Genomic DNA, 136,237 nt, shown 5'->3' on the forward strand with positions numbered 1-136,237 from the left:
CCACTATAATAATTAATGGCATTTCAAGAAGCTGGATATGTGCCTCATGGACATCCTACATCGAAGGCTAGCTAGCTGGCATATATGTCTCTTTCTGTAAGATCATGAGAGTGGTGCAATGAATTTGTGAAGGATACCTAAACCTCCTCCAAAAACAAAAATTCTACTCGCAACCACCCTGGAGAACCCTCGCAGCATCACCTCCGACATGGCAAATGCAACGACATCGTTTCTCTCATCTTTTCTCTTTCTATTTTGTCTTCGTCTTCTACATTCCCACGAAACTACATCGTCACTGCCAACCCACGAACACCCACAGTCACTATCTTCGTCTTCTCCACGAAGCCACAACCCCTTCATCTTCTCCATGAACCCATCAATGGCTAGCTTCATCTTCTCCACAACCCCCTTCGTCTTCTCCACGCAACACCCAGTAATTTTCAATGAACATTCATTTCCATAGCAATTTTTCTTGCAGTTTTAGACAAGTTTTGTGTAGTTTTAGACAAGATTAATGCAGATCCACCATCCAATTTTTGCTGTCATTTGCATTTGAAGTAAAGTTAGCTAATATCTAACTAAAGACTGCGTGAGGCTCCATGAAAAATGCAAATCAGTGATATAAAGATGCATGGGGCTCCATAGAAGAACTGGAGCTAGCATCTACGTTGTACCCACTATTCATTGACAAGGAAGAAAAATGGCAAAGAGCAAATTTTTAAAAGGAAATATGAAGAAAAATGTAAAGAATGAAAATGCACTCCAGAGATGGTGCAAATGACGACATCAACTTGTTTGACGGCATCGACAAGGCTCCGGTGATTGGAAAAGGAGCCTTCGACGAGGATGGATTCTTGCTTCTTGAAAGAAAGTAGCAATTGTACCTTGTAAACGTCAAGACCCAACTATGGCCGCTGAAGAACAAAGGTTTTGTAGCCTTGGGCTAAACTTGCAGTCACGATCCTCCTCCCACAATACCCAATACCTCCCGCAACAAGAACCTTAATGCTATTTGTTGTCATTTCCCTACAGATCTTGGAATTATGTTGTCTACACACGTACAACGTTTGGTGATCTAAAGATCAGTCAATATTGGTTCTATCATCTATGTGACAAGTAAAGGTCTTATATAAATAGGGAAATACATATGCACACATGATGGGTTCAGTCCTACCCACGATGGCGACCACAAACGGAATCTTCATACGATGAGCTCTTTGGTTTCGTCCTCCAAATAAGGAATCATTTCAAATTCTTCCTTCCCTTTTTGCTCCTTTTGATTGGTTTTTATTTTTTATTTTTAAATAAATATCAGATGACGTGGCATATGATGCCGTGGCGTTACCCACAAGCGGTTGTCTATAAAAGAACTGAAAATAGAAAGCTCCCATGTAAGTCGTGACGATCTAATTTACTTCCACGAATCTAGCTAAAATGATATCTTGACCTCCGGTAAATTTTTCCTTAAAAAACTTAGGCATTAAATTAGATTTTTTCCTTTGAAAAATAATCTATATAATCTTAAAGTATATAAATTTTATGCATTCTCTTTAAATAAAAAGGGATAAATCTAGAACCTCTATGAAAAAATATACTTTTTAATGATGAGCCACACTTTTTTCTTTCCAAATAAAATGCATGAAACTTCTACGCCATAAAATTGTATCAAGCATTATTAGTTTTTACCAGATGTTCTGCCTGACATTTGATAAATTATACATATATATTAAATACTCATTTGCATTCATATTTCTAGCCCAAAATTACATATGCATTTGCACTTGAAAATTACACTCAGGTCCCGTTTGAATATTGAACTGAGTTGAGATAAGTCGAATTTTTTTATGAATAATAGTGAATTGATATGATTGAGTGAGTTTTATGGGACCTACTTAAAATAAGTTTATATGTTTTTGGATAGAGCTATTGAGTTAAAAAAAGTTGTGAATCCTACGTGTAAAGAGATTTTGAATAAAGTGATGTTTAGTGATTTGTGAGTTGTGTGTTTGAATGTTAGTATAGGTTTAAAACAGAACCCAATTGAGAATCTGAAATGAGCTGAGCTCATTCAAGGATCTAAACGAAGCCTCAATTGCTACTTGATGTTTAATTTAGAATAATTTTATTTGAAAACATTTACATCACATACTATCTATGTGGTGTAACTTTATTTCAAAGATAAATTTTAAAATTTAAATCTTATAAATCAAATTACATCATTTGAATAGTGTGTGGTGTAAAAGTTTCAAATAACACTACTCGATATTTAGTTCGTTGTTTTAACTGTTGATTTAGGTACCACATATTTAGAGGATGTGTTCCTAGATATAGTAATGCTATATATAATCATGAAATGTACAAACGTTTTTTTAAAAAAAATAAATAAAATATATGAGATCTAAATAAATAATTAAATTTTTAATAATAGATTATACTTTTTTAAAATAGAGAACGACACTTGCACAATCCTATCCAATGTTCCTCTCCGACGTATATACATTGCCATGCCTAGAAACACGTTTCCGCAAAGTAACGTAAATCTCTCGCTTCTCATGAACATTGCTGCGAAGATTCTCGCAAGATTTCTTTGAAGGTTCGAGAGTTGAACTTATTTGAAATGTTGACTACTGCCATTTGTATTACGAAATAAATAAATAAATAAATAAACAAACAAACATTTAAGATTAGAGTCAGTGTCTTTCTCGAAAACCCGTTGAAAATAAATGGATTAAACGATTACGGCATCAATTATTTATCTTATTGGAAAAAGAAAAACATAAAATAGAACATAAAATTGTTCGGTCGTGTCTTCAACAACTTGTCATTATTTATTCATATAATCCAAAATTATAAATTCAAATAATTTGTCATTTTTATGTACTATTTGAAGAGCATTTCGTTGAGTAATTAATATAAACGATTATTTATCTATCTATTATACACAACATCAATCGATTTGATTGCACTAATCGTACCGTCAAGAATACATCAATTAATTTTGTAAATTATAATATATAAATCATTTGATCAAAATATTTGGTTTTCTTATTTAATTTGTTATCTCTTTTTGTATTGCTGATTTAAACGGAACAACCTGAAATAAATGAATCGAGTACGTAGGTCAGACATTATTAAAGATGCTATTCAATATGGTAGAGTGCCGGTGGCATATAGAAAACGTGGCGTATTAAATTACTCGCTGTTGCTTATGTGTCACTACTAATTGAAATAAAAAGGTGTGGCTCAGCCACGTCAGATCGGTATATGCCCACAGAATCTTACTGGAAGGGGGAAAACAATTTAGGTAGGTACCCCTGCATTTTGGTATATTTTGTTTTACCTCCCCTTAAAAATTATTTAATTAATCAACCTTCATAATTTTTCTTTTTTAAAAAAAAGTAAACCCTCTTATTTTTTCATAGAATAGTGACAGAATATGCTTGCAGCACGTGCTCACTGGCCAAGCTAGCCTCACCGTAGTGAATGTCAAGTTCATTGCATTGACCTTACTTTCCTTCCATTCTTTCTTTTAGCATTATTATTATTATTTTTTTGAGAAGGGGATTCGAACTTGGGATCTCCATTTTAAAGGTTAAAATTATGTCAATCAGCCATTTTGACAATTTATAAATAAATAAATAAAAAGAAAAATAACTGAAAATCTATATAAATTTCAAATATAAAAAAACTAAAGTAATAAATGGTTTAACTTTTTATCATCTAGAAATTCTGAAATAAAGGGGTTAACTTATTATCATTCCTGTGAAAGAATAAAAAATCAAATCAAATATTTTTTTTCCCAAAATTAATGTAATTCCAATTATCTGGGCAAAATTTCCAGTGATTTATCATTTAACTGTGAAAACGTCTTTAACCTACCACCTTGACAATAATGTGATGAAGTGTTTTACAAGTTAATACAAACTTTATCTTTCAAACTTTGGTTTAACTCTATCGATCTCATTCAATTTGAAAAGGGAAATGTTATATAAATAGAAATAATTCGATTAATAATAACAAGCTCTAGCTTTTTTGTAACCCTTGTACAAAGAATAGTGAAAGCTATATCTTTTTTGAATTGATATTCTTTTTAATTTTGCGATAAAAAAAATATAGTATTAAATATTTATATCAAATTTTAATATTTAAAATTTTTATACGGTTAAGATCAGACATTTAAGGAAAGATTAGATAGTTGAGGAGCATGTACATCTATCGTTTATAAGAAATCATATTTACAATTATAGAGTGCACAAACGTCGCACACTTCTTTTTAAAAATAAATAAATATAAGATCTATATGAAAAAAATTAATTTTAATAGTAAATTTTACTTGTTTTAAAAAAAAATATGTGATACTTGTATAATCTATAACTATATTTAGCAATACTATAGTTATAAATCTCCTAACAGAGTTTTTTTTTTGCTAAATGAATACAAATCAATATGTCAAAGAGATTAATTAATTATTGACAATTAGAAAAAAGGAGAGAGATTGAAATTACAAAAGGATGGGTGTTTATTTTCTTTTTTTGGAGGGTGTGTTTAATAAGAATAATTCTATTTATCATCTCTATATATCATATATTTTATTTATTTTAATTTTTTTATAATAAGTATGTAGTATATAGATGATAAGTAGAATAACTCAATTAATTTAATAAAAATAAAATAAAATAAGAAATAAGAAATAATAAAAATAAAAAAATAATTTTAAAATATATAAAATATGTTACGTGGGATGAAGAATCTCTCATCTGATAATGGTTAAAAAAAAAGGAATTCAGGGAAGAAAAAAAGGCAGAAGACGACAGCCCAACTCACCTTCCAACATAAGTTAAAAAAAAAAAAAAATACTCACCTTCTAACATAGCAACAAGGAACAAACTTCTTAAACCTACTTTGTTTTTTATAGATAAAATATAATGAATTTAAATTAAAGTTAAAATTTAAATAAAATATTATTAGTATATAGATTTTTAATATTATTTTTATTTTAAAATTTTAAAAAATTAAATTATTTATTTTATTTCATATAAAAATTTAAAATAATTATAATAATTTGATAAAAATAAATTGAAAAGAATTATGAAACAAACGAGTACATAAGATGGGAGAGTTTGTTTGTTTGTTCAGAAAAAGTGCGCAGGGAAAAAGAGCTCTCCCTCTCTCTCTGTATGGAGAGTTTTGTTCTCATTCTGATCTTCCAAACTGAGACGTAAGTCTCTCTGTCTTCATTTCCTCCACTAATTTTGCCCAAATTTTCTACCTTTTCTTCCTCCCTCTTACGTAGTTTCAGTTCCCTAACCCTCTCTCCTTCTATCTTCTTCAATAAATGCTCTGTTTCTTTGATTCCGCCTTTTGTTTTTTCCCAAACTTCATCTCTCTCTCTCTCTCTCTCCCTCTCCCTCTCTCTATCTGAATTCCGATCATTCTTCACCAAGCTTTAATTTTACTTAAACGGATAAACCTACTGTTGTCGGTTCTTTCTTCTGGAAAAGCAACTCAATTTTGTCGAAATAAATTTCTCTCCTCTTTTACGAAACCATGTCGCAAACTCTGATCGAGCCGACATTGCCGGAATCTTCTTCTTCTTCTTCGAGTGATGGCTCTGCTTCTGAGAGATCTGTGGAGGAGAATCGTCAATTCTCGCATCTCAGAAGTGTGCAGTGGCGTATAAATCTTGGAATTTTGCCCTCTCCTCCTTCCTCTTCCACTGATGATCTCCGGCGGGTCACCGCAGATTCTCGGAGAAGGTAATCTCAGCTCAATTATCTTTTCGTTTTTGTTTCTTTTCGAATTTATAGGTTTTCTCGGATTAAAAGACTTCGCGTGAATTTCTACGAGAGAGTTCTATCATTTGGATTTTCCTCATACCTGGGCATGATTTCTCAAGCGGATGTTTTTGATTTGGGGATTTTGACGAGTTTAGCTTATATATGATATTAAATAACAGTGTTTTTCATATAATATCATTTGAAAGAAGGCGATTAGCTGCAGATTTGTCTTTTTTCTTATCTGAGACTTAGGGTTTATGTCCTTTGGATTTGGTGGGTATTCGATATATATATATATATATATATTTTTTTTTTTGGGGGGGGGGGGGGGGGGGGGGTGAGTGTTCTCCTATTCTTCGTAGTTTTAAAAAAAAATAGAGTTACTATTTCAAATCTATCTCATGTTCTTAAAAAAAAAAAAAAAGAATTCTGTCTCACGATCTATGTTAATTTCGTTCTTGTCAGATATGCTGGTTTGAGAAGGCGCCTCCTAGTTGATCCCCATATTCCCAAGGATGGAAGTAGTTCTCCTGATCTTGTAATGGACAATCCACTGTCACAAAACCCAGGTAAACTTTCATGTCTCTCTCATGCACCTTTCCAAGTTGAATCTGACCTTGGGAACCAGTTATAAATATGTGTTGTTGAAGCACATTCTTTCCTGAGCTTGATTTTAATATCACCTCATCCTTTAAGAGTTGTTTATTTACTGTCTTCAGATTTCTATATACAACATTTGTTTTGAGAGGCCAAATTAAGGCGTGCATCTTGATTTGGTTCTTGGCTTATTGTGGAAGGGATTATACATGGGTATAACTCAGCCCAATAGTGATAGATAAAACAATAACAGTATATTTGTTGTAGACTTTATGTTCTTTCCATCAATGTACCTAATCCGATTCCTGGTTGATCTAGCTATCTCCTCACGGTTCAGTGACCTGTAATAAAGCATAAAGAATAATATTTAATCCACAAAGTATGTGCACCTTGTGTTCCTTGGTAGGCAAGTTGGTTATTAAGTATTTGATACAATCCCTAATCTATGTCATATGTATAATTTATTCTGTGCAGATAGTACCTGGAGTCGTTTCTTTCGAAATGCTGAGCTGGAGAAAATGGTTGACCAGGATTTGTCACGTTTATATCCAGAACATGGAAGCTATTTCCAGACACCCGGATGCCAAGGCATGTTACGACGAATCTTGTTGTTGTGGTGCCTGAGACATCCAGAGTATGGTTACAGACAAGGTGAATTGCTCTTGTCAAAGCAATGCTTTTGTCAACTTAAGCATTATCGATCTAATATATCTGAGCCTTCGCTCAATTATCTTCAGCTTTCAATTTCTTTATGATGTTTAACTTAAATGCATTGATTTCTGGTGGAGTATGACTTTGATTGTTGAGAAGTAGAGCCTAAATGGTATTGCATGGAGGTTTATCCCTGCACAGTTTTTAATATCATCTTTATTACTTCCTGGTTTTCTTTGTAGGGATGCATGAACTATTGGCTCCTCTACTATATGTTCTTCAAGTTGATGTGGAGCGTCTCTCTCAAGTTCGAAAGCTTCATGAAGATCACTTCACTGACAAATTTGATGGCTTATCATTTCATGAGAATGATCTGACCTATAATTTTGATTTTAAAAAATCTCTAGACCCTATGGAAAATGAGAATGGAGACCATGGAAATGTGACAAAAGTTATAAGTCTTGATGAGCTTGATCCTAACATACAAACCATAGTGTTGCTAAGTGATGCTTATGGGGCTGAAGGCGAACTTGGTATCGTCTTATCGGAGAAATTTATGGAACATGATGCATACTGCATGTTTGATGCTTTGATGAGTGGATCCTGTGGGTCAGTTGCAATGGCAGATTTCTTCTCTTCCACACCTGCCGGTGGATCCCTCCCTAGCTTACCTCCTGTCCTCGAAGCATCTGCTGCATTATATCACCTGCTATCTATTGTTGACTCGTCTCTACACAGCCACCTTGTTGAGCTCGGGGTCGAACCCCAATACTTCGCGCTTCGCTGGTTACGGGTTTTATTTGGACGTGAATTTTCATTGGAAGACCTTTTAGTAATCTGGGATGAGATATTTGCATCAGATAATAGTAAATTAGACAAAATTGCTGAAGAGGACATAGGCTCCAGCTTTGGGCTCCTTAATTCAGCCCGGGGAGCATTTATTTCAGCGATGGCAGTTTCAATGTTACTTTATTTGAGATCCTCCCTGCTTGCCACTGAACATGCTACTTCCTGTCTTCAGAGATTATTAAACTTTCCTGCAAATGTGAATTTAAAGAAACTGATAGAAAAGGCAAAGTCCTTGCATGAGATTGCACTGAAGTCTAATCTCTCATCCTCATCTCCATTTGGTGGGGTTTTTAACCAGCGCAAATCAGCTGTTGTGAGAGGTCACAGCCTATCATCCGATTCTATTTCTCCAAAAACCCCTTTAAATCTGGTACCTGATAGCTACTGGGAAGAGAAGTGGAGAGTTTTACACAAGGCTGAAGAACTTGGGCAAGGTGAATTAAAGAAACAAATTTCAGCCCCGAAAAGAGGGTGGACAGAAAAAGTGAAAATGAGTCTCTCTAGAACAGGATCATCTCCAGCAAAGGTTGAGAGTGGCAAAAAGGAAAGCAAGCCATCCGTTAGGCGAAGTTTGATTGAAGATCTCTCTCGAGAACTGGGCTCAGATGAAGACATTGAGAAAGTATGCTGTGATGTAGTTTCAAGCCAGAAGGGCAATCTCTCTGTTGAAGTTGAGGTTGAGGTGGAAGGTGACAACGAGAAGGAAATTACTTGCTGTGCTGAAAGGAGATGTCCAAGTGGGAATACTGGCAGTGAAGAAAATTCATCTATTTTTTCAGACCCAACAAGTCCTCTTAGTGGGGCTAATGACCATGAAAATTACTCTGACAAAAGTAGTGTTGCATCAAACTTATCCCTTGATGAAAATGATGATCATTCAGTGACCATCCGAGATGATCCATCTCTTCCAGTTTCTGATCACCCTGAAGATTTATGCCAAAAATCTGGATGCGACAATGGCTCCCCAGAAAATTCAGTGATAGGTTTAAAAGAACGAAAGCCTCTTTCAGGTAAATTGCAGTGGTTTTGGAAGTTTGGGCGGAATGCTTCTTGCGAGGGTACATCTGAGAAGGGAGGAGGTGCGCTTGAGGCTACAAAATCTGTCAGCAGTACAGATAACCAGGATAATATTGCTGGCTCTCTTACTGCTAATGCTTCTTGTAACTCTTCTGTTAGCTGCAAAGGAGATGCTATGGACCAGAATATGATGGGTACTTTGAGGAATCTTGGACAGTCTATGCTTGAACATATTCAGGTAAAATTAAAAATTTTTGTTCCCCTAGAGTATGTTTAGGAGAATGCTTTTAATTTTGAGCAGAATGATTTTCTGTGGGTGAGGTTGAGATTATTGATGTTAGGAATATATCTAATAACTTAATTTTGCATGCTTCTGTCGGATAGAAACAGGTTAATTTGTTCAAAGATGATGTACTGGTATGAGATATAGAAGCTCGTAATGTCTTTCTATAATTTAAGCGTTTAAATTAGCTTTGATAGTGTTTCAGCCCACTAATATTTAGTATAATCTTGCAAATGAGGAACTTGTTTGGTAGGTAAACGAATGGATCGTGGCATTGTGGATTAGCTTCCAATTGTATCTTGTAATTTTTGGGGTGCCTCTAGAATGATTGTTTCCCTGTAGTAGACAGATTGTTCCCAACACGTTTACCACTCTCTTTCTCTCTCTTGGGTGGTTACTGAGATCCTTGTTAACTGATAAGTTTTTTGTGTTACAGGTAATTGAAACCGTCTTCCAGCAAGATCGGGGTCAGGTGGGATCATTGGAGAACTTATCTAAAAATGGCTTGGTTGAAAAAGGACAAGTTACGGCCGTGATAGCTTTCAAGGAGCTACGGAAAATCAGCAGTCTTTTATCCGAGATGTGAGCTGCTTGCTTTTTATTTACATCGACCTGTATATATATATATATATATATATATATAGGTCTTGTAAGTTGTAATTAGTAATTACTATTCTTTGGAGCCAAAATAAAAGAGAGTTCCTTCCATCTTCTTTCTTCCGCATTTTATGATAAATTTTAAATCTGAATTTTAATGTCTTAGAGAGACCAACATGTATATACGAGTATTTTGTGCAATAATTTTGTAGATTATAAAATGTCTTTTGAGGATGCCAAGTTGTTTTGAGGAACTGAGTTCTAGTGAATATATATTTGCTTCATCAACTTTCTTTCTTTTAGTCTGTTGTTTTCAGGAGATCCAAAGGGCTCAAACAAATCTCAGTGCGATAATTTAATCAAATTCCCCTTCGGTTAATTGGATAATGCTAAAGCTTGTAAGACAGTTGATACAGGCCTTACTTTAGGCTGACAAGGTACTGACTGGGCTTTGCAACTATTTGTTCGACTGAAGAACCCCCGACTAACAACCATTTCAAATACCCAAATTTAATATTATTATTCTTTTTTAGCTATCTTACCGATCCATTCAGTCGCAGGTCTGAGTTTTGTTTACCCATAAAATATTGAATTCGTACAACTCGGTTTTACCAAGCTCAGTTTGATTTTATGTACCCAATTTATTATACATTTTATTTAATGGCTATATTTTTCGATCGATTTCTCTGTTTACCACCGATAATAAATGGGTTGGTTGGTTGACTGCTTTGCACCGAAATTAAATCTAAGATACGGTTTGTATAATAAGATAAGATAATTTTAAATGAAAATTAAAAGTTAAATAAAATATTGATAAAATATTATTTATTAATATTATTATTGTTTTAGAATTTGAAAAAATTAAATTATTTATTATATTTTATGTAAAAATTTAAAAGAATTATAATAATAATATGATATGAGATAAAACACTTCTTGATTCTAAACGAAAAAGTGAAGATGTTGTGCCGTGTGAACCAATTGATTATTTTTCGAGATCATGGGTTTAAAATCTTTCCACTGCCAATAGCCCCCATATGGTCTTTCGCCCATAATAAATGTCTTTTTTTTTTCAACACTACTAAAACTGGTCATTACTCGTCTCCCTTCTCTCTTCACCATGAAAACACATGAACGGAAATTACAGCTACTTCCCTCAAATTACTTAAAATCTGACAAAACAATAGCTAAGTTAACCAGTTTCGGGCCTATAATTTTACTGTTTTTTTGTTAAGAAAATATCGACTAGGTTGCCCAAGTATAAAACGAACGAAATCACATTTAAAAGAATTTTAAGCAGAAAAATTAGAATATTGGCAGAACTGCAGTAGATCAACCAAAGGGTAATCGGTCTTCTCTTTAGTCTGTTTATAATAAAATTATTAGAAGGTTTCTACATCTGGAGAAACTGAAGCATTAGAAGAAATTTAAAAGGTTGGAACAAACAAACTTTTTAAGCCAACATTGAAAAACAGAAAGATGATGTTCAAGTTATTTGCAGGAATCCCATGTTGATAAAAAGCACATGACGGGAAAACAAGAAAACCAAACATAGCATTACTTTCAGAAAAACCCAAAGTAAGAGCTTCTCCGCCAAAATGGTGCAACATACAACACTTTAAAAGCTTCTCCGCCAAAATGGTGCACCATACAACACTACGCTTTTTGAAAAAAAAAAAAAAAAAAAAAAAAAATTGCTTCCTTCTGAATTGATTAGAAGGGGCTCACCTGAAAAGTATGATTTAATCTATGTTGTGAAAGCCTGGGAGAAGGGAAGTAATAAAACCGAAGACAATCATCTGGATCTCCTTCACAATTCCCCACCAATGATTAACACCATGGCCCCCACCAGGTTCTCCCACATTCTCATTCTCAACCGCCAGATTTCCATCGTTTGCAGGCTGATTCTCGACCTGAGCTCCAGGTTGACCTTCTGCCATGCATTGATGAAACAAACAGCATTTTGTTATGTAATCACTCATGATGCTGCTCATTGTGTGTATGTTTCCAGTTCTAAAAAATATTTCTTTTACATTGGGAATTACCACCTTATCCTTCCAAATTGAAGTAAAAGAATGCAGGATTTGATTTAGTACAGTGGTGCTATGGTGCACCACTGGCTATCATCATTGCCTCCACCAGGTTGAAACTCAAACCTCCATCCTTATAAGAAATACTGATATTTAAATACACGACTCAATAACCCACCACATGGATTAAACCCCACGACTTCACCATCCACACTTTACATGGGAAGAGATGCCATTTGGTCCAAGGCCTAAAGACTTATTGCAGTCCAATCAGTCAATGTGGCTACTTATCACAAGTAGGAACAATGTAAGAACAATGATAATGTTGATTAGGACTGTTGGCTCCCTATATGGCCAGTAAAAGCAATCAGCAATCCATCTGATTAGGTTCAGGGCTGAGGAAGGAATTGACTAGCCTAAACTGTATTGTGCACGGCTTTTGGACAGAATAGTTAAAAGGAAAAAAAAAAAAAAAAATCAGAAGGACAAATACGTTTTAGTACATATGTGTATGTACGTGACACATTTACAAAGGTAAGTTGCTCACGGGAGGCTTGAGGCCCAACTACGGTTCAAGACATCTTAGAAAAAAATCAAGATTATTCCTGATATTAAGGCTGCAATGAACCAACCTCAACTCAACTCTGCTAGTTTGTTTGCTAGTGCCTGATCTGGAGACCAAAGTTCAGGCTCATTCAAAATAGAGCCAACACCAAGCAACTTCTGAATCATCTGAAGTTGTATGGCTTGCTTTGAGGTCCAGACGAGCTCAAGCTGTGTCCCTTTTGACAGAGCCAACCTGATCAACCAGAAGTTCAGCCACTCAGGTTGATTGCAGCCCCACTTGTGTTTTAAATATCTACGTGTACATGCTATTTCTTTCTAGCAGAGAATAATATGTAAACTACCTGCCAAAGAAAGTTAATGAAAAACATTTTTTATACACTACTTTTTTTATGATAAGTATGCACTCAAGTTTACATAAAGAAAGTAGAATATACCTACTACAGCAGCATTCTCAACTCCCTGTCTTGCAGCAGCCGGAACATTATCAGCCCTGACAGCAGGCCTTGGTGGATGGTGAGGCACAGCTGCTCTCTGCATGCCTTGTGACAGCCACCGTATTATTGGAGTCAGAGCTCCAGTTTGGTATCTGTCAGACCCAACATCTAATATATTCAGCTTTCACTCGTACAAATTTAATCATTTTAGCAAAAACAAAATTCGATACACACACCCACATCCATAAAATATTTGGTCACACGCATTGGTCAGCTTACTTATCCATCCAAACCATTTACATAAATCTCCAAATAACAAGAGATCAGAATACTATACATTCGACATGGGTTAATTGACCAAATGATAAAATCTTAGCTTGTATTTGAATGGCGTACAATATTGGATATGTTGGCCTAAAAGTACTTGGCTAAGTCATAAAGGATTTTATTAAAGAAATCAATAGGCATAGCCCATGTTCACAGGATGTATACCTAAAAGTACATCTATTTTTAATAAAAAGGTATTGTATTTATATTTTTAAAGTCATTTCCTCTTGTATATGTTTTTCTTAATCTATGAAATTGTGTAAGTTGTTCTAGAGACTTACCAAAGCCCCTATGAAAATTAAAGATACATAATCGACCTTGATAGGGGATGGATGTGTGTGACACACACCCACGTGCATGTTTACATGTGTCTGTGGGTGCACAAGTAACATTGTTGCCACTAAAAACTAAAACTGTTTCCACCAAGCATTTTTCTAACGTGTATGAGTCCAATACACCACAGGTGGCAGAGGTCATGAACAAGCCTAGGATTGAAAATAGTTAAGAGGTTTACATACTTACAGGTAGACAAGTGAAGCAAAAAACACAAGAACAATGAGCCTGTGTCTTGATCCATCTTGGTTGAACAAAAAGATTACTGCTGCCAGCTTTAGAATAAGCAACAAATCAAGCTGAAAAGCAATTTGAAATCTCCTTACAACGACTTGTCTTTGAGGTGCAGGCTGTTGCCCTGCTTCCCCCTGTTCTTCACCCACAGCCCCAACCCCAGCCTCAGAACTGTGTCTACTGTTGATGGCACCCATACAACCATGATAAGAAAAAGGGGGCAATCGTTCAGTACATTTAACATATTAAAATAATCCAAGAAAACATATCACCCCTTTACCTGGCCCCCGAAAAGGAAAAGGGAAAAAGAGAGGGGGGCTGTAACTGAGTTGTCAGCAAGAACTGCTAGATCTGACAGTAATATTAGCATACACTAAATTTGGATTAACTTAGTTGCTAGTGGCTTTACATATTTTTAACATCAGCCAGAACAAGAACAATTTATTATATATTGAGATGCAAAAAAAGGTTTATATGGGAATTTTCTTGTGTTTAGTCCTAGAAAGAGAGACTGCTTTTCTAATTCCAACTGGGTTGATTTAGAGCACAGCTGCATTTCTCACTTCAGCAATTAAAATGGAGGACTTGCTGATATTTGTAGCCTACCATGATCTTCAGATATGGCATAAAGCTTCACTCAGTCACACAAACGGTGAACTGTTGCAAGCAATAATTGCCACTCCATAAATAACCAGAAAGTTAATCATCAACACCATCGCTCTCCGAACCCAACAAAACCTCAAATAATCAAGTCTAAGGAAAAATCCTCAGGTACCCCAGTGGCAATCACATCTTCTGTCACAATCAACATCCCTGTCCTTGATCATCTGGTGCATGAACTTAAGAAAGAACCTACCCCTTCTCATTTCTTAACTTGCTGACATTATGACTAATAAAGAATTAAGTAGTTATTTGAGAGTACAACATTAAACTATAATATATTTCACAAGTTTATGGAACAGGTTCATCATAAACATTTTGTTTCATGATTAAATTAATTATAGTAAGTTACAAATAATAGTTATCTGTACATCCATGCATGCACACATACACTCACAAACACATCTACCCACAAATATGTAAACCAGCTTATCTCACTATAAAGCATCTGAATAATTATGGATGAATCTATTTTTGTACCAATATACCCTATCTGAACCAATGCTTAGTATCAGAACAGTAGAATTTTAATAGTAGTCACAATTATCAGTCTTTAAACAAAAACAAACTACCATTGTAGTGCTTACGTTGGTATATTGTAGGTAAGGGGAATAAGAGCGTTAGATGGAAGTCCAGAAACAGGCCCCATATATGGGAAAGTAGGAACGGCATAAATGCCAGCTCCACGATTAATCTGTTCCTGATTTTGTAAGGTATTTAAGCCTGGAATAAGAGCGGGGTACATGACTGGGAACATCGGAAAAACACCATTTTGGCAAGCTGGAAAACTGGAGAATAGTGGAACCTGAGAATAATGAAGCAATGAAGTGATTAGGACAGAAGCCCAAAGTAAGCCACCTCTCTAATGCATGAAGATAAATATATTTTCATACGTGTTTCGAACCATAGAGCAAAACATGACATGCATCTTCTCCAATATTCGTTTCCCATTGAATATACAAAAAATCAAGAGCTTCTGCATACCCACTCAATGTTCATCCTTAATATAACAAAGATTTAAGAAAGCAATACAAGGTTGAGGGAGTCCCCTCCAGATGAAAGGAAGAAGTAGGGCAATGTAATATAGGCGACCACTGTGTCTCTCTCTCTCTTAATTATTTTTAGCAAGGAACTGTACCCAGAATTGCCTGCCTTCTACTGATTAAGTAATATAGTAATGCATTTGTACAAGAATGGAGCTTATCCTTCACCTACTCTGTACCTCCTCCACCCACAATGTAATAATGCATTTGTACGAGAATGGAGCTTATCCAACACCCTGTATCAGTACTTGTGCAGATTCTGTAGTCTCACATCTCATAATTTTCCGCGTAGGGGCTTTAAGCATATTTCATGTTAACCAGCCAAAAAAAAGTTATATTGCCAATTTTTTCCTTTTTAAATTTATTAAATACACGCACTTAAGCCCCCCACATTAATATATGAAAATAACAGATACAATTTTTTCCTAACTTGTAAACCCTAATATCAACCACTTCATGCCAATATGCTGAAGATTAGGAGCCATTTGCAGGCTTCCCCTCCCCCGACCTTGTTTTCAAAAACTGGGCTGGTCCATATAAGCCATTGCGGGCAGCTCAAATCCAAGTAAATATTAACAACTTTGAGGAAAATTCTTCTGAATTATACAATATGAGAGCATTTCCAATGGTCTATCTAAACTTTTATCTAAAATAGCTAATAGAAAAGCACTTTATCTATTAGCTAATAGCCTAATAGTTCTTGAAATGTAACCTCCAATAGTATAACTATTCTTTCTCCATATGATCTAAATATTTGACTTATAAAAAAAAAATGATCTAAATATTATTCTTTTATTCCTTTTAAAAAAGAAATAAAAGAATAAAAGGAAGAAAATAAAGAAATTGAGGATAAAAGGAAGAAAGAATTAAAAAAAAAAAAAGGGGCGTGATCATGAGATATATAAACATATAAAGGATAAACGAAAGAAAGAATTAAAAAAAAAAAATCAATATTCTCTCTCTTTATGATGTATACAAAATGGCTAAACCGTTGGGAATGCTCTAAGCGGGCTGAAAACTGGCATCAATCACCAACTGCAATTTAAGAGTTTAGAAGCAAGCGTCTCGCGTTATCAACCTTTTCGTCTAGATTCACGTCAGAAGGAAAAAAAAAAAAAAAAAAAAAAAAAAAAAAAAAAAAAAAAGAAGGTACACACACGGAGAGCTGCTGCTGCGAAATAACGGATGCTTTGACTCACAATATAGTTGTTCTAAAGCTCCATTATAGCAAGAAAGAAGCAGAATCTGAGAATTTACGTAGATGCAAAAGCCCTAATTAAGAACGCAGTATACAAGAGGCATCAAAATCCTTCTCTCTTTTTTTTCTATGCTAAATTCAAAGGATTAACGCATCGTAGAAAAAAAAAGAGAATTGAGGAATTGCTAAACTGGAAAAAGAATCGTAGGGAACCTGAGATTGCGGGAGAATGTCTTCAGAGGTAGATTCCTGGGTAGTAGCAGCAGAAGAAGACGACGATGAAGGAGGAGAAGGAAAGGGAGAAGTAGACTGAGAGCGCGACGAAACCAATTCGGGATCTTCCGCCATTTAATTACTAGAGATCTCTACCAGGAGAGATCGGTTTCTTGCAATGGCAACTGATTGTTCTGAAACTTTAATACTCTCTCTCTCTCTTTTACAGTTTACACTCTTTTTCCTAATTATTGTCTTCCGATCGATTGCGTGGAATTTCGCCACTTCGCCAATTGGGATACGCCACGTCTGTATAATGTCCGCATTCTTATTGCGAAGCCCCATTTTCATTGTTTAAAAATCTTGAATAAATAAATTTATAAATAAATAAATTAAAAAAAAATAAATTTAATATTAAATTATATTAATCTACATCGTATATAAAATTTGTATACAGACTTACATTTTCATAGACACCGTGCATACCATAATCGTTTCATCTCCTTTTTTCACATCTAATTTCATTATTACAAATTTTTTAAATTTACATATAAAATATAATAAGTAATTTATTTTTTTAAAAATTTAAAATAATAATAATATTAAAAAATTATATTTTAATTATATCTTATTTAATTTTTAATTTTTATTTCAAATCATATTATTTCAACTTAACTCGTTATTCAGACCGCATCTCAATCGAAACACGATCCTAAGGAATATTTGCGCCTAAAGTTAGAATCTCCATCCTGAAAAAGCATAACTGACATATGGATGTTCGATTCCAAAGGATTAACCTCCAAATTCCTCTTAATATATTATATTTGAATTTTGCTATACTTTTATATACTTCTTATATATTTTACTCATGTAATTGGCTAAATTAATTATTTTATATTAAAAAAATTACGTAATCAATCACATCAATAGAATGTACAAAAAAATATATAAAAATGACTGCGTATAAAATTTTTGATTATATTTATATCATCTCAAAGTTTTAACGTATCTCTTTATTGTCCTTTTAATGAAGATAACTTATCTCTTTATTGTCCTTTTAATAAAAAAGAAGAAGATAAGGAGATTTGAACAGTAAATTAAAATTAGATGAATTAAAATAAAAGTTAAATAAAATATTATTAAAATATTATTTTTTAATATTATTATTTTAAAATTTTAAAAATTAAATTATTTATTATATTTTTAATAAAAAATTTTAAAAATATAATAATTAAATGAGACCAGTTAATTAGGATAATCCAAACGGAAACTCCAAGCTTAATTTTTTGACAGATTTCATCTGCGTTCTTCTCACGAGAGAGATCCGAAATTTGTATCCCCATACTCAGTTTTTTTTTTTCTTTTTTTTTTAACTGTGCTCATTTCGAATAGCCAAGTCGAGTGCAAAGTGCATGGTTTAATATTAGTTTAATTACACAAAATCAAACTATCTCATCTCATATAATAATTATAATTTTTTTAAACTCACATAAAATATATCAAACAATTCAACTTTTTAAATTTCAAAATAAAAATAATATTATAATAATATTTTATTTAACTTTAGTAAAACATTTTATCTCATCAATTACGCATCAATTACGTATCCAAAAGAGAACTAAGGACACAAAATGTATAAAAGGACACAAAATTCCTTAATTTCGATTCTTCATTCAATTAAAATAGTATTTGCGACCCCAGTCTCCTAAAAGAGTTCGAAACCCAATGTTTTTTTTTTTTTTTTTTCCTTCTTTTTTCAAATTTGGCAATGACCACATTTACACAAATACGGGGGAAGAGAGTCCCTTCAAAGAAACACATCATTATGAAGAATTGTGATAAGAAAAAACCATCTTATGAATTTTAAAAGATGCATCGACTTAGTTGTTGACAGAAATATAAACAGCAGACAAGTAATTACTTTTGTAGCAATGCATGAGGTAGATGGGGTTTGACAATCGGAGGAGCAAAAGAGCAAAACCCCTACCCCAAAACTGCCATAATTACACCTGCACAACCTTCTTCCATATTACTTGCTAGCCTTATGCAAGCCCAGCTGCTCCTTTCTGCTCTTTCTACAATGGTTAGCAAGCCTGCAAGTTCCAATCACAATAACTGTGATTACCATTTCGATTTTTGTTTTTTTATTTTCCCAGCCATACAATAACTGTCATAGGGGAAGAAAGAAGCTGATATCATTCACAAGGGTCACATGAACAAGGCAAACCAGCACCGGTGACCTCAGGTGAATGTACTTACCACAGTCACCATTCTGTCAAGGGATGTGCTGTTTATCCTTCCTCATCCTCAGATCCCCTTTTGTCTGCTGAATTTTTCAGAACCTTCACCTTTACCTCCTCCACCTCTGCTGAACCCTTGTCCTCCAACTCCACCTTTATTGAATCAGCAGCTACACTACCTTAAAAAAAGAAAAATATATATGGGTTTATATTACGACAAAGATTACACCATAGCAGTGTACTATAAAAATTGGAAATATTCTATCCCAACATAATAATGGAAAAAATTGTAATACATGTTAAAGCCTTTTTTTAAATAACATAAATTCTAATGACATTAAATTTGTAAATTAGATAAAAAGATAGTGATGACTCCGTACATGCTTTATTCATATGAATCATCTAATCACGTCTTAAATTTGTAAACTAAACTAAAGACTAATGATGACACTTTTTTTTATATGTGACTAATGATGACACTTAACACGTATTATCCCTGTGGTAAAATAATATCAGTTCCTTACATTACAGACAAGATGCTCAACGAGTCAGGTGTACCGTCCTTCCAGTTGAGGTCAGATGGTCATGGCTTGAGAATTGTCTCCACATAGCAGAGACTCATTAATATAAAATCCAACCAGTGAATGCATAATTTTCAAGATTTTACAAAAGGAAAGTTTCAAAGTTCATCATTCTCGAACCATGCCCCCTCCTCCCAAAAAAAAAAAAAAAATTATAAAAAACCCCTCAGAAAGAGAAGGGTTCATCCACTACCTGGAAAACTGCTTCCCATATTTCAAGTTTAACTCATACATCAATTATAGCTATCGTCAACACTTGGCACTGATGCTTTTGGACCATTATCACATCCTCTTGGAATTATCAGTACAATAATCTTTAAGATCCTAAATGATTAAAACTTTCCTTCAATTTTCTTTCCCAAAATAACTCAAGTGCATCTAATGGGTATTTAAGGACTCTTTCAAATAATCATCTAGCAAACATTGTTGCACTGTCTACCAGAACTTTCTTATATCGCTTTTCATCAATCCAGTAGAGGATCCAAGCCAATCAATGGAAAGGTTACACGTAGGTATGTACCAAGAAGAATCGCTCAATTGTCTCAGAAGCTAGGTTCAGGGTGAATCATTTCAGTTGTGCTCTTTCAACCTTCAGGATCAAAGTAATGATAACGGTAATGAGGTTCGTAATTCTCCAACCTACATGAAATGGCTATCATCCTAACAATTTATTCTTTCCAGCTGAAGAAAAATGACATGAAATAGAATCCAAGCTTCCTTTGTTTTCATTTACCACCCCCCCCCCCCCCCCCCCCCCCCCCCCCCCCCCCCCCCCGGGGCGCCCAACCAAATTCAGTACAGTTTTGAACTTGATCGGAAAAAAATTACGATCCTATCACTTGGATTTCTCAACAAGCGATAGAATTTATTGTAACTAAATAAACCGGTGTTATCAACATAAAGTAAACAAGTTTATACCTCGAATTCAGTTTAAAAGGGATCCTACTTGGCAATGATAAAAACAAGAGATTCCACATAAGACCACCAAATTTGAAAGTTCCGAAATCCTCATAGAATACAGCTCCAATTTTTCATTTCTTTGATTTCCTTTTTCTTGGCAGCCAAACAGAGCCAGCTTAACATAATACTGAATTCTCCCTATGTTTACCTGAAATTTCTTGGCAACAACTACTGATTAAAAAAAAAAAAAGTTTCTTGGCAACAACTAGTGGTAACCTAATTATCATGATTTAAAAAGGTAGTTCTCTGAATCCACATAAAGCAAAGATGACACCAGAATTCTCTCAATTAAATAAAATGGGCATCTAAAACCTCAATTGTCCTTTTCTTTTTAATCTGAACCTTCTTGGCAGCCAAACAGAAAGGGGGCATATATGAGGTACTGATACTAATTGATAAAAATACCGTCTAGGAAGAAAGAAGAGCAGGGCCAGCCACGCGAGGAGGTGAGGGAGAGGGACTCCTCCTGGTTGAGCTGGTCGGCAAGCTTTCCGACCAAATCGAGCACCTTAGAGGTCCCAGGCCGCGGGGGGACCCAGAAGGAGGAACCCGGAACAAACGGCAGCCAATCCGGGGTCGACTTCTGCACGATGATCCGGTGGATCAATTCGTCTAGCTTCTTCATCGCCAAGGCCCCGAATTCACCGTCATCGTCCGAAAAAGAAGAAGACGAGGAAGAGGATGAGCTGGAAGAGGTGTGGTCCAGGTCGATCTCGATCAGTTGAGCCTGTCCGCTGGAGAAGGAACGGTGGGCCCAAGAACAGGTCACAGATAGGGCCCTGAAGGGAGCGGATCTGAGAGGAGAGCGGCGAAGTAGGCTTTGCGCGAGGATGCTGGCCATCGAAGACGAGACGGAGACTTAGCGAGGTGTGGGTGTGAGAAGGAATATATATATATATATATATATATATATATATATATATATATGTGTGTGTACTAGGTAGATAAGTAAAGTGTACGGATATTGTGATTGATGAGAAAGCAGATTGGCACGTGGCAATGGTGTGGAGGTTAGGCGTCGTGCTGTTCTTACAATTCGAATAGAATTGTCCGGAGAGAGAGAGGGTTATCATACGAACGCAAGTTCATGTATAGTCAACATTTACATGCTATAAAAAAATTTGTGAATAATAAAAAATTTTTATTAAATTTTAAAAAATAAAAAATTTTATAAAAATATTATAAAATTAAAATATTATTAGAATATAATTTTTAATATAATTTTTATTTTAAAATTTAAAAAGCTGAATTATTTTTTTATGTTCTACTAAGAAGTTTGGAAAATTAATAATAATTAAGTAATAATTAAATTTAAAAATTTAAAATCCAAAATTGAAAAAATTCTCAAAGGAGACCTGACAGGTTTGGAGGGTGAGATTAGGGTCGTACAGAAACCGACTGCCGTTGATGTGAACCGGCCGGCCGCATCAAGAACCTGCCGGAATTGATGGAGAACCGACCGGCGTTCGGTGGAATAATACAGGAACCGAAATTCAGCGGTTCGGTCCCGATTTGAGGCTGGGCCAGACCGCTGAACCGACCGATATAATAAAACTTAATTTTTTTTTAATATATGTTAATCAAAATGACGCTGTTCCACTTAAGTTTAAATGAAACGGCGTCGTTTTATATCTATAAGTATACAATAGACAATAGAAACGAAGCCGTTTTGTATTAAAGTAAAGGCGTCGTTTTATTAAAGACGTAAGAAAAAAAAATTATATCTGAAACGACGCCGTTCCACTTAAACTTATGTGGAACGGCGTCATTTCGGTATGGGGTCTTCTTCTTCCCCAACCTTCTTCCATTTCTCGATTTCATCTGCATCTCTCTCTCTCTCTTCTACAACTCTCTCTCTCTCTCTCTCTTAGTAGAATCATGCCGCTAGGGAAATCGACGCCGACCGAAAATCGCCTCCATCAGTTTCCTTCTTCCCATTGACTTGTTACGATCGGTTGCTCTCCCAGTTTTTCAGTCGTCGGTAGGCGTCGGTTTTACTCAAAAACAGCGCCGATGACGTCGGTTTTCACCCCTAGGTGAGATGAAAATTTTGTGTTTTGTTTGAGAATTAAAAATATTATGTTTTAATATTATTATTGTTTTAGGATTTGAAAAATGTGAATTGAGATTTGAAAAAATTGAATTGTTTATTATATTTTGGATGGAGATTTGAAAAATGTGTAATGATAGGATGAGATGAGAATTTTATGTTTCATCCACGAAAAATAATAATTTGAGTTGATTTTAATTTTCGCATGCTACTATATAATTGGATAGCTCGTAAATAATAAATATAATAAAAAATGAATAATAAGACCGTAATTTATGTAATCGAATACTTTGAGATTTGTTAATCAATGGCCAATACACACGATTCTCTTGAGTCTTTAAATTTTAGCTCAAAAAATCATTTCTTAAAATTACTGTTAAGCATTTAAGCATGATATTTCGCAGCGGAGAAGGGCTCGTATGGTCACGTCCAGAGATGGTTACTACGCTAGTCGCCCCGCCTTCCATTTCGCTGAGAAAAAAAAAAAGCATGATGATTTCTTAACTGGAATTGTAAAAAGGGTTGGCCGCACTTACTGAACAAAGACAATACAAAACAAAAACTCCAAGATCCAAAAGTAGTTCTTAAAATCAAATATAAAAACAGGAAGCTGACCAAACAACGTATCCAATTGCTTGCCTAAAATCAGTATCAAATGATTCTTCAATACAAAAAGACGTACAATCACGATTCATCTCAGTATACAAAAAATGAGATTATTAACCTTGAAGATAATAATTAAGGGGGGGAAAAAAGAATAGCTACTCCAAATAAATATAGAATACAATCAATTCAAGGAAACAGAAAAAACTAAACCTCCTAAATTAGATTGTGATTTCCCTGTTGTGGCATTGAACTCTGGGGGTAGCCAAGGAATGGGTCCCCAAATGGATTAGATGAACCCATATACTGTGTCTGTTGAGGGTATTGAGATTGTTGAGGATATTGAGGTTGGTACTGGTAAGGTACCATCGACATGTTGTGTTGCTGTTGTTGAAACATCATTTGCTGTTGTTGGTGTTGCTGCTGTTGCTGAGCCAACATTGCCATCTGCACATTGGGTGGGGGTGCTACGTTGTTGGACATGCCGAATGGATCATGTTGCTGATCAAAAGGATTTTGCATGGCCATTCCTCCATATCCATACCCTGCATCCTGCAGTTGTATTTGTCTCCTGGCAGCTTCATCTTCATACAAGCTATCAAGTAATAGCTTGTCAAAGCCGCCAGCCTGCATCCAAAACCAAGTCGTGCTCATGAGTTTGAACGTAATAGTAATGATGTCAATGTAGAAATGGATCAATTAGGACCAACCGAGTTTTATCTCTTCGGTATTCAAATAATTTATCCCAGTCTTATAGCAATTCAGTGAATACCTAATAAATTAATGAAATCAAAACTTTATCTCAAGCAAATTATACAAACCAATTTGCTTTCCACAAAGGGGGTGGTATTGTTGCTTGGTGTGGTAACTAGCGCTAGCTCCCAACCTGAAGTCCCGCCAATGTCTCTCAAATCACGGTTACTTGAAGCATCAGTCCCTGCATATTTCAGAAAAAAAATGTTATCAACGAAAATAACCAATCAAATTGAATTGTGGGAGTGACTGGAAAGAAAAAATAAAAACAAAAGATTGTTAGATATAGTGACTTCATTTAAAGTGATAAAGATGTATCGAGATGCCCCAAATTGGAAAACAGCAATCACTGCTTCTAACGAAATGGACCATATTCATTCAATCAAGGAACTGTCATTACACCCTGCCATGGAGACATGTGCTCACTTAGATATAAAAAACCACGCAACCTACCAGGTGGAACTATTGCAAGAGCCAAAGCATTGCTTTCCTCTAGTTCTGCAGCTTTTGGATTAATTTCATTCAGACCCTGAACAAAAAGGCGAAGATAATAAACTAAATAAAAGAGCATGTTCTATAGCTCAACAAAGCAACTTCAAATGAAACATGAGCTACATATATAAACAACTTACCAGCAGATCTCCAGTATCTTCAGTTGATATCAAAGGTGCAGGTTCCCCCTCCTCTTTCTCAGGCTCCTCAGTAACTACAAGTGGCTGTTCCTCTTCTTTTTCCTCTTGTTTTTCACTTTCAGAAGGTTCTTCAGGTCCATCAGCTTTCACAGTCAATCTTTCCGTCTCCTGATACTCCTGATGTTAGAAAGACATATCTATTAGAAGAGTAATGCTAGATACAGTCATAGATTGTATAAGCATCGCGCACGCCTTTTGAAAAATAGTGGGGTCCACTATTAAAAAATTAATTTTTTTTTATGTGGATCCCATATTTATTCACTTCTTTTCAAAAGGAGTACGCAGCGCTTGTGCAACACATGACTGCAAATATTATTTCTCCTATCAGAAACCCAAATACAAACAATTCCTGCATTACACACCTTTTATATTTAATATTAAATCATTATGGGTAAGGTTAAAATGAAGAGAGGCTTTAAGCTAAGCAAATAAAACAAAATAAAATAACCATTATTTCAGAGTTCCAAAGAACAGAAATTTTGAGAAAGAATTTGGAAAAGTAGGCAGCTCTGGAAAACTATTGTGTTACGTATTAATTAAGCTGAAAAGTTGGAGACTTCAGTAAAATCTAGGTAAATACATATCTGAAATTCCAGATTGCTTAGGTTTCTGATGTTCAGAATCAACTTTGGAATTGCAATAAATAGATCCATGTGCAGAACTAAACCACATAAAGAAACATGAGCAAAAGTGATATATTACAAGGCCTAGGGTGGTAAAAATGTATTCTATTCTACCTATAAATTATATGCATGCCCAAACCTATTGGACCTGCTTAATAGCCTATTCAAAGACGGTCTCAGGATCCCCTAATGTAACCAGGCTGTCAAATATATAACAAAGAAACACAGATTTGAGGATGATTGAAGGCCAACTTGATAGAGACATTTTCAGGATCTCAAGTTACAATATGATATTTGCAAATTGAAAAGCATCCATACTCAAAAATAGCATCTCAGTGATGCAGTAAAACTTCCTCCTAAATAGTTAATATGAAAAAATGGTGGATGTCAGAATCCACTACAACCATATCCTTCAAGTCATACATACTACAGTAAAACTAGGAATTATTTCCAGGTTATTGTTCCGAAATAATTTGGAAAGGATGGGCAGCAGTTCAGTCCTTTTGCTATGATGAGTATGGAGAGTAAAACCAACCCAGAAGGACAAGTAAAGATGACAGTAAGACATGAAGTGAAGATGTGACCGTTCAAAATGTCACCAACATAGATTGGATAATAGCCAGAAAGTAAACTCAAGCAAGCTGGAAGAGGTTATGATTAAGGGTAAAATGAAAATACTAAAACATTTATGCAACCAGCTCTGATGATGCAGCATTATTCTACTTCCTTGTAGAAATTCAATTTTCCAAGCCTGATGAACAAAAGGGTTACAAAAATGAAGAGGCAAACAGATAGAAAGAATCACTTGTAAGAAGAATGTAAAAAGAGAAATTTCAACTGCAGATATTTCCTTTGGTAATTTATTTATTTTTCTAATGCATTGTTTTCAAGAAATGTCAGACCTCCAAGGGCATAAAACCAGGCTCCTCTCATACGTGAGCAGAAATTTCAAATTAATGAGCTTAAGTACATCATCTTACAAAAAAAGTTCAAGGCAAATAAGCTTCGATTTTACTCAAATCATCGCAACCAAACGCATGTATGTATGCAAGAAAGGCCGTAACCATATGCACACATTTTCTCACCAGTCTATTATTTACTGAACCTGTCTGAGGTGCTTCTTTTATATACTCTTCCATTGTTGCAAGAAATGATGGAGGAGGCTGCATAGTCCAAAAAAGAGAGCTGTGAACAAATTCATTTAGCATCAAGTTAGATGTCATATCTTTGAGGCAAAAGATGTACCTGTCTCAATGTTGGAAACTGAAAGTTCCTAGCAAGATCCAAACCTTTGCAATAATCATAAAAATCAGCAAGATTTTCTGCCTGTATTACAATAGAACCTAAAGGTATCAGTTCACAAGGATGTCTATAAGTACATCCTTGTAGAACACAGGAAGAAATTCACTGCAATCTATATAGTACACCTGTTGGCCCGCTCTTTTGTATATATTGAGAGCTTTAACAGCATCATGTCTTGACATATCAAAGAACTGCAGGACAGTGTTGGGTAAATATTGTATTGTAGGGAAACAAATTAAAAAAGGTACATAATACAATTGATTTGGTCCAAAAGGCAGTTAATAGTTATAGTATAGTCCTACCATGTCCACAAGATTTATAATGCCATCATTGATCGCACAGTATATCTTAAAGCTTTCTTTCAATACCTACATGAACGCGTTGAGACTCAAAGGTTACAAACGGGCATTGTAACAATTTGTTCCAAGAGTTCCAGAAAGCCAAAATGACAAATTCAATGCACAAAACCAGGTAATTATAGATCCAACAAAGATATACAAAATAAATACATAAGTTAACTACCCTTCAAGGCAAGCATCACTCAGAAATAAACAGGTACAAGACGTAACAAAACCATTGAAAATCCTATAAAAAGGGGCAGCACATCTACGAACATGAACACGTGCACATGTTTTCTTCTAAAAGATTTCAATTTTAATGCTAAGGGAGGTTAGCTGAGCTGAAACTGCATAAAGCTCTACTCGAAAAATATAGATATACATATCATGCATACCAGGGCCAAGGCGTACTGTATGAGATAATTGCTATAAGCTGCTCCTTCAGGCTGGAAAACATAGCGCATATTAGAAAGGCCATTGTAGGACAACAAAATTGACAATAATTCAGCAGGAAGTATATATCAAAGGCCAAAATACTAGCCTCCAGAAAACCAACTGTACTGAGTAATCCATGTAAAAAGTTACCTGGCAACCAATAAGGCGGTAGAGAAGCTGCTGCAATGCAGGTAGCTGCTCCAATAGCTCATCACATCCCAACATCCGTGTTCTACTATGTACCTGTTACATCAAAGATATCTATTGTACTTTTAACCATGTTGAAAGGAATTTTTATTTGACTCAAAGAGTATGCCAAGAATCAACCTTGCTTGCTCCTGGTAATGACTTTGTCAAACGCTCTGACTCAATATCATATTTTAGGATTCTAAAACATTCAAGACGTTCCTCTAAAAATAGTGCATATGTCCGAACCCATGCAGAACAATCCCAAGCTGCAAAGATAAATTTGTTCTAAGGATATTTGATTCTACTAAAAATAACAATGCATCTACAAATCAGACTAAAAAACAAACAAACAAAAAGGAAAACTACAACTGTAACTCATTAGGCAGAAGTAACTTACCGAGAGGGCTTGAATCATCTTTGAAATTGGATATTTGGAGGATGTGTCCTCTGTGTGAGTAATTCAGAAGATCCTCTCTAAATGTAGGATCACCCTCTCTTAATGTCCTGTGAATGACTATCAATGTCTTTATAGCAACCTGCAGGCAGTGATGTGGTAATTTTGGTAAATTACTTAATATACCATGTTTGCTACAAAAAAAGTAGAACACAGTTCTTCTAAGAGCAGTTTCTGAATCAGATCAACATATGGATGTGGTAAAGCATCTCCCCAGCATGATACCAATGTCACTATATTTGTGCAAAAGAAGCCATTTGAGATTTAAATTCCCACTTCTTCGGATAGAGAGGGCAAAAAGGAGGAAGGGGTGAATCCAATACAACGCTATTACATCTCTCAGAGTACCATATAATTTCATAGAACCGTAGAGAGTTCCAGCACTAAATGGCTATTGTTTCTTCATGATTTAAGTAATTCTCTATATTTAGAGAGCCACTGACCCTTTTTTTTCCCTTAATTTCCGTTGTTTTATTTTCCCCTCACGACTCAACTTCACATCTTCGGCCTTGGCAGGGCAAACCTGCTCTCTCTCATTAACCAGTCACACTAGCGAAGCTGGTTTTCTAATGCATCCCTCCTCCATACAAAACTACAATGTCCGATTGTTTGTCTTATATGGGTCTCTAGAAAAATAATAAGAAAATATTGACGAAGTACTTAGAGGTTCTAAATTCCCGACAATTTATACTTCTATCCATATGTGTTCCAGAAACAAGCAATTTAGAAACCAAAAACAGCATACGAAGCATGATAAACAGAAATGAAGGCAAAGAAGAAGAGGCATTACAATCCAATTTTTTGTCTTGGCCAATCTCCTTGCCAGTGCGTGTATGCAGTAGGCCACATCAGCCCTCGGACATGCCACTGATGTCGCAGAAAAAATTCCTGCAATGAAGAAAGAAAGAACAGAAATGAGAGTAAAAGTTTGTCTGATATCGATATCGAATCCTCAGAACCGAATCCTCAACGATATCGAATTGCTATATGAACATAAATTTTTAATGAAAGACCTTACTTCGAACATGACGTTCCTTAGGAGGGCACTCGACGTGATTGGTGGCCTTTACAATGGCAATGTCCAAATCCTTCCAACAAAGAAAACAATTGGTACAGAAATAACCAAAACAGAAAAAAAAATAATAATAAATATATAAATAAAAAAAATCAAACGTACGTTGACGAAAATCGGAAGGAAATAGATGATATGGGATATACACATGACACAAACACACGTGTACCTTGAATTCGCTGTTGACCTTGGCGAGGCCAACCTTGGTGGAGTCCTTGAGAGCTCCATAGGCTTTCCTAAAGCTCGGAAACGTCCCCATTCTTGTTATGAATGCAGAAAACAATGCTCAATTTTATTGTTTCTAATCACAGAATGAGAATGAGAGAGGGAGAGAGAAGGAGGAGATGAATGTTCTTCTTCTTCTTCTTCTTTCTTCTCTCTCTGTAACCGTGTCGTGCCAACAACGAAATAACAACAACTCTCTCTCTCCTTCAATCTCCCTCGCTCTCTCCAAAATGTGCGCAACGAGAACGTACGAACAAAAATACTAAAATAGTAAAGGGTCTTTTCGTAAGTTTAATGCGTTGTTGTCCGAGGATTATGTAATTCAATCGTTTTCTCTTTTCGCTGGAGGATCCGTTCCCATTGGCTTGCGCCAATACAAAAATGGCGGGTTCTCTTTTTTTCCCAGTTTCCCGTAAGTGCCCTTCGTTATCTCGGCCTGTTGGAGGGAAAGCATGGCTGTTTTGGTCATTCCATATCATAAAATTTGGAGTCCCGTAAGAACGACAAATGAATGCCTCTTCTTTTAGTTCAATTAAAATACCTATATATATAAATTATGATATTTCCACATGATATGGAATTAAAACATAAATTCTTCAAAGCAAGACATTAATTTGTTGCAATCTTTATTTCGCTACAAAAAAATTGTTTAATTCATGATAAGGATTATATGACTTGGAAGAGAGTTTTATGTGATTGTCGGATCTGGACCTTAGGTCGTTGGGCTTTTGTTTCTGTAGAATGTTACTTGATAATTAATATTTTTTGAGAAATATTTTAATCACAGAGGAATTACAAAATAATCTTACAAACTAACGTGACTTAATATAATTTATCGTATTATAAAGTAAATCTAATGGATCACATAAAACTATATCAATTTATATTATTACTTTTATATAATCTCTTTGTTTGTGACTAATACTTCTCATATTTTTCACCACTTGGGGAGCCAGCCCATCCTGAATTTGGCATTTGACAGCTGCAACTGTACGAAGTTAATTAAACTGTAATCCTCTCTGTCACAAATTTCCATTGGGTAAGAGCTAAGGCACTTAACAAATATCACCAATAATAGATGGGTTGGATTCCCTAAAGCCTGATGGTTTTGTAAAGAATGAAAATTTAAGTTGAAAAATGACTGATCTCCTGAAAATAATAATAATAATAAATTTCTGGAACAAAAGCTTGGAGGGATCAGCATGGCCGTTCTACATCTTAATATTAGTTGAACATGTTGGGAAGGGGTCTCACTGCCATAAATGCATCCACCATCTGAAAAAAAAAAAAAAAAAAACAAATTACTGAACAGGGGAAAAGGACCAAGATACAATACGGTCTCTAATATATAGAATTTAGTGTCAGGGTATTCTATTTAAAGACGTTTAACTTGTACTGATCTAAACGTCACGTAGCAGCAGATTGAATAACTTGGCATTGAACATACTAACCACAATAAAGAATCATTTTATAAAGAAATTGAGGAAACTTACTTCATCAGTCACAGCAGCACGAGCCCTACGATGTCTTTCCACCAGTTTTGTCAAAACTTCTATGAGCCGCTGCTTCACCTCACCTGTCAGCATGCGCCCCGCACCATACTCCTGCAAAAGGACAACACAAGTATTCTTCAGAAAGACCCTGAGCAGAAACATGCATGCGGTTGTATGAAGTAGCCAAAAATTATCAAATCAAATAGGGGGAGCAACCTGACCTTCTTTATGTGTTCAAGCTCGGCATCATCCTCTAGGAAAAAACCTAGGTATTTAATCGGTATATCAACCTGATAAAGACCAAGTAATATAAATATTACCCAAAAATTGTTACATACTGAAAGGTACACACTCACAAAGAATTCCTAAAATCATAACTTAGATTCAGCATTGGCCCCTCTAATATCATGCAATTACAGTAATGAATTAGCAGATTAGTCATATATTTTAGCCTAGGTAACCTTTGAGAAAGTTAGATTGCCAATTTCATTGGTAATAAAACTAATTCACAATTTTAATGATATAAATTGATAAACAAGTAAAATATACTTGGCATTCCCAATTTTTTATGGTTTGGAGAAAAATGATAAAATCAAAACAGTCACAGCATGTAATCATGTAAACCATTACGGAGAAATCTTTTGGAATCTACACGTGAAGAATTAAGATTTGAGTGTCCGTACAAGGACATCTCCTGCACATACTTGTCGAAGTGGATGAGCAAGAAACTTTACCTCAAGATTTGCTCCAAGTTGGCGGTGTTTCTCTATTGAATCTTGACCACCAGAGAATGCATATCTGTTTATCTGTAGACGTAAAAACATGATAATGTAAATAAAAAGAACACAAAGAACTAATAACATATGTGTCGATCTATCAACACATTTTTGTTTCTATTTTTTTTGTGGATAAATAGTAAGGAATTTCATTGGACACAGGAAGTTCACCGAAAAATACAACCTAACATATGATAGATCAAGAAAAGGTAGCCAAAAGCAGCCATCCAATCAGGTAAATATAGCAGAAAATAGGGTTTTAGGTTAATTGTAGAGAGCTCAAAGCCATTAAATAACCAAACATTGCTCATTCTCCAAATAACCCACATGAGATAGAAGCACAGCATTACATATAAAACTATTCATGTGTCACCAAAACATTCCTTTCCAGCTAGAGAACACTTACCAGACCAATTGGCATTACCTTTGTGTAATGTAAGAACCATTGATCTAACTCTTGAAACTAAACAGAAACTAAACATTGTAGCAACAGATGACCGAATTACCACTCAATTTGCATGATTATAAATATCTATCAACCATGTTACCCATACTCCACGCAATTAAAAAAAAAAAAAAGGAATTCCAGAGGCAAACCTTGTTCTTAATGTCTTTCTCAGAATCAGTCACATATATTGCAGAGTTTGGATCACTAGCCGACATTTTTCCTGTCTCCCCCTGCAAGCATCCAGTTTCTATGATGTGAGTTATGACTTCTTTGTAAGAAATCAACCATAAGCAGCATAAATCAATTTTTTTCCTGACTCCCGCTGCATGGTTATGGGAACTTAATTTTTTTTTTTTTCCTCCACTTCCAATGTATCATAACTCACCCTATAATCTTTAGCACATCACTGATTCTATACTAAATTATACGATTACCTGCAGGGCAGGGAAAAATAATGATTCAATCAATGCAGGCTTGTGATGTCCGATTCGAGGAGCAACATCTCGTGTCATTCTAAAATAAGGATCCTGAATAGCTCAACAAAGAAACAGTATCATAAAAATTGAAGGAAAAAACAATTATTACATATCTTATAACATAACTAAATTGAGAACAACATCAAGATTTTTGTATTAACTTCACTAAAACAGGCACAGATCAGATAAAAAGTATATCATCAAAGTTCTGGTAAATTATAGTCATTTGTTTGATTGGTAGTTTGTAAGCTTTCCAAAAGAAGTTGTTTCCAGATCATTTATTATTTGAGGATAAAGATGTTTCTGTACATTCTTGTCTGACTTTATAGGAGGATGGAAAGGCCATTCTTGGAAACTCGGGTTTATTCATGCATTTCATGGTTTTTATTTTTTTTTTTATCGGTAAATAAAATTTTATGGATCATAAGAATAGGCAAAGCCCAAGTACACGGGTCATATACAAGAGCAACGCCTAGGAGTGATGTTCTAGTGATACAAGAAATTCATGAATGGTCATGCCATTAAAATCAATTACAATCAACCATTGGAACAAGGTGTTAAAAAAGAAAGTTCTAAGTTCATCCAATGACCGCTCACAATCTTCGAAGTTTCACTTGTTCCTCTCCCTCCAAAGACACCACCATAGACATATCGGAACCATCTTCCAAATTGCAGCAATCTGAGAAGTAGAGGCCTTTTCTTGATTTGCTACATTATAATCTTTCGGCAAATGAAGAGGCGCTGGATTACAATGGGTATTGAAAATGTAGTCATTTTCATGTTCAGACTTATTGCAAGGCATTACAAGGTCCTTATGACATGCAATTTCCTTGGAGGAATATTTGGAATGCTAAAGTCCCCAGAAAAGTTACCTTTTTATCTGGACAACAGCTTTGGGACAGTTTCTAAATTCAGATTATGAACAAACATCATCTTGGTGGATCAATGTTGCATCTGTAAGTGTAGTATACCACTTGTTACTTCATTTTTATGTTACTTCATTTTTATTTTTACCATGCCCTCAAAATGTAATGTGTTTTGTAGTGTGGTTACCACATGCATTTAGCCAGAATAATTCCCTCCCTTACAAATTTCATTCTTTTTTTATGAGTCCCTTATGAATTTCATTCCAATTCCACATAACAAAAAGATGATGAAAACTACATAGAATCAACCATGTTAATTATTAATACAAACAGGATTTGGTGTACTCTATTGAATACCTTATAGAGACCAAATTCAATATTTGAATTATAAAAAGTATATATTTTCAACCAGACTTCTAGGTCTAAATATCTCATTTGTGAAGCACAATGTGTTTCATAAGAATTAATGAGATTCAAATGCGTATATAAACTGAAGAATAACAATAAACCATGAGAGGAGTCAACCTGGTCAATTGCACAAGGAATTAAGCAACGGAGATTATCTTTGCCCGAAAATAAGTGTGGAAATGAACTTGGAAATGAGGGAGCTGCCTGCAATAACACAAAGGGGAGAACATTATATGATTTCCACATATATTCCTACAGTCTCTTGACCAACCATTCTGGTTTCCTAAACAGGAATCTTTTTTTTTAATAAGCAGTATCCCAAACAGGAATCTAACAAGGCAGGTACTTGTTGCGGAAATTTTTGCATCATCTATCGTAATCTTCATATATTTGCTTACATGGAAATAGAAACATGATAAATACAGCATAAGCAATCGACATTCGAGAACAATGTAATGAGGCAAAACACAATAGTCCAAAGACATTTGATAAGATACATGGCACAATGCACATACCGTTCACATGTTTTATGTATATAAAGCAGTAAAGTTTTATACCTGTACAGGTGGAAAACTATATTTTCCGATATGATCTTCACCAACGAAACCAAATATACCCACAATCTGATTACATGTCACGCGCTTTGAAATTTCAATCATGTTCCTGTAGAATGCACTGCACAGAAAATTCTCAGAAATCAGTCTGAGGATTCTAGCCATGCATGAAAAAGGCTTTTCCCCCACTAGCTTCAAAATATATGCTTAAACTTTGAGGTGCATATCATAGCAAACAAGAAGAAATGCTCAATTCTGTTATAAGATCCCTGATGCCTGGCCTAATGATTCAATACCAGTCCATCATGTATGATTGGATGCCAGTTTGTGGTTTCATTTTGATGTCAAGTTACAGTTCTGCATTACTCACCCTCCAACATAATCAAAATCAGAGAAGATGAAGGTTCTTCTGATGTCAAAACCACAAGCAATGATGTCCTTGGCATTTTCCCTGGCGAGTCTCCTGCTCTCCTCCACCGTCAGATTTTTCCACAGGAACTTCTCGTCATCAGTAAGTTGTATTACAAGAGGAACCTTAAAGGCCTCTTGCAAATATCTACAACCAAAAGCCACATGCACACAACAATTATGATTGCAATGCGGTTGATTGTGTTTAAGAGATGTGACAAACTCATATTTTTACATTGCACCTAACAAACTAATCTTCATCCTAATAACATGGCATCTGCCATGGATCCTCATCAACTAATTGGAATCATTAGAATTTTTTTATCAGTACTGATTTAAATCATTTACATATTCTTTCACCCCAAAATCAAACCAAACGTAAAGGAAATAAAAATAATTTACCGAGAAAAAAAGATTAAAATTTAATACATATTTGACAACATATTTAAGCTCCATATACGGACCAAAGCCAACAGAACTTAGTAATTTCTATTTACCTGTAGTTGAAACAATATATATATGCACTCAGTGTATCTTTCTCATTTCTTCCATTGCAGAACACCGGAACCAAAACAACAAAACCAAAGCAGTAAAAAATTTGTTTCCTTCTCTCAAATTGACTGGTTTTTATGAGCAGAACGCGAGAACCAAACAGAACATAATAAAGAAACTCCACTTGGAACATAATGGTACACACCTAAACCTAATTGGCCAAAAATTTAGTGGTCAATTCAATGACAATAAAGGAAAATTTTTCTCTATTCTTTCCATACAGCAACCAGAGCAGAAAGAAATACCGTACACTAAGAAACAATATAATCTACATAAATACTTCTGTTGGTTTTGCTTCTGAATTTATTCCCTTTCTTTCCTTTATCCAATTTCTCTGAGCAACGAAACAGTGCACAAGAAAAGAAAATGAACTACCAAATAAATTATCCTTTTTCATCTTGTTTGGATAAGGTTTTCCGTTTAATGCCAGCAAAAATAGCTTCTGCTTCTTATTTCCCTTTTTTTTTTAACCAATTGAGCGAACACGACGAAGGGAACCAAAAGCCATGATTTCTCAGCAAACGGAGCAGAACTGACGTACTGAGTGAACATAAAGGGTATCAAATGCCCTAAGTGCAAAGCTTCAGACGAGGGTCCTCTACCCGTGTACAGATAGAACTTCTCGCTCTTCTCGTATGCATCCAGTATGTCATTGAAGTCCCTGTGTGCCATCCATCAAATTCCAATTATACTCAACACATTTTTTTCAAAATAAGAAGAGGTGGGGATGGGGATGGGGTGGTACCGATGGGCGAAGAAGACGCCGCGGCGGAGGAAAACGTGGGCGCGGCGAGAGGTGAGGTGCTCGACACGGTCAATGAGCGATTGGTTGAGCCTTTGACAGCCGAACTTCTCGATGAGCTTGTCGTAGTCAATCTTGCCTCCTTCTTTGGCCGAAACTTCCCATGGATTCACAACCTGTTCTTCTTCTTCTAGTTGTTGTTTTTCATTTTCATTTTGTAAAGCGCCCCTCTCCAGCTCTTCCTTATTCATATCTTCTTTTGATCTTCCAATACTGCTAGTCTACTGCGCAGGAATAGAGTATTTAGCTTTTAGAGAGTTGAACGGGATCCAATGACCGGATCTACGGAGAAGATGACCGGAGAGGTTTCAGGCGGCGGATGGTACGAAATAACCAGCTGGTGAAGGGGAAGGGAGCGTTTTCTTGGGAGTTTATTCTTTCGCAAAAGAAATACAATACCAAACGACGTCGTCAAACTAGCGCTATGGGGAATTAAAACCCCATCGAATCAGATCGCGTCGAATACAGCAAGTGAACAACCAAGAAGATCAAATGTGGGAGAGACAAATACACGAGGTTCATCTACATGTATAAATGTCTTTAAAAATAATCATTAATAAATAATATAAAATATATTTCATATTATTAAAATAAAATATAAATAATTAAATTTATCTATTTCTATTATGTTGATAACTAATAATTTTAGTGCTAAATTTACACGAAAAATACTAGATGTAGTTAAAAAAAATTTACAAAAAATTTATTTACCCACGTATCTGATAATTTCTCGTATATATAATTCTATCCAAATTTGGTGTGTTCTATTCAATGCATAAGGTTGGTTTTGTTAGCTTGGGCTTTTGTTTTTGTTTTTGTTTTTATTGGAATATTGCTGTAGATTTTGAGGTTTTCAATGCTTGCAATCACTCTGATGATAAAAGAAAATAATGAGATTTGGTGTCGTGTTACAGCGTCACTATGCATTCTAATAAATTTACTTACCTTAATAATGTTTTGGGGGTGAAAGAGTGAGGAAGGATTGGAGAGAGAGAGAGAGAGAGAGAGAGAGTCTGAGCAAATAAAAGGCCGAGAGAGATGTAGAGGGAGGAGGGACAGGGAAAAGAGAGACCTGACCGTTGGTGATGCGTCGGGAAGACTTACCGGACCGGCGACGGATTTAGACGACAAAGCTTCATTCAGTACCCAAAACCCTTAAATTTATTCAAATTCTACAATTTGACACAAATCAATCAACTCAAAGCCTCTCAGCCAATTTCTTGATCTCTCTCTCTCTCTCTCTCAATATGCATACGAACCGTAGCATTTGAGCTCTTCGAGCTGCAGATCTTCCTCGAAATACTTCTTCTCTTTCAGGTCGGTTTTTGCTTTCCTTTTTTTCAAAGTAATCAGTTTACCTCCTCTATTTCTATGTTTTCTTCGTTTCATTTCTTAATGTTCACGTGGGTTTCTTTAGCTTTTACATTTAGATTCGTTTCTTTGTGTGGTTCTCTTGGTACATTTGGTATAGTTTTCTTCTTGGTATTTCTTTTGATGTCTCTCTAGTTGGGATTTTGGCAGTGGCTTATTTGGTTTTCTGGGCGATCGTGAGTGATTATCATTCTTGAATTTCACCTTCTTTACTCTCCCATTCTCATTCTTTACTCTCCCATTCTCATTGTAATGATTAATGTTGTTTCAGTGTTCGTTCTTTGTCTTTCTTAGAAAAACATACGATTTTAAGGTTCAGGTCGGTCTTGACTTCACGTTGAATGATCATTATTCATTGGTCGGGTTCTTAGGGCCCTACTTTTTTTCGCCTCGTTCAATTTAGTCTTGAGAAAAATGCTCTTTTGCATTCGGAGCAAGACAGCTTATTGTCTAAGTGCTGTTTTGGAAATTTTCTTTTCTATACTAGCATGTTTGGTCTCTGCAAAGACAAGAAGAGTACCTTCTATGTTTGGCAAGCAATATTTTTCAATTGTACCTTGTATGTTTCCTCATGTTATACAGACGCAAGTTCAAATTGATATTATGCAGATTGCGGACTGTCATTTGAGGCTGTCATTTATGGTCTTCACAAAATTGGGACCTTTAGGGATCAAGAACCGTAGGATCAAGTAGTAAGTTCTTCATCAAAGTTTACTTTGAACGGGTTCAAGACTCTACCTTAGACTCTTTTCAGTTAGGTTTTAGAAATACCCCGGACGACATGCTTATCTAATTTGTTAAAATCTGAAGTTATAGCCTCAAAATTGAAGCTGCAAAGGAAAAATGCTTCACATCTGTCTTATACGCAACCTTCTATTGTGACCAACTAAAAAGTGCACAGATTGTAATGAGTAAGACATTTCTGTACATCTGTCTCCTTGTATGTTCGAATATATTGTTTCTTTGTTATATGCTCTATGGGTTGTTTAGCTATTTCAGACTCTTGGGCAATAGTCTTAAATTCATGTGGAAGAGATTTTGCACTCACTTTCAAGCTTCAATATCATCAGAATTCAATGAGTCTGCTAGATGGAACTGCAAATTGTGATATAAGTTCTCAATTTAGATGTTTTGACAATCATGCTGGAGAATTAATTTTAGAAATACCATCACGCATTTGAGTTTGTTGTCTGCATGAAGAGGCAGCTTATCCCACTAGATTTCTATATACAGGCAATTACTTTTGAGAACTTTGGGCAATATTCATGATAGCTGCAATTGGAAATGGAAGAATAAACTTTGGAATCTCTACAGTAGTCTGGTATCCTTGAGCTTATTCCTGTCCACTAACTATGTCTATGTTAATGTATTGAAGTCCTCTAGATACATTATCATTTGGATGGATGCTTTTGAAGTCATTTCTTATCCATCTAGGATTAATTTTTCAGTGCTCACACGTTGCAGATCGATATGCGTGGTACTGGAAAGAAATTGATCTACCAAGAATCTGGCAAATCTTGTTATTCAAAGGCAGAGTCTGGGTCTAAGCTGATTGCATCATTGAAGCTTAAAAAGGGCAGGAATATATCCCATTGCAAAAAACACAAACCAAAATCAAAATCTCATGTAAAGACAATTGGTTCAACGCTTTCAAAGAGGTCAGTTACTGACCCTGCTAGCAGGGAGCCCAAGAATGATTCTATAAGTAGAAGGTTTTTCCGTAGGAAAGTTCTACGTAAACCAACTGATTCAAAGTCTTCAAGAAAGAATTCTCCATCGGGGCTTCAAGGTGAAAAGGCCTTGCCTAATATCTCCAAGGGAAAGAGAAAAAATGTTGATGGAGAGGTCAAAATTACAAATCTTAAGAAGAGGAAGAAGAAGAGAAGGCAAAAGGATAGCGTGGAGCTCGATGAAGTTTCCCGTTTACACAGGAGAACAAGGTATCTGTTGATTAAAATGAAACTAGAGCAGAACCTTATCGATGCTTACTCTGGAGAAGGTTGGAAAGGTCAGAGGTATTGAAACCTTATCTCATATGTCTTTCCATTAGTAAGAAAACTACTTGCTCATTTAGACTAAAAATTTCTCAATGAGTATTTTATAGTTTAAGCTAGTTTGGGAGGGAAAAGTTTATGAATGAAAACCCTGCTGAAAGAACAGAAAAATAGGGATGTACGAATGGCTCGTTATTTAATATTTAAACTACCTGCTTTATATATATATATATATATATATATAAAGAACAGAAAATAGTTTGTTTCTTTTGAAATTTTGATTTTCTGTGATAAACAGAGTTGTGGTTTATCATTTTCATCATTGTTTTGATTTCAGTCGAGAAAAGATTAAGCCGGAAAAGGAACTACAACGAGCCAAGAAGCAGATATTGAATTGTAAACTTGGAATACGTGATGCAATTCGCCAGCTGGATTCACTTAGTTCAGAAGGATGCATTGAAGACTCTGTCATTGCTCCAGATGGATCTGTATACCATGAACATGTAAAACACATATCACCATGATCAGCTAAATATTAGGACTATAAAGTTTTCAAAGACAAAACATCAACTTGAAAAAAGAAAAAGAAGCCTCAAACCTTCTTGTGTTCTTTTCATTTGGAGATGGGTGCTGAAAGGGGCTTTTTGGGATTTCCTAAATTCATCTGAATATGCTTCTGAATCCTTACATTTTCTTGTACTGAGTAGCCACGACTTGGCCAATAAACTATTGTCTATATGCTAGGTGTGTGCTAACTCCATATCATTTCCAACATAAGAAGTAACTTATCTTTTAAAAAAAATTATTTAGGTTCTGACTGCAATATAGAAGTAACTGTTCCAGTGATTTTGAATTGTGAAAAATGTTATAAATCTCAGCTGATAGTGTTCTTGCCCTTTTCTTTTGCTGAGTAGGTTAGATACTAGTGTAATTAACACAATATGAGTTTGAAACTCGGCTTCTGGTCTGGTCTCATAGGTTTTTACTTAGACAATTAACATGGTTGTGCACAGCTAGAAAGACCCTGGCTACTACCTCTCGGATCACATCTAGCTGTGACGTGTATATTTATGTCTTTATTGTTTGTTATATGTAGATATTCTGTGCAAAGTGCAAGTTACGTGAAGCTTTCCCAGATAATGATATTATACTATGTGACGGGACATGCAATTGTGCTTTCCACCAAAAATGTCTTGACCCTCCATTGGACAGTGACAATAGTATGTTCTACTTGCTTCTTTCTTGTGAATATTTAGTGATTTATGGATCAGATGGCTTCTTTAAGAAACTGATTTGTAGTTTAATTGATAATCTACAGTTCCTCCAGGTGATCAGGGATGGTTTTGCAAATTTTGTGAGTGTAAGATGGACATTCTAGAAGTAGTGAATGCCCATCTTGGGACCCACTTCTCCATGAACAGTAATTGGCAGGTTAGTTACTTGAAAATCTCATGGGATATCTTTTTCTCTTTTTGGGCTTCTTCAGCAAATTAATGAAGTTACTCCCACATGGAATAGGATGTTTTCAAAGAAGAAGCTGCTTTCCCTGATGGTGAGAATGCAATATTAGATCCAGAGGAAGAATGGCCTTCAGATGATTCTGATGATGATGATTATAATCCAGAGAGGAGGGAAAACAGTTCCATGATCAGTGGGGCAGAATCTGATGACAATGTGTCAGATGACATTAGTAGTTCTACTAGCCTGAGTTGGTCTTTGGATGTTGAATTTTTTTCTGGAAAGGAAGGCATGGTGTGTGAAAACCATTTTGCTAATAACGGTTTAGATTCTGATGAATCCACCGACGGGGGAATTATATTCGGCCCTAGGCAGCGAAGAGCTGTTGACTATAAGAAGCTATACGATGTGAGTATCACAAAATTCTTAAGATTAAATTCTTTCCCGCTAAATCAAGCTGTCTACGATATATATTATTTTAAGAAGTAATGACCTAAAGGTGCTATATTGTTCCTTATCCACTGTAGTCTTTCTTCGTCCCCCAAGAAGGGGGAATGAGATGGGAAAAAATCAAGGTGTTCTATTTCTGAAGCCATAGTTATGTCCTTTAGGGTTAGCCTTGATACTATGTTACCTGATGGAATGCAAAGGAATTATATAGTTTACCTCGGAATGTGGTATTAGAGAACAGGGCTACACGAGTTGCTTGTGATTACACAAAACTAGATTACCAGATATTAGAATGTAACAAAGTATCATTGGGCTGTTCGAGCCTCTCTTAAAACTGCATATACTTGATTTAGTTACCATAAAAAAACGTAAATGAAAGCTATATAATAAGAACTCGTGGAGTCAACAAATTGGATGGGATGGATATTATATTTACTATATTTTTTATTGCCTGTAAAATGTATTCCTAACCCGTAAGTCACCATTTAAAACTTACATTTTTTCTGATAAAATAATCATTCAATTCAAGATAGTATGAATAAAATTGGTCGTCTTGAGTATATACTCAACAAGAAATTTTGGTCCCATGGAAAATTATGGTATACAGATTTTCACACTATTTATGAAGCAGAATTTTTTCATGGAGTATTCAGATTGGCATTAGGTGTTTTGATTTGATTATCTTGTTCCCTAATAGGAAATGTTTGGAAAGGATGCTTCTGCTTTTGAACCAGTGAGTGAGGATGAAGACTGGGGTCCTGCTAAAAGAAAGCGGAGAGAAAAGGAGTCTGATGCAGCCAGCACCCTTATGACACTATATGAAAGTGAGCAGAAGCGTCAAAATTCTGAGACCAAAGAATTGAAAAAGAAACTCCCACTAGAAACTTCAACCAGAAGGCCATTTTTCAGAATACCCCACATTGCGGTTGAGGTAGTGAAAGTCCCACCTTTTCCTTTTCACACAGCTTCTCAATCAAGCATTCTTTTTAAATTAAGAAATAAGAACTGTAATCCGGTATTTACTGCATGAGATGTGTTGTTTTTGTTATTATGTACTGTACCAGAAGCTTCGTCAAGTTTTCGCTGAGAATGAACTTCCCCCAAGAGCTGTCAAGGAGAATCTTTCAAAGGAATTGGGCCTTGATCCAGAGAAGGTAAGTGTCTAAGTAAGTGTCTAAGCTTTCAGATTGATTTTAATACTGGAAAGCAATCTCTAAAATGATAATGGAAAACCATCGCTATAGTAACAGTTGAAATAGGTTGGATCACAAACCCCATTCCACATGCAATGCAAGTGTTTTGCATTTATACAGCCTGTTTTAACTTTAAAATAATGCATTATTAGCTACCATCAGTGGCTTCATAAAGACACATTTATTGAATTGGCTATTTCTCCATCAAATACAACTATTAATACGCAATATGTGAGGCTAGTGATGATTGGGGAATAGCAAACGTTATTGGTGAAATCTACTATTTCATAGTTATAGGTATTTGCTCCATAGCTTACAGGTATTTGTTCTTTCTAGTATGCAGTTATAACACTTGATACACAAACTTTTCAGGTTAGCAAATGGTTCAAAAATGCACGATACTTGGCACTTAAATACAGAAAGGTGAGGTGACACTCCATTTATTTTTCAAATGCCTATATTCAAGTCTCTTTTCTCCTTTTGTTCGTGTTCCTTTCTTGCATTTTGTCAGTTATACTGCTTAGTTCCCTGCACCTTGGACTGCCATCAAGTTTTATCTTCTTATATAAATCTCCCTCACCTGTTTAGCATGTGATGCTAAATTTTAGCATCTTTCTTGTACAAGCACTATCGTCAATCTTTGGAGTCGATGAAGTAAAAGATAAATTCTTCTCGAGGTTTATCAACTACTAATTCTGTGCTCTAAATTCAAAATGTGGCTTATAGAGTCAAAATGTTTTTTTTTTTTTTTTTTTGCTGCTCTCACATGAATCCTTGAGAGTCAAAACTTTTACCAAACATTGATTGATTGTTTTTCTGCAACAGGAAGAGACAGGAAAGCAATTTCATAGTTTTAAGGAATCCAGATTAGAAAAATTGAAGAAAAAAGCTGACAATGTTATGGTATCAAACGATACCTCGGCAGAGATTATGATCCATAGCCCGAAGAATGTTAAAAAAGTTTTCCATAGAAAGAGCCCCAAGTCATTAAGCCGTGTTTTAAAGAAAAAGCGGCAGAAAAGATCTTCATTCATGTCACCTGCTAATGGCAAAAAGGTACCTGTGGCTCAGAAAACCCTTTCTTTCTTTGCCTTTTTGTTTCTCTCCATGATTCTTTATCATATTTGAATATTAGGAGTAACTCTCTTAATAATTCTAGATTTTAAGCAACTATCTTATCTGTTGCATTCAGGATACAGTGGAGTTCAACGATGATGTGAGCTTGAAGAAGCTTTTGGAAGCAAGAACTAAGGAGAGGAAGAGGATCAGTGTCATGGCTGGGGGAGGATGTCAAGCAGCAGAGGTAGAAATGGAAAGACTTTGCAAAGTTATGGGTAGACTAGAGACCATAAAGCTGAAATTGCTGAGACTTCAAAATGACAAAGCCGGAGATTCTGATAAATCCCATTTATTTCAAGAGTCTGTGATTTATGTTCCCATAGCAGAGCTAAGGGAAAAACTTTGATCCCATGCAATATTTCGATTTTTTTTTTTTTTTTTTTTTTTCTGCACAGCCTTTAGTTTTAGTCGTAGCTGGTCGAACTCTACAGAAGTTCGTGTTTACCTATCTTCTTTCGGTTCACCAGTAAATATTTCCTTTACATGAGAAATTCAAAGTGAAAATCTTTACTACAGTTGGCTCTCCTCAGAATTTCTGACTTTCTAGGCCATATAAAGTTATTCTTACCGGGTTCATCTGAAGTGGGTCATTTTGCTGATTTATAGCCCAATCAACTTTGTCATATTCATGGGGAACCTGCTACTATTTATTATCTGAACCATCAATTTGCTTGGCTTTGTTCACATGGGATGTTTTTCTAGAGCTGAAGCCTTACTTTTTTAATCAAAATGTTAGATACAATTTTAGAATGTACAAGTACAGTATACTTCTTAGAAAAAAAAATATATATAACTCATCATTAAAAGGTGGGTTTTTTCATGAGTTCAAAAATATGTTTATACTTAGAACTGTATCTAACATCATTCCAAGTAATTATAACATGTCCATACTCGAGCATAGCCAAACCATTAAGAATTAAGCAACTGCTATACTGTGTTTATACAAGCGCAACTGTCAATAAATAAGTAAACTTTTTTCCTATTTTATACCAAGCCGGTGAATGATAAATTCGTGGGTTCGATCCCACGGGATTGATGAACTCAAGAGTCCGTCAAGTTCTTAATTAAATTTGAGAATATCTAGTAAAAGAGAAATAAATAAAGTCCTATATTTATGAAGTATTTAAGACTGCTCAAAAAACTTAAAAAGAAAGCCATAAATTATGTAAGAGCACAGCTTATGTGTTTCTCACAAATTTGCGGGAATGGAGGCATTGAATAACTCATGGTCGGATACAGTAAATATAATTTAATCATTAATTGATATGTCCCGCTCCCCTCTTGGAAGTTACAATTTCCAGAACATAATCCATGAAAACTTTTCTTTTTATAAGTCATCATCATCCATGAAACTTAAAAAACCCTAGACGTGTCAAACCGGAACCATAATATATTTCACTATTCTTTGGAATGATATGATTCATTTCAGTTCAAAATTCCAAAATTTAGTTCAAGAAAAAAAAAACAACCATTTGGCAGGGAAATTCGCAAAGTCAACAATGAAAGTAAGAACGGATGAAGATAGCAGGAGGAGGGAGAATAGACATGGAACGAGACATCTATGTTCTGTTTCATCTGTCTATAACGATTATAATGCTAGACAACAGTGGTGTAGAATGCCTAATTCAATTTGGATTTCAATGTCCTTGAGTGTACAAGACACAGGAAGCCAAGTTGTAAGGACGCTCTAGACAAAATTATCAAGCAGTTCTCACCATATGTTTAACTGTAGGTTTTTGATGATCACCATCACTCTTTGTATGATCTGACTTTCGCCGTTTGGCAGCTAGCTGGGGCCTCAGCTGCATGTAATATGAAACATTAAGAACCCAGCAATAACCAGCAACAAACAGGGGAACAGAGAGAGAGAGAGAGAGAGAGAGAGAGAGAGATTCTACGCTCCAATGAGCCACCTACACATGTCCAATCAACCAGCTCAAAAATAGATCCCCTAAAGATTGACCCCACACGAAATATTTGGATCCATGGGAAACACTACGGCACGAGGGATAAGATGCAGTGGCATGGGTTATGCCTTGAAGTGTCAAGGATATTCTTAGGTGCTGGAAAGGAATTAGGGGAAATGCTGACATTGTCGCTGTGTGGAAAATGATTCCCCTTTGCATTATGTGGTGTTTGTGGATGGTGAGAAATAAGAGGTGTTTCAAAGACCAGGAGTGTCCTTTGGATGAGCTGAAGAGATTCTTTTATAATACTTTATTTTCTTGGGCTTCGTTCATTAGTTGTAATGAGGACAGTTTTCATGATTTGTTTGTATCCCTCACTAGTGCTTAATGATACTTAGGCATTTTCTGTGTATACTTCTTGTGTATTTGGGCTATGCCTATTCCTATCAAAAAAGTTTTACTTTTACTTATCGAAAAAAAAAAAATTACTGCAATATAAATATCCAACCTATTGCATTAATGCACTCCAAATTGAATTGCAGTTTCTTAAATTGATCAAAGTTTTTATGCAGTTGCTTCTATTTTTGCTTCTGACATCATTTTCTTCAAAAAATTCATAAAGTCTATACAGAAGTGTTTGCAATTAAAAGTTCAAGATACATTGGAATGAGAGAGAGAGAGAGAGAGAGAGAGAGAGAGACTTAGGGCATTCCTAATGCTTCCTTTAGGGTCAACAAAGTTAGCATGTTGTTGCTATTCTTTACGCATTAAGTACGATCAGTTGATTAAAAGATACGGCTGCTTCTCAAATAAGGTAAATGCCTGATGATTTATTATTTGGGAAGATCAGTTAACGTTAATCAATGGATAGACTGACAGATTTGATCATGGATGAGTAAAATCTAAAGTAGAGGCAAGGATCTGAAACAACTTAGCAGCAACAATAAGTAATCTAATTTGCCTATACTCTTTGCATGGATCAACAAAAAGAACATCTAGTAATCTAAAAAAATGCCAAGACGTACCATCTGAATATATTTTAGTTGCTTTAGAACTTGATCTGTTTCTAGCTCCTGAAGCGAACAGATGAAATGATACTGAATTAAAATATATTAGGAGCAGAACAACAAAGGTAAAAGAAGAGTGCTTGATAAGAAAATGAAGGTGTTATACTGATGAAAGCAAACAGCATTATTTACAACACGTATACATTGTGATCAGTGTTTGGTACCAAGCCTGTCAAAGAAACACGAACCCTCTCAATCAAAGCAGTTTGCCGACAACATCAAGTGATATAAATAATGTTTCACATAAGAAACAATTTGATTTTTTTTTAATCTTATTATCATTGCCTTAAAGAGCTTGATTAAACATGCACTTTAACATTTCTTTTCATTATTGCCTATTGGGCATCATTTTTTTTCTCTGAACCAGTATTTGGCATCAACTATATAGTATGAGTCAGTTTTTCAGTAGGCTGCACAGAAAAAGTCTATCCATCAATTCTAGCATCTATAAAAAGTCAATCCAGTGATCAACCCAAACTAAGATTTATTTCTATTCTTTTCTTCTTACTTATAAAAGAAAAAAAAGATTTCTTTCTAAGCAAAATCGCCAGAATAAAATGATGTATTATAACCTGATCTGATGTTTGACAATTAATGTCAAATTTTTAACAGAAATACTTCTTTAATGCTCTGAGGTAGAAAGTATGCCACATGCTATTCACAACTCTTTGGATATAACTAATTTGACAGTCATTCTTGCAATGTATTCTTCCTCCCAAGTGTGTCTAACATGCGGAAGAAATCCAAACAGATCAAAAGAACTGAAAAGTAAGGTTATTTCACCTGAGGGACGGCACAATCAGCATGGGTTAAATCCCAAAGGACAGAGCGAAAGCAGTCCCAGTCATCAGTTTGGACTTCACAAAGAGGAGCCCTGCCATTTTAAAAACTATAGTGTATTAAGCATCCCAAACTAATTGATAAGAAAATGACAGGTCATATATGAAAGAGTACAGGGAAAAAATTGAAGACGAGAGACAGAGAGAGGAGATAATGAGCCATTCAGGCTATAAAGATTATCCTACATTGCATAACAAACAAAAAAATGTAATATAACTTGACATTACATAGAAGTACAACCAACAAAAAAGTTCTTCAAGAAAGATTTACGCAACGAGGAATTTGCACAAATAACTCCCTGAATAAACTTATGAATAGGCAAAAACATAGAAACTAACAATCATCTGTGTTCTTATTTAAGTTCTGCATAAAGCTAGTTTTAATATTAAGTTTTAGGCAGATTTTCCTTGGAAAAGCTTCCAGATAAAGCTAAATGTCTAACCCTGCCAAATTCGTGATAAATGTTCATCATACACTACGAACACAAAAACAAAGACTGCCAATCACTCATATAGAAGATTGCCATTTAGTTTACCTGCGCCACTTTCCACATATAGTTCCATTTACACCTTCTCCTATGCCGTCTATAACGTCTCGACACTGAAGCCAATTACATATGGAGTTTAGTGCACAAGGCTTGTTGACGTTCCATTCCTACAGAAGGAAAAATGCCAAGTAAAAAGAAAGAAGAAAATAAAAGAAAGATAAAGAAAAGATGTTTCACTTCTACCCAGACCAGATGAAATAAAGGTCAATTGTGAAATCAAACTTTACATGTGAAGTAACACACTCTGAAGGATTCATTTCCACTGGTTCACCTACGGCATCAACATCACTGCATCACAGTGAAATAACAACCATCAGGAATATATGGTTCAGTGAAAGAATATATATACGTAATGAAGTTAACTGTTCTTTTTTTTTTCTGATAAGTAAACAATTGTATCAATAAGAATAGGCATAGTCCAAGTACACGAGGGGGTATACAAGAGGTAACACCTATTTAGGAAGAAGAAAGTATTGTTCTAGAAAGCTATAAACTTAAAAAAGTTGAGAATTTGAAGATAGGTGAAAGAACATACTTAATTATCGGACCTGACCAGTCGGGAACTTCTGCTTGAAAACCTTTACCAACCCGGACACCCATTTTATATGGTTCAGTATCTCTCAACATCGATAGTATTGGATTTGAGTCACCTTTAACTGATGTGATTCTACATCTGCCCATTTCACTAGCAATGCTCGGTGATTTTAAGGTGTCTGTTTCCTTTGGAATTTTACATTTCTTTTTCAAACAAGAATAACAAAACCATTCATCATCATCAGTTGGTATTTTCTTCATACGGGGATTGAGGCAAGAGACATGGAATACCTCTTCACAATGATCACAAATAAGCATGTTCATTGTAGTATCTGAATGACCACAAATATTGCATAATCGGGAACAGCTACTTCCACTACTAGGACCAGTATCTTCAGTAGAATCATCATTCTTGGCAGGCAAAACACCAACCAAACCCTGACATCTAAGTATAGAAATGCATAAATCATTTTCTGAAAGATCTTCCCCCTTGACCTCCATAGCCATCACACTAGATGAAGAGCATTCACCAGTGTCATCCACTTCAGTCTCTATGGAAGCTGAAACATGTTCCATATTTGATTGTGACGATGAGCAACTGTCATTTACACTATCAACCTGTAAAATCTTTTGCCTGCCACTTTTTAGCACATCATCAGAAGCATGCCCATCCCCAACTGAACATCCATTTATAGATCGTGACTTAAAAACGCAGGGATCTTTTATGCATAAAAGAGAAGCCTTAGTCGGCGCTCCAACAGTATGACTTTCATGCTCAACTTGACAACCTTGAAAATCTACAAGCTTTTCCTTGGCTGCCACAGAAGGTGTATCAGAACTTATGACTGAATGACAATCAGCACTTTTCTTCATATTTACAGGGGCCTGTGGTGAAAGAATGGTGAGAGAGTTTTGCCGTAGCTTCCTTCGTCTATATACAAAATTTGGCATACAGCTTTCAGATATTGTACTAACATTTGATGGCTGGGCATAACTTCTAGGGAAATTTAACGAGTTCGGAGTATTAGCATTATCCTTTTCCTCTATTACTGGTTCAGCATTTCTGCACTGACCATGAGTGTGTTTATCACAATTCGAACCCATCTGCCAAGTTTCAGTGCCTGGCCTCCAATCACGCAAGTCCTCTACTTTCCCATGATCAGATACAAAAAATAGAGTAGCTTCAGTTGAACTAGGAAGGGAACTCTGCATCACCATTTCACCTAATACAACTTCACTGATATCTGGTATATGTTGATTTCCAACTCCCAAATGAAGACAAAGATAAAACCCCTACTATGTTTCAATAATCAAATGCATATCAAACATAGAGAGCAGCCTCAAAATATCCACCATCTAGGCCTCATTCTTCCTGGCCATCATCTCAAAATAAAAAATGCATATAAGGACAAATGATAGAACAAATGAGAGCATAAAGTTTTTGCCTACCAAGTAAATTCTTTGTTTAAATCATATAAATGCATAATTGAACAAAAATGCCAATATATTCAACATACTGTACACCACCCTATTTTAGTTGTCCTTCTTTACTTTGTGGGTATGTCCATAATAGATGTTCACTTTCAAAATCAATAAGCATATTTATATGACTTCCTAAACTACCAGGCACTCATCAACCCTATCATCGTTCACCCATTCAATGTGGGACTTACCCTTTTGGGGCATTACAATCTACCCCGCTCATATCTCTGGCGTCCTCTCCAAGACCATATAGATTCCGAGCACCACATGCCATTACCAATCGGCCCTAATGACATTGGTAATGATCTAAGGAAAGCGTTAGACACATTTATGCTTATATTCCAAAATAATTTGGTAGTCCTTGGAATTTCACCGAGTAAAAAACTAATGTGAAACTTAGCACTCGTATAACTATATCATCAAACACGCATTGTTTTTCCTTTTTGATAAATATCATCATTCTTTTTTTTTATTGGCACCGGGTGTCCAAGAACATCGTCCCGACTAATCCCGGGAGTGCACAAACCCTCGGCAAGGAGTTTCCTGCAAGTTCATCTTGGGTATTTGAACCTTAGACCTGGAGGGAGCATTACCCCAAGCCCAAGGCCTTTACCACTTGAGCCAACCCCTAGGGGTTAATATCATCATTCACCCATTTAATGTGCGACTTAGCCATTCTGGAGCATTAAAGTTTGCCCAAAGTCCATTGCCAAACATGCTTAGTAATTGTATCAGGAGCCCATTCAAGGTAACAAAATATAAACAAAAAGTAGTATTAATACGTTGTTTAGAATTTACCATATCTGGAACATATTGGGCCATGTCTAACATGTGTTCTAGGAAATGCATTTCAAATTTTGGATGCAAAAGATCTAGATGTGTATATGGGCATCAGCAGCCAGCGCATATATAAGAAAGAAAATAAGTCTCCTCCATAAACATGCACGTGTTTTTTCAATATTAGGCCAATGACTCATTAGGACCTACCATAAAATATGTTCACAAATGATGACTAAATGATATGCTTCCAAATCTAGAAGTCCATCTTTTTTGCTCCCTGATCTATGATTTAATGTCACTCGCGGTTTTGTAGGGGGACACAACTAAATATTATCAGTGAGATTTTCCATGGGCTATTAGTTCTTTTGAGAACTCTAGGGTGTTACTTGCTACAGCACCCTGAAGAGTTTTTTTCTTTGTTTTCTCAATAATCTTAGATTTCATTGTAAAAGCCAAGTCAATCTGCATCTCATCGAACTCCCAACTGCAAGCTCTCAGAACTAATCTTTTCACCCCCATCTTAACTGACTCCTAAAAAAGATCAAGGGAAACCAAAAGGAAAAGGATTAACCGTTACTTTTGATTAAGATGTGTCAGACACTCCTTGACCACCACAAATCCCTCGACACGTGTAGTTCCTTGTCAAACATGCACCGGATAATTACTGGGATAAAATCCAAAAGTGGTGGCAACTGAGGCAAAGAGGGATTTGAACACCGTCAAACATTTCCTTGGGCATCGTCAACCCAAACCGTAAGCCCACTCAGCCAAATGCATCTTAATCATTTTCCTTTTATTCATCTTCCTTGTTATCTAATACAGAGACCTAAAGGTACAAAATATTTGTATTTATATAGTTTTAATGGATTTCTTTTTATGGTTTGCCATGTTCAAAACTTATACCCACATTCAATCGTTATTTAAAGTATGCCCATAAACGCCTGTTTACTTCGTTAGTTTAGGTTAATTGATATAGGGCTTTCAATCATCAATACATAGTACTAAAACACCGTCACATCTGAGTTATTATTATCTTGTTTAACAGCACTAGCCGATACACACAATCCCTGCTCAAATACCGTCCCATCTGTATGTTAATCAGGTATAATCGGAAACAGTTAAAAGTTTCTTGCATATGAACCCTCAAAAGAGCAAGAACAAACATAAAAATCCACAAGTTTCATATGGTAATGCTCATACAAGAATGATAAATTGAACATTTTGGAGCCACAAGATTATGCAATTGAAAAAGAAGCGCAACATGAGCTTACCTGATCGAAAGAACGCATAGTCTGAGAAGAAGAAACCAAACAAAGCCCTAGAGGGAGAAATAAGCGACGGGCTTGCAATGAGACGTCCTCAAAAGCTCAAGGCTGTAGCAACGAAATATCCAAAACGGTAGTTTTAGGAAAAAGAATCCCTCAAGAACCAGAACAACTATATACATTCATTCATGCAGGTCTCTTTTTATTTTTATTTTTTTATTTTTTATTTTTTTATTTTTTTGACATCAGGTCTCTTTTTAATTAGCTAGTGACTAATGTGTCTCATTTGAATAAATGGTGTCCTTAACATTTAGTAAATGATATTAGTAAAATTTAATTTTTATTTGAATTATTATATTAGTCTACACCATATACATTATTTAAATTAGAAGATTTAATTTGTAACATTACTTTAAATGTTAATCGATCTATATACACCAACTTGATAATATAATTTTTCTTCTTATATTCATAAGTTTTAACTGATAATTTTTACTGTGATGCTGGAAATTAATATTTATTTATTTAATATCACATCAAACGATGAAATACTAACGATTATTTAACATTTAATATTATGATATTATTTTACAATAGTTATTATGGTGTGACTGATTGAATAAAGCCTTGTTCTTAACTTTTACTTTATATGAATACTGGGTAACATTTTTATTGTCCACATTCTCATTGTCATGGATGTTGGAAGGGAGAGTGGTTTGTAAGAGAGACCCATCAACCAAGAGGACACTGTAAATGAGAACGAAAATGAGATAAAAATTGAGGAGCTAGTTATAACATACCCGTGAAACAGACAAGTACTCTCTAAAATAATTCCAAAATATGCAACTTCTTAGCATAATCTTTCGGAAGTAGGACTAAAAGAATAAACGTCTATGCAAGTAGGAAAATAGGCATTGTCACCAAAAATGGTGGACATGTCCTTGCCATCATTTCACTTCACGCTTTGATGCGAAACTTAGGCGGGCCCGGCCCTGCTGCTGTAATAACTCAGCTTCAGATTACACCGAAATCATACTTTGCTGAGTATTTCGAACATCCTCAAATCAGCAGGCTCTAGCTTTTGCAATGAAGCACCAAAATGGGATTTGGACTCAGCTGAAGTGCTTGGCCAAGGTCCGAAAATGGATAGGGAGAATCTGCCGGCAATTGTTGGTGAGCCGTGAGCCAACTCAAATGTGTACATATTCAATGCGTTGCCTGGTGAGTCAGAGGCCTGTGAGGCTTTGGCGCTGAAACAAGCATTATTTTTTATAGGCAGGTAAGCATTATAATCAAAGTACAAGAAGCTATTATATATTCGTTTGGGTGCTGAACAAATTGAACTTGTTCTTCTAAAATATCAAGAGTCTTGAGCAAATAAGGTTTGCCACATTAAACACGTGCAATAATTGGTTTAAGCTTTAGAATTAAGTGGTGTCTGAAATGGTATGAGAGCCTTGGTTTGAATCTTAGGAACCCATTTGGTTTTCTTTTTTTGGCCCTGCTCTGCAGGGACTCCACCTGTTTATCATTTGGTGGTCAGAGTGAGTTTGTTCGATTTGCTTTGTTGGCTTACTAATAGAGCTTAAACTTCTGAGATGAATGCTCTTTAACAGTAGTACAAGATCCAATGTGTAATAATTTTGTGTAATGTCTAATGGTATTGGGAAAGGTTGTGCCCGTCCAAAAAAAGTAATTATCAGACAGCTCCATTTCTATTCTCTTCGCTATTGAATGCAGTCTATCAGAGCCTAATTATAATGAAGTTACATACCATTGGGGTTCCCTTGTTCATAGAAAGTTCGCAAAAGAGATACTGCTTCTGATGCCATGATTCCTCTAATACATTTGAAACCCTTTCCTTGTGGAATGCCACCGCTGTTGATGAAAGAGAACATAACAGAGTCCATTCACATGAATTGCATTATACATTAACAAAAAGAAAATGTATCCAGAAAAAAAATGAAAATTTATTGAAAACATTCAGGATCGACTGGTATGACCCCAGCCCACCAGCTGATTCTAGATGTTGCTTGGGGGGGGGGGGGGGTGGTTGGTGTGTTAGTCATATGCCACCAAGATCTTTTTATTTGCCACATCAACCATTTTCCACAATCAACTGGAAGAAATAAAGATCTTGCCAAAATTTGTATTTTTAAAAGGACGATCTGAGCTTCTAAGTTTTAGGAACAAAATAAGAATATACATCATATGCGTGTCAACAATTTAAAAAATAAGAGTAAAGTTTGCTAGGGAAAACAAAAATAAATTAAATGAATCAGCAAACATAACCACGAGGCTGGGTTCAGAAATAAACCTTTTAAGCGGCTCAGCGCAACCAAGATGCAAAGACAATATTGATCCACAACCTCCAAACTTGTCGTTTGTGCAGCCATAATATACTTCTTTTACACCTAAAGTGAGTACAAGTTAATTCATTGATCAGATTGTCAAGATTGGTCTGAATACCTCTTTCCATTATTTTCCTTCATTTATATAGAAAAGGGTTACAACCGAGTACTGATTCCAACGCTTAATTGCTGCTGGTCTTACTATACACGTTAACTACTATTTACACGTTAAGTCTATTTACTGTACACGAAGAGTCTATTTACTGTATACGTTATCTATTTATCTACTATACTATCTAGATATAGAAAGCATCTGTAAAAGTATCTCTGTAACATCCTCCCTCAAATTGATGCTGGTGGATCAAGAAGCATCAATTTGTCAACCAAGAACTGATGCCGGTGCCGAGAACGAGCTTTAGTGAATATGTCTACAGTTTGACGTTCAGTGGAAATGTGAGGGAGTGTAATCACATGCTTGTCAAATGATTCACATATAGAATGGCAATCGACTTCGATATGTTTCGTACGCTCATGGACGACAGGATGAGCGGCGATCTGAATAGCACTGGCATTATCAGCGTGAAGAGGAGTGGGATGTAGCTGAGAAAAACCAAGTTCACCCAATTACCCACGAAGCCATGTGATCTCAGAGCATGCGGAAGACATAGCACGATACTCAGACTCAGTAGAGGATTTGGAAACTCTGTCTTACTTCTTACTCTTCCAAGAAATGAGTGCATTGCCTAAGAACATGCACCAGCCAGTAACAGAGTGACGAGTATCTGCACATCCGGCCCAATCAGCATCACTATACCCCACCAACTGTAAGGAAGATTCTTTAGGAAAGAACAACCTGCGTGTAGAGGTGCCCTTCAAATATCGGATAATGCAACGGACAGCGGCTAAATGAAGATGTCGGGGAGCCTGCATAAATTGACTAACTTGCTGTACAGCAAAAGAAATGTCAGGACGAGTAATCGTCAAGTAGTTCAAACTCCCAACAAGCTGCCGAAACAAGGATGGATCTGATAGAAGCTCCCCTTCTTCCTGACGCAGCTTAAGATTTACCTCCAAGGGAGTAACAACAGAGTTACCCGATTGGAGACCATCCAATGAAATAACGTCCTGTGTATATTTGTACTGGTGTAACAACGTACGAGTTGGAGTAAACTGTACCTCAAGGCCAAGAAAATACTTCAGGGGACCAAGATCTTTCATGTGAAAATAGGCCTTGAGATGCTGTTGTAATTGCTTAATTAACTCAGTATCGGAGCCAGTGATCACAATGTCATCAACATATACAAGAAGCAATACGATTCCTGTAGAAGTCTTGCGAAGAAAAAGAGAGGAATCAAACTGACTCTGAGTAAAATGAAAAGCAAGCAGGTTAGAGCGAAATTTGTCAAACCATGTACGCGGAGCCTATTTCTATCCATACAAGGATCGGCGTAGCAGACAAACCTCTGAGGAAGGTGTAGCAAACATGCCGGGAGGTGGGGACATATAGATTTCTTCCTTCAAATCCCCATGTAGAAAAACATTCTTCACATCCATCTGCCGGAGAGACCACCCTTGCGACGTGGCAAGTGCCAAGATAGTTCGCACGGTAGTCATTTTGGCAACAGGTGGAAATGTTTCTTCATAATCAATACCATACTCCTGTCGGTTCCCAAGAACCACAAGACGAGCCTTATATCTGTCCAATGAGCCATCAGCTCGAAACTTGATTGAGTACACCCATTTACAACCAATAGGTTTGACATCAGAGGGACAAATTATAAGATCCCAAGTGTGATTGTCTTGAAGAGCTTGGATTTCCTCTTGCATGGTCTGCTGCCAACACGCTTGGGTGGATGCCTGGGTATAAGAGTGAGGAACAGAAATAGTGTCGAGAGTGGCAGTAAGCGAGATGTGAGAAAAACTATACCTATCTGGTGGATGTGTAACATGGGTGGACTACCGAGGTATAGGAACCGCAGAATCAAATGACGGATTAGTGTCGGGAAGGGGCGTTAAAGAAGGAGGAAGACGTCGATGATACATCATACCTGGTTGAAATCGCTTAATAGAAGAAGACATATCATCAAAAGTAAGAAGAAGAGTAATAGGAGGATCATAAATAACCTGAGACTGAAAGAAATATTGATTTTCAAAGAAAATCACTTTCCGTGAGATTCGGGATTTATTTGCATGAGCATCATAACAAACAAATCATTTCTGAGTAGGACTATATCCCATAAAGGCACATGTGACAGACTGTGCAGCAAGCTTGTGACGCTCAACAGGTGACAGATGAACAAAACAAACACACCCAAATGTATGAAAGGATTGATACTCGAGATATGCCAAATAATCGAAAATATGGAGAATCATAATCTAGAGTAGTAGTAGGCAAACGATTGATCAAATAGACAGCAGTAGATAAAGCTTCTACCCAGAACTTAGAAGGTACAGAAGAATCAATCAATAAAGCACGGACGACATCTAAGAGATGAAGATTTTTACGCTCAGCGACTCCATTTTGTTGAGGAGTATAAGGACAAGAACGCTGGGAAATGATCTCCTTTTGCTGAAGAAAAGTTTGAAAAGAATGAGACATGTACTCTCCCCCTGAGTCGGAGCGTAAAGTTTTGATACAAGTACTGAACTGTGTCTCAACAAGCACAATAAATTTTTGAAAGACAGAAAATACGTCAGCTTTAGAACGGAGAAAATATATCCAAGTGAATCGACTATAATCATCGATAAACGTCACAAAATAACGATACTGACCATGAGAAATAATAGGACTCACACCCCAAACGTCAGTATGCACAATCTCAAAACAGTTAGAAGCACGACTACCATGCGTAGGAAAAGGTAAAATTTTACTTTTACCAAGGCGACAAGTAGCACAATCAAAAGATACAGAAGAAGAAGAAAATGAATCTTTATTGCCCAAAAAACCATGTTTCATAAGATGAGTCAAGACAACAGAATTAGGATGACCTAATTTCTTATGCCAGACTTCATTAGTATTGACAGCAGCCGTACAAGCAAGGGAAACAACATTAGGAATAGAAAACTGTAAGGGAAATAAACGTCCTATTTTAGGCTCCTTCGCGATCATCGTCCCCGACACCTGATCCTGCACAAGACAACCACCACGAGAAAAGTGAACATCACAATTATTATCTACCAATTGTCCAACAGAAATCAAATTGGTAGACAATCCAGGAGAGACAAAAACATCGTGAAATGAAGAGCCCAAATTACCAACAGCAGTAATAGGAAGAGTACTGCCATCAGCGATCTGAATATTTTGCGCGCCTCTATACTTACGAACACCATGGAGACTCGTCATATTACCAGTCATATAATTAGAAGCGCCCGAATCAACAATCCAAGAAGTTGAGTTAGTAACCGTACCTTGCAGGCCTAAAGCCGTAAAAGCAGACACAATCATCTATTGGACCATTACTGGTGTGAGAACAGATGAATCAGAGCTTATAGTAGGCGGCGCAAAAGATGAAGAAGAAGACTCTACAGCAGCCTGAAAAGCTTGGGATTGGCGATTCTAAGGCCGTACTCAACAATCTTTGATGAGATGACCCTCTTTCTTGCAGTAGTTGCAGACTTTCTTAGGACAGTTGCGAGCGATATAACCAAATTCCTTGCAACTGAAACATTGCAACTTGTTCCTCCCTCTCCCTTGTGCTGCATAGGCTACATTCACAGTGTCAGAAAAGACCTTCTCAGAAGTCATACCTATTTGAGTGGATAACCGCTGTTCTTCACGCAACAAATCTCCCAAACAAATATCCAAAGAAGGAATCGGATTACGATTCAAAAAACCAGCTCGAACAGGCTCAAATTCGGGTCGAAGCTTCATTAAAAACTGATCGCGTTGACTCTCAGCATGAACAGCTTGAAGAGCTGCGAGTGCCGTAGTGGGAACCTTAGCATGAACAATGGCAGAATACTCACACCAAAGGTTAATAAAACCAGAATAAAATTGTGCGATAGGCAAATTGCCTTGACTATAAGTACTAATTTCCAATTCTAATTGGAACTTTCGAGCACTATGATCTTGGTGGTAAATACGATAAAGATAATCCCACATAGCCTGAGCCGTAGTAAAACAGCGGAGATTGGTCACAAGGTGAGACTCAATCGTCCCCAATAGCCAAGAGATTACCTTGGCATCCTTGACCTCCCATTGAGCAAATTCTTTTTCATCAGTGGGAACTTTAGCAGAATTATCAATATGATTTGATAATTCTTTTCCTTTCAAAAACATCTTAAACTGAAATTCTCATGTAGGAAAATTCTTTCCAGTAAAGCGAACGATAGTATTTTCAATAAACATGATGAAAAACACTTAGAGAAATATGCTCAAGTAGTCAATCAAATAAGCGGCAAGCCTAACTTAAATTAGGTCCAAATCCAAATGATAAGAGGTCGAAACACATAAACCAGATCACCCGTACGTAGAAAGTCTACGTAATAAGGAGAAGCCCAACCCGTAAATCAAAAAAAAAAAACACGAAGGAAGTGAAGCCCATGTGAAAAACCCACAAAACACAAAAGAAACACAGACCTGCCCAGAGTATTTCTGAAAACAGAGATCACCGAGACCTAGCCAACCTCCACACGGCCACCACACGGAAGGAACCCACCACCACAGAGAGTGTCGTCTACCACATAAATGGTTGACTGCCTCACAGTTGCCCAGAAACTTTCAGACCACCCCAAAGACCTCCACAGAAACTGCTGATACTCACCAAAGGAGACACCCGCACGTCTTCAGCCACCAGAAACTGCCGACAAGCACCAAACTGCACTGCCCAGAACAGGATCACGGCAAACCACCACGCAGAACCTGCCGACAGCCTCAAAGCCACCAAGGTGACGACACCTCAAGTCGAAACTCACCAGACGTGTGAGAAAACACTCACCACAAACTTAGAAACTTACCAACGTACGAAAACAGAGAAGGAAAATAATTCCTACTGTCGCAACTCAGAAACTCTCAAGGATAAAGACCACAGAGAAACGATAATTAGAGTAAAAGCTCTGATACCATGTCAAGATTGGTCTGAATACCTCTTTCCATTGTTTTCCTTCATTTATATAGAAAAGGGTTACAACCGAATACTGATTCCAACGCTTAATTGCTGCTGGTCTTACTATACACGTTAACTGCTATTTACACGTTAAGTCTATTTACTGTACAAGAAGAGTCTATTTACTGTATACGTCATCTATTTATCTACTATACTATCTAGATATAGAAAGCATCTGTAAAAGTATCTCTATAACACAGATTATCCAATTAAACAAATTATCTTGAAGAGGGTAGTAAGAGCATACCAAGAATTGATAAAGCAGCAGCACACATTATGCACGGCTCACAGGTCACATAAAGGTGGCAGTTCGAAAATTTTTTAGCAACCTCCAACTTTGAAAGTCCGTTTTTCTGCCAGTCCTCAAGAAGAACATCAACAGCTTCCATCTCTGCATGTCTTGACGCCTGTACACATACCACAAGTAAATTTTACAGAAGGAACATAAAACCCCACGACGTTAGTCATAAAACAGAAGTCACATCTGAAATTAACATTGAAAAGTGGAAGGCACTTAACTTGTAATATGATTACTGTTATTCCATCTAGAAGTAACAGGCAATGTTTATTCTAGAACATTTGCTTGGAAATCAAAAAAAAATCATTGAAGTACTAGGTGAGGACCAAAGTAAATGGCTCAAAAGCTTTGTCAAGCTAAACGGACTTGCAGAAGTAGGCTGATTCATATAAAAGGGGGAAATTCAGTTTCCACTCTCTAACTGATAATGTTACAATTTTTTTTTTTTTTTTATAAGTAAAAGTAAATATATTGGTAGGAATGAAATAGGCATAGCCCATGTACACAGGAAGTATACAAAAAAACACTTAAATACATTCTAAGATCAAGAGATTAAAGACAAGATGTCATGCGCATTGTTTCCATTAAGGACAATGGCTGAAAACCAAAGTATTAAAGTGTGTATAAAAAAATTATGAAGCTCCGCCATTGTACGCTCCCTATCTTCAAAACACCGCTCGTTTCTTTCTGACCAAATACACCACATGATGCACAACGGAATCATCATCTTCCACACTACTGCCACTTGAGGACAGCCTTGAATCTCCTTCCAACAGGCCAATAAATCTTCCACCCTCAAAGGCATAACCCATGTGACGTCGACTCTTCTAAAGATCTCATCCCACAACACCCTTGTCACCTCACAATGCAATAGTAAGTGGTCCACTGATTCTCCATTCTTTTTACACAAATAGCAACAATCCATCATGGCGCAGCCCCTCTTCCTCAAGTTGTCCATGGTCAATATCTTTCCAAGAGCAGCAATCTATACAAAGAAGGTCACTTTAGAAGGTACACTAGAGCTCCAAATATTCTTCTAAGGGAAATGTACATTAGTTTGTGATGTCAGTATTTTGTAATACGCCCTGACTGTACATTTCCTGCTGCCATTAAACCTCCACTGCATCTTATCCCCATGTGCCGTGGTGTTTTCCATGGAGCATATCAATCTGAAAAAATCTAATACAGTGGGTAATTCCCTATCATGAATATCCCGATTGAAGAGGACATTCCACTGGGGAGGGCCATGAGAAGATACCCGCAAATCCGCCACAGTAGCATCCCCGTTAGTTGCAATACGATAGAGGACTGGAAAAACTATGTTAAGAGCACAATATTCACACCAAACATCATGCCAGAACCTAATTATGGTACCCTCTCCAACCACAAAACGGGTATGGCTTACAAAACTCGACCACCCCTTCATAATAAATTTCCATAAGCCCACACCATAACCCCCCCCCCCCCAATTCACAACCATTTCCCCAATAAGGCTTTATTAAAGATCCTTAAGTTGCACACTCTCAGTCCCCCAATCGAAATTGGGGAACAGACTTTATTCTAATGAACAAAATGGAATTTCTTTTCCTCCCCCACCACCCCCCCCCCCCAACATAAGAAGGTCCGAAATAATTTCTCGATCCTGTTTGCCACCCTTGCAAGCAAAGGGAACAAGGATAAAAATAGTTGGGAAGATTCGTTAAAGTACTCTTAAGTAATATGAGTCAACCCCCTTTCGATAAATACATCTGTTTCCAACCAGCCAATATTTTCTCTATTTTCTCCACAACCCCATCCCAAATGGCTCTAGCCTCAAAAGTCGCCCCCCAACGGGAGGCCCAAATATTTCATAGGCAACGAGGACCTTAACAGTCCAAGAGGCTCGCCAAGCTACTAATACTAGGCAATACACCCACCACAACCATTTCAGATTTACTCAGATTCACCTTAAACCCCGACACGGCTTCAAAACATAATAAAAGTGCTCGTAGAGTTAGAATCTAGCCATAATCCGCTTCACAAAAAAGTAAAGTATCATTTGCAAACAAGAGGTGTGAAATTATGCTAGAGCCATTATTACCATTGCCTACAGAAAATCCTGATAGAAGACCGCCTCCAACCGCCGCCTTTACCCTCCGGCCAAGTGCCTCCATAACTATAACAAAGAGAAGAGGAGACAGTGGATCCCCTTGCCTCAATCCACGAGAACTGTTAAAAAACCAATAGGGGTGTCATTCACTAGCACCGAGAAACAAGCGGTGGAAACACAATGTTGAATTCATGAAATCCACCTATCACCAAAGCCACACCTCCCGAGCAAGTATATAAGAAAATCTCAATTCACATGATCATACGCATTTTCCAAGTCAAGCTTGCATAGAATACCAAGAACTCCCTCCCGCAATCTATGATCCAAGCACTCATTGGCTATAAGAACCGAGTCTAGGATTTGTCTCCCTCGAACAAACGCATTTTGAGGCTTAGAAATAATATGTTCCAATACCAGGCTTAGATGGTTAGCAAGGACCTTCGCAATGATCTTGTATACTCCACTCACAAGGCTTATGGGACGAAACTCCTCAACTATCGTAGCCCCGGGTTTCTTTGGAATAAGAGCAATAAATGTAGCATTGAGACACTTTTCAAACTTTTTGAATGAGTGGAACTCCCCAAAAACCTGCAATACATCACATTTTATAATATCCCAAACAGGCTTGAAAAAACCCCATCGAAAAGCCATCCGAGCCCCGTGCTTTGTCCTTGGCAATGCAAAGAATGACCTTATAAATTCCATCTCCGTCAAAAGGTCTTTCCAGCCAACTCGCACTCTGTGAATCAATAGACTCAAACAACAGGTTATCAAGCTTCGGCCTCCAACAGGCCAGTTCCGTGAGGAGGTTCTTGTAGTAATGCACAATATGGTTTTCTAATTCAGAGGGGGAAGTAAGCACTTGAGTACCTGAATGAAGTGTCTCAATGGCATTGTTGCACTTATGTAAATTAGCCACTTTCTGAAAGAAATTTGTACATAATGTTACACATTACACACCAAACTACCAACATTAACTCATTGCACCCTCCAACTACCAAAAACTGACAAATAGCACATCCATCCAATTTTGGCCGTTAAGATATAGTACAGTGTTGACAGTTGGATCCTAACAAAGGGTGAACATTTCAACTTTTTGGTTGTTTGACAGTGCAATGTGCTAAACGTTAGTAGTTTGGTTATTGTTTGTGCAAGGGAAGTGAGGAATCCGTGGATAACCTATTACTCCATGGTGAGGTATTTAGCTTCTAGGATTTTCTTTGGTAGACCACTTGAAGGAACAACTTGCTATAACCATACGCAAGAAAAAAAAAAATCAAAAGAGTGGGATTCAAAGATCATATGCAAGAAAAATTAGTCAATCAAATTATTAAAAAAAAATAGTTGATCCAACACATGCAACCCTACTATAACCATATGCAAGTAAAACCTATCAAAATTCTACAAAAACATACAAGAGAATGAGGATATCAAACAGAAAAAATAAAAATAAAAATAAAAATAAAAAAAGATCGTAGGAGCTCCAAAAGATGAAATTAAGCATACAGTACACGGGAAAATAGGAAAGGAAAAAAGAAAGGATTTGATCTTACATTTCGTGTCTCAGTAGTTCGATTTCTTCCTGAGGCAATGACCTTTCCATCTTCAACAATCACACACCTGGCCATCATATGCGAAATAATCAGAAAATCATACTCTATATATTAAGCAAATTCTTCAGAAACAAAAAGAAAAAAAAAAAAAAGTGCCTGCACTAAAAATATAAACAACTACCTGTGTACTTGGGCTATGCCTAATTATGAGGATCAATATATTTTCTTACTTATCAAAAAAAATAAACAACTTCAGGACACAAAAAGAAATCAAAAGCTGATATTGGACATTTTTATGTGAGGATTGGATGTTGAACATTAATATGTTTATTTTCTCCTTGGTAGATACTTTGGTAACATTGTAAATTCTACTGCTTAAAAAAATAATTCATGGCGTGAAGTTTATCATACAACCCGTCACACAAACAAACAGCAAGGATGTTCAAACTTGGACTGTCAAAACACAAAAATTATAACATGCCTATGAAAAATGCGCAGCGTAGCATGATAAGAAATAACAAATGAGACCGAAAAACAGCTTACCCAACAGGCACTTCAAGGCTGTCCAAAGCAAGTTTTGCCTGCCACGTGAGAAGGCATGAATAAGCAGTAGACAAACAAGTACAATTTTAGAAGGCAAAATAATAGTTAAAGCAACTAAAGACAATACTAGAAAATTAAAGCATACGAAGTAACAGAATAAATATGATGCTTTGAGTTTCTTTCATCTAATACAGCCAATCCCCCAGCATAGCAGGAGCAAGTGATGGCACCTACAGAGTGAAACCCCAACTACGAATAACCCCGCGTAATAGACACACCAGACTCAGGCCCTATGAGCGCATTCTCACATTTACCGCTACATCCCATTCGCTGATATGGCCTTCCAGTGACCATATACACTAAAACTTAAAATGAGGCGAACTTGATCTTCCTTGACTACACCACTTATCATTTTTGCAAAGCCTTGGTATCTTATTTAGTTTGTCTCCTAGGAGTTTGTCCAAACTGGACCTTGAAGGGAGTGATACCCCAAGACCAAGGCCTTCACCACTTGGGCCAACCCCTTGGGGTTCCCAGCATCTTTACCTTAATGAAAGTCGACAACCACAAAACCAAGTAATTGCCCAATAAATCTCATTGTAAAGAATCACACAATAAATCAGAAGATAATTGGGCTCATAGCATATTACGTAATGTTGCAAATGAGCCAAGCTGCTCAAGAACAACTTAGGCTTAGCTCAATAAATAAATCAACGGTGCCTGCTTATCAAACTAATTGGCTGAGCTAGCCAACCTTGAGTGGTTTTAGGCTCAGTTTATAAACATAGCAACCCTGAAAATAAGATATTTCACTTTTTCAAGCTCGCAAGAAACTCAACAATGGAAGTAAAAATAAATTACATGATATATAAGTCATTTGTTGGAGAAGTAATATATCTTTCTTCTCGGTGTATTCAATTAAATTCGAAGTCTTGAAAACAAATCCAATGAGTCTGAACATAAATGGGAAAGCCTCTGCATTACCTGTTCCAACGCATGCTCCATGAATGCAAGAGTATCAGGAGAGAAATCTTCCCCAGGAGATTCCATCTGACCCAAAAACTACAAAGTGGTGAATACTAGAACATGGATGCAGTTGACTATAATAACGAAAAAAAGTGCAATATGCACCTGGGACGACGAGCCCGTAAAACAGGTTTCTAATGCGAAATCAGATAAAAGAAATTACCAATTGTAGAGTACAAAATTTCACATATGGCTATGATGGAAAATCCCAGGCGAAAACGGAAACTAAATCCACATCCACTAGAAATTTTTCTTGCGCATGTACATTGTACATCGAAATATTGGCATCTGTAAAAACATGATAGATCCCTTTAGTCCAAGAAAAAGATTTCCACAAATATTTCTTCGGGAAATAATGCTAAAGGAATATTAAGATTTTTGAGGTACGGAAAATAAATATTTCCGAAAATGTGTTGTTAGCAAACAAGCACATCATACAATAGATCCATAAATTTTCTCCACTGTTTTCACGAATCAGGTGCCAAAATCGAAATAAGAAAAAACCACATCAAGAAACTACGGGGGGAAGAGCTTTGAAACAATTTCTAGGAAATTCCTCAATCAGGCTGCAACGAACAACATAATTAAACGGAGAATCAACACGCACACGTTGATCAAAAGAGAGAAAGAGGAAGATGATCAGAAGACAATCGGATATTCACAATGAAGAAATTATCTACTGAAGAGAGGGGGAGTGGGGATCGAAGGAATTTGGTCAAGCTCTACAACTACCGAAATGGATCTGCAAAGGATCAGATTTGCCAAAGAGTAATGGAAAGAGACAGAAAATCTAAACTAAATCTTAAGCCTAGGGTTTAGGCTTTCGACAGTAGTACAGCTGTTCGTAGCTCTAGCAGATCAATTTTCCGGCAAATAAGAACACATAACAGTTACGTGATGTATCACGGAGTTGGATAACTTGGATGACATGAGTGTCTGTGTGAATACTGTCACTCGCCATCACTGCTCGTGCCATTTTACTTTTGAGTAAACCTCTTTAAACCTCTTTTCTTCGAATCTTTTTTTATAAAGACTAATGTTAGATACAATCCTAGGGTGTGTAAACCTACTTTTTTCGTGTGGGTTCCAGATTTACCCATTCTTTTCAAAAAGAGTGTGCGACTTCCACATCCTAGGACTGCAAATATCATTTCTCTTTTCTAAAAAGTTTTGAATAATCATTTATTATTCAACCCCTTTTTGCTGATTAATCAATTATTTGTTTTTACATTTACAATTTGAAATATCAAGATTAAATATCATTTCATCAACTATCAAATACAAATAAATAATACAAATCCAATTATAGTAGTCAAGAAAAATAGATGAAGTGACAAATGTTAATAATAAGGTACTAACAGATGGTGTATGATTCAATTTTTCAATATTTAAAAGATACAATATGTCAATTGTAATCATTTGAAATGCAAAATATAAAATACTGAAACGTGCAAAATATATTTACCCCAAAATGTATACACTTTAAGGTGTTTTACAAGGTCTTTGCTTAAAGTTATTTCTTTCATATAAAAGGCTTGATCATCTTGTTTATTCAATGATCACTCCAAGATTCTACACTTTAGCAGACTGAAGGAGAGGGTGACAATTGGAATAATAGATTTTGATAGCTTGAGATGAATATATATATATATATATATATATAAATTAACTGGATAATGAAAAATGTATTTTAACATTTAGAAACCCGACATTTTAATTGAGAATTTGTCTTCCTAAACTTCTTTATTATTAAGGAAAATAATAAAAACACATCAATTTTACACACTACTTTCACAATCCAATTTTAAATGGAAGGAATTGCTATAAAAAATAGTTATAAGAGTATCATTGCTTTACAAAAATATCTCTTATTCAAAACATAATTGTAACAGAATTGTGACTCCACCGACTACCATTACTCTCATAGTCAATCCTTTCGTTTTGCATGTATTAAGGCTTTACCATGCGTTGTTTGTCACTACTCTAATATCTAACACTATAGTTGTAACGTCTTGTACCTGGAGGGTTAGGGAGTGAGTTCCTATCACTTCAAATCAAATTTCCAACCCTACAAGTACAGACTCCAAACGATAAAGGGAGAGACTCTAACATGTAAAACTCATTTATTCCAAAAATACACGTTGCTTCACAGAGACGTAAATGAACTCCTCCAACATATAAAATAAAAGAAAATTCCACAAAGTCTCAACTAATGCATCATTATCTCAAAATACTATTCCAAACTAAAGTAACTAATTTCCTGAATAAAATCCTCCAGCAGACTCTTGTAGCCTTTGGCACTTATTCCAATCTGATAACCTACTTGTGCCTATTAGGCACTTATTCCTCTAACTCAACTAATCACGCTTGTGCTTCCTATTTCTGATCCTGAGCTTAAACCTCAAGTCATCTGAAAAATAATTTGAGAGAATTTTGCTAGAGAAAATAATTTTAGAGACAACTCAACTAAAATAATCTGAAAAATAACTAGCAAAATTCTCTCAAACATCACAACATCTTGATAGAGAGAAAACCCTACAGAGAGAGAAAACACTAAGGCACCCAAACCCGCCGCCACCCTTCACCCACCCAAGACCGGCGAGTGACACCTCACCACCGTCACATGCAAGGCCGAAGGCCCTGGCGACTTCGCTGAGGGTCATCCGGCATAGGTCCTCCCTCCAGCGACCTGGACTTTCGCAAGATTCTCTCTGTCTTTCTTGGAGGCGACATTGACCGTTGAACCTGTGCCTCCACCACCGCCACAGACCAGACTGACGGGCTCCGGCGACCGGGATTTTGATTTGCATTTTATTTTCATTGACGTAGATCTGATGTGGTACCTATTCTAATCTGCTTTTTATTTTCATATAACATCTTTTTCCTTGAGATGACGAAGCGAGATGATCTTGTGATTTGGGATCAGACGATGGATGACAATACGTGTCGTGGATTCGTCTCAAATGGAAGGTGAGAGGTGGTTGAAGGGGGAATCAAAAACATTCGTTTTTATGAAAGAGGGAGGAAATAGTTTTTGCATCTCGTAAAAGGATGACTAAGTTCATGTGTCTAGGTGGGACGACAGCTTCATGGGTGGCTAAGGAGATAGAGGATTGTTTAGAACTCATCTGTTATGAAGAATTCTTCAGGGTGCTAAGGACGGGTAATGGAGTTCCCAACATTCAACACCATATTAACGCAAGGGGCAGCTTTCTGCAACTCTCAAATTCCGGAATGAAAGGAGGAAAGGTTTGTTGGTGATTTCGGAAGGTGCAAATGGCATTGGATGAAAAGATTTCTGCAATCCATTCGAACCGTTACTGGGTCCAAAGCAGCTATTCTGAAGCATGCAAACAAAGGGGAGTTTGTTAAAGACAGTGGAAAGGCCTTCCTCGATCAAAGGTGCCTCGTACGCTTCAATGTTGAGGTCACTAGCGACTAGTCCGGCCAATAGCTCCACGGCAAAAGGAGATGGTAAGGCACTTGCAGGAGACAAAGGTTGTCAGGTGACACTAGGAGAAGTAGAGGGGGTCTTGTGGGCTGTCAAAACTCAATTGACTAAAGTTATGGAGTGTGTGAGTGATATCATGATTAAAGTGGATAAGGGGCTGGACCTAGTCTTGGGTTTGGGTGGTGGGTCAAAAACGAACTTGTTGGGGGACGGGGGGGTAGATCTGAAGGCCTCAAGTGCGCCGGCAAAGGGCGTTTCGACGCCGTCACAGATAGGGTCTGACAAAGTGGCACAAAAAGAATTGTCAGGGGGCGGAGCACATACAAGCAATGTCCTTGTCGATGGAGGGGAGGAACCATTAATGGTGACAATAACCATATAGCAGTTGAGGAGATTCTGGATTTTAATGCAGGATATGGTGGGGAGGAAATTATGAGTTTATCGTTGGTGCCTTGTGAGGAGGAATGTCTAGGGTCGGGAGTGCAGTTGGATACTATGTCTGGGATAATGTTGTTCCCCTGATTTCTCTTCCTCCGATAAACAATATAGCGGATTCAACCTCGGATTGGGTTCTACATAAGGTTAACGAGATTCAGCATATAATGAGACTTTCACATGGAGGATGTGAAGACCAATTTAAAGCACTATTCACTGCGATTGAAGCGAACCGCTGACTTGAAACCAAATCAAGTTTTAAAAAAAGCAGGGAGTTAAAGCGTCTTTCTTAGACAATCAACTACGACGTTAAAGGTGGTAGCTCAAGTCGAGGGAAGACTAAAAGGAGGGCATTATGAAGACGTTCTCGTAGAGGGAGTTTCGGGTGGAGTATTAAGCAACGTTTGAATGTTGAGCTGAACTCAGTTCTTTATGAATGGTAGTGAGTTGAGTAGTAGAGGGAGTTATGTGGAGTCCATCTAAACTGAGTTTAAAGTATATTTGGATATTAAGATGAATTTAGTACTTTTTATAAGAAGTTGAAAAAGGTTATGGGTTCCACATATAAATATGTGTTAAGTTGAAAAAAGTTGTGAGTCTCACGTGTAAGAAGGTTTTGAGTTGAGATGAGTTTAGTAATTTAAGAATCGGGTGTTTGGATGTTAGACTCAGCTTAAAATTAGACTGAACTTAACTGAATCTTGTAACCAAACGCAATCTTAATCTTAAGGGAAACAAGGGGTTGGGGTTCGGGTTGAGGAGGTGTGTTCTATTCGGAATTAGTGTATTTTTGGTAATTTTTCTTTTGGATCATTAGGAGCTCTCTAGTATGAGCTAAGTGTTTTCTTGTATATGTCCAGTATACTTCGTTACTCTTATTGATATATATAATATTTTTACTTATAAAAAAAAATTAAATCCATAAAAATAGTCCATCATGGTGCCTTGGTTTTATAACGGCCCAAGCACACCTTCCAAAAACACTACTCCACCAATAGATTAGCCCAAACTGCTTGGATTCACTACAATCCCATTCCAACATGCATCATGTTTACATTCGTACTCCCGACACATCAAAAAAGAAAATCACATCTTCCAATATCAACCAAGCCATGAAACTATTCAACCCACAATTCCAACATCCAACATAGACAACCCATATCTTCCAGTAACACCAAGCAATCAGTTACGAAAACTAAGGGTGATAGCGTACTTACTCAACTCGGAGTGGCGGTCAATCAGATTTGAGAGCGTGGCAGCGTTGTCTATTGACGTTTTGATGCTCTTGGTGGCGTGGGGCGGCACGCTGGCTACGGTGACCTTTGTCGGTCACCGCGGTCAGCCTAACACAGACACAGTGAGACACGGACAGAGAGAGAAAATGGGAGCACGAGAGAGATACGGATGGAGGACTTACCGACGTGACGTGGCGTGGCGTTACAATCGGCGACTGGAAAGACAGGTGGCGGCGCTGGACGTTCCACAGCGAGAGAAGGTGCGGAGGAGAGAAAGAAAAGAGAGTGTTGGGCTGGGGAAACAAGGGCTTGGTGCGGCGGAGCTTCACGGTGTCGGCTATCGGAACTGTAGATGGCGGCACTGCACGAACCGAGACGGACGGCGTGGAGCAGGGCGCGGCGGCGAGCGGTATTCACAGAGAAGAGAGGGAACGACTGAGAGAGAGAGAGAGAGAGAGAGAGACAGGAGAGGAAGGCATGGGAGGAGGTAAGGGCTTTAGGGTGTAAGCCTAAAACGACATCGGCTTGAATCCTCCACTTTTTTCTTTTTCTTTTTTATTTTCTTCCTGGACGGACTGGGTTTAAAATTTTGGACTTACGTAGGTCTAATATGGGCCGGGTTATTACAGTAGAATTGTTTTTTTTTTTTAAATAATACTACTTATCATCTCAATTTTCATTATCTTTTTATTATTCTATAATGTAATATTAGGTGATTAAAAATTATTTATTAGATTTTACTTATAAATTTATTATTTAATGTCCCATCATAAAATGATGAGAAGATAATTTTTTATTTTTTATTTTTATTTTTAGAGTTGGACATATATGTAATTACGGTAGCATACATGAACAGTAAATTATTATCGTTTGGGCTGATAGGACAGGATATTAGCAACAAGTACCGGGTACAGATTTCTCCGGCATCTACACCAATCACGTAGTTTTTATGCTGCACCAGTCGAGTTCTAACTTCAGTGGGAGCAAATAATAATAATAATAATATATATGTATATATATTATTATGCCTTTGGATTTGAATCCAATAAAAGTTTTTTTTGCCTCTCACATTTGTTTTGTGCTACTATTGAATCCAACAAATCTCTATGCCTCTGGTACAAAAGCATCTTCCAGAGACTACAAAATAAAGAGAAAATAAAACCCTAAACTTGGGCTAAGAGTTGCCTGACTATTTCTCCACGCTCCTCTTTTCAAACTAATCTCCATTTTCCAGAGCTTATTGGTGTGATAAACAAGAAATATCAGCGGAACAACTCAGAGAGGGAAAGGGCCGAAAGTGCTCGTGGCGATGATCACAACCCCAACAAAAGTCACGTCTCTTTACTCTTCTTCATCTCTGACCATTTGTGCTAGAATTCGGCCTTCTAACAAAGCGCCCCTGCAAGCCCCAAACCCACCACGATCAGCAAAAGAGAGAAGAGAGAAGTTTATTTCATTTCCTGAAGATTAAAGAAAATAATCAGGCAGAAAATAAGAGTTATGAAGTGGCCATTGCCAGAGTAGCCTGTTTATGTCGGAATAAAAACCGACCACTTTCTTAGGAAAACTCTGAAAAAGAAAATACATCAAACAATGTAGTCTAGGAATAAGGTAAATACGTAAAGTTAATACAGTATCCATGTTTTACTCCCTTCACAACTTTTTTCAGTTCTATTCATCTCGTCTAATTATTATAATTTTTTTAATTCTCATATAAAATAAAATAAAAAATTTAATTTTTTTAAATTTTAAAATAAAAATAATATTAAAAATATATTTTTTAATAATATTTTATTTAACTTTTAATTTTACTCTCATTTCACCTGTAAAAAGTAAAAATATGAAGGGACGATCTCCCAGCTTTTTGTAGCATATGTTCAAGGACAAAGATTTTACATCCTAATTTAGGGGTAGAACTAGATCATGTAGAATAATATTATAACAATTTTTACTAATTACCTTCATTCTAGGCCGTTGATCAGCGTTGACTTTTCTGACCTGATATCTGATTTTCTTAGAGAAGAGTCGTGTACGCCGTTTTTCCTTGTACCGTAGCACGCTAGCTTCTCTCAGCCCGCCTCCATCCAAAAACAAATCAATTTGCGCTAGCCTGGCCTGTTCCCACCACACGCACAAAAAAAAAAAAACACAAAACCAGTCAATGACAATTCTCTCCTTTTCCCACACATTCCTAGTTAATGAAGGGTTAGATATTGGCTAGTGCTACGAGCAGTAAGCTTTGCTAAAATATATATTGCTCCAATAAGTGGATGTTTTTAAATTTTGAAAATAAAATATAATGTATTTGAATAGAAAAAAATTATTATACGGTAAAGATGAGATATTTTCATCTTATCTAAATTGGATAACCAAATGTTATATCTGGGATCAAGTAAGGCCTTATATGGCCTTATTTTAAAAAAATGAAAAAGTTAATGACTTTAAAAAAAAAAAAAAATGAAAAATAAGGAGGTTGGGAAGCCAAATTAAATTCAGTTCATTTTTATAATCTTATTTGCATTTGAAAAGAAGCTTGACAACCGACAATACTAAAAAGAGTACTACCGACTGCTCAAAGCCACAAACACAAAACTGAGTTTTAAAAAAGAAAGAACAGAGTCTGGAAAAAATGCGACCACAGAGCATGTTTCAAGTGTGTTCTAAGTTTCTTGGAATTGTTTCGCGTGTGGGAGATGAGAGACATACGGACACATCATCCCCCGGCATGTCGGAGCCTAAAATCTCGTCAGAAAATGGAGACCCCCGGTTGGACCAAGCGTTCAAGACCTCTTCAAAATTCAGCTTCAGCAATAATCCCGAATTGGGTTTCGGGGATGCAGAATTCTCTCTGGGCAATTCCTTCTCCTTCAACTCCACGACCGACAACTTCTCGACCTTTTTCTTCTTCTTCTTCTTCTTCTCGGTAGAAACTGAAGCCTTGTGAAATCTGGGAGAGATTTGATGCACATCCACAATGGAGAAACCCCACCAATTTCCCTCATCCACGTGCCTCAACGCTCTCACTCCTCCATTGATTCTCATTCCAAACCCAAGGTCGAATTTTCCACCAAAACCCAATCCCACTGGAATTGAATTCCCGTACCAAGAAATCTTTTGGCCACTGCCATAAGAGGAACCAGCGTTGAAGTCATCTACCATATCTGTATCCACACTCAAATTTCCCATAATGCTATCGATTCCCTCTTCTATTTCTTCGTCAAGAATCGATTCTGCATCAAAATCTTCATCATACCCATCACACAATTCCAACGAACTCGCATGGAAATCAACTTCCCCTGGACTTTGACAGGGTTTGTCGCAAAAATTCGTTACCTTGGATTGAATTTGAAAACTGGGCTTCTCTTGAATTGGTTGGTGAAGCAAGAAAGCAGAACTGTCGGTGACTCGAAAGGGCAGCAGCAACTCTGGGGAATCGTCTAAGAAAGAATCATGTTGCTTGGTAAATTTGCGAGGCTTTGTGAGGTTTTTAGTAGAGAAGATGTTGGGATAGGCTGTGGAGAGGAGGGCTGCCGCCTCGTTGTAGGTTTGATTCGGACGCTTTCGTGGAGTTCTGGATTTTCGGGTGCAAATTGTGAGCGGAGAATTGCTCGATTCTGAGAGAGTCGAAGAAGGTGAAGAAGTTTGCGACGTTCGACTCGATGTGGATGGAGATTTTACGATGTCGAGGTCAAGTGCATAAGTTCTACCGCTGCCTCCGCTTAAACACGAAGACATTTGTGGAAGTTACTCGGAAAGAAGATGAAATTCAGTGTAAACTGGAGGTCTAAGACCCAAAGTCAGACCGGATACAGGCTCCTACAACAAAGAACGAAGAAGGATTGAAGAAAGCCTCTAACTCAGATTTGAGTCGGTATAAAGAAGAGCCCAGAAAGACAAGTGGGCAATAAAGGTATTACCGTATCTGACCCGGAATTTAGATTGAATTCAGTCTTTGATACTGGACTGGTTCAGCACACAACAATTAAAGAGCTGAAACAGACCAAACCTCAGCTTCGAAATCAGAAGGTAACTGAGAAACCCAATTCCAAGAAGAGCTCAACACTACTACACTTCTGACTGAGAACGGGAAAAGAGAGAACAGAGAAAGTACAAAACCCTAAACCCTGGAAGCACAGCTAATAAAAGCTATTGGCAAAAATGGGAAATAAGAAAAACCAAGAATTATAAGATGTATTAATTAAAGGAACACGCTAGACCCCTCTACAAAAACCACTGTACTAAAAAATTCCATTTTTGAACAACGTAACAAGCTTTCCTGGAAAATCTATGAACGAAAACCCTCAGAAACCCAAACGTATCTCTACCTCTATCTATCTCCCTGTGAAAAAAAAAAAAAAACAGAGGATGCAAAATCCTCTAATAAAAACAGGGTATCTCAAAACCCTAGAGAATAGAATCCAAAACTGTGATGGGTCTTCAGCCGAAAGTAATGAGATATATCTGAGAGGGTAAAGTGCCCAATAGAGTTATACAAATAAGACTCTGAATTATAGAAACAGAGACAGAAATAAAAGCTGAATAAGAAAGGAAGGTTTCTTTGCAGAGTGGATCACGAGGAAGAGCGGATAAAAGGAAAAGAACCGTTGGGAGCTCTGTACTTATAGACATGCGGCGCTGTGGCGGAAACATATGAGCACGGAGACGCACAACACGGACTCACTCTCACTCACTCTCTCTCTCTCTGTATAGAATCGACCGAGGTACTGAAGAGCTTCATTCGAGTGATAGAGATGAGAACGGAGGATGAGACAATGCTCAGTGTCAGCAGTTCCGAATGTGGGACCGCTTTCTCACTGTTTTATTCCTTTCTCGCCCTTTTTAAGTTTTAACTTTTACCCCCTCAATTATTTTCTCTGTCATTTACTATATTAACCCTTTCTTTGTTCAATTTTTTTACAAATTTCGCGTGGGGAAGGCATTGAGATAGTAGAATTTTTTTAGTAAAATATCATATCATTTAAATTGTAATATTTAATTTATAAGATTTAAATTTTAAAAATTATTTTTCAAATAAAATTATAATATATAAATGCTTTGCTAAGTATGTTTTACATATTAGATTAAGAATATAATTTTATTAACACACCCAGGCGGATTTAACCGAATCTGCCTCTCAATTTTTTTTAAAATCTCATTTTTCTTCTTAATGTTTTTTTTTTATTTAGGAAAAAAAAAATTTTGACAAAAAATAATAATAACCCCCATTGTGCCCCCAAGTTTGTTAAAAGATGATTTTTCTCCTTTAGTTTATTGCTATAAACTTACCAAAATTATTATTTTCCCACCAAAGAAATTTAAAAAAGCACCTTAAAAATATTTTTATCAATAAATTAGGATTTTGATCCTAAGAAATTAAATATGTATAATTTCTGTTAATTTTTTCTTGCTAATCCAAACATATTTAATTTTATTTTTAAAGGAAACAACTTTTATCTCTAATTTACGATGTCTTTCTACTATAAACATACTCCATATATTCCTAAATTCAAATGTTGGCACCTTTTCGTATTTTGTGCTATATTTACAACGCATAATTCATGCGAATATTTGTTGTGTAACTTTATTGGTTAATGTAAAAAAAGGTTTGTATTTTTACAACAAAGGTTGTTTATAAATAACTAAATTCATGTTTTTCAATTGTTAGGGCACTTTCTAATAAAAACAAACAAGATATTTTGTTGATATTCTTTTAACTGCATTCGTAGTTTCTTCTCTCTCTATATATATTGAATATATGAAAAAAAAATATTATAATTACAAAATGATTATATAAAAATAATCTCACATATTGATATGATTTGTTAAATTATAAATTTATTTTTATTATAAAGTAAATCTGATCGATCACAATAAATCATATTAATTTATATAATTATTTTTATATAATCTATTTATAGTTGTAATAATCTTCGTAAAAAAAATAGTTAAAAAATTGGCGAACCATTGTGCCTCAAGATTGCCGGCAAAGAAAGTAAGGGAGAGAGTATAAACAAAATCTGTCCAAATTTGACCTAAGGAATGTAGAGTGCAAATAATTTATAACACCTCGTGTATTTTAGCAGGATGGGTATTTTGGTAATCCCGAGATTCTAATCCTAATCATGGGTAGGCAAGGATGTCCGAATTGGATTTTTGTTTCTAAAAATATGCCACCCATACCTGCTACAAAGTTCATTTTAGATCTAAATGGAAAAGGTTTCTTATCTGCTGACATGTCTAGGGAGGATTGGAGAATTGAGATTTTTAGGGCTTACGTGGGGCGAGGGATTTTCACGGGTATCAAGGACCGTAGGTGGGCTTTTGGATGTCTCATAAGAGCAATAATTTCAACCTTTTTGGTTGTCTTTTAGCCGTCTCATGTGTGGCTGTTGGCAATCATACGTTGGGCTTATTACGTTCGTTGGCTTCTGATTATATTATCACATATATATATATATATATATATATATATATATATATATTATAATCAAGCTTCCATCAGTAAAAACTTAACAAAACAAGAAAGTAAAATATTAAAATACAAATTATCCAGGAGCGCGGAATTTGGATTAAAGGGATATTTTTATAGACCTGCGTTGAAGTTGGCAATTGTGCCGTGTTGTGTGCACATCAAATTAACATATATAGCTCATAATTATTTTTTAGGTATTTTATATTTTCTATTACAATTTTTTGGATATTTTATTTGATAATTGACGAGTGAAAATTAATCATTGGATGTAAAATTATAGTTTATTTGAGGTGGAGAGCTGAAGATGTTAGCAAGCTACGGGGCCTATGGAGCATCGCCCATGAATTTGTGTAGTCACGGGCCTGACGCATCACGGTTTCTAGTCTCATGTTCTTCAAAGATATTTTTCCCAGAATATCTAAATTTATCATCGCCAAAATCCAGAGATATTTGTTTACTTCCATATAATTATGTCACGAATATCTCAAATAATCTTTCTCAGGCCTTGAAATTCAGGGGAGAAAGGAAAATAAAAAAAGAGTTTTGAGGCTTCCCTTTTCCTTCCCTTCTCTGTAAAGCTAAACGTTAATGGCGGTCAAATCAATTATATTATATATATATATATATATATAGCTATATATGGTGGTCCTGACTCCTTCCATGGTATATTGCTTAAGGTAAAAATGTTTGAATTTTGAAAGGGGGAGAGTTGGAGAAAGTTACATGCACTTCTTATGACCACAGACACAGGCATATCGATCCCCTGACACCATGACCACATCTTATCTTTTACAAGGGTGACTTGGAAATCCTACAGCCACTGGAATCGGATAAGTGTCCAGGAATTGGAAATTTCGGGATACATGTGACTCAAATTCTCACGTACGTACATCAATTACCCTACTACGTATACTTCCTTGTGTTATCCCATTCATCTTTAACATCAGATTACATATAAAGCAGCAGAATGAATGGATTCTTGGCTCTTGACATGTCGGTTTCGTCGTCGCCGTTGTCATAATTAAACATCTAAAATTAGGAGATAGAGTCCGGTCAAAATATATAAAAACTATTAGAAGATACTTTGATAAGCAATTAGCAAAGAAACCCTGTGGTAGCCTCCACCACAGAGGCACAAGAAACCGCAGATCAATTCATCCGATGTTGGTATTGAAAAAGGAGCTATTATGTTATCGCTTTTTCTAAATAATGATATTGAAAAAGGGACTACGTATTTCTTCAAAAAATATATCAAAACAACAAACTACAGTGTACCCACAATTTACACCGCTTTCAACAGTGGCTTACTTAAAAACTATCATTTAAGATGATGGTCTTTTTGTAGGGTATGGGTGGAGACCAATAAATTGACCACAAAATTCATTTTAATTTTACACTGCAATTATTGTACTGAAATGTTTTTTGAAAAATTCCACCTCCTCCCTCATCTTTTTCTTTTTCTAATGAAATTTGATTGCTTGGGAGGGGGGGGGGGGGGGGGGGGGAATTTAGGAAAGAAACTCGGCTTAAGGAGAGGCTCAAATGACTCAATACTGTAGAATTCTGGAGACTGCAGATTTCTTCAATTAAGATTGTGATTGTGACATCAACGATCAACCAAAAATGCTAAGTAGTCAATCGTGCAAAATTCCAAACACAATCGGTGCATTACTTTTTCGAAGGTGGATAGCGTGCAAAGCTAAACTGGGCAGTACCCATTATGCCTTGCTTTTGAAAAGAACCCTTAACCCCCCATGATCCCATCCGTCCACCCACGACGATTACTTGGGGGCAAAAACCAGGTGCCGAACTATGTACCAAATATCAAGTCATTATCTCCGTGTGGGGACCATATGGATTAGTATTTTGAAGCAGGGGATCTTGGTCTGATAATGTTGCGCTGACAAATTAGACGTTAAGAGTACTGGACTACCTTAATAAGGCATATCAACAAAAATTCAACGGAAAAATGTGAAGATTTTTCTGTTTGGCGAAAAAAGATCGGCATTTCTCAGTTGAGCTAGAAAATGGTTGCGCTGACAAATTCAATGTTAAGAGTACTGGACTACCTCGATAAGACATATCAGCAAAAATCCGACTGGAAAATATGAAGATTCTCGGTTTGGCGAATAAAAGTTGACATTTCTTAGTTGGCCTAGAAAATAGAGTGAAATTGTGCACCATTTCTTCATAAAAATTGAACATCTCTTTTGAAATCCAGACTTAAGACAAACTTAATGATGTTGTATTAGTAGATTCGACGTTAATAGCATCCTCGAGAATACAAATTAGCACAAATCTAGCAAGAAAATGTGAAGATTTTTCGATTCGACAAGGAAATGTCGACATTCCTAAGTTGGGGGACGAAAAGGGACGATATTGTGCACGCGTCAATATTTTGACTATAATCTTAGTTAAGGATATCAGAATCACGTATATAACTAGGTTTAAGAAGAGATTCAATTTTTATCAATAAATTATAAAATCATAGTTTTCTTTGTGTCTGCATATTCTTTAATCTCAATTCATAACTTTCGCTGTTTAGCTAGTCGTCAAAACATGTAATTTTTTCATATTTTCAGTCCTGACGTCATATTTCTTAGGGCTCGATAAAATGAGATCGTTTTAAATTAGTTAAATAAAATATTGTTATAATATTATTTTTTAATATTATTATTATTTTATAATTTGAAAAAATCAAATTGTTTATTATATTTTGTATAAAAATTTGATAAAGTTGTAATGATGTAATAAGATGAAATGAAATGAAATGAGTTGAAAGTATTTCTATATCCAAACGGACCCTTATTCTTCCTTTATGTCATATTTCCTATAAAATTGTCAAACTCTTTATTTTATGTTATTTTAAGTGATACAGACACAACATGTAAACTCTCACCCAATTAATACTAGAGTTTATATTGTTTATATACAATATTTAATGACGTGCTCCGACTTAATAATATAATTTTTATATTTAGTGACGTAAGATCCACAAACGATATCTATTTCTTTCCTAATTTACAAATCAAATGCGTCAAGCCCACATCCATTGTGAGTCATGCATGTCGGGTTGGGTCGGGTAATGCTTAAAAAGACGAAGAAGAAGTTTGTGTGGCCCATGTCTTTAACTCCCGACACTCCCGCTTTACACACAGTTTGTGAATAGCGTTTTCCGGCCCACTTCAGACTATTACTCGTACTATTTGTGCTCGGAGAAAAAGTTGAAATCCAAAATACCACTGGACTTGTGTTGTTAGTAACGGCGGCCTATACAAATTGAGGTATAAGTGAAAATTTAAAATGAAATTTTTTATATATAACAAGATAAAATACACATTATTATATCAAATATTTTTTAAATTTCCAATAAAATGAGGTTTTATTAAAAAAATTTAAATAGATTTTCTCAATTTTATATCTAATACAATTTAAAATGGGGTCTCCTTGTAAATCTTGTGCATAAATTTAGCAAAATCTCAGGAATTTTTTTTTTTGAATTATTCTGTATATCGAATATAAAATTTAGTATCATGGAATCTTGCACACATGAGAAAATATTTAAAATGAGTCTTTATTTAAATATGTGTTTAAAACAATGATTTCTTTTTTTCTAAAAAAAAAAAAAAAAAAAAACGTTGCATTTTGCTTTTAGGGGTCTTCTTGTATAGAGTGGGACCTTAGGTAATGGCCTAACCATCTAACAACACTCTTATTGGACTAGTTATCTCTAAGTTAAAATTTGGCTAATATATGACTTTTTTACCTTTGATTAATGACTCAAAATTTAAATATATATTTTTTTTACTGAACACTGACATTGGGCTAAGCTTGCGTTTGGATGGTGAGATGATCTCATATATTATGTAAATAATAGTAAAATAATAATAATAAAATATGAAATTATAGTGAATAATATTAAAAACTAATGAAAAATATGTAAAAATGAATGATAAAATAATGAATAGTATTAGAGTGTTATCACCTAAACGGAACCTAAAGTGTCATTTAATAGTGTGTTAAGATTAGAAGAGTTGTAATGAAAGTTGAATAAAATATTATTTTTTAATATTATTATTGTTTTGAAATTTAAAAAAATTGAATTATTTATTATATTTTATGAAAAAATTTAAAAAAATAATAAAATAAAATAAAATGAATCACTTTTACTATCAAAACTGCCCTAAGTGACCTTAGTCTTGAGCCGCCCTGGTTGTTATGAATGAATGAATTCATAAATAAATAACCACGCTTCATTCGTTAAATAACTTTCTCAATAGCAATATGAACATTGCGGTGGAGTTACAACTAACAAGAACAGTGATCTGATTTTAACTTAGAGATAATTGTTTCAATAGATTGGTAAATCGATACAAAAAATTGAAGTAAATTATTTGAATTCTCTCTCACACGGCACATCAAAAAATCTTCCTACAAGTTCACTACTCTACGTTACCCATCGGCTAGATAATCTTTATCTCATTTTATCAATTTGTACAAATTTTTAAATAAAAATAATATTATAATAATAATTTATTCAATTTTTAATAAAAATATCTGACCTCGTTCGATCTGAATTGGCCGGTGATAAACATTTTCTTCGATTGACCAAAACCCAACAGCCCAAAAAAAAAAACCCCTCTCGCCTGTGTACTAATAAAAAAAAGTCATCCTCTCTCTTTCCTGCGAAACCTAAAACCAAGTCCATATTACTGCTCTCTCCCTCTCCGTCTCCCTCCCTCTCCCGCTCTCTTATGGCGACTACCGAACCCACTGAGAACGGTACCACCAACGCCCTGGAGTCCGACACTCAAACACTTCCATCCGAAGGCACTACCACCTCTTCCACGCCAACCGAACCCCCTCCCACTACAACCGCTGCTACCACCGAGACACCAGCCACAGCGCCAACTGATTCCGAACCTTCCACTCAGAACCCAGAATCCGAGTCAGCTCCCACTTCCGACCCGCCGGCTATAGTCACTACCACTGCCACCCCACCCGACAAGAGGTGGCCGGGATGGCCAGGGCACTGCGTGTTCCGGATCATCGTGCCGGTCCTCAAGGTCGGTAGCATCATCGGCCGCAGAGGAGATCTCATCAAGAAGATGTGCGAGGAGACGCGTGCCCGCATTCGCGTCCTCGACGGCGCCGTAGGCACCCCCGATCGAGTTGTGAGCTCCAATTCATCCTCTCTCTCTAGGGTTTTTGCTAATCCTCGTTTGCTTGCTGATAGTAAAAGCAGAAAATATTAAAGTTTTTGGTGTTTAAGCAGTGGAGTAGAGAGCTCTTTTGCTCGAGTCTAATAACTAACTGGTATTTGATCATTGTCTTCAATTGAGCTCTGTTTTGTTGCCAAGAAAATGCTTGAAGGTTATTGCTTATGATAATTGACTCTCAAATATCTCGAGTCGTGGGAAGCTACAAAATTTAAGTGTTAATTTCATTGCGCACAGCCTCGTTAGTTGGGCCACAACCTATATATATTGGATGCATTCCCATACCGATCATCCCATCTCACATTTTCGTCCAGCATCTTTCTTTTAAACACCCTGACTTTGTAATTTCTTGTATTATATTTTTATTACCTTGATCATTGGCTGAAAAAAGTTTATAAGGATTAAGTTGTTGATTGAAAATGTGTGCTTCAAGTGCAACCTAGACCATGACTATTGTAACTCAATGGAGCTGGACTTAGATTCTCTAGTTGCTAGGCTCTAAGCATGGTTTTGTTTAATACAATAAATTCTTAGCAATTTTGTATGTATTATTTGAAAACGTGTATGCAAGGTGAACAAAGCTTATCTATGTCTTGCTCCTCTAAATGATGTTTCTGAGCGCACGCATGCGAAAATTTACATTTCTACTATTAGATATGGCATGCAGATATGCATATATCCAATTGTTCCTTTATTTTTTACAACTATCTTGCTTTGATTGTACTTAGGTGCTGATATCCGGAAAGGAAGAACCAGAGGCACCTTTTTCCCCTGCAATGGATGCTGTGATACGAGTTTTCAAACGTGTCTCTGGATTATCTGAGACTGAGGGTGATGCCAAAGCATCTGGAGCTGCTGGTGTTGCATTTTCTTCAATCCGGTTATTGGTTGCATCGACCCAAGCCATTAATTTAATTGGAAAACAAGGCTCGTTAATCAAAGCTATACAGGAGAGTACTAGCGCTTCTGTCAGAGTATTGTCAGGAGGTATGCATTTGATGCTCCTTGTGTTTTTCCATGACGAAATGTTTTTTTTAGCGGATTACTGGTTCTTTCTTGAAGTAGTGGATTGCTGGATGTTGGTTATAATTGGTACAAACTAGAGGTCTGGTGATCAGGAAAATCCTTTGATTTAGATTTAGGAGCTTAATATGATCCATATGGGGTTGGCTAAGGGATTATATTTGCTGGTTTCTAATTAAAAAGGTTAAATAAAAATAATTGATGGCTGGGTTGGTAATAAAGCTAGAAAAATTAGGATCAAGGGTGCTTTTCTTGTCTGTTAACAATAGCCGTGAGCAATACTTAAGACATTTTTAGTCTGGGGAAGTAAATTTCATATACTTAGTACCAGAATGTTCTAGATGTAGAATTACCGGATTTTTTTTTTTTTTCCTCTCTATGGGCTTTCTGAAGGTTTGGGTTATGTCTTGATTTGTTCTCTCAAATATAGTCGTCTATGAAATCTGAGTAAGAGATACGTATAGAACATGATACAGACCCATCAACATGTCAATTTTGAACATTTGAGATACAGTACAGCAAGAATACAATGCTTAGTTAATGGATATAAGAAATACTTCTGAACATATATTATGCTAGTTTTAGGTTAAAAGATAAACAACAAGCACCAGACATCCAAAAGAAGAGATTTTTGGAATGAAGTGTTAGATGGAGGAAACGACCCTCAAGGGAGTGACTACAGACTATGCTTCTCACTTGAGTCTTAGATCATCATGAGATGCGATGCTGAATCCCTCCTTCAGTGTATATTCCCTCCCTTGGGTGCAAAAAATGTTGCATCTTTAGATTTTTAAATCTCCTTGGTACCTGCGAAATTTGACACCTGTACAGAATGGTTGGATAGAGACCTGTCTCCAGAGTAGAGGAAAGTAGCCTTTTTGTAGTTCAAGAGGGATCAAACTATTTCTGTGCAATTATGAGTGGTGACCGATAAGAAGTGTCTGTCTGTGTTATGCCAGAAAACAAACATTAACCATACTTGAATGATCTTTCTATCTTCCCTGATATTCCAAGAATCCAGGAATTCTACATCTTCCATTGACCTGCCTAGAGTTTATGATTGGATTCTGTTAATGTCTGTAAACTATTTTCCTTTCCTTTTTTATCTTTTTTTTCTTATATTTTAATTCTTCATATCTGTAATTAGACATGAAACAAGGAACATTATACCAATTTCTTTTTGTGCTGGCAGATGAGGTGCCGCTCTATGTTGCTGCAGATGAGAGGATTGTGGAATTGCAGGGAGAAACTTTAAAGGTTCTCAAAGCTCTAGAAGCAGTAGTGGGTCACCTGAGGAAGTTTTTGGTTGATCAAAGTGTTCTTCCTCTTTTTGAAAAGAGTGTAAGCTTGGTTCCTGTTGTGATTTATGGTTCTTTTCACTTTATGTTGTAATTACATTGCAATGTTCATTTTCAGTACGTACTTATCAACAAAAAAAAAATGTTCATTTTCAGTACGCTGCGCCTGTTTCACAAGATCGCATAGTAGATGCCTGGTCTGACAAGTCATCACTGCATACTGCTTCTCAAACTGCAATTGCCACTGACTATCCTCTCTCAGTCTCCGCAAAGAGGGATTCTCTATTCCTTGACCGTGAAACTCATTTAGAGTCTCAACTTCTGCCCTCAGGAATGTCACTCTATGGACAAGATGCTGTACTTTCTGGAATACGTTCTTCAGGACTTGCTCGTGCTGGTGCTCCTATTGTTACTCAGGTTGATATTTTGATTCCCTCAATATCATTGAGTTCAAATTTCCTTCATGATAAGACATCCTCTTTATGTCCAAACAGCAGCTTTTTTGTGGGGCTTTAGGTCAAATGAAGCCAACTGTTTCTGTGTAATCTATGCTTCCCTTAAATCTCCCCTGTATCTCACCTGGGAGATTTCACAATCGGTTTGGCTAGCCCCTAACTTCATTTTCAGTTGTCACCAGTAAGCATTGAGTCTATAGACTTGCACCTTAAGGCTCAAGCCTCATAGACTGGGTCATAAGCCTGAAAGATTAGCTGATTCATGTGGTAGCAAAATTTTGCTGTTACTTGAAAAGGACAAAACTCTCAAACCAATAAGATTGCATCGGGCCTTATGTAATGCACATTACATTTTCTCTCTTATATATGGCCATGATGAATGCTGAGAATAAAATGTGGATAAATATGGCCATTCTTTCCATAGTTTGTAGATTGCTTTGGTCGTGCACTCATTCTACTTTGTGGTTACTAATTCTGATGACATAATTTTGTTTATTGCTTCCTCTAATCAGATTACACAAACAATGCAAATCCCACTGTCGTATGCTGAGGCTATCCTTGGACCTAAAGGGTCTAATATTGCTCTCATTCGTCGTAGTAGCGGTGCCATCTTGACTGTGCAAGAGAGCAGGGGTCGACCTGATGAGATCACTGTGGAAATTAAAGGCACCTCATCACAGGTTCAGACAGCTCAACATATGATTCAGGTGGGAACCTAGACTTTAAATTTTTTTTTTTTTTTAAGTAATCTCTAGATTTATTTTGAAGTTCAAAAAACAATTCATTGTTGCTTTGTCAGAGAATGATTAAAGATACTTAAGCTTGATGTAGTAAAAGACTTGGTTTAAGATTTGGGTTCTCACTTTTAAGAGTGGTAGAGCGTTGGCATTGAGGACATGGTTCTTCTGTATAGACAAATGAATGTAGAGAGAGGCAGTTACTTGATGCTATTTTAATATTTGCAGGAAGCAATAAATACTCATAATGAACCTGTTACAAGCAGCTATGGTGGGATAGATGCTGTTTCGAGGTATTCCTCTTACTCGGGCGCTACATCTTATCCCTCGTCTACGTCAACTTATCCCTCATCTACATTCTCTTCGCAATCGTATGGTGGGTATGGATCTTCCAGTTTAGGAGGAGGCTACAGTACTTTCAGGCTTTGAGGAGGAAAGGTTTTGGGGTGGGGGTAAAGTGATGAAAGACTGGTGACTAATTTTTACGGGTGGACCAATATCTATCCTATTATGTTTAGAGAAGGCTTCATTCCAAATGAAGCATGTGTAATTGTCACTAAAAAAGTGGTTTATGCGTTGATTATGTAATCCAGTGAGCTGTGATTTGCTATTAATTTTCTGGTGGCAAAACTTGGAAAGAGGGACGGTAAATGTAATGAGATGGTGGTAATTTTCTTTAAGGTCTAACTGAATTTTCTCATTCTCTTTTTACTCTGTTTGTTTTGTTTTCAAGAGTGACCCAACCAGCCCGTATCATATATATCATAGATATGCTCTCAGATAACATTGTAAGCACACGCACCTCAAAAGGGCAAGGCACAATGACATGACTTAAAAATAAGCATATTCCCACCCTTAATTTTTCCCGGTTTAGTAGTAACCAAAATCAACGGGAACTGTACTCGTTGGATGAACACTTTTGTCTCTCATCCAGAGGGTCCTGTGTACAGTTAAGTTCCAAAAGTATGGCAGTTTGGTTTTGGGAAGTAATGAAAGTTCTTGTGTATGAGTGACGCGATCAAGTAATGATAATGGTAATGTGCATTATAAATATAATAAACATCATATGATTTATAGACTATATTTTTATTACTTAATAATCCTTTTATTTTAAATCTTTTGCTCTCAAATATAAACAACTAACCACTTTCATCAAAACCACGTCGTATAGACTACATACTTCTTAAGGTTAAAAAGTATACATTTCCTTTATTTTTTTTCGTAGAAATAGAAAATAGAAAGAAACAGCTACGAGAGAGAGAGGCGTGCGAGCCGTTATCTACAAGTCTGTCGTTCGAAACCACCCATACAAATAACGCAGCTAAGTTGAACGAGAGAGAGAGACAGAGAGAGAGACAGAGAGAGAGAGATGCCGACCTTGAATCTGTTCACGAACCTGCCAGTGGATGCAGTGGTGGCCTCTGACATCCTCAAGGACGCCACCAAAGCTGTTGCCAAGATCATTGGCAAACCCGAGTCTGTTAAGTCTCATCTCTATCTATGTTTATAAGCTTTCTGCTTTCGTATTCATGGTTGGATTATGTTCGTTTTTCTTTAGTTGTAGCATTGGTCACAAGCTGTTCGACAAAATTACTTCTTGAATGCCAAGACCATGTTTCTTCTGTTTTTGTACTATTTACCTTGTTGAGCTATACTTGAAGACTTCTGACAAAATTTGTCGCTTTATCTATACTTCTTCTTTTGTCGTGATTTTTCGAGTATTTAGTTGGTTAGAACTAATATCTGTCTGTTTAGTTCTCTTTATTTCTTTCTTTCTTTCTTTCTTTCTTTCTTTTGTAGCATGCATACGTGCTTTTTATGATTTCCCCCTCTATTTTTCAGTATGTGATGATTTTGCTGAATGGGGGAGTGCCTATAGCATTTGCGGGCACTGAAGAGCCAGCCGCATATGGAGAACTGATATCCATTGGGGGTCTTGGACCAAGTGTGAATGGAAAATTGAGTTCAACAATTGCAGAGATTCTCCAGACTAAGCTATCTATAGACAGCTCCCGCTTCTATATCAAATTTTATGATGTTCAGGTAGCTTTTCTTTTTTGACTCATTCCATTTTAGTTGTTGTTTGGACTTTATTTGTTTCTATTGTCGTAGAATTGCAGCTAGTATTATACCTGTATTACTGTTTGTATGGCAGAATATGCTTTCACCGGGCATAATTGGCAGAACATTACTGGCATTTTTGCTTGAAATTTTGAATGGTCTAGAGAGAGAGAGAGAGAGAGAGAGAGAGAGAGAGAGAAACGTGGGGAATCAAAATTTTAAATGTCAGCAGAGATGCACATTCTCCCAAGGATCTGGCTAGTTTTCTGCTGAATGCAATGAAGGGTACTAGGAACCCACTGTTTGGCCGAAGTATTCTCCTACTTATACCTGGGGGTTCAGAGTCTTAAAATTATACTCTTTAGTTACTTTATCTTTGAATCCCCTCCCCAAGGTCATGAATTTGAGGGTACTTAGACAAAACATGCAAGTCGAGCATTTTTCAAGTTGAAGCTAGAGCAGATTCAGATTCCAACGAGTGGTTTAGGTCCAAGTCCTTTAATTAAATTCTTGTTCCCAACCCCTCTATTTACATTTTACGTATAGGGAGTTGCATCTTATAGCCTGGTACGCAGCTGTATGTAGTAATAAATAGGTTCATTTGCCCATGCAATGAGTTTGTATTGGAAACTCTATGCTGCTGAAAAACGAGCATGGCACCAGTCATTGTATGCCGAAATAGAACAACCTCTTTCAGCTATATTGTAACAAACCAAGGAAAGTCTAAATATTTGTACTTTACTCCAAAAGAATTATTCACTACATTTGTAAGTGAGATTAGCTTTGATACCATTTGTAATGGCCCAAGTAAAAACCCAAATCTCACCCAGGTTTATACTCCAAACATATTAGTCGATATCATAATTGAAATTTTGTATAATTATTAGAAATGGCATAAAATTCTCTCTCCTAGGCAACTTGGGTTCTTGTTCGCTACCATTCTATGGGTTGGAGTATTACATATATTCTTTATGGTATAATTATCAAAAGTTAATGCATTTGTAGTACTATTTCGATTGTTTACCAATTAGTTTATTTGTTCTTACTTTTGATGGTCCAGCGATCCTTCTTTGGGTTCAACGGCTCAACTTTTTGAGCAGCATTCCGGATTGGTAATGGATCCATGGAAATCATAAGGCAGGGCAGAAGCTTGTGATGAACCATTCTTGTCAGTTGTAACTTTCTTTAGAGCAGAAAGAACCAATGTATTTGATTATAATGAAATAAATACAAATACTTTTTTTTTATTTAAGTTTGAAAATGATTTCCTGACTTCCTCTTTGTGGTTCTTGTGAAGTCTAGCCTTCTTACGTCCACTAGCTAGAACCTATCCAAGCCCCGTGTACGATGCAAGTAAATAGCTACAGTCAAGTAAAATGACTTGATTTTGTGCATAAGATCGTGCCGTTGCAAGTCATCCATAATTTTACGAGTCGCATGCATCCAATTTCTCACTTAAGGGGGTAAAAAGGACGCTCCATTGAGAGAGAACCATGAATCCCAATGGATGGCCTACAAAGAATGGGAAAGTCAGCTACGAGGACCTTGCAAGTGAACAAGAACCTTATGCAAGATGGTAGAATTGACACTTTTTCCCCCATAAACGTAAAAAATAACATGACGTTTCTACCAAATTGATCTAAACCCAGGTACAATGCAAAGTGTCAAAAACCCACGGTCCCCACTTCAAACTACAGGGTCCCGCTAGAAAAATCTTCTCAAACTAGCGCGGAAAGAAACTAGATACAGTTCTCAAGAAAAAAATGATAATAAAACAAGGTACGGTAGATACATATAATGGGAGAATTATTCTGTCTTGCAGTGTCTGCTATTAGAGGTACAGTGATAAATTGCAGGGGGCAAAAATCATCCCCGAGTCACCATCCATACTTGGCTTGTGTTTCAGCTTTCGTGAGAAAGCCTTTTGAGCGCCGCTCTGAAAGTTCCATCTCTTTCTGCTTCATATCAAAGAATAAAGAACCGATCTGATGCTTCCTCTTATGCAGCTTTGTAGGTTTTCCCTTTGTTGAGACAGGCTACAGGAAATACGTGCAGTTAATTAAAGAATATCACTTGAGAGAAAGAAACACACACACACACACAGCATTTTTTTTTCTAAGCAATTTCAGACACTCTCAATAAATAAAATGATCCTATAAGGTGAAAAAAGTTTAACAATATGATATGAATCATCTCATACTTCATAATAAAATTATAGCTCAGCAATCAGATTTTTTTTTAGATGACTAACATAGTTTTTATCTCAACTTTACGATAATGAAACACAAGAAAAAGTTTTGCGGTATACGGTCCCAATGATGCACTGCTAATATTGGCAACACAATACCAATACACAGGAAATATAAGAAAACTCAGAAAACTAGAAACAATTCCCAAATATGAGCAGCCACCCAAAGATAAAAGGGTTTCTATTTTTTCTTTTTCTTTTCTGGTTTTTTTTTTTTTTTGGGGGGGGGGGGGACTCTAATCTGCCCCAGTGAACTTCACAATGATGGCTACCAAACTGTCCTTTCCAAGACCCAAGGAGATCCACCACTCCTAAAAGGCATTGCTGAGCAACTCCCAATAGACTGAATGCATTATGATTCCACAAAGTACAAGCTATTTCTCAGTAACACAATAGATGGCCAACAGATTTTCCACTATCCGCCTCTTCCTTGAATTATCCAAAGCAAAGATCTTCTCCAGGTAGTTGTCCAAACAAAATAACACTCTCTGTGGGGTGTTAGTCATCCAAGCACATATTCCAACTGTTACTCAGGATATAATTCTCTAGTCCCAACCTCCTTTTTTCATGGCTAAATAAAAGAGATCTGGAAATTAAACCATCAAGCATCTTCCAAGTATCTGATTAATTCATTGCACAGACCACCGAAATACCATTCATGAAGGAAGAACTGAGTTTAACATTTGCCTTTGAGTTCCATGGTTCATTAGCACGTGACTAGCCCCAAGCAAAGGCATCTTAACTATTCCCAAATACATCTTACTTCATATCCCATCTAGTATACTCAGGAAACATATGCCTGCCAACTCGAATACATACCAGGAAACCTTTCCAATAACTTATTTTTCTTCTGCATGAGATTCCAGAGTGTTGACTTTCAATGATAGTGTTTTTAAAACCACCGATTACTTTCACCCTTGGTGGTACCAATATTCCTCGATGCAAGTGTAGGTTTCAAGACTTCCTTAATCCACCTTTCCTTCCTATTCCTTCTCTCTCCCTCTTCCACCATTGCCTCACTCTCTCTACTTAGTTGCTTATAGAAAAGAGAGAAGCATAGGGTAGCACCCAGCATGGACAAGTTAAGTAATAATAATATTATGGAAAAGAGCACATTAAATATGCTACCCAATACTAGCAAACACAATAAGGGAATAACCAATTTTAGCACTAAGTTGCTCCCTTTTGATTTTTTAATAACTCTTGCACGACCACTGAGATTTTCTTCATAGAAACTAACATAAACTATAACACAACACTGCAGCAGCTAAACGATACAATGCTATCACCCTATATGTGATGAATTTAGCTAAAAACACTCGAGCTCGTTTACTGTGACCAACCATAAGATAGCAGGAACTCCTTGCCACATCTACTTAGTTCAGCTCAAATTCAAGATAAACTAGGCCGATAAATCACTAACACAAATCTTCAACATTTAGACTGTAAATTGACGCTTGCTTCAGACTAAATTAGTAGATAAATTACACCTGCAGAACTTTCTTACTCCTAAAAGGAGCAAAAAGCCTAAAATTTAGCTAAAAAACTGTATTAGTATCCTGCCGTCTTTGTTAGCTCAAAGAATATGTCGATTGAAGAAAATGGCCAGCCTAAAAGTTGCAAAAGTGATATAATCTCATGCCGATGATATTAGACGAGGAACGTATATCAGTTTTAGTATTTGCGAAACCAATGCAATACGATGCTTTGATATTATAAATGAAAAGGCAGATGTGAAAAATAACACACTAGGTAATTATACAGGAGAAAAACTCAATGACCACACTAAAAAATCAAGAAGCTACTAATAAAATTTACCTGGTAAGAAGGCCCAAAAGCTATTCCGGTTAACTTGACCTGGTCCTCCCTCGGTCGATTCTTCATCAACTCATCCTGCTTCACTTCAACTATTTCCGCTGGAACCTCAATTCTCCCTCTCTTCCCAGGCACTCTAACCCCAATTTCACCCGTCCCCGGCTTCTCCAGCAGCGGCCTATCGGTCCAATTGCTTTCATGCTGCCCATAATCACCATAATTAGCATAACTTTGATCATCCCCATAGTTGAAATTATCTACACCCCTCGTAACATATTGTGATTGAGGATCTACAATTGCATTTTGATCAATGCCCGATTGATTATTCTGGTATGTATCATAGTTCACATTATAATTCCTTACAGTCTGATCGATCCCCGAGTCAAAACTCGCATAGCTATTCGAGTCGACACTGTTATTCCCCAAATTTGGATCAGCACCCGAGTCGTCCTCCGGTCGAGAACCGCCCCAATTTGATGCTGGCGCATCTGTCTCAACAATTGCTCTTCGCCCAGTACCGGAGCTCGGAATAACACCCAATGTGGCCGAGTTCCTGGGCGCCGGAATGCTAGACAGGAACGACTTAACCGATGGGGTTTGCGCCGCCGTGGAATCTAACTCCTTCCGCCTCCTTCGTTCTTTTTCTTCGTCATCGTCTTCGTCGTCGATCTCGGTCGATTTGAACGAAGAAGGAGCTATAGGAGGCTTGAATAGGACAACCCTTTTGGCCTTGGGCTCCGAGGATGAGGTATTTGAAATGGGTTGGTGGGGGTCTTGATGGAGAATAAGAGGGTTGGGGGGCAGCGATGAGGGTTGCTTGGGTTTTGGTTGGGGTAGGGTTAAGGAGAGAGAGGAAGATTTGGGTTGGGGAAGAGAGGAGAAAAAGGACGAGGTCTTAGGATTTACAGATTTTGGTTGCGGCTGTGGTTGATGATGATCTTCTACTTCTTCCTCGTCTGAAGAGGCGTAGTTGGCTAGCAAAGAGTCCATTAGAGAGACCCAGAGGAGCGTAAAACCTAAACAATACTACGTGAAAAGTTGCAGTTGGGATGGGTTCAGGACTCGGGAGAGGATTTCGGGTTTTGGCGATGAACCTACCCATTTATCCGTTTTTCTTTTTTCTAGGGATATATGATAATTTTCATCCGATTTCTTTAAATACTAAAAATGGATAAATAATCGAACAAAAAAAATAATATTTTAATTTTAAAAATTGATCCAACTATTTAAATTAATCTCATATTTTTTAAAAGAAAAATGTTGTTGGAGTCGTTGAAAATTATCGTTCAATTTTATCTTTTTTTTTTAATTTATTTAATAATTAAGAAAATAATTATTAATGAAATTATGTATTTTTTATTTTTTTTAATAATTAAAGATATTAAAAAATTATTGAATAAATAAATAAAAACTATCGCTAGGACTGTCCTTTCATACATCTTTGAGTTTAAATCGATTGTTCTCTGCCGCAAATAAATCGAAGGAAGTTTACACGTACCGGTAATAACTCATGTAGACCACATAATTATAAACAAAACCACGCGTGAGGAGTTAGAAGATGAAAGACATAACTCCACAACTCTTCGGCATCTCTTTATACAACTGTCGCGTCCAATCGAGGGTAGTCACCACATCATTTAACGATGAAAGTCACCATTTTATTTAAAGTTTTGGTTGGGAGATGAAAATCACATAATTCACACGTATGGAAATTCCTTCCGTGCATCCTTTCTCCCAAACTCTAACCATCGACATCTCTCCTCTTTCCCTAACCCAGAGACCTATGTTAATACATAGAGCAGTTGTTGAAAATTTCTTTATCCAAAATTGTTGTTGAACCAAAATCCCACTTACAAAGGATAACAGGCCAGTGAATTAAACCAGTTAATCAAATTAGTGAAGAAAAAAAATAAAAATAAACAGCTACCACATTAATCTAAAAATCTATTTCCTCCTCTTTCTGTTTTGAGTTAACAAAGTAAATTGGTAAAGTAGGTAAAATAGCAAAAAAGGAAGACATACCAAGCAAGAACATCAAAATTCTTGAAAAGATCCTTGAAAAAATTGGCAGCCCCAAATCCCATTTCGCTCTCAGATCCCTTAACGCATTATCTATGTCTTCTTCCTTTGTTCTGGTCTCAAATCACTCTCAAAAGCAGCCTAGCCTGGTGAGGACTACTTCTATCTACTTTAAGTTGAAATGAAAGAGAGAGAGTAGAGTGTTTGAAGTGTTAGAAATAAGAGCAAACAAATGTATCAAAAGTGGTCCCATGCGCTTCTCTCGATTTTCATTTCATTTTTTTTTATTTTTTTTTAATTTATGTCAGATGTTGTCAACCGATTACAATTCGGTTTTGTATGGCCAGTTGTGCCTAGCATAATTGGCTTCAAATTCCTTTGAAATGCGAAAAAAAATAAATAAATGGACCGCGATACGTCTACCGCTCCTAGCTCCCGTTGGGAGCCACCTTTAGGCATAATTAGTCTTTTCTTTACATGTATTTTTTAACAGTTTTAAATATTTTTAAAAAAATAAAAAATACTATAGTATTGAAAAATATTTTTTTAATCACTAAATAAAAAGAAAAATTAAAAATTAAAATAAAAAATTATAGCGGCAATACCGAGCGGTAAAAACAAGTGGTGAGAGTATTATTTTTCGAAATAAATTATCTAATCTTATAAATTAAATTATGTAATATGGATCATATGTAGCGTAAATATCTTCAAATAACACTACTCATAAATAAATATCCAAACATTTATTAATAAGGATCAGACGCAACTTTTATTGGACTATGCAACTTTGCCTCCCCCAAAATACAACACCAGATTAAGACTCTTCGTCAACGTAAACAAACATGGATTAAAACCTCAACAAAGAACCATAATAGTGACCAAACATGGAAGACCAAACCCCCAAACCCTTTAAATAAATAGAGGACTCAGATTTATTGGGCCTCAATGTCCTTAACTAGATGCTCATTGGGCTTTGTGGATCATTTAGAGCCGCAATGGCTGTTTCGATCTTAAACTTCAACTGATCTTCCTCCCCTTCATCTGCCTGCAAACACAAATACAAAAAGGGAAATCTATATCAGGAACAATAATGGGCTATTTTTGGGAGATGGCTTTTCATAGATCCGTTTGGATAGTGAGATATTATCAAATATTTTATGAATAATAATAATAAATAGTAATAAAATATTTTATAAATGTTTGATGGTTGTGGGTGGGGAGGTCAGTCACTTCCAAGCCCATTAATGAGTGTAGATTTGTATTTAGTGCTTGGAAGTTGCCTTTTGTCACTTCTATTTCTTCTTTTTTAATAAAAAGTAAACGATTTTGGAGAGCAAGAAGGTGACCAAATTTGTTAATAATTAGATTTAGGCCCCCACTTTTTCAAAATATTATGTTTTATTTCCTGTCCCAATTAATCATTGAATAGAAACAAAATAGGTTCAGCAAACTTGTAAATAATATCGGCAGCGGTATCCGTGTGGCCGCCCCACAAGAATATCAAACCTTAACAAGTAACACGTGGTTCTGTTACTAAAATCCAAAGACTTTTGTATCTGAACCCCAATTCAACCAATTTCTTTTGTTCTCGTCATTATCTGTAGCCAAATGCAAAACTCCCAACTGGATCTCCTTTTTCTCTAGGGAATACATACCACATTAAATTACGTGGGTAATTGAATATCAGAGAACTCAAATCACGTTTCCAATGCTTATGTTGGTGGTTTCTCAGACTGGATGAAACAAAATCTCAAAATGGCAATTGATGGAGTTCTCTTGCAAACTTTGAGCCATGAGGGAAACATGTTATTTCCCGACTAGATCATTCAAGATCCAGTAATAGATGTGCATAGTGGGGTCAAATGTTTATAATCACCAGACAAACATGTGTGCATGGTTGCTTTCAAGAAGGGGACCGATTTGAGTTCATTTGTCCAGCTTCAACCACCCCATAAGCAGCAATAACAATACTTAGAGCCACAAAAACCTTTGTTTCTTACTAACAATATAAAGCTCAACCTTTCTTTCATCAATCACATGGTTTTATTGTTAAGACGCCTCATAAGTCCAAATCCAAAGCCTACTAATAGTTTAGACTTCAGAGGCAATTAGGACCACGGCTCTAAGTTGCATTTAGTCTACAAAGACGTGTCATCAACTTTTTGTTCTTTTAACTTTTTTTATGAAAGATTTGAACTTTAGACTGCCAACCTATTCACACACATGTACTCTTGTCTCAAAATAGAAAACAATGTCTAATGATTTTGATGGCTGTCAAAATCCTACTCCCAGGAATTACATGAAATCTAGCTTTTAATGATTACTACCATAGTTTACAAATCTTATATTCATTGTCCCAATTGGAAGTTGTTGTGAAAGGAGGAGTGGCTGAATCAGAACCAAGAATGAAGAGGATCGATCCAAATACTCGAACAAACTATAAGAACTTGTTAAGAAGAGAAGAGAAGAGGGGGGAGGTTTGTTCAAAGTGGACATGTGATGGAATTAATACTCTTCCTTTCCTTACTTTTTATCATCCACTGGTTTTATTCGAACACTCTAGATTACACCACTCATCATTCCCATAAAATACTATATCACACTCATATAATTGATGATCCTCTTTATTAAAGTGATAGTCCAGCAAATTTCAATCCTAATAGGCCCCACAAATATTCCAACCTCTTATTCTCTCTCTCTCAGCTTAATCATATATAAGTTCATAAGAAGAACTAAAGCCCCAATAAAAAAATAAAAAAATTCAAGCTTGCTGGTGCTTGGCAACTCAGTATTCCATTTGTGGTTAATTAATTGGAAAAGAAGAGGAATCTTATGAAACAGATCGGTATAAAGCAATCAAAGGGACTGACCTCAACGAAGACTGTTTTCACAAGCCTCCCAGAAAAAGCGGCGATGTTTGCCGTAATGATTTTGAGCTTCAAAGATTCGAAGACCTCACAAAGTTTCACCATTGTATCTGTTCTTTTACTGCATGTTAGACTCACCACCACAGTTTTCTCCCCCATGTAACTAGCCCTGAGCTGCACACCCACCAATTATTTGACCAAAATATCAATCCCCGAAAACATATCAATGTCATTTTCCGCAGTTTAATAAAACATTTTTGTCTGTATGCGTGTGTTTGTGTGTGTGTTGGGGGAAGAGAGAGAGTGGCTTACTTCAAGGACTTCAATAGGGGAAGTTCTTGATCCCCCGGATTCATAGAATTGGTCAGTTTTCTTTTTCTTCGATCTCAACAAGACGGGTAGCTCTTCTTCGAAGTCATAACCTGGATTTTGATTCAATTTCCCTGACTCGAGCTCCGTTATCTCGGTTTGGATTCTTCTTTCTTGTTCCTGGAGCTCTTGGATATATTCAATGGCGTCTTTGATTATCGAAGCCTTATCCATCTGAATTTCAACCAAAGGATATTTGTATTAATTAACATACCAAAAACGGAAATTTTTCCTTTTAAAAAAAGAAACGAAGCCTGTAATTCAACAAACAAAGTGATGAACAGTAGTAGCAATGTGGTTACCATTAATTATATATTACGGGTGAGCAATAATTAGTGGAGAGTAGTGCATCACCTTACTGATATTCGGGACCACTGCTCTGAGTGCAAAGAGCCTATCATTCAGCTTCTTCCTCCTATTCCTTTCCGAAACAATGTTCTTCGATGCCAGCGACGATGCCGCTCCGTCAGGCGAGCTCGAATCATAGTCCCCAGAAAAAGCCTCATCCAATCCCCAACTGCCGCCAAAACAAAAAAGAAAAAAAAAATCATTCTTAGTATAGATGATCTCTCTAGTGAGAAGCTAATTCAGAGAATCGGTGAGAGAAAAACATACCTATCAAGCTCTTCACTATGGAGGAACATATTGGTTTCCCAGTAATTTCTGTACTGTGTGTATTCCTCGCCAATGTTGTCCATGGTGATACTCAGTTGATTTACCGTTTGGGGGCAAGGAAAGCGAAGGAGGAAGATAGAAATCCTATATGATTGTCTAATGAAATTCTCTCTGTTGGTGTTGAGGAACTTATAAAGCTGCTGGGGGGAGAGTTTAACTCACGTGGGAAGCTCAGCTCATGCCCTGTGTTGTTGCTTCCTAGAAGGACAGAATCGACAGATTCCTTGTAAAATGTGGTCTACCAGGCCGCGTAAAGACATTATCCCCATCACCTATATTCACATCCTGGTACAGCGCGTATTTATTACGACGGACTTCGGTTGGAACTCGGGGTGCCGGGTGGGTAAGCTGAATGAGGAGTGTTGCACGCGCTATCGTACGAGAGTTTGGTGTGGCCTTCTGTGTGTTGCTAACACGCTGATTTTGATCATGTGGCTTGTCGATCTTAACTCAGCAAGATGAATACAAAATATAAGTTGTTCATGTGACATTTTATCTAAAAACATTTAAGTAAATTTTAAAGAGTGGTGATACGCATAATTACAGTTTTATTTATATTTTTATTTATAAAACTTATTTTGTTAGTTTTTTTTTTAAATTTAAATTTTAAATTTTAAATTTCAAATTTCATAATTTTTAATATATCAACAACCGACATGTAAAAAATAAATTTTTTTTAAATACATTTAACATTTTTTAATTTTAAAAGATTTATTTTATGGAAGTTGATAATTAATAGGACCGGTCAACGGTCAAAAATAATGTTAATTGTCTGTAAATTCTTTCAAGTTTTTATTGGAGTTTGAAAAGGGAAAATATCTTGATTGGTAATTATTATAGTGTCTGAACAAACTCATGCATACCTTCAAGATACTTCATCTCTTCAAGACTCCGGAGTACTGGAACAATCATTTCTCTTTGTATCGAGGTTTTATTCAATACATCATTATCCAAATTCAGACACTATATCACTTGTGTTTCTAAATTATTATTATTATTAACATGTTTAGCTACTAATTTCTCCTTTCCGTTATCATTGCAAGGAGGACAGTATCATTAGTGCTCAACTTAATTACCAGACCACCGATTATACACGTAAGACAGCATTAATGCCGAGGTCTTATCTTCCCTTTAGGAAAAGCCAAAAGGAGCATCAATATAAATATATAAATATATATATATATATAAAATTCAGGGAATCAAAATAGGAAAGCACTAGTTTCACAAGGATTTCTACAGATTTTATTTATTTATTTAGTAATTAAGTAAGTTTTTTTAAATGAATATGTAATTTTTTTATTTTTAAAAAATATCTAAATAACTGGAAAAATGGTAAAAAAAAAAATAACTGCAGAGGATTTCATCTGTGGATGTAGCGACATCCATCAAAATATTGGTGGATCGGTTTTTTTTAATGAACGGTGCTATGTTCAACGCTCTCAGCTTCTGTTAAGAGTTGCTGTTAGGTATAATTGATCTTTTTTTTTTATTATTTTTTTTACATGTATTTTTTTACACTTTCAAATATTTAAAAAAAATACAATATTATTAAAAATATTTTTTTAATCGCTAAGTACAAATAAAAATTAAAAAATAAAACAAAAAATTTCAATAATAACTCCTAGCTGAAAGAATCAGTGATAAGAATATTATTTTCTTTAATTATTAAGACGACACTACAGTCACCATTAGTTCCCGCAATTTATTTTGATATATTTTTTTAACTTTTTTTTTACTTGTATTTTTTAAATATTTTTAAATATATATTTTTTAAAATTCATAATACCAATAAAAAGACACTTCTTTTAAGGAAAAAAAAAAAAAAAAAAAATCCTGCAAGCGTAGCTTCCCGCAGGGAGCGGTGGTACTAGATTATCTTCTTTTTTAATTCTGTTGTTGGATTTGTCAGCTTTATGGGACGAGGTAGTGACGTCAACATTTGCTTTTTTTGCTGACGTCTTAAAAATAAATAAAAAATGTGTCACGCATGTAATAACTTACGGAAGCAACGCATCAAGCCCGTTGATCTGAGATTCGGGGCTTCCAAGCAATGTTGTAGAGCAATAAATTATAAAAAATCATAAATTATAAATAAACTGCGTCTACGTGATTGATTGCTTTGAGTTTGCGCTGAATGACTTCGGCGCGACTTTTAGGTCCCTTGGTCCACACCAAAGCATAAGATCGCCACGCGGGAAACGCTGCCGGCCTCAATGACTCCTTTGAACTTCAAAGGGGATTAATACCAGAAAAGATATTTATAATTATTAATTATATAATTATAATATAATTATTTTTAAAAAATAAATAAAATATAAAATTTATATTAAAAATTAATTTTTTAATAATAGATCATATTTAAAAAAAAATTACAAATATTTATGTACTTAGTAAAATTACTATCAATATTGGATCCATCCCCGGCCTCTCGAGTTGACTCGGAGTCACCTGGTCAGTTGTGCAGGTCTCGTTTTTTGGGTGGAAGACCCTACACTGCAAGACTTGATTAAATACTACGACAGTATATAATATTATTTGAACAGTATTTTATAGTCAAAAGTTCTACTTTTTTTTTAAAAAAATTTCTTGAAGTTTTTGGTGTTTATAGTATATTAATTCTTTTAAAAAAATATTCTATAAAAAAAAAAATCTTTCAAAATATCAAAATTAATCTTTATAACGAATTATTTATAATAAAAATGAACACGTTTAAGTTAGAAGGTATCATTTTCATTATAAATAATTGATTACAAATAAATATTTTTTGTATAATGTATAAATAATAATTAACTTTTATATTGTTAAAATTTATTTTCTGTAATTAAGACTTTGATCTCCTTGAAGACTCAATTAAAGTCTATAGTTTCTTTTTTTGTTATGTGAATATTAAGTAGAATTATCTTGCTAATAAAAAAGTTGCATGAATTTAACTTGCGAGGAATTTTGAAAAATTCATACATTTTTTTTAAAGTTTGAGTCTTTTTTTTTCTTGTATATTTTTTCTGGTCTTTGTGCACTTCTTTTTGGCATGCACGTACTTTGCAATCGAACCCATTAAAAAATTTTCAACCCAAACGGATTTATTAACGCCTACAAATATATAGTGCTCTAGCTAGCCCTAAAAAATATGTATTCCTTATTATTAATACCATATATCTATTCTATTATAATAAGTTGTTATCCAATTGTGAATAGTAATTTTTGTTATTTTTTCGTTAACTTTTCTTTTCTTTTTTTTCCATTAAATCTTGTTTTACTAAAAGACCCTTGAAATCCTTAACCATTTATCTTGTAGCTCCCAGCTTGTAGGATTTAATGAAGAATCATGTTTTACCAAAATGTTCTTAAGACCCTTAACCATTTGACATGTATCTCACTTGTATAATTTAATGAAGAATCTTGTTTTACCAAAAGGCTCTTAATAGCCCTGCGGTTAGATACTTTGCTGAAATTTAGATTTTTTTTAATCTTTATTTTTTATCTTTTTTTAACCTTGTATTTTCTTTTCCCAGACAAATAAGCTACTGACTTTTTCATTTTTTTTATTTAAATTATTATGTTAAGTGCAACCCGAAGCTAACACACACGGGACCGTTTCCTAGTGTGTGTATGTGTGTATATATATATATATATATATAATATCACAACTAATTCGCCCATGCTACGTGACCATGCATGTCATATATATTGTTTATCGTGTTGATCTGATCTATTCATTCATAGAACTATATAGCCTTATGTTATATTATGAGCTCATGCGTATTGATGTTAAAAAAAAAAAAAAAAAAAAAAAAAACTACGAACAAATATTGATATCGACGTATAGTTTAATTCAAGATTAAACTGCTTAATTAAGAAATTAACCATCTCTCTCTCTCTCATGTGTGGAAAAATAATTTGCATGTCATCATAAAATTACGCACTTGATCGCATATTCAAACGTACAAAAGTGGAGAGTGTTTATCACGATAAACGTTCAACTAAACTGTAGTACTGTTTACTTTTTGTTGCGGCTTCTTTTTGACTTTAAATTATGAATAAAACGAAAAAGATCATGACCGTCCCCCCTCCCCCGGCCCAATAATATAAGCGTTGATGATTCATTGAAATTTCCCTGAAGATCACGACCATGAAAGTCGCCGAACCATCTGACTGCGTCAATGTATTCACATATGCAATATGTTTCACGAGAAATGGTATATATATATATATATATATATATCTTATATGTAATAAGTGTCTATAAGCAGCTGTCGTCTACCTTTTTTTCCCATTTTGTCCCTGCCTTTAGTTTGTTTTCCCACGTCTGATGTGCTGCATAAGTATTGTTTGTTCATTTTACCATTTTGCCCCGACCTTTAGTTTGTTTTTCCGCGTCTGATGTGCTGCATAGGTATTGTTTGTTCATTTTAATCTATTACTCAGTTTTCTACTGCGTTCTGGATTTAACTTATTGTCATACTATCAGATTCTAGATTTTCTTCTATACGGTGGTAATTATTTGGTTTTCTACTGCTTTCTAGATTTAACTTTTTGTCATCTTATCAGATTTTAGATTTTTTTCTATACGTTTACCACCGCCTCGATCGTTTGTCTTATTAATTTCTAATATTATCATTTACAATTATTTCATTCTCTTTCTCCTTATTATTCTCATATTTACGTGCTCTCATTTTTAACATTTAATAAATTTCAATTTCTTGTTTTTTGACAGTTTCAAGATTGTTTCAGATCCCAAGGTCTCGGTTATCACATTCTATATTTTTTTTTCATTTCTGTACCGCTTCCACCGCTAGGTTATTTATACAAGAATTATCTTCATTTTTTAGATTTCTACCCCTTAAGCAAGTGACTACCTTGTATAAGAATAACTTCCCTCTCCTTCAATTTCTACTATTTCCTATCTCTCCTTTTTAAATTCCTGAAATCTGTTTCTTTCAAGTCTTGAGTTGTGAATTTGTCTTCCACGTTTGGAATCTTACAGGTCAGTTTTTTTATCTACGTTTGCTGACTCTGTTTACTTGCGTTATTTACATGCATGAAATAGATGGAAAATAAATAATTTACATCACTATTTGAATTTTAAAAAAATAAATTTACTTCAAAAAGAGGGCCTATTGTGCTGCTGTTGTTGCTACTGTTATTTTTTGAATCTCTATTTCTTCATGTTCTCTTTAGTTTCCATTCTCTGTTGGTATACAGAGTATCTGAAAAAATGCTTTCTGCTCCTTCTACGTTTTGTTCTCACTTTATTATCAGTTTATATATACAGTATCTGGGAAAAAAACATAAGAAATAAACTGAGAGAAATAATGTTATAAACTTGAAAATATGTAGTTACATCTGTGTATCTACAAAACATGTAGTTGCATAGTAAAATATGGAACACAAAAACATATATGTGAATAAATCAGAAGAAGATACTGTGTAATTATTTGCGTTTTGTTGTCCGTTAATTTTGCATTGGCTTTAAATCATATTGAAATTGATATGCCTCTGTTTATTTCTGTTTTCAATTAGATCATATATTGTGTATGTTTTTATCACATGGTTCATACACATCTAAATTAAAAAATTACAAATCACAAACTGCCAAAAATGTGTGGAATGAAGTTCTCATCTAAACAGATATGCTAAAATCCAAATCACACACTGTTTATCAGATACTTCCTTCACATGCAGATTAGAAAACTAAGACTGAAAATTAGAAGAATAAAACAAGATATGGTCATCCGTAAAGGTCGTAAAGGGAACAGATTGAATAAAGAGTTTGAACTCAATAAATCAAACAAGTCAGAAGATGTATTACATGTCTACATGAGATCTGTCAAACTCATAATAAAACTCAATAAAACAAACAAGTCATAAGATGTATTACATGTCTACATGTAAACAGATCTGTCAAACTCATAATGAAACTCATAGTGGCACAAAAAAAAAATCAATATAGATCGAGAAGAAGTAAACTTTTGAAAAGCAAATAATTATAGATGTGTTGAGATCACATCCAAACAAATTTCATCCATACAGACTAAGAAGAATCTTACAAGAGAAGACATTTCCAAACAACAAAAAGAAAAAAATTATTACACAAACAGAATAATAAAACAGGAACTTCTTAAGATCTACAAAAAATTCCTCAAGACCTGAGAAAAAAACTTTGACATATGAAAAAATCCCTCAAATATGAAAAGGGTTAGTATCCATACAGGGAAAAAAAAACCCAACAGAAACGAACTACATGCATTCATTTTATCTAGAGATTCACAATACAGGCAAAAAATAAATAAATGTAAAAAACAGAAACATCGAAGATATGAAAATTTGTTCAGATTTAAAATAACAGAATAATAGATTGAAAGTAAAATAACAGAAATCGTATTATATTTTCACATCTAACAAAGAAATGATACAGATATTTCAGTCGTCAAACATCTGAGATTTCAAGCTTAAGATAATAACAAAAGTAACAAATAAAGAAGAGATGCATTAATTTACAAAAGAAAACAAAAAAATAAAGAAACTTACGAACACACATCTGGACATGATTGCTTCGAATATATGAGTGTCTCCAAAAATAAGCCTGCAGAAAAAAATACACCCACTCAGATCCGCAGAAAATGAACCTCACATCTTCATTTACTTAATGCAAGAAAAAATTAACAAACAAAAAACGCAGGCGTAAAAAAATTCCAGACCAATGAAAAACTAAAAATAAAAAAAAATAAAATTTAGATCTGAACATGATAACTTCAAATATATGCATATCTGTTTAGATCTATAGAGAAAAAAATTATACCACCTTTAAACAATATACATGGATTCGGATTTGTATGAAAAAACTGTAAACATACATTACGATCTGTAGATTTCTAGATCAGTGGAGACATTAAAAAAAAAAAAACCATCATTCAGATCTCAACAAAATATCTTCAAATATAGAAGGATCTGTTTAGATCTTTAGACAAAAAAACTCCAAATATAAGCCAACTAAAAGAAATTTCTATCCATTCGGATCTGCATGTCAGAAGCAAAAACAAAACAAAAAATCAAAAATAAACCCGGAGACATTAAAAAAAAAAAACCATCATTCAGATCTCAACAAAATATCTTCAAATATAGAGGGATCTGTTTAGATCTTTAGACAAAAAAACTCCAGATATAAGCCAACTAAAAGAAATTTCTATGCATTCGGATCTGCATGTCAGAAGCACAAACAAAACAAAAAATCAAAAACAAACCCGCAGAAAAAAATACACCAACTCAGATCTGAAGAAAATGAACATCACATCTTCATTTACTTAATGCAAGAAAAAATTAACAAACAAAATGAAAAAAAATAAAATGAAGGCGTAAAAAATTCTTAACGAATGAAAAAGTAAAAATAAAAAAAAAAAATATGGAGATTGGAGGTTGGTCGGGATAAAATAGAGATGGAGAATAAGAACTTCTGAATTGTGTGTTGTCAATTTTAAACAGTGCATGTTTCTAAATTAACTATTGTGGATTTAGAATATAAAAATTAAAAATTGTTCAAAATGAAATAGAGATAAGGGATGAAAACTTCTTAAATATATCTTGTAAATTTGAAAAAATGCATGTGGTTAAATTTAAAATATTAGTTGTTTCTTATGATTCAATTAATATGATTTGTGTGTTGTGAATTTTAAACAGTACATGTTTCTAAATTGTGTATTGTGAATTTGAAAAAATATGGAGATTGGAGGTTGGTTGGGATGAAATGGAGATGGAAGATGGAAATTTCTCAATTGTGTCTTATAGATTTGAAAAAATATAGAGATTGGAGGTTGGTTGGGATGAAATAGAGATGGAGGATAGAAATTTTTTCTCAATTGTCTCTTATGGATTTGAAACAATGCATGTTTCTATATTAGATATTGTGGCTTTGAAAAAAATATGGAGATTGGAGGTTGATAAGGATAAAATGGAGATGAAGGATAAGAACTTCTGAATTGTGTGTTGTGAATTTCAAACAGTTCATCTTTCAAAATTAACTATTATGAATTTGAAATATAAAAATTAGAAATTATTCAGAATGAAGTAGAGATAAAGAATAAAAACTTCTTAAATATATGTTGTCAATTTGAAAAAATGCATGTGGTTAAATTTAAAATATTAATTGTTTCTTATGATTCAATTAATATAATAATACTAAACTTTTATTGATATATTTAATACATACATGATCAAAGTCAGGTTTATGATGTGTGATTTACATTTGTAATTTTTGTGTTGTCAATTCAAAACAGTTCATATGTTTGAACTTAGAATATTGATTATTTATTAGTTTCTATTAACATGATAATATTAAATTTTTTTTGATATATTTAATTGTCAATTTTAATGCAGCGATCAACATTTCTGGTTAAAGGGCAATTTACAATATCCGATCTGCATCAACAATTTTTTTACTTATCATGTGCAAACTGTAGTATAACCACTGGATACGAGAAAGATGAAGAGTTTTTATGCTATAATTGTAAAGAACTAACAATTGCACAACCGAGGTAAATACTCATCATGATATTTTCAAGTTAACAAATTTTACATTATAATTATAAAATACTATTTGCTAATACCAATAGATAATAACTTATTTATTATTCCTAGATCTCGTGTCTATTTAGAGGCATTTGATAACAGTAGCTCGATCGCAATAGTAGCTTTTGAACCTACAGTGGAACAAATTCTTGATTGTACAACAACAGATATTGTACAACATGCAGAGCAGGTAAGATTTATACTTTTAGACACATTTAATAAATTTAACAAATTATTTTTTTATATTTTTTTTCATTACAGGAGGATCGTTCGTATATAGAGAACATTACAAATAAGATTCAAGATAAACTGTGGATGATTGTTTTAGGTGCATCTATGAATGAGTTTGAGAAACTGCGTCAAAACAAACTTAACGTATTATCTGTCAATGACATACCTGAGACAGCAGAATAACTATTTCAGAGAGTTTCTTCTAGACTTCCAATTATTATAATGTATAGCTATAAAAATTTCATATGTAATTATGAGATAACTTTTACTTTTTATCTGTAATTATAATGATAATGCTTTTGTTCCGATAATCACTTTTTTTCTACAATAGAACATTGTGTAATTATAAATATGTTCGTATAAATTTTTATGTTATAATCATAAATACTCTACAAATTATATATATGATTATTTTTATAATGAATAAGAATTATAAAATATAAACAAAACAATTACATTTTATAATTATATGTATTAACTTATTTTTTATTATTACATATTTTTATATTTCATAAATATTATTTTTTAAAATATTTTTTATATTGTCACAACTGGACACACGTGCATTGCACGTGTTTGTCCTTACTAGTTAGTATATATATATATATATATATATATATATATATCCAGTTTAAGTACTGGGTAGCATGCATGCCATGCAAGCAAAAGTATGTATATTGACGATCGATCGAGCAAGTTCTGTACATATGTAGCATATAGCTAGCGATCATGATAATATAGACTATGATCGCTAGCTGCTACATACACGTGCTATATAATAGAGCTTGGTCACGGCAGCAATAACTACATGCATGGGAACGTTTGAATGAAACAATATGCGAGAATAAGTTGGTGTTTCATACACGTTTGTACGTACGTGGACATTCAAACAAAACTATTGACTGATAGAAGTCAAAATGCTTTGTTTGACAGAAATATAAATATTATGTTCCCGAGCTAGCTAGCCGTGGCCCCTCCTCCATAATGCGGCGATTGATCAGATTCTTGTCTTGAAGAGCTGATGTTGGCGACGATAAAGGAGACGAGAGATTTGGTGCGCGCGATTACAATAATAAATAAAACATTAATGATCCCTAGCCTTGGAGATCATGTCTAGATGAGAGACTTTTAACACGTGATTCAGTACTACTGGAAATACGTACACCCGGCAGTATTTACATGCGGCGCCGGAGTATGTAAATACATAAATAGCTTACATGCATGTGTACGTGTATTAACAGATCGAATATCTGCGGCAGCCTAAGTGGTCAAAATAACCCGAGAGCTAGCATGGCCAATCATACGGCGCCACAATTGCTATCTCCCTGCAACCAAAGTCCGGCCTTCACAAGCATGCCTGTGATTGTACGTGGCCCCGGACAACTTCCAACATCTCATAGATTATTAGAGAAAATTGTGATGTTTCCATTAGAAAGGATTAACGGTCCATTGATATAACAACGAACGTACACTATGTCGTATATGATTCCAAAAAAATGTCTAATCACATATATATTCATCCGCACGTGAATTAGCATTACTAGCTCCTTGTACGTACACTTTGCCTTATAATAAAGGAATTTTTATGATGGAATATTTATAATAGAAAAAATTATTTACGATAAGAATAAATTTATTTTAATAAAAAATAATATTTTTACAAAAATCATTTATCATAAATAATGTTTTTTGCATATTTGCAAAGTATAATATAGACTTTAATTAGTGGGGCCAAATTCTCAAGGCCAGCTTGATATATATTCTTGTTGACTTGCCCCAAATGCTCCCCCCATCGTTTACGGTACTAGGAAAGACATGCCTAGCTAGCTAGCATCAGTTTTTTATTATTATTATTTCATAACTTTCTTTATAATATTTACCTTTGAAAAGATTGGGATGCCGATAATACTGTATAATATTTGGAGTGCTTGAAAGGAGACAGCTTGTGGGGTCAACCATCTTGAATAGGTGGCCTTGTACTTCAATCTAGTCGAAAGAAGTGAACCCCACAATCTCCCACTCTTTAACTGTTCAAGTACTTCCATTGAGAATTTGTATTGCTTAACAACAAAAAATTTCTTAAGTTGAAGCTATCAATCGAATACGTGGAGAGATGAGATTGGTAACGAGTTGGGAATGAAAAATATGATAAAAAAAAATAATTTCATATATAAGTTTTAAATAGATAAATTTCGTATAAAAAAATATAAAATTTTTTATAAAAAAATAGATTTGGTAAAAATAGTATATTTTTTTCTTACACTTTCTTAATATAAAATTTATTTTTTATAAAAAAATTGTGTAGAATTTATTTATTGAAATTTGTACAAATCAATTTTTATAAATAAAAAAGAAAAAAAAAGGAAATAAATAATCTTGAACGTGGTGGTGGGCCCTTGAGCCTCAATTACTACAGTATGAAATCAAAATAATCAACTTAAGGCCCGCATGCAGCAGTACAGTAACAAAGGCTGGGTCCCTCCTTGGGTGGGGCACTACTACGTGACGCGTGCTTACTTCATCCTCACCCTACCCATAGACTAGTGATCCAACACCACGGGTTTTTTATTTTCCCATGTTAAAAAGAAAGTCACCCGGAAACATCATTCATTTCAGCGGCACGCCCCTCATTTTACACGTGCTTCACATACCCTACTTTCTCCCACCCGGCCGGCTGGCCACCTGAAGAGGCAGCAACATGACGGATGACGACAGGATAAAATAAAAGTGTTTTACAATAAATAAGTGACGTGTTGACTATTAATTCCATGATCCATCAAAGGAAACGTAACATATATATATATATATATATATATTATATTTTTCATAACTTTGTTTTAAATAACAAATAGTTTTGTAAAATACAAAGTGTAAATAAAAAAAAAATTAATATAGGAAAATAAAATATAAATGATATATTGACATGGATGGTAAATATGACACGTATTTCTTTACTTTATCTAGTATAATATAACTATTTATTATGGCATTTAAGCCTTGTTTATCTTATACCATTTTATATTTAATTCTTTATATATATTCATATTATATATAGGTGATATTTATGGCTCAGAGCCAATGGTTTAATGCCGTTATTATCTTGAAATAACTCATATATTACCTGTGTTGTTTATTTAGGACATGCTTAGGTAATGAATGAGATGGGAAGTCTGTTAATAATAGTGAGATATTTTGAGTTAAGATGATTTACTAGATTTTTGAAAAGAAGAGAGAAAATATTGAATAAAAATAATTCAAAGTTTTTATTATAATTTTAATTTTGAAATTTGAAAAAATTGTATAATTTTTTGTGTGTTTTTCTGAAAATTTGAAAAATTTGTAATGATTATATGAAAATAAATTAGATTTAAAGTATAAAAGTGTTTTGTGTTTGAGTGATTTTGTAAAATAAATTACAAAAAATTTCGAAATGAAATGATATAACATGTAGATATCATTTCCTAAACATGGCCTTAATTTGGTCGTGATGAACGTTTTAATACTATTTGTAAACATCTAAATATATTAAGACTGATATCAATAAGATGCCAATAAAAAAATGTATTAGTCAATAGTCATTTACATGAAATAGAAATACAGTTTATATACTATAAAGAATAGGCGAGAATGAATATTTTAAATATCTAATTAAAGTAACATAAGCCTGTACTAAAAATAAAACTAGAAATAACTAACTGAAACGATACTACCTAATAACCAACTGAAACGATACTACCTCTAATACCCCATTTCAAGCTGGAGCATGTATGTTAATAAGGCTTAGCTTGGATATAAAGCAAGAAAATAAATGAAAGCCTAATGGTTTAGTGAAACAATCTGCTAATTGATGATGACAAGAAACATGAAAGAGCTTCACAACTTCTACTTCGACCTTGTCACGAACAAAGTAGCAATCTATTTCTATATGTTTTGTTCTTTCATGAAACATAGGATTAATGGCAATGTGAATAGCAGCCTTATTATCACAATAGAGAATAGCAACTTGAGAATGAGGAACTTGTAAGTCATGAAGCAAGGAAAGTAACCACACAAGCTCACAAACTGTGTTGGCCATGGCTCGATATTCTGATTCAGCTGAGGACCTAGAAACCGTGCATTGCTTGTTAGATTTTCAGGAAATGAGAGATGTGCCAATAAAAACACAAAAACTTGTGATGGATCTTCGAATATCTTGACAGCTAGCCCAATCAGAGTCAGCAAAGGCAGTCAAGTGGAGATTAGAGCTAGCAGAAAAAAATAAACTTTGGCCAAGAGAATCTTTATTGTATTGCAAGACTCTTTTAGCAGTATGAAGATGAGGCAATTGAGGAGAGTCCATGAATTGGCTTAAAGTGTGGACTGCAAAAGTAATATATGACCATGTGATGGTGAGATAAAGAAGCCTACCCACCAATCTCCTATAGGATTTAAGATCTTCTAGAAGAGGACCATCAATCCAAGAAAGTTTGAGATGTTATTTCATGAGAGTTTTAACAGGTTTAGAACCTATGAATCCAGCGTCTGATAAGATCTCTAAGGCATATTTCATTTGAGAAAGAGAAATACCATAATTGTTCCTTGCAATCTCTAAACCAAAAAAATACTTCAAAGGCTCAAGGTCCGTAAGCTTGAATTTCTAATCAAGAAATGTTTTAAAGGTATTTACAGTTGCTATATCATTGATAGAAATAAGAATGTCATCCACATATACTAGTAAAGTAATGAAACTAGTACCTTGAAGCTGTGTGAAAAGAGAATAATTTGTTTTGGATTGTTTAAAGCCAAGATCAAGAATGGTGGAAGAAAACTTAACAAACCATTATCTTGAAGCTTGCTTTAAACCATACAAGGATTTATTTAACCTACAAAGTCTTGTATCATTTTTATCACTAAAACCAGGGGCAAAGACATATAAACCTCTTTCAACAAATCTTCATGAAGAAATGCATTGTTGACATCAAATTAAATTAAATGCTAACCTTTAGTAGCTGCTATAGAAAGAAGACACTTGATAGTGACCATTTTGGCAACTGGACAAAAAGTATCAAAGTAATCCACTCCTTGTTGTGTGAAATCTTTGGCAGCCAACCTTGCTTTATATCTCTCGAGTGTCTCATCAGATTTTAGCTCTACTCTATAAATCTATTTGTATCCAATTGGACTCTTTCCATGAGGAAAATTAGTTAATGTCCAAGTGTTATTTTTTCTACGGCTTGAATTTCTTCAGCCATAGAAACTCTCTAATAAGGAAGTTTGACAGCTTGGTGATAAAATTTAGGTTCAACAAAAATGGAAAGAACTAAGGTGAAGGCTTTGTGTTTAGAAGGCAAATGAGAATAACTAAGTGAATGAGAAATAAGATATTGCTTACCTGATAAAGGACCAGAATTCTCAGTTGAAGGTGGAGAAGAGCAAGCTTGTGAGGATGCCAAATGACAATGAAAATCTTTGCAGATAGCCAAGTGGATTATGTACTTGAGAAAATCTTATAGGAAAAGAAGGATCTGGTAAAGATAGTGATTGATTAAGAGCAGATGAAAAAGAAGAACTAACTGGAGTAGATAAAAAAGAAACATGTTGATAAAAAATAGGTGTAGGAAAAATAGGAGAAGGTTGTGGTGAGGCACTAAAATCTTGATTTAGTGACTTAAAGGGAAATATGTGTTCATGAAAAGCAACATCTTGAGAAACAAAAACAGCATGACTATCAAGATCATAAAGTTTGTAGCCTTTAATGGCAAGAGAATAGTCAATAAAAACATCTTCTAGCTCGATGAACAAATTTAGATCGGTTATCAGCTAGTGTGGATGCATAGCAAAGAGAACAAAAAAATTTAAGATGGAAATAGGAGGGTGGCTTTTGGAAAAGTAATTCATATGGTGTTTTATTTGCTAGTAAAGGAGAATGAATCATTTTAATTAAGTATACTACTATAAGAATGTAGTTGGACAAAAAAAATCAAAGGAATATTTGATTGAAAGAGAAAAGCACAAACAAGAACATTGAGAATGTGTTTGTGCTTTCTTTCAACAACTGAATTGTGTTGAGGGATAGCTACTCAAGACAACTGATGAATTATGCCTTTAGAATAAAAGAACTGAGACATAGCAAATTCAGTGTCATTATCTGTCCTTATAGTTTTGATGGAAGAATCAAACTGATTGGCAACCATGTTAATGAAATGCTGCAATAGCACTTGATTATCAGATTTAGACTTCATCAAGTAAACCCAAGTACTACGAGAAAAGTCATTTACAATGGTTAAAAAATACTTAAAACTATCCAACAACTGATATTGAAAGGGGTCCCATATATGACAATGGACAAGTTGAAAAGGACAAAAAGAAATATGCTCATTGTGAGAAGGAAATGACAGTCTTTTGTGTTTAGCAAGTGGACAAATTGAACATGGAATGTTATTATATATAAAAGTAGTACGTATAATAGAATACAACAATTTGATTCGAGAAAAGGAGGCATGACTCAACCTTTTATGCCAAACATCAAACTCAGAATGATTAGAATGAGAAACAAAAGCAGAATTGAAATTTGAATTAGAAGGAAGAGAAACATGATCATCTGATTTGTGCAGTATGTATAATCATCCTTTGACTCCACCATTTCCAATCATTTTCCAATGGATGAGATCCTGCATATAGCAAGCATTACAAGAAAAAAAATCAAGAAATAAGATGTTGATTTGGTTAGTTGACTGACAGAAAGAAGATTGAATTTAAATGAAGGTACGTACAAAACATTATGTAAAATGAGTTGTGGAGATAGATGAATGGAGCCTATATGTGTAACTGGTGCAGAAATGCCATTGGGCATTTTAACAAACGAGTTATGAGCAGAATGAAAGACAGTGAAAAAAGAAATGGAATGGACCATATGATCCATAGTATCAGTATCTATAATCCAATTATCAAAAGTAATATGCAATGGAGATACTGTTTTGATGAAAAAAATAAAAGAGAAAAAGAATTTACCCGAAAGGTGATCAATTGGAGAAGTCACATTGGCTATCTGAGAGACATGTGATTCAGGATCGAGAAGAGCTAGAAGCTGTTGACATTGTTGTGGTGTAAGTGGAAAGGAAGATAAAGAATAAACAACAATGTCTTGATGAGCTGAATATAAGGGAGTGAAAAATTTTCCCTTGGAGCGATATCCAGGAGGATATTCATGTAACTCGAAACATGTTTCAGTAGTATGCCCAGGAATAGAACAATGAGAGCAAATAGGTCTATCTTTGATGAGCTGAATATGAGTGAGTGGAAAATTTTCCCTTGGAATAATATCTAGGAGGATATCCATGTAACTCGAAACATGTTTCAATAGTATGTCCAGGAACAGAGCAATGAGAGCAAATAGGTCTATCTTTGATGAGCTGAATATGAGGGAGTGGAAAATTTCCCTTTGGAACGATATCCAATAGGATATCTATGTAACTTGAAACATGTTTCAATAGTATGCTCAGGAACAGAGCAATGAGAGCAAATAGGTCTATCTTTGCGAGTGAAAGGTTTAGTCTAATGAACATATTTTGTTGTAGATGAAAGTGCAATAAATGGAATATGAGAAACCAGAACTGATCCAATATCTCTTTGGCGCTCTTAGTGAAAAAGAAGGGAGAAAACCTTATTGATAGGAGGAAGTTAATCAATTAAAAGAATCTGACCACGCACTTGAGAAAATGAGTCATTCAGCCTCATCAAGAAATGCGTAACATATTCTTGTTGGTGCATGTCCATTAGTGTACGTAGACCTACGCCAACTTTGTACGGATGAAGGCGATACAGATGAAGAAGACATTGCACGGAAACATGTTGTTCAAACTGATACCATATTAAGACTGATATCAAGAAGATGCCAAGAAGATGTAGAGCATAAAAAATGTATTACTTGAGAGTCGTTTACACGAAATAGAAATACAGCTCATATACTATACAGAATAGGCAGGAAATAATATTTTAAATATCTAACTAAACTAACATAAGCCTGTACTAAAAATAGAATTAGAAATAAATGAATGAAACAATACTATCTCTAATAAAATAAAATCGAAGCCATTTATGAGATTTTCTTTCAAAATAATTAATAAATATTATAATCTAAATTTCTTAAAACCATTATAAACTATAAAAAAATTGTCATTTTCAAATAAGATGAGATCCTATTCACGATTCTGATTTCTTATATATTTTAGTCTGTTGTATTATAATTTGACTATCTTTTTGTCTGTTTAATTTGGTGGGAGGCACGTTGATCCGCACATGCACCATTTTATCCGGAATGGGTAATTATATCTCTCACAAGTAGGACCAATAAGTGACACTTAAACGAGGGATCATCAGTGTTTAATCAAAGGAAAAATTTTATTGCAAGCAAGTTCGTGTATTAATTCATGTATCAATATTGATATATAATATATATATTTAATAAAATGATGTGAATTAAAGATAAAAATAATTTTTATGATATAGGAAATTTTTTTCTTCTCTCAAAATTTTTTTTTTCATTTTTTTTAAAATTAAAAAAATTATCGGTATGTGATATAGTACACGAACTCATTTGTACCTAGCAAAACTCTGAATCAAATCACCTCGGTAAGCTCCAAAATCAGATCACCAGCAATATCTGAATGGACAACCTCATTGAAAGATTTGGGGCTATAATTTTTAACTTTTCTTACAAGAAATAATTTATTTACAAATAATTCTATAAAAGTATGTGTATAAATTGACATGATTTAATGTAATACGTTAAATTATAAAATTATTTTTATTATAAAGTAGATTATAAAATTATTTTTATTATAAAGTAGATTTAATAAATCACATAAAGTTATATTAATTTGTGAATTTACTTTTATACAATTTCTTTGTGATTGTGAGAGTAGTACTTCTCTTTTGTTATTGTCTTACTTCGCTTAGGAAAATGATTTACATAATATTTTTTACAATATTTTATATAACTACATTTTAAATGAGGGATATTTTTATAAAACATCTTATAAAAGTAACATCATTTTATAAAAATATTCTTATTTTATAACATTATTGTACAATATATTATACTATGTATCATGTGTATATCATTACTCTTTCGCATATTATTGTTATGATAAATGATTTGTATAAATCCTGAATAGATAAATCTTGCATAAATTTTTATAAAAAAGAATAGATTATATTTTGAAAAAAGTGTAAAAAAAATATATTATTTATTAGTGAGACCTACTCTTTTATAAAAAAAATGTACAAAATTTATGTATTTGAAATTTGTACGTGGCATTACTCAATTATTATTATTAAATTGTTATTTATTTGAATAAGTTTTTGTGCGGTCTAGATTGCACGATCGAACATTGTGAGGAGACGCGGACTAATCGGTCTGAGGGTCAGTGGATTCTATGAAACTTGGCCCAAAACCCCCCCAAAGGCCGAAGCCCTTTATGGGCTTCATGTAGTAGAACGACGACTTCACCAAACTTGGGCGAAGCAGCCTCGTCTTCTTTCCGTCATTGCTCAGCTACAAACTTTCCAATATCGAATTGGGATTATGATATTTTTCTATTTTCTGCTCCGATTAATTTATAATATAGTCTAGAAAGATAGATATAATACGTCTATTCTATAAGAAAATTTTTAAATGTATTTAAAAAAAATTTATAAAAAAATTTACTTCCCTATATGTCAAATATTAATATATTGAAAATCATGAAATTTGAAATTCAAAATTTAAACTTCAAAATAAATTAATAAAATGAGTTTTATAAATAAAATTATAAGTAAAAATGTAAATATATTTAGCACTACTCAATAATATTTAATATTAAATTTTATAGAATAATACATGTCACATATAAGTCTCAAGTGTACAAGTCTCGTGTAAATTTTTTATAAAAAATTAAATTTCATTAAAAAAATATAATTTTCTTTAATATTTTTTTATATTATTATTAATATTTTATTTTATTTATAAAGAACTTGTCCAAAACTTTTTTATGCTTCAGATTTATATAAATTATTACTCATCGTTAAAAAGTAAATATTTATTTGTCATAAATAATTTGCCTTAAATATTGTTTCTACAGGAGACCTTCAACTCTTGATAAAAAAGAAGTATAAAATACATGAATTGATGAGTTACGATAGGAGGGAACTCCGTCAAACTGGATGAACTAATTAAAAGAGAAGCGTTGTAATTATAAATAGCTTATATAAAAAGTAATTTTATAAATTAAAATAATTTTATGTGAATTTTTAAATTTATTTTATAATAAATAAATTAACTCAATTTATGGTATTAATTTTGTGACTAAAATATTTATGAAAGCAAAATAAATCAAGAAAGTCAAAGCTACATGAACTCGTTGCGTTGCCGTTTAGGCCTTTACGGAACTTCCTAGTTCCTATACAAAGTCTTACTGCGAATCCAATCTATCAAAAAAGAAAGAGCTGATGGAATCTTCAGAAACTGGAAAATGGAAGCACTCTTTCCTCTACTTGGTCTCCATATCTTTATTACTGCACCTTCTTCACGACCTCATACCGCACAGATTACTACTGGGCAACGACATCGTTCGAGTCAAGAAAAATCCAGATCTTCCCCTCCGGTTCCGCTACGACGGTACCTTCAAAATCCTCCAGGTCCGTCACCTCTTCATTTTCCCTCTCCTACAATTCTTACAACCAGAGCTTGATATTTTCTCTCCCTCTCTGTTTTTTTTTTTTTTTTTTTTTAAATATTAATTTGGTTATGGATTTTAATTTGTGGCGGAATTAAGGTGGCAGATATGCATTATGGCAATGGAATGATAACTCGATGCCGAGACGTGTTGGAGTCTGAGTTCCAGTATTGCTCCGATCTCAACACGACTAGATTTCTCAAAAGAATGCTCGAGGTCGAAAAGCCTGATTTCATTGCCTTTACAGGTAATTCTCTCTTTTAATTTTTCCTTATAAATTTTGGTACTTTGACCGAACATCTTATCTTGCTATTGATTTTCGTTGATCTTTGCACTGTATATATTTGTACGCGAATCACAATGTTACCATTAGTGATGTGGTGGTTATTGAAGTAAGTAGTCAGATTCAAGCTTTTACTAGATCGTGGTTGTAACATGGGAGAAAACAAGTTCATATGTATGTAGACACACACACACACACACACACACACACACACATATATATACACAGTAATAAAACCATTGAAGGCGATCTCATTAAATTTTTGGTAGTAAGTGGCTTAGAGCTACTTAGATTGGCTTTGGAGTAAACTTTGATTACTTCCAGACTCAAAGGGATGGTAATGACAAAAGCACTGCCAATAAACCTAAAATATGGGAAGAAAGGAGAAAAATGGATATTTCTTTTGATAAATTGGAGAAATATGATTAAGCCCAAAAATTTCTTCATGTACCTACCAATATACCCACGTATCTCTTTTATGAATTGAAATTTCAAATTATAGCAAAAAACTTTTTGAAGTTGGATCTTCATAAGATTGATGACTCAGTATTTTCACACCTTCAATTTAGCGATCAGCTCATGTTAATGATATCTCCTTTTGTGCACCTTAATTAATTTATGACCCAGCATAGCCGCAACATATTCCTTTCCAGTTTTATCAATGCCTGTCTTAGCCACATCTTTTAGCTGCACAGAATTCCATTTGACTCCTTTTTTCCTTTTTCTTTTCTTTCAAGATATATAATTTTTTTTTTTTTTGGGGGGGTTCTCCCTAAAGCTTTTTTATTTTTTTTTTGCTGGCAATGTTCAGTCATGTTTAATAAGGTAGTTAACATACTTCCATTCTTGGAGATAAACATCTGTGGTGGAGATTGGTGAGTTTCTCTCTCTCTCTCTAAAGCATTTAGTTTTTGTAATCAGGAGACAACATATTTGGGCCAAGCAGTACCGATGCTGCCGAATCCCTATTTAAAGCCTTTGGTCCTGCCATGGAATCCGGACTTCCATGGGCAGCAGTTTTAGGAAACCATGACCAGGAATCTACAATGAATCGTGAGGAATTGATGTCTTTCATCTCCCTCATGGATTATTCTGTTTCACAAGTCAATCCATCAGCTGAAGATCTCTCTAGTCCTGTTAAAGATGGCATGGTGACAAACATTGATGGGTTTGGAAATTATAATCTGAGAGTATATGGTGCCCCAGGTTCGCATCTGGCAAACAACAGCATCCTTGATCTTTTCTTTCTTGACAGTGGAGACAGGGAAGTTATTCAAGGAGTTCGAACTTATGGATGGATTAAGGAATCCCAACTTAGTTGGCTTCGTAGCATTTCTCATGAATCCCAGGTATAAATAACTGAACAATGCCAATGCAATTAAGGCATACCGGGGCTACAATCTCACACTTCACTGATTCATTTCACTCTAATTGTGATGGATATAAAAATGAGGAAAAAACTAAGAGCACTAGTAGTGGACTTAACAAAGTTATATTTTGGCCAAAGTTTAACTAGATTGTATAAAAATTGTATAAAAACTCATTGTAGTGGACTCAACAAAGTTACAATATTTTTAACTTTGATAATTTTCACTAGCCAAATCTGTTGAGTCTAAGTTGCTGGCCAAATATTATTTTGGCATAAAAAATTCCCTCTCTCGTTGCTATTCGTTTCGCACGAGCTCACAACTCCAGAAAACTCCTCTTCGTCTCAAAAGCACGAAGCACCCAAATCCCCAATTCAACCATAGAAGGCGGCCTGTCTCCATCAGTCATCATTTCAATGACATGGCATCATTTTGTTGGAGTGCTTCAAGTTCTAGTTCTGCAATATTATAATTAGTTGATTCTAATTTTTTCTTTTAAAATATAATATCAACGTTAGAAAATTAATGTGTACTTTTTTAATAACGAATAAATATTCAAATTACAATTAGAATTAAAATAAATGAAAATTTCAAAATTAATATTTTAATAGAATAGTGATAGATTTGGAGAGTCTATTATTTGGTGTTGTTAAATGTGGCTAGCTAAATTTATAAAAGTGAATTCTCTAGCTAAATTTTGGCCAAACTTTATTGAATCCACTACTAATACTCTAAGACTTGGTTTCTGAAGAGTTAAAGACTATATCTGGAAAAGTGGTGGTTTTTTTAGATTTCCTAATGGACCCAAAAAGTGATCTTGTGATGCTATGTTCTTTCAATCCCATTCTTTCTCAGAAACGCAGTCAAACACATCTGAATGTCCTTCTTTTAATCCCACATGGGGGATGTTTTAGATTTAGATTTTATTAACATGTAGCAGGTCACACACTAACAGGGCCAAAAGCAGAATAGTGATCAATCTGCAGATGCTTTTCCCACAGCTACATCCCCAGCACTGGCATTTTTCCACATCCCAATTCCAGAAATTCGGCAGCTGTACTACAACAAGATTGTAGGCCAATTTCAGGACGCTGTGGCTTGCTCGTCAGTGAATTCGGGAGTCTTACAGACCCTTATCTCCATTGGAGATGTGCAGGCTGTCTTCATGGGCCATGATCATAAGAATGATTTTTGTGGGAATCTAGATGGTATTTGGTTTTGTTATGGTGGAGGATTTGGATACCATGGTTATGGGAAGGCTGGGTGGCCAAGGAGAGCAAGGGTCATATTGGCTGAGCTTGGGAAGGGAGACAAGTCCTGGATGGGAGTGAAAAGGATCAAGACATGGAAGCGTCTTGATGATGAGAAGCTGAGCAAGATTGATGAGCAAGTCCTGTGGGTCCACCAGCCATCGTGATGACTCCAACAGGTACTGGAATGTTGTAATGGCATCCCAAAATGTTGTATATCCGGTGTTGTAAAAATTATTTTGACCAGAAAACTCCCTGTGCCACTATACCATATTCTTTAAGCAATTTAAGATAAAAATTAAATCAGCTGGATGTGAGAAGGTTTAAGTGTGGTATCCTTAAGTTTTAGTTTGTTTCAGTTTTACTTTACCAAAAAAAAAAAAAAAGAAAGAAAAAGAAAAAGCTTGCTTGATTGTTCTTGTTGACATCAGAATACTTTTGGTTGCTAGTTTGATTGGTAGCTAACAGGTTCACATAACTCGGACGATTGCCATATCAGGCATCCTCATTGGATGGCATCGCCCTGCAGCGAATAATATTTCAAATTTTTACATTTGTTACCATTCTGAAATTATAATGCAGGTTTCCTGCAGTCCATTTTTCATCTGTCACCAGCCTGGTTGGTAGCCTCCAAGGCACCAGGTTTGACACTCTTCTTATTATCAAACGAGTTTCAAATATGAACTGTGAATGTTATGCTTAATTGTTTGTGTCTTATTTTGTTGTAAAGAATATAAATCAACGGAGAAACTAAAAAATACAGAAGAAAACATAGTTGAGTTGTCGAATATGCATATATTGGCTCCTGTTACTCCCTCAAAAGGGACACTTCTTAGTACTATTGTGGGATAAACAGTTCGATATCAAGCATGAGTTGTCTAATACACAGGTAAATTTTGCTTGTGTTCAGCTAATGGAATAACGGTAACCATTTGAATCCATGCACTTCACATTCCCATAATTGAAAAAAAGGCGACATGAGCAAGTTCTCCTGGTGCTATTGCTACTGAGCTCAGAGAATAATGCTGAAATTGCAATGGCATACGATTTATAGAATTGTTGGGTATGTTAATAATCATCTTGTTCATAATCATAAACCCTAATGCTGACCTTCTATGGGATGGATAAAAATCCTCTTCAGCATATAAAAATACGAGATGGGCACCAAACTTTGGATAAAAGTCATCGGGATTTATATTTTCTTGGAAGCATATATTCATAAAATATTGTTTTAACAATATGGAAAGTTACACACCACCTCTTCAAAACTATTGCTCTTTTTTGCATTTTAATAATAATAAAAAAAAAAACTAAAAAAACTATCAAAATCTTTACTTTGTCCCCCAATTTGAAACACAAGTTGCAGTATTTAAGGTGGTTTGTGAAGAAAAAAAAGAAATGTGACATGATCTTAATGGATATATATTGAAAAAAAATTATAGTGTGATATGATCTTAATGGTTATAATGTGATATGATTTTAATAAGTGGTAGATTTTCTATACATTTCTCGAACTAATCTGATTTGATTTTTATCCACAGATTGCCATGTAGGATCAAAAGTAGTAATACGGCTAAAATCGTCATTTCAGTCTTAATACGATTGTCTAACAATTATTATGTTTAAAAATTTATAATAGGGAGCTTGATGATTTATTAAATTATTTTATTCTTAAGTTGGTATGTAAAATATTATAATATTTTAAATTATTTAAATGTTACTATTTGTACTACTATGCCGTCCAAATTTGACCACTAGATGTGATCCTAGTGCAACTTGCACTTTTTTTTTTGTTTTTTCTTTTCAACATTTTTCAAATATCTTTAAATATTTTTAAAAAATTAAAAAATAAATAAATACAGTAACAGTCAATTATTTAATCATTAAGTAAGAAAAATTAAAAAATAAAATAAAATATATGAACAATCAAATTGAGCGGATAAACTTAAGTGATATAATATCATTGTCCTTTGATTTATAAAATTTAAATGTTAAAATAAATTATATCATATAAACAATTATATCAACACTTTCGACTATTTGAAAAAGGAAAGAAAATGGCGGCAACCAGTGACGAAGAAATGGATTCCCTGCTCTCCAATTTCGGTAAGATCTTCGAGGTAACATCATCCATCATTCGCTTCCTTAGTTAAAGTTTTCTTCTCTTTTTGTCTTTCCCCGTTTGGTAGCCGAGAAAACAAGGGAAAATGGAGGAAACGCAGATCTTAATTTCACATTCTTATATCAGTATTAGGACTAATACATGTATTCCGCAACCAAAAGGAGCCTTGCATGATATGCTTTTAGACCGATTTTGATCCTAAATGACACAGAAATCGGCTTGAATAAGCGAGATAGCGTTTTTAACCTCAAAAACTGGTGCGCTTAATTCTCATTTTTCCCTTTTTTGGGGTACGAAACGGCTCATAAAATCGTAGCTTCCAGTAAATTTTCCTGGGCAAACAATCACTAAATGACTTGCTATTTGAGACTTCAATTCACACGAGCTTTCTTTCAGGATTTCAAGAGCAGCATTGCAGAAATACAGTCGTTGAAATCGAACTGTATCGCTGAGATGAAGAGGCGTGAAGCCCTAGAAATCACTTGTAATAATATCAAGCAAGGTTAGCTGTCTTTTAGAATCGCGATTCCAAAACCACTCTATCTTGATTTGCTGGCGATTGCCTTCTGGGTCTCATTCATGTACATTTCGTTGAACTGTTGTCGAAGTCTTTATGGAAAGCTGCATTGGTTTCATTCCGTTGCTTTGTATATGTTTGATTGCCCAAAATATAAACAAAGGAAGGAAAATCTCAACAAGATTTTCGGCATGCATGTTTTATTTTTGTTCACGAAATATAAAAATCTAAATCTAAAGTAAGCAAAAAGAATTGTGTAGTTTCTGGTTCAGTAGATTGGAGGATTTCACTTTCGTATGTCCAAAACTCAGTTTTTAATGGTTTTCAAATGGATGGAAATAGCAACAGTCACTAACCGAATATAGAATCTCTCTCATGTTCCTTTTTTTGCCCTTCCCCCCGATCTTCATATTTCTGAATGTATCATTGTGTTGTTGCCAATAATGATGGAATTTAGATTGTAAAATGCAGAGCGGAATCGCCGATCTTCAAGTTTGAGGAGTTTTTTCTTTTAGTTTTTGTCCCAAGGTCGCGCATTCATTTTCTTGGATTCCGTTGCATTTTACAAGGTCTCAAACAAGCTTACTTTTGTAAATGTTACGGTTCGCCTCACTTTTGTATATTAAATCATTGGTTCAGGGAATTGTTCTGTTCCATGTCGGTAACAATCTTTTAACAACATCTTCATATGAATTCATCGGAAACTTTGATAGCCGTGTGCTAATCATGAAAAAAGAAAATAAATGAAGGAAATGTAGTACAAGTAAAACTGCAATTAATCTTGTTGATCCCCTGGGCATGCATGCCAAAATGTCTCAGTGGAAACTTGCATCTTGTATTTCGAAAGTCAATCGAATTACGTTGTTATATTGCAGAGAATGAGCGACTGAGCAAATTGTACACAGAATCTCTAAATAATCTTGCTGAGCAGGTGTGCATTTTTGGATATTTATGTTAGTATTCATCTCTGAACTTGAAATGACAGTGCAGGGTGAAAATAAGATGATGAACATAGTCATGGAGTGCTTATCAATTATGGCCTAAACTTGGAGTTCTGCTTTGTTTTCTTTTGATAAATAAATTATTGTTATGAAATTCAGCTTGAACGCCGTACCAAATGTCAGAGCCTCAGGGAAGAACTTAAGAGAGTAAGTGATGAACGTCTCCATCAAGACGATGTAAGTTACTTCCATTTGTCCACTCTTTATGTTCAACGTGATAGTGCTTGGCCTTGGTTAGTTGACAATATTTTAGTTAGGCGAAAATATAATTTTCACCCAAAATTAAGGAAAATGCTTGGGTGTCCTCCAAATGTGCCCTTATTGTATTTTTTTTTAATAAAATGTTTAAAAAAGTTACCACTAGTGAATTTATGTGTACGTTTGTTTAATATAAAGAAAAAATCAAAATACACTGAGAACACTTTTGGGGCATATTTGGTGGGCATCCTAGCATCACCCAATTCTAAAAACTGACATTATTTTTTTGATTAGTAATGTGAAAGACTGACACATTGCACCTTCCAACAATAAAAAACTGATAAACAGTACCTTCATCTATTTGTAGCCTTTTAACATACAAGAAAAATAGGTGATGTGATACACTCTTAACGGTTGGATCTGAACAAAAGGTATATATTGAAACCTTAAAGTAGTTTGAGAGTGCAAGTTCAATAGTTGAGTGTCAATTGTAAAACACATGTTAGTTGGAGGATGAACATTATATTTTTCCCTAATCAGTTTAAGATAAATTTTCCTAAGAATCCTTGTGTAAACCAAAGAGGACAAAGGAAGATATCAAATTATAATTTCTATCCAGTGTTCTCAAATATCTGTTGGGGCTAAAACCAATACTGAAAACGATACACTTAGAATCTGTCTGATCAAATAATAAGCATCAGTATAAGATTTGAGATATGTAAGCAGGAACATAGGAAAGCCATAGAGTTGCTCAAGCAAGATTATGATGCAAAGGTTGGACTCTTAGAGGGTCAAATCCGGTGAGTTTCCAGTGAGTTCAAATATTTAGCTCAAATGTGTTTATCTTTCACATTTGAATGATTCTCGTGTATATCAACCAGGGGCCTCCTGCTTGAAAAAGCAACAAGTGAAGCAACCATAAATCTCCTCCGCGAAGATTTAGCAGCACATAAAACTCATATACAGACTCTTGCAAAGAGATTCGACCGCATCCAATTTGATGTGGAATCTAAATGTGAGGTCCTAAGTAAGCTTATTTAAATATAGGGGTTCAATTACCAGATTTCATTTAAAGGGATATGAATAACTATGGTAATTATGTTGTTGACAGATAACCTTGAGATTCAGGATCTGAAGGACTGTCTTATGATTGAACAGGAAGAGAAAAATGAATTAAGCAAGAAACTCCAGGAACTGGAGAAGGAAGGTGAGTGTGTGTTTTTGCTTTCATTTCCTCTTGTTCAGACAGTTTTATTTCCATACTATAAATTAAGGCTTGGCCTAAAGGATGATTTGGCTTGAGGTTTTCTTTCAGGAGTCCTGGGTACATGAACAAAACCAAATTACCAATTATGCTGCATCTCTGCCACAGAGCGATTAATATGCAACAATGATACATTTTTTTTGGGTACCTAATGCAAATAATACATCTGGTACATTGCAGTGCTGATCAGCAGAACAAACCTGGTTGAACATCAAAGAGATACGATTTCAAGTCGGCTTGTAGAAACGCTTCAACTGAAAATCATGAAACTAAGGAAGGAGAAGGAGATCCTTAAGAGGAAGCTCCCAGGTTCAGAGGAGGATGGGTAGAGAAATGGTATCTAAAGTAAGCTGTTTGGGGTGTTCAATCGGACCTGTCTATCAAGAATCTTAACCAAGCAAGTATGTGTGGAAAGCTGACCATTTGTAGCCTGGCTTTTCAATCAGATGCTGTAGACATTCTGCTATTTCTTCAATATCATGAGCTGATAATAAAATGAAGAATCTCTCATTCTTGTAAGTTGGAAAATGCCTCCAGCACTTGGTCCACCTTGTCCTTGGTCTTGGACCCACCCTATCAATGACATCCTAAAATTCTTCGAATTTTATGACTTTGATTTCAGAAATAGACTTGAGTTTTGTAGATTTTATGGTATTTATTAAATATTTTATATTGTCCGAAAGACTCGTAATTCTCATAATAGATATTATATTTCTCTTTCCAAAATTGAATCTTTTAAATTCGAGTTGGGTTACAAATAAGTTTTACATCCTTACATACCACTTATGTCTAGAATTTTTCTTAAAATTTGCGTAATAATTACTTAATTATACGAAAAATCAATGCAGCTAAAACCGGGCCAGGCAACGACTCTAGCCAATAACGTTTCAGCATCCCCAACGGTCTAAACACGGTCCAAGTCGCGGATTTTAAAGTCAAACCCGCTAATTAAGCTTTTTCTTGAAACTTTTCTGAACTTTCTTCTTCCAACAGCTCCATTCATTATCCATTAAAAAAAAAGGGAGAAAACTTCCAACAATTCCATCGCTCTATCTCTCTCTCTTCAAACTTAGATACATCTCAAATTCTTAATTCCAAGGTTTACCATTGACGGGTATGGCAGCGAAAATATATTTTTTTGTCTAAAAAGGAAAAAAAAAAAAATCTCATTTTCAGGTTCCCCAGTGTTTTTATTTTTTTGAACACCAGCTTCAAAGATCCAATTCTGGTCTTTTTTTTTTAAAAAAATAATAATTATTTTGGCGATTGGCACGATCGAGTTGATGACAATCACCAAACCGTTCCGATCAACCGCATAAAACCACCACAAGTTGCCTCATTTCATCATTTTCTACAAGGTTTTTTCAACTTTTCTTTGATTTGCAATGGCGAAGAAATCTTCCTCTGCGTCGTCGTCAGGGTTGGGGTGTGGGTTGTGGAGATATCTTCACCCGGGCTATTACCTGAAAAGGCCGCAACGGCTGGCACTCGTCTTCGTCGCATTCGTTTCTCTTACCTGGCTTGTGTGGGACCGCCAAACCCTCACCAGAGAACACCAGGTAGGTACTCAAAATTCTTTCAAACGGCTCTATTTGCTTCTCGCATAAATGATGTTGGGTCTTTTGTAAAATTGTGATATTGTTCTTCTTAACTGAGTAGATTATTATGATCCTTAGGTACATGTTTCCAGGTTATATGAACAACTGCGAGGCCTGCAAAATCAGGTGAGACGTGTGCAATTGTTGCTTCACTGTTTGTTCCCTAGCTTAAGTTAGTTTTACTTGAGCTTGGTTCACATCGTTTTTGTTCGCATGCAATCTCCGTACTTGCAGCTGGAAGATTTAAAGATTGATCTAAAAGGTTCGGGTGTAGGCATCACAAGTATTGATAAAGCCACTAAACTCAATAAGAGGAACATTTTTCAGGATGACCCTCTTAACATTCAACGAAGACAGAAAGTAAAAGATTCCATGCTTCATGCATGGACATCTTATGAGAAGTATGCATGGGGTCATGATGAACTTCAGGTGCGGTAGAACATTGTTTTACTCCTTGACATTAATCTTTGATGCTGTTTTGTTTTTCTTCTTTCGTTTTTGTAATGTGCATCATGATACTTTTATGCTTTTCGGCAAGTGTCGAAGCCTATGCTTTACTTGGTCACTCTACAATAAGGTGTATAAACTATTGATCGTGTAATTGGTGATAGACAGACCAGTAGATCAGAATTTTATTTGAAGTTATTTTTCGGTCATTCTAGATGCAGATGGCTGATTATATGGGGTGGGATCATCTGTAAAATTTTACTAATAACTTAAGTAACTTGGTGGTGGCCCATATATTTCTATCACTGAGACAGAGCCTAAACACTCTCCATTAATAGGTATGCTTACAATTAATATCCTCATATATAAGTACTATATAATACAATAAAAAAACTCTTGTGATATTAGTATATATGACTTTACATTTGAAAGGGTTTGTGTTCTTTTGCATTTTAGTTGCAAGATACTGCACTCCACGTTCCAAACTTTGGATTTGTTGTGTTTTCTTTTGTATCTTGTGTCTGTTTTGCTTATTTTGTATCTAACTTCTGCTACCACTTAACAGCCACAGACCAAGAATGGTATTGATAGTTTTGGTGGTCTTGGGGCAACTCTAGTAGATTCCCTTGATACATTGTTTATAATGGGCCTTGACGAGCAGTTCAAAAGAGCCAGAGAGTGAGTTTGCATTCTTTTGGTACATTTTCTCAGTTATCATTGTTTCATCACAGTTCACATTGTCTTCAATCCACAGATATGTGCCTTTCATTTTTTCATTGAAGCTTCTGCTATTGTCGAAGATTCATCCAACACAGAGCCAAATTTTCATCTCCTAATAGTTTTTCCCATGTTAAAGAATCTATGATAATAAATTTGCAGGTGGGTTGCAAACTCATTGGACTTCAACAAGAATTATGATGCTAGCGTTTTTGAGACAACCATAAGGTTGCATTGGAAGGTCTAATATATATATTTTTTTAATTTACAATTTTGTTCTCTGTCAAGTTGGAGGACTTAATTTGGTTCAACAAGAGGCAGGTGCAAGCACAACATCCATTGCTTCTTACCGACCTTGTTTACCCTTTTTGCACCCAGAGTTTTAGGTGGACTTCTTAGTACATATGATCTCTCTGGCGATGAAGTTTTCCTTGAAAAGGCTAGAGATATTGCAGATAGATTACTTCCTGCTTGGAATACACCTTCAGGAATTCCATATAACAGAATTAACTTAGCATATGGGAATGCACATAATCCCATGTGGGCAGGGGTAACCATCTACTACTTTTTCTTTTTTCCCTTTTTATAAGTTACTGATGACTCTTACTTTGTTGATGAGTTTGAACATTTCTTTGTTTATAGGGAAACAGTATACTCGCAGATTCTGGTACAGAACAGCTTGAATTTATTGCTCTATCTCAAAGGACAAAAGATCCCAAGTACCAGGAGAAGGTATTCTTTCAATAACACTTATATGTCATCTAAAACCATCACCTGGAATTCAGTTTATACTTGTTCCAGTCAGTTGTAAGGCCAAGTACCATTATTGTGAAATCATTGTATCTTTATATTTCATATGCTCAAGAAAATTTCTCTGTTAATAGTAACAGAATGCCAAAGAGAGAGAAGAGAGAGGAACACCTTCTTGTACATTAAACAGACATATAGGGACCCTAATTTAAAACACAAAATAGTCATCAACTCCTAAAATCTCATCTCAGATTTCTCTGAGTAAGTCAAACATGTATATTAGGACTCTTTCTTATAATGGTAGCATTACGACTCCTAATGTGACTAATACACTAAAGACCTAACACATCCCAATAAAAAGGCTCCTAATACTATTACATGTTCTTGAATACTCTAGATCATACACGATCTAGGATTTAATGCTAAGTTAAATCTACATGGAGTTATGTTATGAAATTTCAGATCTGCCCTGCACATAAAAATACCTTTTAACTCATTGACTCAAAATAAAATTTGTTTTAATCCAAGAGTCCGAATGAAGTACATTAGCCACACAATAAATCTTTTAGTTTACGAAGTTGCAAAGTAACAGCAATTAATCTTCCATGGATGCATCAACTATAGGAGTATAGAATAAGTTTTACCTCTTTTTCATTGACATTAATTGATGGTATGCTAATATTTCAGGTGGAGAATGTCATTAAAGAGCTTTATAAAACCTTTCCTACTGATGGTTTGCTCCCCATATATATCAACCCTCACACAGGAACATCGGCACACTCAACAATTACATTTGGTGCTATGGGGGATAGGTATTGGAACTTCTGGACATATATATAGAATATTGACTTGCAGAAAGTCTTTCTATACTCAGTACTATGATAGTGACTTCTCAAGTTTGAGTATTGTTACTACTGAAACGGCGGATGCAAAGATCTCTCTCTCTCTCTCTCCCCTTGTCTTCACGTCTTTGTTTAAGATTGTTGAAGTTGCCTCTTATTTGGGATGCTATTGATTGCAATACTCATGGATTCAAGGGTGAATTATTGCAATGTTATTGGGGAAGACATATAAGAGGTATGGTATTGTGCAAGGAAGTTGAGTCACTTTGCCTTGCTAGCATTTCCATGGCACAGTGAATACCACCCACCAAGTCCCTTTCAGTTCTTATGAAAAAAAAATTATAAAAAAAAAACAATTGATACATGCGAATCTCAAGTTAGGCTGGTTAGCTACAGCATATGTGAGTGATGCCATACTGTTGAGCTATTCATTACAATACTCATTGTGGCTGATTGTGCTTAGGGTTTCATGTTTCAGCTATTTGTATTTGGTTGAGTCTTTTCAAAGTTTTTAGCGATTATTCCAATTAACATTTGATGAATAATTGAATTGGTTCAAATTAATGGTGGCTTAGAAGTTTATAGAACATAAATAGGAGTGATGCGAGGTTTTGGATATCAGTTTCTAAATGGATTTTGGTTCTCCATATATAGAATTGGGTAATGAAATTTGCTCATGGCAATACATAACAATGAGTTGAGTCTTCCTAACGGTATTGAAAAATGGTTGAATTATGATTTTAGGTGTCAAGATCCCTAGAATATTTGTATTGTGTAGAGCACTGGTCAGTCTTTACACGATTCATTAAATTTGGAAACCTCCTATATTTTTTTAGGTGAAAACAAGTTTACTTCTACTGCTTTGACTGGCACCTTTAAGAAAGTTAATTTGCAATTTTGTACACTTGTAGACTGCCAATTGATTTGGGCATCTCTCTTTATACAGTTTTTATGAATATCTACTCAAGGCTTGGATCCAAGGGAACAAAACGGAACCTGTAAAGTACTACAGGTTAGAAGCTTTAATATAATGTTTCATTTAGACATCAGGCATCAATTCTTTGTGACATTGTTTTAAACTCTGGATTTTCTGCCATTTCATAAGAGTTTACTCATCAAACTGTCTCATAGTGCAAGATATGCATTCAGTGCCACATCTCTTTATGTTGTACTCAGATTTGAATTGGTTGTAAGATTTTAAAAATGTCCAACCACCATTCCACTGCAGCTTTTAGGAGTATAACAACAGTTATGGTATTGTTAGCAGGTATGCTGATGTATTGAAAAAGCGAGGAGCTCAAACACAACTACTTTATGTTAATAATTTAGTATTAAAGATTATTTGGCACTATAATATTAATGAGATCTTACCATGCGTCACCATAAACGCACATGATTCTACCTCATGTTTCATTGAATTTCTAAATACCAGAACACAGATAAGTCACATGCATGCATGAACATGTAGACTCTATCTGTTTTCCATCAATGTTGTGGTGTTTTTTTAACTGGCAATTTAATCTTTATTAATGATTAAATAAAGTGTTGCTGGAGTACACCATCAATGCTGTGATGTTAGCCTTTGTTTACTTCTCTTCTTTTCTTTTCTTCAAAATCTCCCACCAGGGGGGTACCCCCTTCACTGGTTTGTGCTTACACTTGGAACAGAGAAATGTGGGAGACATCAATGAAAGGTCTGCAAGGCTTGGTTCGCAGAACAACACCATCTTCCTTTGCATACCTATGTGAAAAGACTGGAAATTTGCTATCTGACAAGGTAGTGTTTTGAATCAACAGAGAAATTTCTGGAGTGTTCGTTGAAAAAGTTGAAACAATTAGTCCTGGGTTCATCATTTTCTTAATGTATGCAGATGGATGAATTAGCATGCTTTGCTCCTGGAATGCTTGCATTAGGATTTTTTGGTTATGATGGTGGGGAAGCTGAGAAGTATTTATCCTTGGCAGAAGAGGTATCAATTAAAAATTATTTATAATAGTATTTTGGTGGAGCTGGCTTTATTTGGTTTTTTTTTACTGAAAAGTTTCAGGCATATGAATTTGTATTGGAATTAGATGATTGTCCTATTAAAGAAACAAAAGAAAATGACAAAAGAAAATAAGGTAGAATGATTTTAAAGTAAAATAAGATATTGGTATTTTAATCCTTAAGTGAGAGTGTATATGCACATTTCCAAGTATTTTTATATCAACCTGGGATAAATGTACTCAAGCTTCAATGCACACCCAACCCCAATGCACACCCTTCATCTTTTCCTGTATTAGATATCAAGCAGCTCTGCAGCATTTCACGAAGCTAAATATTTATTGTATTAGAATATTTAAAAGTAAGGCTCTTGAAATTTTGAAGGTTCACACATCCGATGTTTTTAGTGTCATCTCTCTCTTTCCTCCATTTCAAGCTTCTTTGCCATATGGTGCCATGCGCTGCTTTAAAAATCCTTTTCTCAGTTTGATGCTAATTTAAAATTTCTGTTGATCCTTCCTGGTATATTGATATTGCTACATCTTATGTCTCCACTCCTGCGAATATGGCAAGTATTCTTTAGAGGCAACTAAAAAATCAGTTCAGAATAGGGCCTAGCCACCTACTTCCAAGATGCTATATTGCATGTTGTGAAGGCATTTAGTTGCATCCATGGATGAAGAAGATTTAGTTAAAGGCTTCAATGTGAGTTGGGGATGAGAATCTATTACATGTATCCAATATGTGGATGTTATCTCACTTGTCTGGGAACCTCTCGTTTTTCTTTCCTTGTTGATTTATATTTGCGAGAAAACCTAGGTTATGGGGGTGATGGTAGAAATTCAATTTGGCAAAAAGGGAGCTAATAGGATTTGGGATGTCTGTAATGTTCATTGCAGGAACCTTACCTACTTTGGGTACCCTTATCTAATAATCAAGTGCCCCTCTTGATTGTCTATCTGAAGCCAGGTTCATGAGCCAAAGGGGAACATTTCCTGAAGAATTCTTCCCAATTTAACTCCTAGTTTCAATATTCCCTTACCTTTTAAACACATTAATGGAATGCTTCTTAGAAATCTTCGTGATTAACTCGAGGTCAGTACTGGGAAATCCTTTTTATTTTCCTCAGTAATGCTTAAGAATGCATTTAAGTGGAGTTTGCTTTTTCTCTGAAACAAGGGCAAGCATTGCGGTTGGGCGGGCTTGAGGAAAGTGAAGTAGGTTCTTATTGGTATGAATCTGTCTTTGGGAATTGGAATCATTATTCTTTAGTAAGAAGCTGCAGCAACATACAATGCAGCACAGCTGAAATGCAATGTAATCAAAAGGGGAAATCAAAGAGCAGATCTTTAGCTTGAAATACTATATGGTTTGCCAATTCTACAGTTCTTCAATCCTTAAGTTCTGTTTTGGGAAATTACAGCTGACCAGTAAATGATAGGTTTCGTTTTTTTTTTAAGAACCAGTAAATGATGGTTTTATCACTTGACCAGAATCTTATGGCTTGGGAAATGAGATGAGATGAGAAATCTGTGAATAGTAGTGAAATAGTTTGAGTTATGATGTTTTATGGGGTTTTGGGAAATGAGAGAGAAAATGTTGAATAAAAATATTATAAAGTTAAAATATTGTTAGAATATAATTTTTTAATATAATTTTTTTTTTTTTGGATTTGAAAAAGTTGAATTATTTTTTGTGTTTTGTTTGGAAGTTTGGGAAAGTTGTATTGATTAGATAAAAAAGCTAAAGATTTGAAATTGAAAAATGTTTGTGTTTGAGTGGTGTTTGAAAAGGAAATGAGATGAGATGAGATGGGATGAGATGGGATGAGATGAAACAATCCCATCTCCCAAACCCCTTAGCCTTTCTCACTTTCTGTAAATTCTCTTTGGTTTGTTTATTGTAGCTTGCATGGACGTGTTATAACTTCTACCAGTCTACAACTACAAAACTGGCTGGAGAGAATTATTTCTTTCACACTGGGAAGGTCTATTATTCCCGTTCTTCTTGCATGCATGCTACAGTGAAATGTATATGTTAGATGTGCTGAGCATAATAAAATTTTGTAGGACATGAGTGTTGGTACGTCATGGAACATTTTGAGGCCGGAGACAGTTGAATCGCTCTTTTACCTCTGGCGTTTCACTGGGAACAAGACATATCAAGAATGGGGTTGGAACATTTTCCAAGCATTTGAAAAGAACTCTCGGGGAGAGATAGGATACGTCGGACTCAAAGATGTAAGAGCATTTCCAAACGAATATTTATGATGATCTTTGTTTGTGAATTCTTTACTATTAATTTCCAATTTTCATCTTGCTACTATAAAAACAATTGAAGCAGAGTTGATGATATGCTTTCGAGAGTTTAACCATGGAGAACATTTAAGGAAACATAGGAATTAGTTTACCTGAATCCCTCTGCCACTCACTGTTTCATGGTAGTGCACTGCACATTTTTGCACACTGAGGCGTGCCCCATATTGTTATCATACAGATTGGGATGGTGTATGTTGTTGGTTTATTTGTTATTCTTCCCTTTTACGATGGTTTGAATTCGTATAATCAGGCTGGCTGGGTTTGGTTGGGGGATCCCAACCGTGGATTATGTTTGGCAGAATTAATCTTCATTTCTCTTCTTGAAATTATTTTGCTTTTCTCTTCCTTTTTTTTTTTAAAGGTTTCTTTTGATACCCAACTTCATATTTTAGAAAAGAGTAAAATGGCAAAAAAAAAAAAAAAACAAGGTATATATGTAATCTGATATATGTTTAATTTGATGGCAGCTAAAGAAAATATCAGGATATATGATATTCCTGGATACTGAGTTTGAAGTCAGAACATCCAAATATCTCATTCCAAAGAAACAATACAGAGGATGGGAACAAATAAAAGTAGTCTTATTGTCATAATGAAGTTATAGTTGTGAATTAATTCCCTTTTATTTTGTTTTTGTTTTTGATAAGTAAATTCTCTTTTATTTTTAGAACCAGACTATTAAAGCATTGGCTGATTTGTTGATTCAAAATAAGTAACTGAGCTTTTGATAGTGAACTGATATCTACCATATGGTTTTTTTTTTTTTTTTTTTCCTTGCATTGAAATATTCATTTAATCATTTTTTGCCCAATTTTTTTCAGGTAAATACAGGCGATAAAGACAATATGATGCAGAGCTTCTTCCTAGCAGAAACTCTCAAGTATCTCTATCTCTTGTTTTCACCTCCATCACTCATCTCTTTGGATGAATGGGTATTTAACACTGAAGCCCACCCTCTAAGAATCGTGATGAGACATGCTCACGAAGAGAGTTATATCTTAAATGAACAACTCAGATTTCCGGATCGATTCCTTGGTAGAAAAGAGGGTCGATCAGGATACAATTAGCTCCTGTCTTTTTTAGGATCAACCGGCCCTTACTGTGTCTTTCCAGATTATCTTTCATATATAAGATATGGGTGCACGAACTCGATTCTGTACATTAGTAGTGTACAGACGGATCAGTTCCTATAACTGATTTGGCAATGCAAAACCACCTAAACTAATGGCGTCATGGTGGGGTGGTCAATGGCTCTTCTTCAGCTGCAAAATGATGGGTTGCATTTTCAGCTAATTCGTTTTGATGAATAGATAACAATAGATCATAACTTTCTGTTGCTTCTCATGTGGAAGAGAGGTGGATTCGTATTTGTAAAATGGCATGGCATGTGATTTTCCATTAAATGCTTCTGTTCGTTTAAATTCTATTCTTGTCATTATGTAATATATATTTACCGATACTTTCTACGTTGTTTGGTATGGGGTTCAATGAGTAATGCCAAAGGTGGTGTGTACTTTAGTTGGCAATACTTGTTTGATTTACACGGAAAGAACTTCATTTGGAATGCTGCTTCTCTCTGCCTTGTGTGGACTACTACTATTTTCCGAGAAAACAGCAGTGCTTTTGATGCAGATGAATAGTCCATTTAAAAAAAAAAAATCAAATTCGTTTATTGCTTTCTTCATATGCGTGGTCATGTCACATGTGCTGTCATTAGATGGTTTTCTGTACGACATTAACTTTAAATTTTACATTAACCTTGATTCTCAAATTGATTTATACAGTCTTATTATGTACAAATCTTGCACACTTCCTTTAAAATAGAGTAAATTTAGAATTTACATGAATATTTTTTTTATGATGGGCTTCAGTGCGTTAGATTTGCTCGTCGTAAAACTGTATTTAACATTACTCTATATATATTATTATGTACAATATTGACAATAGATTGCTATTAGGGTGGGGTGGGTTTGATGAGTTTTCCCGTACGTCTCTCTTTTTTTCATTGTTCATCATTGGTTTCCCCTTTCTTGTTACAGCTTTCCATTTTCATTTCAAATTGTGTTTCTCATTTGAGTTGTTCACTTTTACTCGGGGTGATAACATATAAAAATGTTCGATATAAATGAAAAGCATTAGCCAGATCTATATCTATGTTTGAAATGAAGTGGTAAACCATGGAAACTTGCAAGCATTCATTAACAAATAAAGCTTGTGCTTGATTAAGGTTCTTCCATTTCACACACACAAAGGTAGTCAAATCCAAGACAGTGGAGGTACAAAAGGATAAAAAACAGAGAAAAATTCACTAGCTCAAGAGAAGAGACATTCCTTCAAAGAGTAGCAGAAAAAGGATAGACAAAGTTAAAAAGCAGCTCATATCCCACCACCACCTCAGCTGTAATGATGCCACTAAGAGTGGGAGTGGGGTCTTAAAAGCTTAAAAACCATGATGGCCCAGAAGGATAATATCTCCAGTCCTTAAAAATTCCATGCAAAATGTAAGCGGAAATAATAAAATCTCACTCCCCTCATCCCCTTACCACCTCACTCTCTGTGTGTCTGCGAGTATATAAAGATGATGAAGGGAAAAGAGTGTGAAGATAGAATCTAGTACTATCTCTAGAGAGA

General features: G+C 35.3%; 16 protein-coding genes across 34 annotated transcripts; 7 read left to right on the plus strand and 9 right to left on the minus strand.

Annotated features, from left to right (window-relative positions):
• Positions 1-5,127: 5,127 nt before the first annotated feature.
• Positions 5,128-10,005, plus strand: LOC121261073. 2 transcript variants are annotated; one of them, XM_041163229.1, is made up of 5 exons: positions 5,128-5,756; positions 6,243-6,346; positions 6,849-7,025; positions 7,268-9,129; positions 9,611-10,005. In XM_041163229.1, the coding sequence occupies exons 1-5, from the start codon at positions 5,548-5,550 to the stop codon at positions 9,758-9,760; spliced, it is 2,502 nt and encodes an 833-aa protein (XP_041019163.1). In that variant the 5' UTR covers positions 5,128-5,547; the 3' UTR covers positions 9,761-10,005. The 2 variants fall into 2 exon arrangements, with proteins under 2 accessions (XP_041019163.1, XP_041019164.1); XM_041163230.1 differs by lacking the exon at positions 5,128-5,756 and adding an exon at positions 6,497-6,753.
• Positions 10,006-11,452: 1,447 nt separating this feature from the next.
• LOC121261074 lies at positions 11,453-17,008 on the minus strand. 3 transcript variants are annotated; one of them, XM_041163233.1, is made up of 6 exons: positions 16,811-16,940; positions 16,599-16,644; positions 14,944-15,161; positions 13,652-13,876; positions 12,803-12,954; positions 11,453-11,704 (listed from the first exon to the last, which is right to left on the minus strand). In XM_041163233.1, the coding sequence occupies exons 3-6, from the start codon at positions 15,111-15,113 to the stop codon at positions 11,514-11,516; spliced, it is 738 nt and encodes a 245-aa protein (XP_041019167.1). In that variant the 5' UTR covers positions 15,114-15,161; positions 16,599-16,644; positions 16,811-16,940; the 3' UTR covers positions 11,453-11,513. The 3 variants fall into 3 exon arrangements, with proteins under 3 accessions (XP_041019167.1, XP_041019165.1, XP_041019166.1); XM_041163231.1 differs by lacking the exon at positions 16,599-16,644 and having other exon boundaries at positions 16,811-17,008; XM_041163232.1 differs by lacking the exons at positions 11,453-11,704; positions 16,599-16,644 and adding an exon at positions 12,282-12,709 and having other exon boundaries at positions 16,811-17,008.
• Positions 17,009-18,654: 1,646 nt separating this feature from the next.
• Positions 18,655-21,484, minus strand: LOC121261076. Of its 2 annotated transcripts, none has more exons than XM_041163234.1 (3): positions 20,997-21,484; positions 19,070-19,229; positions 18,655-18,903 (listed from the first exon to the last, which is right to left on the minus strand). In XM_041163234.1, exons 1-2 carry the CDS (start codon positions 21,430-21,432, stop codon positions 19,102-19,104), a joined length of 564 nt encoding a protein of 187 aa, XP_041019168.1. In that variant the 5' UTR covers positions 21,433-21,484; the 3' UTR covers positions 18,655-18,903; positions 19,070-19,101. The 2 variants fall into 2 exon arrangements, with proteins under 2 accessions (XP_041019168.1, XP_041019169.1); XM_041163235.1 differs by having other exon boundaries at positions 18,655-18,977; positions 20,997-21,478.
• Positions 21,485-23,252: 1,768 nt separating this feature from the next.
• On the minus strand, positions 23,253-29,801 carry LOC121261077 (putative clathrin assembly protein At5g57200). The gene is made up of 15 exons (XM_041163236.1): positions 29,272-29,801; positions 29,049-29,118; positions 28,821-28,918; positions 27,974-28,112; positions 27,715-27,842; positions 27,538-27,630; positions 27,348-27,398; positions 26,917-26,982; positions 26,740-26,805; positions 26,558-26,638; positions 26,398-26,475; positions 24,630-24,806; positions 24,451-24,526; positions 24,066-24,181; positions 23,253-23,871 (listed from the first exon to the last, which is right to left on the minus strand). The coding sequence occupies exons 1-15, from the start codon at positions 29,359-29,361 to the stop codon at positions 23,461-23,463; spliced, it is 1,740 nt and encodes a 579-aa protein (XP_041019170.1). The 5' UTR covers positions 29,362-29,801; the 3' UTR covers positions 23,253-23,460.
• Positions 29,802-30,329: 528 nt separating this feature from the next.
• Positions 30,330-36,608, minus strand: LOC121261080 (tryptophan--tRNA ligase, cytoplasmic). Its single transcript, XM_041163244.1, has 11 exons — positions 36,054-36,608; positions 35,850-35,969; positions 34,719-34,904; positions 34,352-34,469; positions 33,912-33,998; positions 32,479-32,571; positions 32,194-32,274; positions 31,555-31,626; positions 31,042-31,110; positions 30,821-30,931; positions 30,330-30,602 (listed from the first exon to the last, which is right to left on the minus strand). The coding sequence occupies exons 1-11, from the start codon at positions 36,299-36,301 to the stop codon at positions 30,552-30,554; spliced, it is 1,236 nt and encodes a 411-aa protein (XP_041019178.1). The 5' UTR covers positions 36,302-36,608; the 3' UTR covers positions 30,330-30,551.
• A 358-nt stretch (positions 36,609-36,966) lies between these two features.
• LOC121261078 (pathogenesis-related homeodomain protein-like) lies at positions 36,967-44,208 on the plus strand. 3 transcript variants are annotated; one of them, XM_041163240.1, is made up of 11 exons: positions 36,967-37,427; positions 38,946-39,496; positions 39,813-39,978; positions 40,572-40,695; positions 40,803-40,906; positions 40,994-41,341; positions 42,081-42,314; positions 42,448-42,537; positions 42,949-42,999; positions 43,402-43,632; positions 43,769-44,208. In XM_041163240.1, exons 2-11 carry the CDS (start codon positions 38,952-38,954, stop codon positions 44,039-44,041), a joined length of 2,166 nt encoding a protein of 721 aa, XP_041019174.1. In that variant the 5' UTR covers positions 36,967-37,427; positions 38,946-38,951; the 3' UTR covers positions 44,042-44,208. The 3 variants fall into 3 exon arrangements, with proteins under 3 accessions (XP_041019174.1, XP_041019172.1, XP_041019173.1); XM_041163238.1 differs by having other exon boundaries at positions 36,969-37,427; positions 40,794-40,906; XM_041163239.1 differs by lacking the exon at positions 36,967-37,427 and adding an exon at positions 38,664-38,802 and having other exon boundaries at positions 40,794-40,906.
• Positions 44,209-45,195: 987 nt separating this feature from the next.
• Positions 45,196-52,282, minus strand: LOC121261079. 3 transcript variants are annotated; one of them, XM_041163241.1, is made up of 7 exons: positions 52,124-52,282; positions 48,592-49,962; positions 48,284-48,344; positions 48,045-48,163; positions 47,453-47,543; positions 46,628-46,675; positions 45,196-45,497 (listed from the first exon to the last, which is right to left on the minus strand). In XM_041163241.1, the coding sequence occupies exons 2-7, from the start codon at positions 49,806-49,808 to the stop codon at positions 45,396-45,398; spliced, it is 1,638 nt and encodes a 545-aa protein (XP_041019175.1). In that variant the 5' UTR covers positions 49,809-49,962; positions 52,124-52,282; the 3' UTR covers positions 45,196-45,395. The 3 variants fall into 3 exon arrangements, with proteins under 3 accessions (XP_041019175.1, XP_041019176.1, XP_041019177.1); XM_041163242.1 differs by having other exon boundaries at positions 48,592-49,973; positions 52,124-52,274; XM_041163243.1 differs by lacking the exons at positions 45,196-45,497; positions 46,628-46,675 and adding an exon at positions 46,688-46,838 and having other exon boundaries at positions 52,124-52,280.
• A 601-nt stretch (positions 52,283-52,883) lies between these two features.
• LOC121261081 (tRNA-specific adenosine deaminase TAD2) lies at positions 52,884-70,312 on the minus strand. Of its 8 annotated transcripts, none has more exons than XM_041163247.1 (9): positions 70,186-70,312; positions 65,759-65,824; positions 65,041-65,106; positions 64,057-64,094; positions 63,514-63,580; positions 59,821-59,980; positions 54,435-54,531; positions 53,892-53,995; positions 52,918-53,367 (listed from the first exon to the last, which is right to left on the minus strand). In XM_041163247.1, the coding sequence occupies exons 3-9, from the start codon at positions 65,104-65,106 to the stop codon at positions 53,324-53,326; spliced, it is 576 nt and encodes a 191-aa protein (XP_041019181.1). In that variant the 5' UTR covers positions 65,759-65,824; positions 70,186-70,312; the 3' UTR covers positions 52,918-53,323. The 8 variants fall into 8 exon arrangements, with proteins under 8 accessions (XP_041019180.1, XP_041019181.1, XP_041019186.1 ...); XM_041163252.1 differs by having other exon boundaries at positions 63,514-63,617; XM_041163245.1 differs by having other exon boundaries at positions 65,041-65,118.
• Positions 70,313-71,189: 877 nt separating this feature from the next.
• On the minus strand, positions 71,190-74,932 carry LOC121261083 (protein CHLOROPLAST IMPORT APPARATUS 2-like). The gene is made up of 3 exons (XM_041163254.1): positions 72,910-74,932; positions 72,163-72,318; positions 71,190-71,602 (listed from the first exon to the last, which is right to left on the minus strand). The coding sequence occupies exons 1-3, from the start codon at positions 73,936-73,938 to the stop codon at positions 71,555-71,557; spliced, it is 1,233 nt and encodes a 410-aa protein (XP_041019188.1). The 5' UTR covers positions 73,939-74,932; the 3' UTR covers positions 71,190-71,554.
• A 6,315-nt stretch (positions 74,933-81,247) lies between these two features.
• On the plus strand, positions 81,248-86,107 carry LOC121261084 (RNA-binding KH domain-containing protein PEPPER). The gene is made up of 6 exons (XM_041163255.1): positions 81,248-81,849; positions 82,623-82,881; positions 84,110-84,258; positions 84,372-84,632; positions 85,183-85,377; positions 85,636-86,107. The coding sequence occupies exons 1-6, from the start codon at positions 81,430-81,432 to the stop codon at positions 85,834-85,836; spliced, it is 1,485 nt and encodes a 494-aa protein (XP_041019189.1). The 5' UTR covers positions 81,248-81,429; the 3' UTR covers positions 85,837-86,107.
• Positions 84,339-92,608, minus strand: LOC121261085 (proline-rich protein PRCC). 2 transcript variants are annotated; one of them, XM_041163257.1, is made up of 4 exons: positions 91,895-92,608; positions 91,535-91,732; positions 89,263-89,504; positions 84,339-84,359 (listed from the first exon to the last, which is right to left on the minus strand). In XM_041163257.1, the coding sequence occupies exons 1-3, from the start codon at positions 92,519-92,521 to the stop codon at positions 89,346-89,348; spliced, it is 984 nt and encodes a 327-aa protein (XP_041019191.1). In that variant the 5' UTR covers positions 92,522-92,608; the 3' UTR covers positions 84,339-84,359; positions 89,263-89,345. The 2 variants fall into 2 exon arrangements, with proteins under 2 accessions (XP_041019191.1, XP_041019190.1); XM_041163256.1 differs by having other exon boundaries at positions 91,535-92,608.
• On the plus strand, positions 86,624-88,718 carry LOC121261087 (macrophage migration inhibitory factor homolog). Its single transcript, XM_041163259.1, has 3 exons — positions 86,624-86,887; positions 87,250-87,450; positions 88,529-88,718. The coding sequence occupies exons 1-3, from the start codon at positions 86,777-86,779 to the stop codon at positions 88,562-88,564; spliced, it is 348 nt and encodes a 115-aa protein (XP_041019193.1). The 5' UTR covers positions 86,624-86,776; the 3' UTR covers positions 88,565-88,718.
• Positions 92,609-94,254: 1,646 nt separating the features above from the next.
• LOC121261086 (transcription factor bHLH35-like) lies at positions 94,255-97,593 on the minus strand. Its single transcript, XM_041163258.1, has 5 exons — positions 97,402-97,593; positions 97,141-97,303; positions 96,730-96,960; positions 96,421-96,591; positions 94,255-94,595 (listed from the first exon to the last, which is right to left on the minus strand). The coding sequence occupies exons 1-5, from the start codon at positions 97,482-97,484 to the stop codon at positions 94,506-94,508; spliced, it is 738 nt and encodes a 245-aa protein (XP_041019192.1). The 5' UTR covers positions 97,485-97,593; the 3' UTR covers positions 94,255-94,505.
• A 19,042-nt stretch (positions 97,594-116,635) lies between these two features.
• Positions 116,636-120,154, plus strand: LOC121261089 (probable inactive purple acid phosphatase 28). Of its 2 annotated transcripts, none has more exons than XM_041163261.1 (4): positions 116,636-116,910; positions 117,055-117,195; positions 118,153-118,580; positions 119,554-120,154. In XM_041163261.1, the coding sequence occupies exons 1-4, from the start codon at positions 116,745-116,747 to the stop codon at positions 120,013-120,015; spliced, it is 1,197 nt and encodes a 398-aa protein (XP_041019195.1). In that variant the 5' UTR covers positions 116,636-116,744; the 3' UTR covers positions 120,016-120,154. The 2 variants fall into 2 exon arrangements, with proteins under 2 accessions (XP_041019195.1, XP_041019194.1); XM_041163260.1 differs by having other exon boundaries at positions 116,637-116,910; positions 117,048-117,195.
• A 1,639-nt stretch (positions 120,155-121,793) lies between these two features.
• On the plus strand, positions 121,794-125,416 carry LOC121261090 (protein At-4/1). 2 transcript variants are annotated; one of them, XM_041163262.1, is made up of 8 exons: positions 121,794-121,968; positions 122,367-122,472; positions 123,363-123,418; positions 123,588-123,665; positions 124,413-124,486; positions 124,568-124,701; positions 124,798-124,893; positions 125,131-125,416. In XM_041163262.1, the coding sequence occupies exons 1-8, from the start codon at positions 121,906-121,908 to the stop codon at positions 125,277-125,279; spliced, it is 756 nt and encodes a 251-aa protein (XP_041019196.1). In that variant the 5' UTR covers positions 121,794-121,905; the 3' UTR covers positions 125,280-125,416. The 2 variants fall into 2 exon arrangements, with proteins under 2 accessions (XP_041019196.1, XP_041019198.1); XM_041163264.1 differs by having other exon boundaries at positions 125,002-125,157.
• A 439-nt stretch (positions 125,417-125,855) lies between these two features.
• On the plus strand, positions 125,856-135,124 carry LOC121261091 (mannosyl-oligosaccharide 1,2-alpha-mannosidase MNS1-like). Its single transcript, XM_041163265.1, has 14 exons — positions 125,856-126,509; positions 126,627-126,674; positions 126,783-126,977; positions 127,561-127,673; positions 127,875-127,940; positions 128,091-128,262; positions 128,355-128,444; positions 129,150-129,274; positions 130,251-130,316; positions 130,973-131,081; positions 131,176-131,274; positions 133,195-133,275; positions 133,358-133,528; positions 134,428-135,124. The coding sequence occupies exons 1-14, from the start codon at positions 126,336-126,338 to the stop codon at positions 134,671-134,673; spliced, it is 1,755 nt and encodes a 584-aa protein (XP_041019199.1). The 5' UTR covers positions 125,856-126,335; the 3' UTR covers positions 134,674-135,124.
• The last annotated feature ends 1,113 nt before the right edge of the window (positions 135,125-136,237 follow it).

This window comes from Juglans microcarpa x Juglans regia, chromosome 4D (assembly GCF_004785595.1).
Source record: "Juglans microcarpa x Juglans regia isolate MS1-56 chromosome 4D, Jm3101_v1.0, whole genome shotgun sequence".
Classification (NCBI taxonomy): domain Eukaryota; kingdom Viridiplantae; phylum Streptophyta; class Magnoliopsida; order Fagales; family Juglandaceae; genus Juglans; species Juglans microcarpa x Juglans regia.

Bases quoted from the DNA above. Each gene is read 5' to 3' on its own strand.
- LOC121261073 (XM_041163229.1), top strand. From the start codon at position 5,548: ATGTCGCAAACTCTGATCGAGCCGACATTGCCGGAATCTTCTTCTTCT. The intron at 7,026-7,267 runs GTGAATTGCTCT...TTTTCTTTGTAG, and splicing joins AGAGTATGGTTACAGACAAG to GGATGCATGAACTATTGGCT. The intron at 9,130-9,610 runs GTAAAATTAAAA...TTTGTGTTACAG, and splicing joins CTATGCTTGAACATATTCAG to GTAATTGAAACCGTCTTCCA.
- LOC121261074 (XM_041163231.1), bottom strand. From the start codon at position 16,945: ATGGCGGAAGATCCCGAATTGGTTTCGTCGCGCTCTCAGTCTACTTCT. The intron at 15,162-16,810 runs GTTCCCTACGAT...CATTATTCTCAG, and splicing joins ACATTCTCCCGCAATCTCAG to GTTCCACTATTCTCCAGTTT. The intron at 12,955-13,651 runs GTAAGTATGTAA...TGGGTCTGACAG, and splicing joins TTTGCTTCACTTGTCTACCT to ATACCAAACTGGAGCTCTGA.
- LOC121261076 (XM_041163234.1), bottom strand. From the start codon at position 21,432: ATGGCCAGCATCCTCGCGCAAAGCCTACTTCGCCGCTCTCCTCTCAGA. The intron at 19,230-20,996 runs GTATTTTTATCA...TCTTTTTTTAAG, and splicing joins CTCTTCTTTCTTCCTAGACG to GTAGTGTAGCTGCTGATTCA.
- LOC121261077 (XM_041163236.1), bottom strand. From the start codon at position 29,361: ATGGGGACGTTTCCGAGCTTTAGGAAAGCCTATGGAGCTCTCAAGGAC. The intron at 27,843-27,973 runs GTAAGTTACTTC...TTATCTTTGCAG, and splicing joins AGATGATTCAAGCCCTCTCG to CTTGGGATTGTTCTGCATGG. The intron at 27,631-27,714 runs GTTGATTCTTGG...TTGATGTAACAG, and splicing joins CATTACCAGGAGCAAGCAAG to GTACATAGTAGAACACGGAT.
- LOC121261080 (XM_041163244.1), bottom strand. From the start codon at position 36,301: ATGAATAAGGAAGAGCTGGAGAGGGGCGCTTTACAAAATGAAAATGAA. The intron at 32,572-33,911 runs GTTGACTCCTCT...TGAGCTATTCAG, and splicing joins TTCCTTGTGCAATTGACCAG to GATCCTTATTTTAGAATGAC. The intron at 30,932-31,041 runs GTCAGGTTGCTC...GTCCTTTTGCAG, and splicing joins AGCTTGAACACATAAAGAAG to GAGTATGGTGCGGGGCGCAT.
- LOC121261078 (XM_041163238.1), top strand. From the start codon at position 38,952: ATGCGTGGTACTGGAAAGAAATTGATCTACCAAGAATCTGGCAAATCT. The intron at 39,497-39,812 runs GTATTGAAACCT...TTTTGATTTCAG, and splicing joins GAAGGTTGGAAAGGTCAGAG to TCGAGAAAAGATTAAGCCGG. The intron at 42,538-42,948 runs GTAAGTGTCTAA...CAAACTTTTCAG, and splicing joins TGGGCCTTGATCCAGAGAAG to GTTAGCAAATGGTTCAAAAA.
- LOC121261079 (XM_041163241.1), bottom strand. From the start codon at position 49,808: ATGGTGATGCAGAGTTCCCTTCCTAGTTCAACTGAAGCTACTCTATTT. The intron at 48,164-48,283 runs GTAAAGTTTGAT...TTCCTTCTGTAG, and splicing joins CAGAGTGTGTTACTTCACAT to GAATGGAACGTCAACAAGCC. The intron at 46,676-47,452 runs GTGAAATAACCT...TGTTCGCTTCAG, and splicing joins CTGATTGTGCCGTCCCTCAG to GAGCTAGAAACAGATCAAGT.
- LOC121261081 (XM_041163246.1), bottom strand. From the start codon at position 65,106: ATGGAATCTCCTGGGGAAGATTTCTCTCCTGATACTCTTGCATTCATG. The intron at 64,095-65,040 runs GTAATGCAGAGG...CTCACGTGGCAG, and splicing joins TGGAGCATGCGTTGGAACAG to GCAAAACTTGCTTTGGACAG. The intron at 63,581-64,056 runs GTAAGCTGTTTT...TATGATGGCCAG, and splicing joins AGCCTTGAAGTGCCTGTTGG to GTGTGTGATTGTTGAAGATG.
- LOC121261083 (XM_041163254.1), bottom strand. From the start codon at position 73,938: ATGTCTTCGTGTTTAAGCGGAGGCAGCGGTAGAACTTATGCACTTGAC. The intron at 72,319-72,909 runs GTATGTCTCTCA...TGGTGGGAACAG, and splicing joins TGCCGGGGGATGATGTGTCC to GCCAGGCTAGCGCAAATTGA. The intron at 71,603-72,162 runs GTAATTAGTAAA...TGGGGCTTGCAG, and splicing joins ATCAACGGCCTAGAATGAAG to GGGCGCTTTGTTAGAAGGCC.
- LOC121261084 (XM_041163255.1), top strand. From the start codon at position 81,430: ATGGCGACTACCGAACCCACTGAGAACGGTACCACCAACGCCCTGGAG. The intron at 82,882-84,109 runs GTATGCATTTGA...TTGTGCTGGCAG, and splicing joins TGTCAGAGTATTGTCAGGAG to ATGAGGTGCCGCTCTATGTT. The intron at 84,633-85,182 runs GTTGATATTTTG...TCCTCTAATCAG, and splicing joins GTGCTCCTATTGTTACTCAG to ATTACACAAACAATGCAAAT.
- LOC121261087 (XM_041163259.1), top strand. From the start codon at position 86,777: ATGCCGACCTTGAATCTGTTCACGAACCTGCCAGTGGATGCAGTGGTG. The intron at 86,888-87,249 runs GTTAAGTCTCAT...TCTATTTTTCAG, and splicing joins TCATTGGCAAACCCGAGTCT to TATGTGATGATTTTGCTGAA. The intron at 87,451-88,528 runs GTAGCTTTTCTT...TTGATGGTCCAG, and splicing joins TCAAATTTTATGATGTTCAG to CGATCCTTCTTTGGGTTCAA.
- LOC121261085 (XM_041163256.1), bottom strand. From the start codon at position 92,521: ATGGACTCTTTGCTAGCCAACTACGCCTCTTCAGACGAGGAAGAAGTA. The intron at 89,505-91,534 runs GTAAATTTTATT...TATTTCCTGTAG, and splicing joins CTTTTGGGCCTTCTTACCAG to CCTGTCTCAACAAAGGGAAA.
- LOC121261086 (XM_041163258.1), bottom strand. From the start codon at position 97,484: ATGGACAACATTGGCGAGGAATACACACAGTACAGAAATTACTGGGAA. The intron at 97,304-97,401 runs GTATGTTTTTCT...TTTTGGCGGCAG, and splicing joins CATAGTGAAGAGCTTGATAG to TTGGGGATTGGATGAGGCTT. The intron at 96,961-97,140 runs GTGATGCACTAC...GTTGAAATTCAG, and splicing joins TGGTCCCGAATATCAGTAAG to ATGGATAAGGCTTCGATAAT.
- LOC121261089 (XM_041163260.1), top strand. From the start codon at position 116,722: ATGGAATCTTCAGAAACTGGAAAATGGAAGCACTCTTTCCTCTACTTG. The intron at 116,911-117,047 runs GTCCGTCACCTC...GGCGGAATTAAG, and splicing joins GTACCTTCAAAATCCTCCAG to GTGGCAGATATGCATTATGG. The intron at 118,581-119,553 runs GTATAAATAACT...ACACACTAACAG, and splicing joins GCATTTCTCATGAATCCCAG to GGCCAAAAGCAGAATAGTGA.
- LOC121261090 (XM_041163262.1), top strand. From the start codon at position 121,906: ATGGCGGCAACCAGTGACGAAGAAATGGATTCCCTGCTCTCCAATTTC. The intron at 123,419-123,587 runs GTGTGCATTTTT...TATGAAATTCAG, and splicing joins TAAATAATCTTGCTGAGCAG to CTTGAACGCCGTACCAAATG. The intron at 124,487-124,567 runs GTGAGTTTCCAG...TATATCAACCAG, and splicing joins CTCTTAGAGGGTCAAATCCG to GGGCCTCCTGCTTGAAAAAG.
- LOC121261091 (XM_041163265.1), top strand. From the start codon at position 126,336: ATGGCGAAGAAATCTTCCTCTGCGTCGTCGTCAGGGTTGGGGTGTGGG. The intron at 129,275-130,250 runs GTATTGGAACTT...CTCTTTATACAG, and splicing joins TTTGGTGCTATGGGGGATAG to TTTTTATGAATATCTACTCA. The intron at 133,276-133,357 runs GTCTATTATTCC...AAAATTTTGTAG, and splicing joins ATTTCTTTCACACTGGGAAG to GACATGAGTGTTGGTACGTC.